The sequence below is a fragment of the Passer domesticus genome, chromosome W, assembly GCF_036417665.1.
Source record: "Passer domesticus isolate bPasDom1 chromosome W, bPasDom1.hap1, whole genome shotgun sequence".
Lineage (NCBI taxonomy): Eukaryota > Metazoa > Chordata > Aves > Passeriformes > Passeridae > Passer > Passer domesticus.
The window spans coordinates 3,085,964-3,230,142 of record NC_087511.1 but is presented as its reverse complement, the minus strand read 5'-3'; the positions used below and the strand labels follow the sequence as shown (position 1 = coordinate 3,230,142).

The 144,179-nt window shown below is 42.9% G+C and overlaps 1 protein-coding gene across 7 annotated transcripts; it reads left to right on the top strand.

The window, feature by feature from the left end:
- The first annotated feature begins 25,517 nt into the window (after positions 1 to 25,517).
- LOC135289177 (splicing regulatory glutamine/lysine-rich protein 1-like) lies at positions 25,518 to 112,592 on the top strand. 7 transcript variants are annotated; one of them, XR_010351971.1, is made up of 14 exons: positions 25,518 to 25,589; positions 25,714 to 26,111; positions 35,138 to 35,271; positions 42,690 to 42,805; positions 51,401 to 51,565; positions 52,551 to 52,729; positions 53,364 to 53,494; positions 60,160 to 60,274; positions 71,044 to 71,163; positions 75,327 to 75,836; positions 104,291 to 104,453; positions 105,457 to 105,572; positions 106,774 to 106,806; positions 107,616 to 107,702. XR_010351971.1 is itself a non-coding variant. In XM_064402610.1 (14 exons), the coding sequence occupies exons 2-14, from the start codon at positions 25,846 to 25,848 to the stop codon at positions 110,037 to 110,039; spliced, it is 2,139 nt and encodes a 712-aa protein (XP_064258680.1). In that variant the 5' UTR covers positions 25,518 to 25,589; positions 25,714 to 25,845; the 3' UTR covers positions 110,040 to 112,592. The 7 variants fall into 7 exon arrangements, 5 of the variants coding, with proteins under 5 accessions (XP_064258680.1, XP_064258683.1, XP_064258682.1 ...); XM_064402610.1 differs by lacking the exons at positions 104,291 to 104,453; positions 105,457 to 105,572 and adding exons at positions 108,363 to 108,492; positions 109,887 to 112,592; XM_064402613.1 differs by lacking the exons at positions 71,044 to 71,163; positions 104,291 to 104,453; positions 105,457 to 105,572 and adding exons at positions 108,363 to 108,492; positions 109,887 to 112,592.
- The last annotated feature ends 31,587 nt before the right edge of the window (positions 112,593 to 144,179 follow it).

The following is a 144,179-nucleotide window of genomic DNA, read 5'->3' as shown; positions in this document are numbered from 1 at the left end:
TGTTGGGAATTGTTTGGGATCTGCAAATTCCCTACATACCCCAGACGAGTGGTAAGGCTGAACATGTGAATGGAACCCTCAAAAAAACCCCAAAACTGCATTCATCCCATGTAGGGGTGGGCATTTTGTGTGCATTTTCTATATCTGCCCCTGGAGGCCTCCAATAAAACCAACCTTTATATTACCACCTACAGTAATGTTATCTCAAAAGTGTGTTGTTTCATTTTTAGGTTCTTTAAGGCATCATCCCAACCTGTGACTGCCCAAGACTTAGGAGCATTCTTGGTTATGGCTGGATGATGCAGATTTTGGGTCTCGAATTATGGATTTTTGGTCAAACCATTGTATGAGCTTTTAAAGGAGGCCCCGGAAGGACCTTTGATTTGGACTCCTGAGAGTGAACATACATTCTCTAACTTAAGGTAGTCTGGTGTTGTATTGCACTAAATAGTTATTTAGTTGTTTGCACTGGATGTTTGCTAATTTGCACTGTTCACATGATTCGTATCCTATCACCAAATGGTCTTCCCCTTTCACCCCCCCAAGTGTCAGTGTGGTTGCCTCTCCCTGGTTTACCCCTCCCCTCGCCCCTCCTCATTTGTATCCCATTGGCTGTGGTCCTCTTCTTCCGCCCCCCATTCCCCCAGGTATAAAAGTCCCCCTCCAGCGAGAAGGGGACGGCCTCTTTCCCACCTTGGAAATAAACGTAGGACGTTGGTCTCCATGTGGAGAAGAGCGCTTCTGGTCTTTTGCCTTTTGTCCATGTAAGATCGTGTGATCTGGGGTCCATAGCCAGACAGATTGGACCTGAACAGCCCGTCCAGACATGAATTCTTACAGCCCTGATGTCCCCACCTGCCTTAGGACTCCCAGACTTAACAAAGCCCTTTGAGCTTTTTGTGCATGAACAACAGCACCTAGCCCTCAGAGTTTTAGCTCAGAAGGTAGGAGACTTCAAGAGGCCTGTGGGGTACTTTTCAAAACAACTTGACCAGGTCAGCCAAGGATGACCCACATGCCTGCAAGTCGTAGTAATGACTGTTTACCTCATACAAGAGGCCAGGAAATTAACTTGGGGAAAAAAGATAGTAGTGTACACTTTGCACGCCATAACTACTGTATTAGGCCAAAAAGGTGGGCATTGGCTTTCCCCGAGCCGCATGCCAAAATATCAGTCCATTCTACTGGAGCAAGAAGAAGTGGAGTTGAAAGTAACCACATTGGTAAATCCAGCCCAATTTCTGAATACCCTAATGCAAGGAACAAGAGCATCTAACACATGATTGCTTACAGACACTTGAGCAAGTTTATGCAAGCCAACCAGACCTACAAGACGCACCCACTGAAGATCCAGAGATAGAGTTCTTTACAGACAGAAGTAGCTTTGTGAAAGATGGAAAATGAAAAGCTGACTATGCAGTAGTCAAGCCAACAATGATAATAGAAGCTGCACTGCTGCCCATGTACACCTCAGTTATGAAGATCCCTGGAATTGGCACCAGGAAAAGGAGCAAACATATTGTACAGAAAATCACACTATGGAAAGCCCCTGGGGGCCTCTAATAAAGACCAGTCTTTATGTTACCTCCTATACTAATATTATCTTGAAATTGTGTTGTTTTATTTCTAGGTTTGATAAGGCATCACTGGGTGCGATTGCTCCTGAGATCTGGTCTGCCAGAAAACACTTGTTCAATGGTTACCAGGCAGTCATAGTACAAAGGTCTCTAAGCTTCTTCTGAAGCCTGGAGAAACATGTCTGAGTTTAAAGTAGTCATTACCTTAAGCCCAACATTGTCCTGCTCCAGTAGGGCGAGCTGGTATGTCAGCATTTTGCTGGTGATATCTAATGTCCTCCTTTTTGTTCCAAACCATTTGTTACCACATGGGGTACATATCAGCTTTTGCACTTCTCTGCAGCTACCACTGCTCTCAGGTATCCAGGTCATCCTTTACTTGCATTGTCCAATTGTTTGGACAGGCTGCTTCCATGACCCCAAATGCTGCACCAGTACCCCCAGTGCCAGGTGCATCCCTTCACACACAAATAACTCAAATGGTTTGGTTTAAGTGTGGGAGTTCCAATGCAGGGGTTGGCATTAAGGTTCTTTCAGGGCTTTCCAGGCCCTCTAACTCTCAGGAGTCCCTACCAAGTATTTTCAGTGGAGGACCATACAAGGGTCTTGCCAGTACCCCATAATTGGCAATCCATAACTGACACCATCTGGCCATACCTAAGAAGGCTTGTAGTTCTTGGCTCCAGTGTCTGGCAAACAGCTTCTTTTCAGCTGCTTCCCAAGCTTCTTTCTCCCTGCAAGATCTCAAAACTAAAATATATTACTGCTTCTTTGCATATTTGTGCCATTTTCTTTGACACCCTGTATTCAGATTGTCCCAAGAAATTTAACAGACTTACAGTAGCATTGAGGCATTTAGCTTCAGTTATGATTGCTGGCAGAATACTTTACTTTTTTTTTTTTTTTAGCACAATTCATTTTACTTGTGCCTTCCACCCAATGTTTGGATTCCCCCAATAAAAGGCAAACCATTTCTAACTATCTGAGTCAAGTTATTATGGAAAAAAGCATCCTTAAGATTGAGCACCATGAACCATTTGTATTCCCCTTTCAGTGTTGTCAAGAGTGTGTACAGATTAGCTACTGCTGAATGAATATCAGGTACTATTTTATTAATGGCCCTTACATCTTGTACTAATCTATAACTGGTAATATTGGTGTGTTATATTCTGATTTACACTCTTTCAATAACCCATATTCTAAAAATTTTTCTATCAGCTTCTCCAGCTTTTTCTTTGCCTCCCAATTAATAGGATATTGTTTTTACTTTACTCATCTGCCTTCAGGTTTGAGAGTAATCTTCACTGGTTTGGCCACCTTTGTTCATCCAGGCATCTCAGTTGCCCATACCAACAGGGTTACAGCATTCTCTGCCTCCTCTGGGATTTCTTCCAACTCTTCTGATTCCTGCAGCATTAAATCTTTGCCTTGACAGCTTTTGATTCTGGTGTTTGAATTTTTTTTTCCCCTTCATCCTTCCCAACACCCATCCTGGAAAGTTATTTGCACATCCAATTTTCCCAATAAATCTCTCCCCAACAAGGGTGTTGAGCATTCAGGCATATACAGATTAGTGTTTCCCACACTATTTTTTAAAATTTAAATAGTAATAGTTGTAAAAAAAGGCCTGTTCTCTTTCCTCCCTGTTGCACCCACAACACTTACAGGTTCTGAGCTAAGTTTTCCTCTGCATGTATTCAGTACTGAGTAAGTTGTTCTTGTATCAATTTAAAAATTTACCTTTTAATTTCCCAGTGATAATGTAACCAGGGGCTCAGCTGAGGATTATTCTCCCAGTCCCCTTCAGGGGAATTCTTAACCTTCACTTAAGTTCTTAAGCTTGATGACTTCAAGATCCAAATTTAGGTTTTCTGTCCGATTTCCCCTGGCTTGGAGACACTCCCTTTTCTAATGTCCCCTTTCTTTACAAATTGCCAAATACACTTCAGTCACCGACTATCACAACACAAATGGCCAAATATACTTTCAGCCACGAATCAATACATATTACCAAAGTATACTTTAGCCACAAATTATTATAATATCCAATGAATTGTTTCCAACTGAGGGTGGTCCTGAGTTCTAATTGTGGTTTCAAATTCTTTAGCAACTCTATCCAGATCTTCCCTATAAACTCCTCCCACCTTTCTCCATGACATTGAATCCACTATTGAAAATGGGGTTTTTACTCTTACTGGACCATGATTCCAGACTGTCTGCTGGAGGGGAGCCATCACAAATTTCCCCCCCCCCCCCCCCCCCCCCCCCATTTTTTACTGCAGAGCAATCATCAGCTCTTCTCGGGTTTTCTCTGGTTGAGATGATGCCGAGGTATGTTGAAACTCTTTTCCCCAACCCAGCCGTCAAAGAAGGAGTCGAGAGGTCTTCGGTTCATGTTCTCAAGGTTGTTTATTATTTTTTATCTAAAACATTTTCTGTCTGGCCTGCTGAGGTCTGTTCAGCAGGTCAGTTCAAAGCACACTCTCTGCCTCTCGGGCTGGTGCTGTCTTTTATACTAAAAACTACGTATACTATGTTTACGATTATGTCCGAATACCTATCACCTATGTTAGACAGTGACTTTCTACTCTAAACCAATCTGTGAATGCCAACATCATCCTGAACATGGATGCCAGGGAGAAGAAAGAAGAAGGACAGGGCATGCCCAAATCCCTCCATCTTGGAACTCCTCACCCTCATGTACAGAATTCCAAACCCCCCCCATACCATGCTCCAAAATTTTTCCCTTCACCCCATGATTGCTACTACTACGCTATCTAAACTTTTGTGACTTTTACTTCTTCATACAAAGGTGGTAACTTGTTTCATGGGTCAAACTCAAAGCCACAGGGGTCATTGGCTGCATGCCAGGGTCTCCAACCCCCCTGCCAGGGCTTCAAAGCCCCCTGGCTGGGGCTCAGATCATTCAGGACCATCAGGGGGACGTCCTGGGTTCCAACATCTCCCTCTCCTGTTTGCACCAAAAACACCTGTTTCACTGCTTTGTCTATGGCCCGCCGCATGCACTGAAAAATGCATGGCAGAATGAGCAGAAGAATTAAAAGTCCTATCAAAATATACAAAGCTATTTTCAAGAGTTCCCTCCACAATGGTGAAAGGTTAAAAAAATTGATCGCATCATCCCATTATCACATCTGGTAATTTCTCCGAGCTTGTTTATGCTGTCTTGTAGTTGTTTTATGTTTTCATGAATTGATTTAGAGTGATCTGACAAGTTCATGCAGCACATCCCCTCAAACTCTTCACACCCATGCCCATGTGCCAGCAATAGATAATCGATTGCTGCCAAATTTTGGAGTGTTGCCCTTCTGACACTTTCGACATCTGTTAACGTGTCAGTCAGTGCAGAGGAAACGGCACAAGTATGTTTGCTCAGCCAACAACCCATGTAACACGATCCATCCTAAGGACGTGATTCGTGAAGGTTCTTTATCACTGATCTCAAGGTGCAAAAACTGACATGTCAAGGGGATTTTGCAGTAAAATCAAAACAGATGTACTTTTATTGAATAGCCACAGCAAAGATGCGTTTGAGAGAAGGGAAATGAAGAAAAGGAAAAGAATAAGGAAAAGAAAAGAAGAGAGGAAAGGCAAGGAGGTGTATAGCTACCAGACGTGCAGATGACAAAGTCCCTCAAAGTCCGGTCAATGAAGAGCCTGTCGTCTTCACGTCAGGGGAGATCTCCAGGGTATCAGTCAGCTCTAACCTCTTTTATAGTCCTTTTGAAATGGGGGAAGGGGACACATTTCAAAATAGTCTATTGAGAAAGGGTACAAAAAGTCCATCAGTAGTCCATCAGCAGCAGGCATCATCAGCAGTAGGCGTCATACAGAAAGTTCGTCAGCAGTAGGCGTCATACAGAAAGTCCATCAGCAGTAGGCAAGAACCATTGTCTTCTCGGTCCAGTGGTCGCTTGCAAAACTTGCTTTGGTCCCCACGCACGCCTTCCCCCACCCTACAGCAGGAATTTCAGTCTCAGTCCTTTAGGAAAGAAGAGGGGGCTTTTCCATGTAGGGGTCGCATGTCTCAGTCCTTGAGGGGAGAACCTTCTCCCACCTCAGTCCATCTGTCACGGTGGTTGATGTATAGTGAATGGGGGATCTTTTTGTAGTGATCACCGAGAAAGTCATTCCAGAGAGAAAGTCCAGCCAAGTCAGGAGGGTGGAGAAATTCCAGGACTAGCGTTGCTAGGTGATGCAGGCGAAGGAGAGCACACTGCCCCTTCTTGGGTGCAGTGTTCCATGAGTTGAGCAAACACACCCGTAGACAATAATTTGGCTTGGTGGACCCGTCAGACCTGGATTTTCAGAACAGGATCTTTTCCTTTTCCCCGGTGGTCTTGGCTTTAATGATGATCGAGAGGCAAAAATGAGGGAAATTTTGGACAGACACTCACACCATGTGATCCAATTGAGTCAAGGCCACTCCTGATGCTGTTTGGGGTGAAAAAATTGCAACCGCAATTCTCCGAGCCTTGTCCCATGTGTAGACATCATCATCACAATTTGGATCATATTGTTCAATCGATCTTTCCCTTCTGCGTGTTTCCTCTTTTAAAATTTTCAAATTGGGTGTTAGCAATGAGAGTTCCTCGATACTGCATGGACCGCCTTTGATTTTTGCAGGGATAGCAGGCCAAATTCTGTCCCCAAAAATAAAAAAGATTCCTCTTGGCAATTGTGACGGAACCTGGAGGGACGGTTTGCTTGTCACCTTGGTGTAGTTGCACCAGGATGATGCGTTTCTGTAAATGAAGTGATTTGGGGTGACATCTATTGTTTTGTTCTTTGTGTCACCTCCGAAAGATCGAATTTTATACAAAAATCCATTCTTGCTGAACCAAGAATTTCCAATTCCTGAGGTTCAAAAGGAACCTCAGGCAGGAACTGGGTCCAGATACGCCATCCGTCCACAGGATTCGAGATAAATCGCTAAATCCTTGGAGGGATGTTCTTAGGAATCGGCCACTCCTTCACTGGCAAGCCCACCAAGCATGTCGAAAATGGTTTCCCTGGCTTTGAATGTGTCAAGCAGATGCTGTCTAAACCCGCTGCCTTTGCCAAAGTTTCCCACACATTTCCCTCTGGTTGGTTCACAGGAAAATCTGCCCCACTGCCCAAGGCAATAGGTGAGAGAATGAGGCACATGAACAGCACCTGACTGAACCCCATGTCCATGGCTTCACTCCCTGTGAAAAGCTTCACAATGCAGCAACACCCGACACCCAAGCCCCGAAAGAAACCCCAAGTCTTTGAGCTTTTATATGTTGTTGGAGGAGATGTTCACGCCTTTGTCGTCTGCTTCTGTCTGTGAGTTTGCCTCTCTGCTTCCAGGATCTGTGATTGCTTGTGTCTGCATCCGGTAAGGTTTCATGTGTCTTGCTGACACCCACTTTGGTCCTTGCCCTGTGGAAACACAAGCTAAACCCTTGCCCCATGTGATTAATTTGAAAGGGCCTTCAATCTGTCCTGTTTCTGGATTTCAAATCAAAACTAAAGGATTCTCCCTTAGATTTGCCTGTATGTTGTTTGTAAAATGTCTGGAGATCGGTGGAGTGGGGTCTGAAAAAGAGCCGTTTAGAAAATTCAACACATACAGAGCTTTGTTCAACTGCATATGTGGTGTTGCTTTTGCCTCCCCCCTGTTTTGTTTATCCAAGAGGGATTTTAGGGTATGATGTGTTCTCTCAATGATTGCTTGACCGGTGGGAGAGTGAGGAATACCAAAGATGTGTCTGACTCCCCACTTTGTTAAAAACTTGTCAAGCACTTTTCCTATATAAATTGGTCCATTATCTCTTTTATTTCCTGTGGCACCCCTAATGATGCAAATGCTTGTAAGAAATGTTAACAAGCATGGTCTGCGGTTTCTCCCGTATGTAAAGATGCAAAGACTGCTCCCGAGAATGTATCAACTGAAACATGGATATTTTTGAGCTTCCCAAAGGATGGATATTTTGTGACATCAGCTTGCCACAGCTGGAGACTCTGTAATCCTCTTGGATTGACTGCTCCTGTGGATGCAGGTGGCTGCACAAGCTGACAGTCTGGGCAAGCATTGATGATTTCCTTCACTTGGCTCTTTGAGATGCGAAAGGATTCCATCAGTGCCTGTGCATTTTGATGGAAGAATGCATGGCTCAATTTTGCCTGTTCAAAAATGTTTGGTAGGGTCTGTGAAATGGACATGGTAAGTTTGTCTGCACGAGCATTCCCTTCCGCTAAAAATCCTGGAAGAGAAGAATGTGCTCTAATGTGGGCAACAAAATATTTGTGTTCCCTGTCTTCCAACAGTGTTCTCATACATGAGAAGTATGAAAACAAAGTGTCATTGTCTGTCTGTTTTAAAAGTGATCCCTCTAATCGTTTGACCACATTCGCAACACATGCTGAATCTGTGATCAGATTGAGGGGTTGCTGAAACAATTGAAAGACTCTGACCACTGCGGCCAATTCTACAATCTGTGGTGAACCTTGTACTATTTTTACATCTGATTTCCATTCCCCTGTGGCTGAATTTTGCCATGTAATTACTGATTTGTGGGTTTTCCCTGAACCATTAGTGAACACTGTGATTCCGTCCAATGGTTCCTCGCTTATTTTTGGCTTTTCTCTAAAACTCATTCTCATGTTCAACAGTCTGTGGCCTGGAAAATGAACCGTACAAATTCCAGGATACCCTAACAATGCGATTGACAAGTCTTTTGATTTTTGCATTGCCCAATCAAAATATTTTTTCTTTACTGGTATATGAATGATTGAAAAGTCTTTCCCTGACATTGTCAGCAACCTTGTTCTTTGCTTTTATAATGATTTGAGATATCATCTCCAGATCCATGAGGATCGTTTTTGGAGACATGTAAGCTAAAAAAATCCACTCTATGATTAGAAGAGGGTCCCTTTGAGACACATCCCACTGAAAAATCAAACCATATAATTGTGTTCCCTCCCCCAGCACTGCCAAGTGGAAAGGCAGTGATTCCACAAAACTATGTGCTTGTTTCTGCTGGATGATTTTCGTGATTTTCTCAAGGTCTTTCCGTGCTTCAGGTGTGAGATTCCTGGGAGATTTGATGTTGTTGTCCCCTCTCAAAAGATCGAGCAACGATGAAATGTCATAATTTGTGATTCCCAAAATTGGTTTCATCCAGTTGATTTCTCCTAAAAGCTGTTGCAGGTCCTACAGATTGTTGACTTCCGAGCTGATCTCGAGTTTTTGAGGTTTTATGGTTTTCTTTGAGATCTTCCATCCCAGATATTTCCATGGCGCAACCTCCTGAATTTTCAAGGTGCTGATTTCCAGTCCTGCTTTTTGCACCTCCGCAATCACACAGTCACAAACTTTCTGCAGCTCCTGTTGTGTTGGTGCTGCAATGAGCAAATCATCCATATAATGAATGATTTTTGCTCCTGGATATTTTTTCCATGCTGGTGACGAAGCTTGAGCCACGTACCATTGGCAGATAGTTGGCGAGTTTTTGAGTCCCTGTGGAAGGACCACCCAATAGTATCTTTTCAGAGGCTCCTCCCTGTTGATGCTTGGGATGGAGAATGCAAATCGAGGAGCGTCATCTGGATGGAATGGAATGCTGAAGAAACAGTCCTTGAGATTGATGATCACAAGTGGCCAATCTCTCAGAATCACTGAGAGAGAAGGAAGTCCCAGCTGAAGTGGTCCCATGTCTTCAATGACCTCGTTGATTTTCCTGAGGTCATGAAGCAGTCTCCACGAGCCTGAAGATTTTTGTGGATGACGAACACGGGGGAGTTCCATGGGCTGTTCCTTGGTTTGATGTTTCCTTTCTGCAGCTGTTCCTTGACAAATTCTTCAGGGCACTCAGTTTCTTTCGCTCCAGGGGCCACTGATCCACCCAGACAGGATCGTCTGTTTTCCAGGTCAGTCTCAGAGTGGTGAGTGCCACAGTGACCCCCACTAAAAACCCACCTCCAATTTCATCCCCCATTGTGCCAAAAGGTTCCTCTCCCACACTGTGATGGGTTTTTGCATGACGAAGGGACGAATGATTGCTGGTTTTCCCCCTGGTCCTGTGACAATGATTGCGTTCTCACTCTGCAGACATATGGAGCTCTCTCCTATGCCTGTGAGAGAACCCAGGGGTGCAACTAAATTCCATTCCTGGGGCCAAAAGATGTATGAAATGACTGTGACATCAGCCCCTGTGTCAAGCATCCTTTTGATAACAACTGTCCTTTCGTCACAAGTCAATTGACAGGTGACCACGGGTCGATCCCGACTTAAATGTTTGACCCAGGAAGCATATACTTCCACATGGTCAGCAGAACAAAAGTCCTGCCAATCGAACACTGGCATGACTTGCTTCACTGCATGAGGTGGTAAAGCGATACCCCTGGCTATCGGGGTGTTTTCTGGCACCGTCAGAGGTGGTCGAAGAGCTTTGGCCAAAACTGTCAGCCCCTCACTGCGATTTGCTGAAACGATTGATGGATACATGACAAGTCCAAGAATACTGCTTCTGTCTTTGCCTATTATCAAAAAGTCCTGCCTTTTCCATGAGGTCCCAGTGACACATGTAGGTATCACTGCATGGCTGTCATCCAAAAAACACGCCAATTTGGAAGCTGCCAGGATGCATTGCGCTCCGGGCGGCAACAACTCTGGATCACTGGGGATGCTGCAGATTGTTCTGCTGAGGGAGTCTGATTGTCACTCCCCGAAGATTGTCCTGGTTGGATCTGCGCCATCGCCATAACTTGTGTCGTGGCGCGTTGGCGATGCACGCTATTTTTTGAGTTTCCCAGATGAGGTAAAGGCTTTCCGTCCACATCTGTTTGTGAACGACAGTCACTAGCAAGGTGTCTTCCTCTCTGGCATCTGGGGCAAAGGTCAACGGGTTTTTCAGTTTTTGTGAGTTGTGGGAAATTTCTTTTAAAATGTCCTTGGGCCCCACATTTGTAACACTGTCCCTATGAGCTATTATTGTTATTTTTAAAATTTGCAAAAGCTTCTTTGATGTGTTTCTCTATTCGATCTTCCAACCGTTCCTCCACAATGGATGCAACGTGTTGAGGCGTCCCCACCTTGCTGCACGCCTCCACCATATCTGCCAAGGTGGCCTGATGTGGCATGATGCTGATGATCCGTCTGCACTTGTCGTTGGCATTGGAGAATGCAAGGCTCTTGAGCAGAAGTGGTTTCGCCGCCTCGTCAACCACTTGTCTATCCACCGCCTGCAAGAGACAATCTGTGAATGAGTCTAATGGCTCCGAAGGACCTTGCTTGATGTCCATGTAGATGGTGTCCTGGACTCAACTCCTGGTGGTGCAATCTGTAAGATTGCTTTTTGCACCGCTTCCTTGATGTTGCTGAGCACATCTCATGGAAGCCTCGCTGCCTGCTGTGCCGGGTTGTCATCAGGAGGATCACCAGCTAATTGTGCCAGGGTGAGGTATGCATTTGGCCCACCCTGATATCTGACTCTCAGTTCCTCCAGGGCTCTCCTCCATCTCGTCAGCCACACGAGGGCCTGCATGTCTGTAAGAATTGATAACACAAGATATTTAAGATCATACGGTGTTAAGTCATACATACCGAAAGTGCCTTTCAAAAGTTGTTTAAAATATGGAGATGCCAGTCCATTATCTCTGATGGCCTTGGCCAGATCCTTAACTGCATTGCGATCTAGCCGTTCCCATCTCGGGTTTTGGCCCTGTGCGTCATAATTCACCGGCTTTGCGATGTTTCCTGAGCCCTGTAATAAATCTTTATTTCGCTAATTCTGTCCGAATATCTTGCCAAACTATCTCTGCACTTAGCAATGTCAAAAGTACCTGTGCTCCCATGGGTACTTGCCCGTAGAGTGGAGTCGTCTGTTGTGGCTGCTGCCATGCTGCAGCAGAACTGACCGACATCAATGGCGTCTGCATTCCTCGTTGTCCTCCCACTGCTTTCAGGTTCTGTGAAGATGAAGACTGAACACTTGTAAATGAAAGAGGAGCATCTGCTGTTGGGGAAAAAACATGACTGCTTTGCATCAATTGAAAAATCTGTGGAAGATGAGCCAAAAGCTCTGGATGAGAGTCCAAGGCCGCAGCTAAATACTGTGCAAGAAATTCGACAACCCCCTTTGATACTGAAATTGACTGTCCCCGGCTGGGAGAGCCGGCAGCCATTGGTGTTGAAAGTGTCCAGGCTAGAACACCCTCTGAAGCAGTAATACGTACAGTATCATCCTGTTGTTGCGCTTCAGCAGGAATGTCCTGAGCTTCATGATGTTCAGGAATCAATGGAGGTTCCACTCGTTGTGCAGGCATCGTCTTCCTCGACCTAGATTTCTTTTTTGTAAGAAACTGGGAAAAAATGCTGCAATGTTACAATCCCACCACTAGGTGGCGTTGTGGTCTGACCAACCGGGTCTGGCACAATTTGCTGTAATGTTGCAGTCCCGCCACTAGGTGGCGCTGTCGCCTTACCGGCTGAGGTCAACATGGCGATTGTCTGTGACACTTGGACATCCTCACTGCACTCTCCCACTTGCTGCTCTGATAAGTCCTTGAGTATCTCTCCTAACAACTGCTGTACATTTGCGAACTCTGCAATCTGGGACTTTGGCTGTTGCTGTATCATTTGCTTTAACCTTGTAATATCTGTGGGTTGCTGGGATTGGCTGGCCGCCTGTCGGTTGCCATGGGAACGGAGGGGGGTGGCACCTCGGGAGACTTCCGCACCGTGACCACGCCCCGTCCCTGCCTGTGTCATCACGGGGGTGTGGACGCTCCCGCCCCGACCGCGCTTCTTCCCAGTTCGCTTCGGCGCAGTTGCGGTCTCGGACACGCCCCCATCCTCCCCGAGATTGGCATCATCACTGTCCCGTTCCCACTCCGGCTTTGTTGTTTCCATTCCGCTCTGATCCCCACGGGGATCCACCTCTCCTGGTCCTGTGCCAACACCCACAACCCGGGCGTGTGGTTTTCGCCCTGTCAGTCCCTGTGTCGCGCCTGCGAGTCGGGACAGACCCTTCCCTGCCCCGGCTTCCGGGTTTTGCGACATCAACGCGCGCCTGCTGCGTCTCGGCGCCGCCGATGCCGCCGCTGGTCAAGCGCTCCCCACGGCCGGATAGTCGGCTCGTAGGACATTGCGCTCTGTCACAGCCAGCTCGGCCCTGCTCGGCGCAGCTGTCGCGACCTGTGCGCATTCCCCGGATGGCTGCTGGCCGGCCGCCTGCGCGGCCGCGCGAGCCTTTGCCATCGCGCGCGTCACCGGGCCCGCTGGACTCACAACCGGCACACCCGCGCTCCCCGCTGCCTCCGTGGCTCCTGCCGCCCTCATGATCTCCCCGGCTGCCTCTGCTGCCGCTCCTGGCTGCTGTATGCTGCCCGGCGCCGCTGTCAGAGGCTGCCCCCCCTCTCTTTCTGGCCCTGTGATCTTCCCCGTCCCCTGCGCCGCCGCTGCCCTCGCGGTGAGTGTACTCAGTCTGGGACTACAAGCCTGTTCATAGACGAGACCCCTCTTTTCCTCCTCACCGAGGGAAATGGCTAGTTTCGACTCTCTTGGGACTAGTTGGAGAATGTCTGCATCAGAGGACCCTGGAGATTCTGGGGGTTCTGGGGATTCTGAGGACTCAAGGGACCCCAGAGACCCCCCCGGACGTGATGATAAATCGTCCTGCTCTTTTCCAGTGGGAGGCATTCCTGCTTCCCCTGGATTGGTGGTGGAGAGAATTGCCTCCTGCTGATGGCAGAGCAATTCCCCTCCCTCGGCTCCCGTAGGAGTCTGGGCTGCCTGCTGCTGGCTGACAACCTCCCTGCCATGCCGCGATATTGACTCCAGCATTATCCTCGCTGAAGGCAAAAGCTTCGTGGCAATCTTATATTTTCTCATGGCTAGATGATAAAGGTGTCTGTTGATCTCTTGCCAGAAGCCTGGCTCAAACAACAGACGAGATTCCGAATGTGGGTAATCACATCTGACCCATAACAATAAATTTTTAAGTTCTTTTGCAGCAATTCCCACAGGATATGTGGCTGCCACGCCCTGTAGGGCTGCCAAGATGTTGAGCTGCTCTTGGGAGTGTGTCCCCCCCATTTCTCAATCTTGACCTTTCTCACCAAAAGCTGAAGCACCGTAAGGTCAGTCCGGAGGTTGTCCTGTCACTGGCCAGCAGTCACAGGCGAGGATTCCCTGGAGCGCTTCTGGTCATCGTCTCGTCCGGGCCGTGCTCGAAGCAATTTGTTTCGGCAAGGGTCAGGTTGTTCTTCCCGGGATTTTTCTGTCTGGTAGCGTGTCTCTTCTTGGGTTGGAATTCAGCGTCTGGTGGTTTGGCTGCTTGCCAATGGCTCACCTTTTGGGGTGCCCACTCAGGGACGCCAGATCTTGGGTTCCCTCTGGTTGAGATGATGCCAAGGTATGTTGAAAGTCTCTTTTCCCCAACCCAGCCATCGAAGAAGGAGTCGAGAGGTCTTCGGTTCACGTTCTCACGGTTGTTTATTATTTTTTATCTAAAACATTTTCTGTCTGGCCTGCTGAGGTCTGTTCAGCAGGTCAGTTCAAAGCACACTCTCTGCCTCTTGGGCTGGTGCTGTCTTTTATACTAAAAACTATGTATACTATGTTTACGATTATGTTCCAATACCTATCACCTATGTTAGACAGTGACTTTCTACTCTAAACCAATCTGTGAATGCCAACATCATCCTGAAAATGGATGCCAGGGAGAAGAAAGAAGAAGGACAGGGCATGCCCAAATCCCTCCATCTTGGAACCCCTGACTCCCATGTACAGAATTCCAAACCCCCCCATACCATGCTCCAAAATGTTTCCCTTCACCCCGTGATTGCTACTACTACGCTATCTAAACTTTTGTGACTTTTACTTCTTCATACAAAGGTGGTAACTTGTTTCATGGGTCAAACTCAAAGCCACAGGGGTCATTGGCTGCATGCCAGGGTCTCCAACCCCCCTGCCAGGGCTTCAAAGCCCCCTGGCTGGGGCTCGGATCATTCAGGACCATCAGGGGGATGTCCTGGGTTCCGACAAGCTCTGAATCCTTCTTCTCTTGCCTGCACTTTAAACGCCTCTGTCCTGTGATGCATGTAGAACAAAATCTCTTCAACCCTTTGCCTTTCTTTTCCTTTTCAAGTGATAAAAATAATGGATCTTGGTGGTCCTCCCACATTCCTTTTGCCCATATGGATGATTTCTTAGGGTGAAAACCAAGTCAACATAAGGAACTTCATCCCACTTATTTTCCCTTCTACAAAACAACATTAATAGCAATATGGTGTTTTACTGTAAGGTTCCATCCTTAGCCCACTTCTCTTGATCTTCCGTTGTGTAAAGTGGCCATCACTGATTACAATATTTTATAGGTTTTTCTCATGTAAGGGGATAACCCCCAATTTCTTTCCAATGTTTCAAGATACATTCCAGCACTGACACCTGTGATACCTCTTTTGAGGTTTTGTCTCCCACTATAACCAATTACCATTTAAGAGCTCCTTAGAAGGGACTCTAACCCTTCTCTTTTGAAGGGACTCTAACCCTTCCCTTTTCCTACTTTAGGTACCATTAAACCAATGCCTGCATATCTTTTGCTGCACCTTACAGGCAGGTTAACAGTTAACACCTTGAAAGTAAAGTAAAGAATACCTTTATCTTACCAGGGGTCTTGCTCTGATTTCCTTCAGACCAGCGATGAAAGGTTTTCCCTGAGAATCCCTCAGTGCCAGCTGAAAGTCCTGTGATCCCTCGGATCTGTTGAAATTCAGGAGTGTGTTCCACCTGGGTTGCCAAAACTGTTACCAAAAATTTGGTAAAATAAAAAAACTCCTTAGCACCAAGGTAGCATTAAGAAGCAAGCATTCTTTAATTGGCCGGACGCACAGAGAGATAGCTCCTCCTAAAGCTGTGCATGCTGAGTACAGGAAAGTTTCTGTTTATGTACTGTATTTTACATACATATTCATTGATTGTCCCAGAATAAACATACATATGACAATAATTCCCCTGAAATAATTAATATATCTTCCCTCCCCTTTATGCATATGTTCTTCTGTCCTGGGGGTCTCTCTGGTGGCCCCTAGTAGTCATGGACCCCAACGTTACAGCTGACATAGTTGACTTGGAAGTGCACTGGGGCTGGTGAACTTCCAGTTCTCCTTACACAATGGGCATTGTGCAGTTCCATAGGCCAGTGGTTTCGGAAGAACAAACGTATTAGCTCACCAGGTATAGACAATTTATCATCTGGTGTGGGAAATGGAAAGATAGAAACTTCCACAGAGCCAGGAGGGTTTGATCTGCAGCCTTGGAAGGAGCGTGGATTGATGTAAAAATAAAGTACACAGACATTAAGTAGAAAAATCATAAACTTATGTTTCTATATTTGTAAGTAAGAATATACCTTAAGTAAGTAAGAAACTGTATTGGGTAAGATGGTGAAGGGTCTATAGTATAGTAATTTATTGGTATAGAGTAAGTTAAGAGTTTAAGAGTTATAATAGAAGCATATGTGTATATGTGTGATAATAGCCCATGGGTAAAACTATCCGCAGTGCAGTAGAAGTGAGTAAAGGTGATAGGTTAGAGAAGCAAAATAAACCTTGTGGTGGCTGTCCATTGAAATGGAAATTTATATATTGTCTTGTAACAAAGAACTTGTGACTACTTTGATCTATGGCTGACTGCTTGCTCCTTTAAAACACACAGCCTCTGAGAGTGATGTTTATCTGAGCAATAAATCGTTCTTAGCCCAACAATGGTCCCATTGCCTTCATTACAAAGCACCGACAAGGATAATCTGGTATCATTTTCTTTGAATGTTCTAGTAATTCTATTTTTCCTGAAGACAGGGGGTGTGTCTTGGGTACAAAGGCAAGGGAGTGGAGTTTTCAGTGCTGTTTATTCAAATATAATTTATGTCATAGTCATGGGTATGGTTTTGGCAGGGGAGATTCCATGGCTGGAACCAGAAGGGAGTTCATTTTGTCGGGCTCACTCCAATGAAGGTATCAGCAGACCTTGGCACTGTATGCCTGGCGGGTCTTCTCCCATTTCCCATCCCTCTAGGATGCTTCTGCAGGGCAAGGGGGTTGAGAAGAGGCAGCGGGGCTGCTCTCGAGCTATAGTATAACAGGGTGCCCCCAACCAGGGAATGATTTGCATCTGACTCCAAGGCTTCGGAATGCTGAACACTCGCTTTATTAAAACTATACTATATTATATTACAACTATATTAAAGAGAGATACTATACTATATCATACTTACTACTAACTGAAAAAACTTGTGACTGTCTGCAGACTGACAGTCCACACAGCTTGGACCTGATAGGCTAATTAACATAAACAATCTCCACCAGAATCCAATTACCAAATTCCTTCAGGTAAACAATTTTCCCAACACATTCCACATGTGCAAAACACCAGAAGCAGCAGGCAGAGATTAAAATTGTTTTCCCTCTGTGCTTCTCCAGGAAAAACTTGAGAGAGAGAATTATGTCTCTCTCTGTTCAGAGAATGTGAATGCCACACCGAGCCACAGTGCTGAAGTGACAGCTCCAAACCACAACCTGGACCAATGGGGCCAGGGCACAGTTCTCTAAGACCATCAAGTACAACTGTTAACCCAGCACTGCCATGTTCACCACTAAACCATGTCCCCAAGTGCCACATCTACATACCCCCTGAACACTTTCAGGGATGATGGCCCCACCACTTTCCTGGGCAGCCTGTTCCAATACCTGACCACCCTTTCAAGTGAAGAAAATTTTCCTAATATCTAATCTAAACCTCCTCTGGCGCAACTTGAGGTCGTTTTGTCACTTGTTATCTGGGAGAAGAGACCAACCCCCACCTTGCTACAACCTCCTTTCAGGTATGAGCTGCTTTATTGCAAACAATATTTATCTGTAAAGGACTACTTTTGACCTGCAGCAAAACCATCTGTATTTTGACCAGTTAGCCCAGAGATGGAAGGAGGAGAAAGATGGCTGTGCAATAAAAAGCATTTTGCCTGGATTGTAGATGTCCTGGATTCAACTGCTACCTCTGCAAGATTTTCAGCATAACATAGAGCATCTCTTTTATGCTGCTCCTATCTCTTCCCATCTATGTAATAAAATAATAATGCTTATTTTTAATTGCTTTTTATGGCATGAATTACAAAATACATTGTTGCTCAGGAAGGCAATAAAAATGTTCACAAATCAGCTTGAGACAGGAGTCCACGTGTAAGTAAATTCAGTAATGGGAAATGCTCAGATCTTACAGAAATAAAAAATATCAAGAGACTGATGAAGATCTAAGAAGGTTTTTTCCATCTGTAATTGCCCAGATGCCACAGCTACTTTGCTCTTTCCATTACCTTTTTCCTGACACAAGAATTTCATTAATTCAGTCACTTTGAATTTCCTATTCAGCCCACCATTTTATTGTAAAATGTGTAAAATTGCATGAAATAAGGGCTACCATCCAGCTTGAAAATAAAAAGAAACATCTGAGTCCAAATTTCCTGGAAAGTGAGATTTTAAATAATCTGGACAGCTCTCTAACACTTTCATTTTTTGTAAGGCATGTGCCACCTTTAGGGACCGAACAGCAGAGGAAAAAGGTCAGCTGTGAAATTGGCCAACAACTCACCAACGTGCAGCTCCAGAAGCTCTGCATCTCCCAGATGTTTGCAGTGCTTGATAGCAAAATTATATTGGGTGTTGCGGTGTGATGTCATGACTTGCCTCAGTTTCCCCTGGTTTCTCCCTGAAGTCTCTTTCCCCAGGTGGGTTGTCAATCACCTTTCCTTTTCCCCACCCTTGACCCCTGCTGGGCACTGTCTATCAAACCAGAAATTCCAAGGAGAGCGTGGAGCGATTGGCAGGTTCAAAGGATGCTCTCCACCCCCTTGGGGGGCCATTGGCCCACCCAGGTGTCCCTCTCATCTGAGACCCCCTCCCCTCATACCTGGTTGGTGCTCTCTAGGTCCCCTCCCCTGCCCCTCTCCCCAGGTAAAAGGGCAAGCAGACCATGCAGTCAGGGTTCTGGTGGGGGGTTCTGTTGGAGAGTTCATTGGAGTTGTTGCAAGATTCAGAGGCTGTACTACCAAAATAAAAACTCTGGATTAAAAACTCTCCATCAGGACCCACTCCTTTCTTCACCTCGCCTTAAAGGTTTCTCCAGCTCAGGAAGGCCTGAGGAGTGACCCCCTCAACAGCAAGCTCCAGCCCGCAAGCACTGGAGCTCAGGGCATGCCCGGACTTGTCTCCACGTACCCAGCTGCGACCGCAGGTAACTGAATAGCGTCTCTGGGGAGGAAGGACCACAGGTGCCGCTATTTGGTCAGCAGCCAAGGCCAGACAGACCAAGGCAGTCCCATCAGTAATATTGGTACACTCCAATAATTGGGGGTCCTAGAGGGACTCCCCTTTCCTGCAGCTGCCCATCACTTTGAGACATGAGAACAGCTCAGCTTTCCCTCCTGCACCTCCAGGACTGAGTGATGGCCCTTCTTTGTCCACCTGGCAGTTTTAAAGGGACTCGAAATCTTTGCTCTTTACCCTTTGTATAAGCATTTTATGGCTCACTTGATGGTAAATAACTAAAAAGGAGAGGATGGAAGGTGAGAGGTGACAGATGGACACCCAGATGGAAGACTCACATAACCTTTATTTCTTTGGCAGCCTAAACCAACCTCCAAGCCAGCAGTGAAAAACAGCTTTGAGGTCCAGCCCAGCTGTGATGCAATGTGACAGCACAAAGAGACAGGTGGCAATTGTGGCATGATGGGGCATCAACAAGCCTATGGTGCCATCCCAAATCTCAGCTGGGATCTACATTGCTGCTCATCAATGCACTAAGAGCTCAAACAAGGTCTTTAAGGAGTGAGATGACAAAATCTGCTATGGAAGAGGAGAAGCTTAAACAGGTAGGGATCCATTTAACATAAAGGCAAGGCAATGCCTACACAAGATAAGAGATTTATATGTGTTAGTTTCCTCTCCCTCTCTCATAGAAATGGCTGGTTTAATAAAGCCTGTGAATCTGCAGCACAGTAAGCAAAATCATCCTGGAGCTGGAAAACTTCAGGTGCCCTGTGTGCGATGCATGCTGCACACCAGGGTAACTCAAGGACAGCACTTTTAAGAGAAAGATTTGCAGCTGCTTTGACCTTGCATGCACTTAAAAATAAGCTATATGACTGTGCCCAACATATACATATTTTGTGGAGATGTAATTTTTTTAACAGTAAATTTCTCACAATCAGCAGATGACCCAGCTGTTACTTCCAACATAAGCAGGCAGGCTCAGCATCCCACCATGCATAAACCTTTGGTGTCATGTCGATGCAGGGGTCCCCCTGACGTGGGTGTAATTAGCACTGACTCCAAGATGCAGAAGGCTGAACCATTGCTTTATTCTTCTATGCTATATTCATACTATATTCTTAAGAAACCTGTAACCCCTTCCAGCCTGTCTGATACAGCTTTTACCTCATTGGTCAACCAACCAAAACACCACCACCCTTTGGTAAACAAATCTCCATAACACATTCCACATTTGCCTAGCAACAGGTGCAGCAAATGGAGATAAAAATTGTTTTAATTCTTTCTCTGAGCTTTCTCACAGCTTCTCGCAGCCTTCCCCAGGGAAAAATGCCTGGGAAGGCCTGTGTCTACTCTCTGTGGCCAGAGAGCTGCTGCCATACTTTGGGAGCTCATGAAAGGCATATCTATTACTGCTGAGACAGATCTGGGGCTCTGTTCATATATAACTCAGTAAAAGTCCACAAAACTCACTAGACTTTTCCTGTGCACACGCTAGTTTTAGGAAGACAGGTACACTAGACCTCTGATGCCATCTGCCACTCCTATTCCATATCAGGTTGAATGAGCTAAAACCCAAGGGATTGGGGCTACAAGGCACTAATTGCTCCTTCTTTCATAGAAATTTCCTACAACTTCTTAAGCTACAAGTGGAGCAGAGGTAAGATGGAAAGGATGTTTTCTTCTGTGCTGGGGGGAAGAGAGTGTTTTGCCGGTGGGCAGGGTCAGCACAAAAGATACAGACACCAACTTAAGGAATAAGTGTAATTTACTATAATGTAAAACTGCAAAGAATTACAAAAGGATAAGCTAAGCAATGCACCTAATTATTACTACAAAAGATTGCTTAAAGTGATTAAGAAAGATAGATCACCAGTTACCCTAGTACTTAACTATCATCCAGGGCTGCACATCAACTGGGGGAAGCTGTCACAGGGAAAGACTGGAGAACCACTCCCAGTAACTGGGAAATCCAGCAGGTGCATCCACCTACAGACAAAGAGGCTTCTCTGACTTTGCTGTGAGAGGGTACTGTTTTTATACTCTTGAATAAACAAGCTACTATAACTTCTAGTGCAGGAACATCTGGTTTCATTTTCCTGTTGGGTTTCTCCCAAAGCCTGACCAGGGCTCAAGGAGGAACCAAGGGAGTTGTCTTTCATCCTATACCCCCAAACAAGGCCAGATGTGGCCTTGGCCTTGTCCAGTTTCTAAATATGGAAAGGTAAATACATGTTTTGCCACTGAGAGGATACATATATCATATTGGTAATAGTACTTTGTTAATGAGTGGATACATATAACATTTGGTTGGAAGGTTCATCTAGAGGTCAAATTTGGCTCAGGGCCTGTTGTTCAGGCCTTGGTACTTCAGAGTCATAGAAAATAGAAAACAATTCAATTTCCATAGACTATAATATGTAGCAAAACAATGGTCTCACTAAAACACTGGGGGAAAATGGTATTGCTCCCTGGTCCTGGCTAACACCTGCTCCCAAAGAATCCTACTCACTATGTCTATAGCACCAGATCCACAATATCCAGCATTTGTCTCCCCCAAGTTCACACCAAGCCTAGGGAGGGGACAGTACAGCACTGTAGAGGTCTCAGTATAATACAACCACTGAAAGAGTCACTGTCCCAGTGAGGGGATGTGCTGCTCATCCAGCAGGTCCAGAACTCAAAAGACTGATGGACACCAGAGACGCAAAACACCAAAGGGCTTCCTTTGTAATCTGCTCTCCTGGGTCCATTGGTTCTTAGAAGTGAAATTACAGCTGCTTCTAAACTACGGGAGACTGCAGCACTGACCCTACTTGGTCCATGTCCTAGGGTGATCAAGACAGTCCTAAAGAGAATCTGAGCACAGAATTAAATATTTCATTGACTACTGGAATGGCCAGACACAAAAATGGTAAAAGTCTTTAAACCCAAAAATTTTAAGCCCTAGATCAAAATCCCAGTATGAATTCATCTTTCATGGCAGTTTATGTCATTTTGTATTAAAACTTTGATTGATCATCCCGTCTGACTGTCTTTTAAACCCTCTATGGCAGCTATTGTATTTTGGTGAATTCTAACCAAATTTGCCAAGAGATTAAGGATCTCAAATAAAGGAAGTCATCACAAGTTTAATGAAAATCAGTTCTTGGGTGCAGTGTCCTCACTGATCAAAATACTTCAACAGGAACTTAACAACTACTCAAAGGGTGGTAAAACACTGGCATAGGTTGCCCAGGGAAGCTGTGGCTGCCCCATCCCTGGAAGTGTTCAAGGCCAGGTTGAATGGAGCTCTGAGCAACCTGGTCTAATGGAAGGTTCCCTGGCCATGGCAAGGGGGTGGGAATGGAATAATCTTTAATGTTCCTCCCAACCCCAACCATTCTATGATTGTATGACTCCTGAGCCTGATGTATGGGCTTAGTACCAAAAACGTGCTCCTCTATCAGCTGCTTCTTGGTAAGTGGCACTCAGGGGCATCAAAAGTGGTGAGGCTGATGGCATTTATACCTGCTGGGAACTCCTGGGGTGTACAAGGGAGCAGAAAAGGACCCCAGTGAAGGTGACTGTGGTCTCGAGGCACAGGCTTGTAGGATGCAAGTCTATAAGAAAGCGGACTTCATCGGTTATGCTGCTCCCAGAACAATTGTTCCACGAGACAAGTAACAAAATTAGTAATTGAGAAGATTCACAACCTGAGAGAATTAGTGCCTCTGATCTATAATAAACCTATTAGAAACGTCAATGGCAGATTGCGCTGCCACAGAAAAGTCAGCTGAGATTTTAGTGCCCCGTCCTTACTACATCCTCACCTAAGACAGGTTAAAAATAGCAATCAGATGGGTTGAACACTGATTTCAAGACCATTATAATGGTACCAAGCACTGTCAAAAATTAGCAACATGTTGCATATTTCTTAAGGTAAGTTCTTTCCCAGGATACTGAATTTACAGATAAAAGCAACAAACCAGCAGAATTAATCTATACATTAATGAAACTCACTGTGTGTTATTAGAAAGCAGTTACTCTGAGACAACTATAATTATATTTATAGTGGTGTGTGGTGATACTGTCCTGAATTGCAAGATAAGTGTGTATTCTATTTGCCATCTGTTAGAGGTGTGACAGTTATCTTCTGTTAACTGGGCAGTTTTCTTTATCTCTTCCACAAACCATTCCTCCCTCTGGGAAATATGACTGATAAAAATTACATCATCCCATTGTGAGATGCTCCACCCTGGGGGAGGAGCCAAGCATTCCTTCCTGGATATAATCTGATATTTTGGGACACCAGGGCAGCCCTTTCCCACTGGCTTCCCAGAGGAAGACCAGGCCCATCTACACCACCACTGGATCTTCAGAGAAAGACTACACCCTTCTACAGGATCCATGCTTCAACAGAACCACATCTGTCACTCTGGGAGGACTGCAGCCACCATTTCAATTGGACTGCTAACAACACCCTAACCAACAGGGTGTCAGGTCATATTCTGGCCCTGTCAGTGTTGTTTTGTATTACTCCACTGTTTATTTTTTTTTTCATCCCTAATAAAGAACTGTTATTCCTGTTCCCATATCTTTGCCTGAGAGCCCCCCTTAATTTCAAAATTATAACAATTCGGAGGGAGGGGGTTTACATTTTCCATTTCAGGGGAGGCTCCTGCCTTCCTTAGCAGACACCTGTCTTTTCAAACCAAGACAGATTTTAATAGTTTTGTTAACATTATCTACTTTTCCATAAACTTAAAAAGAATTATCCATAATAGTGGTAGTTATGGTAGCATCTTAAAAATTTCTGGCTTTCTGCCATTCTAATTCCCTTTTCAATCATCTGCAATTTTCAACCTTTTTCTCACCTATTAGGTTGTGATTTTTCAGTGGAGAACCACACGCTAGTATTTTGCAAGAAGGATACAGGGAATCTAATGGGGGAAATATTTTACTCAGGACAGGGAAAATATTTTAAAAATTATTTTACTTTATATAAGAGCTACTGAGTCAAAATTTGATCTGGAAATAATTCTGCTCCCTCAGGGGACCAGACAGCATGGATGGGCTCTATCAAGGATAAGAGCAATGGGTGATGCTTAATCATGACAATGTCTTCTGGGGAAGCCTGCCCTGATTTTACTTCTCTCCCTGATTCCTGTTATGGGCTGTCAGGACAGGCTTCACTCTGTTCTGGTGTACTGCAAGTTGTTTAAATAATCCATGAAAGAACTTAAAAGGATCAGAGCAAAATATAGATGAAGTTTGGGAGCACAGTCTCAGGGGATTTTGGAGGGATTTGGAGGTGAGGCTGAACACAAGCAACCTTCAAAATCCATTTTGTCAGTTCAAGTCTAGAGTATGGAAGGTTTTAAAAGCTAAAATATTTGTCTATAACCTTATGTATTTCAGTGCCAAGATACAAAGTTCTTTAACACCTAAGCAAGACTGCAGTTAGATCCTTAATACTGATCACTCATATGCATAGTGCTCAGTCTCATTTTCTCCAGTCAATTTAACTTTTAAAGAGAACTTGAACTATTACTCCAGGTAAAATCAATTTAATTGTTATAAATTCCCAGTCAAGTTACAACAAAATTTGTCCCAAAATGGATCCTTTCACCTGGTGTGCAAGAGGCCAATACACACATTGAGTCAAAGTATTCGATTTATTTACAGTCCTGTGCAGAAAGGGGAGCTGGGTGGCAAATGCACAAAGCCAGCACGATGACTATCAAAATTTTTAACTATTTATACATTTCAGCAAACAAAGGAATTAGTGTTCATTTGCTACAAGTTACATAGTTCTCTTATTAATTAGTATTCTATCTTCTGTTGGTTAATGAGTCTCTCCCTTCCCATACTGATTAGTCCGCATGCTCAGTCTCTCTTCTTTTGGGTTGGTGTTCCATGAGTTGGTGGTTGCGATCTCCCCCTGCAACAATTACCTTTTACTCAATCTGTGCTGATTTCAGCACAGTTGCTGAGTTGGGTTTATTAATTTCTTCTTTATCTTGGGAGTTCTGCCAAATGTCCTAACGGCCCATAAATGCTGCATTCTTTGTGTCCACTATCAGTGGTACATCCTTTTTATCAAGCTTTGTTAACCTCCCCCTAGGTCTGAGATCATTGAAGCATGTCAAGCCCCAAACCTTAACAAGGCAATTCTACTGACAAATAATTTATCTCTCTAACACCTGGACATCAAAACCATTAACAACTTATTCCATTACAACTCTTCTTGTCTAACACAGAGCAAGTTTTCAAGGGTTTACTCTCTAGGGTAATTAAACTGCCGCTTATTGAACTTGGCTTCCAAAAGAGCATTTAAATGGGGGATCTATTTTTCCTTCCATTTCCTGTGGGCATGTTTTAATTTGCTGGCAGAGCATTCAGTGAATTTCATGCCAAATCAGTTAATAGAGCTAAACATGACCTATTAAAGATGAGGTTTGGTACCTAGACTCTTTGGTATTCCAGTTTTAAAAGAATAAGCCTTTTGCTTTGCTAAAGGACAGGGAAACCAGTTAACAAGGTACTCAGACCCTGTTCATGCAAGAATTGGTCAGGCGCTCACAGCTGCGCCTTCCCCACGTATGATGGAACTATTTAACCGTTCTGTGTGCGTCATTCGGAGCCGGCGTGCTTGCTTCCTCCGCTATGCGACCTCCCCATCGCAGGATCTATGATCCAGTGCCCTGGCAGCCTGGGGTGGGTAGTGCGTGTGAAAGAAGGCCGGGGGAGGAGGGGGACGCGGTCCCGTACTGGTGGCCTGGGTAGCTCCTTGGGAAACCGGAGGGAAGTGAGGGTTTTTTTTCCCACTCCCTTCTTGCAGGGGAACTCGGAGTCCCGTCGGCGCGGAGCGAGGGCGCCCACTCCACCGTGAGCCCCACCTAGCACGGGAAGAACAGCTGTCCGCCCAGAAACACCTCCAGGGAGCAGTCGAGTCCGCCGCTAGAGCGCCCGCATGCTAGGACGCTCTGGCAGGCGCCACACGCTTCTCTCTGTCGTCCGGCCCGCCTTTCCGACTGTGTGGCACTGCCGCGAGCGGAGCAGTTGTGCAGGCTCCGCCATGATGAGCAGTGGAGGGATCGGGGTGCCGCTAGGCTTCCCCTTGGCCCCCACGTCTGTCATCCAGATCACGAACCTCTCCTCGGCTGTGACCAGTGAGCAGATGCGGACTCTCTTCAGCTTCCTGGGAGATATCGAGGAGCTGCGCCTTTATCCCCCGGAGTAAGCAGGGTCTGCGTCGGCCCTCAGAGCAATAGAGATTTAGGATGAGGAAGAAGCTTAGAGGGGTCTAGAGGATGGAGGGAAAGGAAGAGGCAGAAGGTCCTATGTGCCATCTTGAGTGTGGGCATAAGTCTTCCGCACGTGGGTGTGTGTCTGTCACGTGGTCCCACCCCTTTGTATGGGGCAGGAACGTTAGGGGAAAGGGGCTAAGCCTGGACCTAAGATGGTTACCTCGGTCCGGAGGAGGGGATCAGTCGCGGTATCTCTGGAGCGGCCTGTAGAAACACGGCGAGTTTTGTTCTCGTGGTGGCGGTCACAGCCGCGGGCACCCAGTGGTAGCTGTCGGCACTGAGTCACAGCCTGACAAGACGCGTGTTCGCAGGCTGCCCCGAAGCGCTTTCTAGGTGCAGGTCTCGTTTCCCCCGTTTTCCTGAAAACCTGTTTTCTGTGCCCCACCTTTCTCTTCGCTCGGATTCATCCCAAGGGGAGGGGGACGGGGCGAGGGCGGGCGGGAGCGCCCCAGGCCTGACCTCCGCCCGGCTACCTGGTCTTGCTGGCGCGCATCGCCCGAGTGGTGCGGCCGGCGAGACCAGCTCTTTTTGTTCGAATGGCTGTTTTCTCCCGCGAGAAAGGGTCACTCGAACAGAAGTCAGCATAGCTGTTAACAGAGGAACGGTACCTGGCCTGTGCTTAGAAATGTTTCCAATAGGACGTTTGCAGTAAGTGAAAATTAATAACGGACATTACACGTTTCTCTAAATTGTTGTCAACTGCATGCAAGGGATCTGCTCAAATGAGAGATAATATTGTTATTTTGCAAACCTCAATGTTTCTTCAAAGCAGATGGAACAGAAGAGGAAAATAAATATTTTTTTCTTAACACATCTGTTGTATTAGGAAGTGAATGACAGACTGGCCCTTTCAAACCATTTATATATATATATATAAATGAAAATTAAATAGGAATGTCAGAAAGGGGCAGGGGGAGTCATTCACATTCAGACTTCAATTTTAATACAAAGAAGACAGGAATAAAATTTAATTATAAAAAACTAGCAAAAGAAGATGGTATTTGTCCATTTTAATGTATTACTAGATTATACATAGCTAGGTTTGGATGAGGAATGTTCAGAAAACTTAAATGTGATTTAACATATATAAAGTATGTATAGTAGGCATCCATTAATGTCAAGATAAAACAGCTTTACCTAAGTTTTAAACACTTTAATAGATTTATAGTGATTTTTGCACAGTTTTCTAGGTTTTTATTTTGGGTTGGAAGGGACCTTAGAGATCATCTAGTTCCAACCCCCCTGCCATGGGCAGGGACACCTTCTGCTTGACCAGGTTGCTCAGGGTCACATCCTATTTGGCCTTGAACACTTTCAGGGATGGGGCATCCACAATTTCTCTGGGCAACCTGTTTCAGTGCCTCACTATCCTCACAGTAAAACATGTCTTCCTATTATCTAATCTAAACCTATACTTTTTCAGTTTGAACCTATTCCTCCTTGTCCTGTCACTATATGCTCTTGTAAAACATCCAGCCTTCTTGTAGGCCCCCTTTAGGTACTGAAAGGTTGCTATAAGGTCTCCACGATGTCTTCTTTTCTCCAGGCTGAACAGCCCCAGCTCTCTCAGCCTGTCTTCATAGGAGAGGTGTTCCAGCCCTCTGATCACCTTCATGGTCCTCCTCTGGACTCTCTCCAACAGGCCTATGTCCTTCCTGTGCTAGGGACCCCAGAGCTGGATGCAGTGCTCCAGGTGGGGTCTCACAAGAGCAGAGCAGAGGGGGATAATCACCTCCCTCACCCTGCTGGCCATGCTCCTTTTGATGCAGCCCAGGATACAGGTGGCTTTCTGGGCTGCAAGCACACATTGTCAGGTAACACAATGTGATGAAACAAAGTTGTATGTTGCATTGTGTAGAATTGTACCCTGTTTTCTCTCTTATTCTGTATTGAAAATATTCAGCATACACACAAAATATTTTTACTTAGTCAAGCATGAGTTTGCAGAGTACAATGAAGTTGTGTTCTCTTCTGTATGCATAATTTTGTTTATTAAAAAGAGGACATTCAAGTTTAAAGATTTACTGCAATATTTGGAATCCCATTGCCTTTGCTGGGCATGTTTCTTTCTAATAGATATAAACTTGTAGTTCTGTTGATGCTCAACATTAAACAGAATATATAGACATTATATGTATATGTACATGTGTATATACACTTGATAAATCATATAAACTCTCCTTTTTCTAATTCAGCATTATGATCTTTCCAAATACAAGTATAAATTTTCCTTCACCTCTTCAAAATGAATAATATTTGTCAGCCTTCTACTTTTTCCCTTAATCTGCTGAAGTTTAATACATAAAATCTTATATTAAATACTCAGTAGTGTTGTTATTAATTTTTTTTGTTTCAAATGAAATAGATCTCATTCTGGTATTTGTGAATTAACTTGGTCAAGGACATGGACCATTTTGAAGTATTGATCTTGGTAATTTAATTTATTTTTGAAATATTTTTCCCCATTCTTGAAAGATGCAGTATTACATGTTTAACTTTGGATTATCTTTTTCTTCCTAATTCTCTGATATTTTGCTTTGTCAGAGCAATACAAGAGATTTATAGAAGTGGTGAATTTGATCAGGTGATCATTTCAACTTTATAGGAAATGCCTTTGATAACACTGTTCCACTGTAGTTAATTGTGCAGCACCCTACTGCTGACATGAATTTAAAAAAAAAGAGAGATGATTTATGACTTACTGGAGAGTGAGGATGATGTATCTTGTACTTATAGGCTCTTCAATGATTGTAGAACAAAGTATAGGGCTGTGCTATGAACTAGCATCATGAGAGAGAAGTTACTTTTCAGTAATTTTCTATATTTTTCCAGTCTCCTGTTATTGCCTCTAAAAGTGGGATTCGTCACCTGGTGTGCAGTAAGACAATCTCACACACAGAGACAAGGTATTTGGTTAGTTCATATTTGCACAAAGGTGGGTGCTGGGTGGTAAATCCACAAAGCTAGCACACAGAGCAGAGAACTTGATCATTATTTATACGATGTTAATCTAATATATTCCACCTATCTACTACATATTCAATGTTTACTACTCTACTATTGGTTACTCATAAAAGGGCTGATTGCATAAGGTATTTTGTAATTCATTATTAGCTACTGCGCGTTCTCAGGGCTCTTTCATTTGAATTGGGGGTTGTTTGGTGGTTGTGATCTCCCCCTGACGGAATTACCTTTTACCCAGTTGGACCTGCTTTCAGCACAGTTGATTATTTGGCTTTGTTAGTTTCTACTTATCTTGGGCAAATGTCCTTTTGGTCTGTAAATTCTGCATTCTTCTTGTCCATTATCAGTAACCTCCTCCTAGGTCTGTGGTCCCCAAACCATGTCAAGCCCTAAACCCCAACAAGGCGATTCTCTTGACAAGCAACCCATCAAAGACATCACTGTCATTAACATATCCCTTGGTTTTATAGGGTGCAACAGAGAATTTCTTTAAAAAACTAACAGGAAGTCTCAATTGTTGAATATAATTACTTTAAAGAGAAAATATTAATGTTGGATTAGTTCACTTAAAGTTCTTGTAAGGATGCACAATGTGGAGGAGAGAGAAACCATCTCAGTTTTTTAACACATTAAATAAAAGGCAGGTTCTTTAAGATGACTCTTCAGTATTTCTAGTGAGCTTCTTGAACCCAGTGACTTTTCCTGGCAATTAATATCTTAAGACTGGAGTTTTAAAGTAGCAGTTTCTGACAAGGTCCTATATTTTGTATACTGAAATGATTGGGATGACTTTTATGAATGTTGAGCTAAATCACACTATTTTCTTTGGTAATTTGTCACTTCATGTTTTATCTTCATTCATCAAAGCCCTTCACTTTCTTCAGTCATTGTTAAGCAGACATCCCATTAAGAAGCATGGATTTCATGTATGTAATTTTCCTGAAAGCCTAGTTCTCTGTGAGGCAGTGTCTCCCTTGTGTATGAGAGGTTTTTGCACTTTGAGCAGTTGCCAGTAAATGCTATTTTATTATTATTGTTATTTTCTGAAGAGGTCTGTGTGAACTGTGAATAAGCTGCTTTCAGATTCAGCATTGTAGGCATAGGAAACTCTTGGTACTGAAGAAGTTTCCATATGGTCAGCATTCTGATTTCAGCTCCTTGTCAGTGAGACTTCATTGACACTGAAAACAATATTTCTTTTTATTGAAAAGCTATTAATGTGTATCATATTTCAGTAGGTCATAATGTTTGTTACTGGTGGCTGTTTGTATTTACCTGTTTTCTTACAAGAAAAAAATTAAATTTGACTTGACTGTGCAACTATATACTGTTCTGCTCTCTGGAAGACTTTCCATGGAAATTTTAATCTAAAAATTGAAAGCACCTATTTGATGAATAACCTCAGTAAACAAGTTATGTGGAGGTGGGAAGAGGGTTGTTTGTTTTTTTTTTAAATCCACTTATTTTACTCTTAAGTAATTTGTATTTGATTATCAGAACTCAAAGAGACTAGCTGAGTTTATATTTTATCTTGTTGCAATTGTCTGCTGTATTGCTTTAAAATTGGTGTCATAAACTTGCCCAAGAAACTTTGACTTAATGAAATTTTTAACCATTTCCTCATAAGACCTCTCTCTTATAGACTGCTGTAAGTATCTTTCAGTGCTCAAAGACCTCTTTTATTCCATTTCATTACTATTACCAAGCATTTTGGTCACCTCTTCTTCCCTGTACCATAAACAGAGCTTTAACCTCGAGAAGAAGTATATTCAGAGAATTTGCGGGTTTTTTTTCTTTTCCTAACTGCTCAGAAATGAAAGTAAGGGATGCTTGTAAAATCCTTTCAGAAAATAGGATTTCTATGTTGTTGGCTTTTTAAATTTACTTGTACATATAATATTTTTCCCTTTTGCTTACATCTTCAGGAAAGTAGGAGGACTGAATTACAGGTTTCTAATTTTACCAAATGAGATCTGTTTTTTTTTATGAAGATAAAGACTTAAATATCATAAAGAAAAGTTAAAGATGTATATGAAAATTACTTGGAAAATTGTTGTTAGATAGGGTGAAGCACTTAACAAGAACATAAGATAATATTACAGTCACAGCCTTGATAAGAGAATTTATGTCCTACGAGTTGTTACTACATCAGGGTCTTGGTGTGGATTTGCCACTTGTGTGTAGAAGAGGGTGGCTTTAGTGGGGTTTCTGTCATCTTCAGTGATATTTTGTCATCAAAGTCTGAGGAAAAACTCCTGACATTTTGAATATCTGTGTATGGTCCTGATTTAAGTAGAGATCTGAATTCTCATGTTGAGAATGGAGAATTGCTGTCATTGTTTAACAAGTGCTCCTCAGTTGGCCATTTGCAAAACCATGCTTTTGCCTTAGGTTTGTCACCCAGTTGAAATCTGTGTTTCAGAGAAGCCTTTAAGATTACATTTGTATTGATAAACCTTCAAATGTGGCTGTAAGAGGATTTTTGATTAGTTAAGTATTGAAAAGCTTTATGGAAATTAAACTTTAGCAGAATGAATTGTTCCAAAGCAGGGAGGCACAAAATGTCTGCATCAGGTATTGAAAACCTTGCTATAATATTGTTTGCTTATGGGTGTTCTGGAGTTGTCTTGGAAGCTAATACACACAAGTGTTTCTTAGATATTGTTATATCCTGCAGTGGCTGCAGTATAGATAAGTCCTTTGAGATAAAATACACAGAGCTTTATTTAAATGTGATCTGCACAATTATTCCAGAACATCTTATTTTGACAGGTTATTAGTTTTTGTTGTCTTCTCCACCATCAGCACCCTGAGAAAATATGGACCCTTAGATAGATATTTTGTAGCCTTTTATTTGATTTTTCACTGTAGACTTCTGAATAGGTCATTCTTAAGTTTTTGGTTGGTTTTTGTTCTGTTGGGGGATGGATGTTGCCGTTTCCCTACAAAGGAAAAGAAAAATGGTAGAAACATCTGAATACTATTTATATCTTTATTTCCTTTTTGAGTTTTATTGCATTTCTAAAGAAACTGGATTATAGTAACCTTAAATCAGAGATGTAGGACTTGCTTTTTTGCAACGATGCTTTGTAACCGTAGGAAGAAGGCTATGAGACTACCTCAATTCAGCCTTGAAAAGGATTGGCAAAAAGTAAAAAAAGGGATTAAAACAGAATAGGACTTTTCTGCTTTAAGAAAGACTTCTTACGAAACCTACTGGAGAAGTTTAGGAGGCCTGCTTTGCAAAAAAAGAGGACTCAGTTGCTGTGAAACTTTTTAGAATTTCAGAACTTTTGGATCTTAATCGTCTCCCTCAATGTAGATGCAGCATCGATGTGTTTTCAGCAGAGGTGGTCTCCTTATTAGAGAATTTTTCCTTCTCATCACTTCTCCAGTGAATCTCATTATTAGCTTAACTTTCAGAAAACACTTTGTAGCAAGGGGTTTTTTTTAGAGCCTTGTTGCAGTAGTATTCTTATGTTAATATTTTTAACCTACTTCTCAAATAGCTTTTGTGACTGAAATCCAGGAAATACAGAGAGGGAAATATAGAAATTACACTTGTCATAACTGGCTCTGTAGTTGTTGGAATTTATAAGGTTTATTTATGTAGCCTGTAACTGCCTGGAACAGAATTATGGTTTTGAGTTACCAATGAAAACAATAAAGAAAAAAAGCTTAAGTGATGTTAGAAGTTTGAACTAGAGAATCTTCAATGGAGGCTTCAACCATTTGGGTTGTAACACTGGCATATGTATTTAATAGCAAACAAACCCCAAACAACAAGAAAAAACCCAAAAGACTCTCCCCCTCAAACTTACCCACACAGATCTCTGTCCCCCCAACCCAAAACAAGCAAAGAAACCTGTGGACATTAAAAAAAACAAAAAAATCTTTGCAATGAGCAAAGTCTGGCTCTTCAGCATATGTAATATTACAAGTTGCATGCAAACATTTCTGCTGAGTACTGAGATAGTCATAGCTCTTTGTCAGCTCTGATGGAAAGTGTCCTGAATCAAGACTTTACACATGGCTCAAAAGCCATTTTTATACATTTATTTCCTTCCTGAATATGAAAGCTTGAAACTGGGAAAACATTGTCCACTACAGACAAATGGACAGAAGAAATGTAGTAATCTTGCAATGTTTTTATAAATTGCATAAGGTTGACTTTCATATTTATGTTTCTTCACCTCTCTGCTTATTTTTCTCCCTCAGTGTTTCTGTTTTCATAGAATTTTCCATCATAAATATTTCCGATTGCCATTCTGAAGTTGACCAGCTCTCTAGATATTTTATCTAGATGTTACCTTTCTGGTAACCAGAAACATACCAATCTGCCTGCCTCAGACTAAGTTCTGGGTTTGTTTATGCAATTAATATGATGAAATAATGTGCCTAAAACTTGTGAGTTTTTATTTAAATACTAAAGCTTAATTAATTCCATCCAAAAACTGGGAGTACCTGCTTGGAATTTGAGGGACTACAAGATGGATTGGACTAAACTTGAACTCCTGGTATTTCTGAAAGCTGACAAGTGTTATAGTTGAGAGGGTCAAGATTAAACAGTTCAGGCAGTGTATTTTCCATGATTTACTACTTTTCTAGAAGATAGATTTTTTTTAAAAATGGAACTTGCTGATGTTTCAGCAATATCCTTTTCTGTTCTATCTTTGAAGGTTTTACCTGTACTTACTTCATATGAAGAAATAAACTACTTGTGTAGAGTATAAATCTTGACTAGGAAATACATCTTTTAAAGCAAACTTTGTTTTTGATCAAGATTACAACATTTGCATATTGTGCTTTCTGTTCAATCTGTTGGTGTACTTTCTAATGGAAAAGCAAGTTACCCAACATACGTATTTTTCATTTCCTTCTTTATTCTAGTCTAATAGTGAATTCTTCCTACCTCCTCCAGTATTATCCTGTACCACACTAGGCCAAACTAAGATGATAAAAGGGATATTTGTTACATTAGTGAACTAAGATGTAACAATTGTAAGAATTCTCAAGAATGTGTTTTTATCTTAATATGATTTAACAAAATTTCTTTTTTGAAGGCCTAAGAATATCAGTTAATATGGGATAATATCCCAATGATACACTAAAAATGACTGGGCTTATTATCTTAGAATTATGGAATACCCTGAGTTGGAAGAGACCCACAAGGTTCATCAAAGTCCAACCCCCAGCTCTGCACAGCACCATCCCAAGAATCACACCATGTACCTGGGAGTATTGTTCATATGCTTCTTGAACTCAATCAGGCTTGGGGCTGTGACCAATTCCCTGGGGACCCTGTTCCAGTGCCCAACCACCCTCTGGGTGAAGAACCTTTTCCTAATATCTAACCTAAACCTCCCCTGACACAGCTTCATGATGTTCCCTTGGGTCCTGTCACTGGCCACCACAGAGGAGAGAGCAGTGTCTGCTCCTCCTGACAAGGAAGTTGTAGACTGTGATATCCCTCTCAGCCTTCTTCAGGCTGAACAGACCAAGTGACCTCAGCTGCTCTTTGTATGGCTTCCCCTCAAGACCCTTCACCATCCTCTTGGCCCTCCGTTGGACACTTTGATGTTTTTAAACAAGTTTTACTTGGAGGATAAAAGATAAACTATAAATTATTTACTTGACAAAAGTGTCCTGTAAATATGCTATTTATAATAGCAATGTAATTTTATTTAGAAAGATTTGTAAAGAAAATCAGCCTTGTTAATTTGGGCTTTTGGCTTCTGTAAGTTTCCATTAAAAAGACGGTGGGGATATACTATGAGTTTTTAAGTGACAAGGCAAATTAGTAAATTTGTAAATGTAAAAATTAGTAAATTTTTAAGTAGGCAAATTAGTAAATTTCTATACTTGTCTTTTGGGTAACTTTTCCAGGAAATCTAATTTTTTTTTTTTTAATTAAGAAATAATAGTTGAAAATATATGCATACATTTATTTAATATGGCTAATTGTTGTTTTTTTTCCCTTTTATCTTGCAGCAACACACCTCTTACTTTTTCTTCCAAAGTATGTTATATTAAGTTTCGTGAAGCATCAAGTGTTGGTGTGGCCCAGCATCTAACTAACACGGTTTTTATTGACAGAGCTTTGATAGTTGTGCCCTGCGCAGAAGGTTGGTATTTTAGACATTCTTCTGTAATGTTGATCTTTGTCCTGTCTGCTAATTGTTTTAAGCTTTCTATCTCAAGAGGCAGTGCTCTTTTATTTCATTTTATTTCTGTAAAAAAAAAGCCTTGAAACAAAATTGAAAATCAAATGAAGAAATCAAATTATCTAGATTAAATTGAAATCCAGCATTAGAAAAAAAATTAGTTTATTTAAATTAGGATAGTTCCATTTTCCACAGTTATTACATATTTTGTGGGAAAATAAGGTAAACTAATACTCTTCATTATCGTTTGGATTGGCAAGCTTATTCCCACACAAAGTTCTCTCTGAAGTCAATAGAGCACTGCAAAGATAAAACAGTTTCCTGGCACTGTGATAACACTGCAGTTTGGATTTTAATGTTTTGCCCTTGGTGTGGTGTTTTGGTTTTGTGGGTTTTTTTAAGATAGTAATTATTTTTCAGTTTTTTAGACCAAATTCCAATTTTGTCTTGGAGACATTATATGTGCATTTGACTATTTTAGATTAATCTAATCTTATGTATTTTGCATTTGTGATGATAATTGCTGTTTGAATATAAATATTTACTTTCTAATTTAATAAAAAAATGTTTCAATTTTTCTTTCTTCTTCCTGTGGAAAATATTACTTTGTATGCAATAAAAAGGCTTTCTTATGTATACTGGTACTCTTCTTTGATTTTAGATATCTTAAAAAATGCAATCAACTGTACAGAATGCTTTTAGTGTAAAATATTTTTATAACTCTTAGTAAAATAAACTGCTTGGTGAATGTTAAATTTACAAGTGTTTCTTTAACTAGCTTTGAGGTCCTGCTTTTACATGTGTTGAATACAAGGTAGTTCTTATTGTTAGTATACTATCCCAGATTTAAATGCAGTTCTATGAAGCATGGCTCTACTTGCTGTAGGCAGATCACTGGAGTTAGGCAGAGCCCCATTGACTTCATTGTGATAATTTTGAGAATTGAGCATTTGCCCATTTGAATCTGGATTGCCTCCTTAGAGTGGAGTATTTCAGTTGATGGAGTAAAGATAACTTCACATGATAGCTGTTTTGCCATGAACAAAAATATTTAGAAAGATTGATCCATAAACTGCAGCAAGGTCAGAAATATCTGCTATTAACAGGACTTTTATAACTTTAATAGTCAGGCTTTGGTTCAAAAAATACTGTTGACTTTTTGGAGTTTGTTAACAGTGGTCCCAGAGTGCCATTTTTTTGCATGTTTGCCACATCATGATCTAGATATTATGAGATTAGTGCTACTGCAATGATGGTCTGGGGTTTTCCTAGCAAACTCTGACAAGTCTTAAAAATTTCATAGACTCTTAGATGACCTACAGTATACTGTCTATTCTTGTAGCCTTGTTAACATGGGCATATTGATAAGTCTTTGTGAAGCCTAGATTTTTAGTTGCTTTTATGGTTTGTTTGGGGGGCTTTTGGGTTTTATTTTTGGAACTTGTTCTTAAACCACAAAGAGGATATTGCTGTATCCACTTGAGGCTTTGTAAAGGCTTTGGGTAGGCAAAATGTATCAGAACAGCATCCTTATTGACAAATTGCCCTTAAGTAATTGACTGCAAATTCTTCAGAATCTTAACACTGGTTCAGTACTGCCAGAGAGGAAAGATTGCTACCTAATGAATGAACAACACTTCCTGGTATTTTTCTTGAGATCACTGCATGATGTGATATGACAACAGGCAGGTAGAGCTACGTTTTCCTGTGTCTCTTGATGGCAGACAATGAGGGGAAGGAGAATAAAATCAGAGTTCTGAGAAATCTTGTTCCAACCCTGTTTGTAGCTGACTTATTAGGTGTTTCTCAGAAAATGTGTTACAGAAAAACTGTCACTGTTCCAGACCATTCTGGACCCCACAGAGATTTATATATAATTCGGTGAACAAGTGATTGGGTTGTGAGGTCAATTTATATTTTCAAGTCAGAATGCTGTTTTCATGTAACTTTCTAACAGAATAATTTTAATTTGCAAAGATATGAATTCATATAGGTTTAACTTTCTGAGACCATAGTGCAACATTTTTTATTCACTATGTATAATTGTTAACGGAATCAGTGGAGTGTACAATGGGCTTTAAAAATAACTGGCTATATTCTACTAAAAGGTTAAATAAGTAGCCAACAGTGCCAGCAATAAAATGTTTCATGTGCTGAATTAAACATATAGAAGGGGTAAAATGAAACTCTGAAAGCTTGGTTTTAGAAAATAGAATAAAATCTGAAATTTGTAATGTGGTAACAGTGGTAAATTAAGAGTATGAGGAAGGAATCAGTACACAATGAAAACAGTGTTCATTTTGTGACATTTAATAAGCAGTTTAACAAAAATATAATTGTAAATTAATTAAAATTATCAAGTTGTCAAAATATAACTTTCTTTTGTGTGTATCATTAGGTTTTTCTTTAAACATTATAGTTTGAGAACACACAAGTTGAAAGATAAACGAAGATACCACCCTAATAATTCTAAATTTTATGTCCATATTGTCTAGTAGATGGATTTTGAATATTAATTTGGTTTTGTATGTTTTCTCTGTGTGATATTTGTGCATTATTAGATGACTAGACTGGCCAAGGCAGACCTGTTACACTTGCCTGAGTTAGGCATTGTTTGCCATGCCACTAAACCTGCCGCCAAGTGAAATCTTCATGGGGGAAATGAGATTGAAGTCTGGCCTGCTGAAGATGGACGCCCTGTCTCTGTTTTCATTTTATTTTGCTATCCTTCTTTTGTTTATTTTATTTTCACTTTTTAATTTTTTTTTCCGTTTTGTTCTGTTAAATCCCTTACCCTTGTACTTGTGAACTGGTAATTCAGCTGTGAAAAAAATTATGCTTTGTAAAGGATTCATAGTGTTTCATTTTGAAGTCGACCTGAAGCTACTTGTGGATGGTATACAGAGAATTTAGGATATGTTTAAGTTTTATGCTGTGAGTTATGGATAAGTTTTGTTTGGAATACATTTAAGCATCTAAATTCAAAAGATGAACACATTGTGTCAGACTGGAATAGTGAAAACTATATCAGTTTTAAGATGCATTCTTTCATATGTTATGCTTTGTGAGCTTATCTTGAAAGAAAAGTTAAAACTTTCTGGAGAAATTCACTTTACAAAGTAAAATCATTATTTTTCTCTGCTATTTTTCCTTTTCTCAGCAGAGTACTTTTAGGCTGCATGATCTGTTTAAAAGAAGGCTTTCTATTTATATCTAATAAGAAGAGTTTAAAATAATTATTTCTGATATTGAGATTTCATGAGTATTGAATGTCATGAAATATTTGTTTGCTTCTGATGAAACCTTGCTCCAGTGAGGTCAGTGGCAGTAAGATTTCATCCTTTTTTTTTGTAATTTTGAGAAAAAAACTGTTTACCACTCATAAGTACAAATGCAGCCTGATATTTTTGTTGGAATGTGTTGTAAGGCACATTGTCTTTCAACACTGTTATTCATGGGAAGATTGAAAAGTTTTGTGTGCGTGTATGTGTGTATTGCGCTTTTACTTGCTCTGGTGGTCATTATTTCAATAAGAGGTTAAAAACAAATTATCATCTCACAATCTCAGAAACCCTGGCAGTTCATGCTAGAGTGATTGAGAAAGTTCTTATTCCTAAATGATGTTTGTTCTTGTGAAACAGAAGCCCTAAAACAGAAGTGCTGGACCAGGTAATGTGTCTAGTCCTCAAGCATTACTCTTCCCAGCCAGCTGCATTGGGACCAATTGGCTTGATTCTCATAATGCACCAAGCTGAGAACTGTAGCTGGGAAGAGCTTCCTGATCTCTGTTGGATTTAGCTGTGCCAGTTGAGGTAATTACAAGTAGTTGTAATCTTTTAAATCTCTGCTGCTAAATCCAATAAGAATCATGAACTGAATCACACAGAAATTATTTTATTTGTAAGTGTGCATTTTCCATTGATTTAAAATAGTAGAAAAATAACAATTCCTTTAAAATTTTCAAGTAAATGTAAAAAGAAAGTATTTAAAAAAGAAATGTACTTAGTTATTTTTGAAGCTGTTTTGGGGTGATGGGAGGATTAACCATGTAGTTTCAGTATAAAGAGTAAGAAATTAATTTCTGAGCACATGGACAGTGATAAAAATACTGTGATTAGTACCTGCTTAACACAGATATTTCTGTTTATCATTTAACAAAATGGATTCTGGTACAGACTATGTTGACTAGGGCTCTTAAGCACTTAGGAAAACTACATTTCTGAAGAAGCATAAGTTATCTCTAGGTAATACAGAGCTAATCTACATTTGCTTTCAGATTCATTTGCAAAGTGAAGAATAAATAAATAAATAAATTATCATAGAATCTAATTTACTAAACACTCATGCATTCAAATAAATATTTCTAAGGATGCAGTATAGATGTGGCAAATTTATTTTGCTTGTTTCCCTTATTAGAAAATAAATATATTTGCCTCATTTCCATTCGGCTTTTAAATACCATGAGTTTAAAAACCAAAACAGTTATTATTAAAGTGTCCTAATTTATGTCATTACTGACATATTTTGTTGTATTTTTGTGGGCTTGTATCCCTTTTTAAAATAAATTAATGGAGGCTGTAACTTCTGAGGTTATTTGGCCTTACATATTAATTTGTTTTTCAAAACTGTCTAAAAACCAAGGAAATAAATTTGCAAGATATTTCAGGCTTTTGGTTTTGGGGTTTTTTTCCCTCAACAGTTTATTTTCTATAGAATTGTTTAAAAGTTTAACCTGATCTTAAAAACTTAAAACCTAGAAAGGGGTATCTTTTCGAAAGACAGTATCTGAAAATACAAACAAATTTTCAGGGTTCTGTCTGTAGAGGTAGGCCTTTCTTCATTTTTGAATAAAATAAATGAACAGATCTTTGTGGCATGGACCTGATCAACTAAATTTTGTATTTAATGTTAAACATTATGTTGTTTAAGGACCAAAGTATTCTGGAAATAATGCTGCTAGCTTTATAGTTTATATATGTATGTAATTCATTTTTTAAAACTATAATAGTTTATTTAACTGAAATTGTTCAATTTATTCCTTAAGCAATGTTTGAGGAAATGAATAATGAATAACTGCAATTATTTCAGTAAGGTGAACCATATGCTTAAAGTTTAGAATTGTATTTAAGTACATTTCTGAACTTGACTCCCTGTCAGTTTAGTTATATGCATATGCATAACTCATTTCCTATCTAAAAGGGCTAAATGTCTTAAGCATCTCTTAAGTTTATCTGGTTAAGTGTGTATTGAATTGGCTGTATGTAAGTGCATACTTAAATTAGGCATATGCTTATGTATATTATTGACCGAGGATCTAAATTACAATACAGATGTACCACTTTAGAAGCCATTAAATTGAGCCATGTCTGTTGATCCTGTAGAAACCTCTATGACTATCCAGTTAATTGCAAGATGCTGGCTCAGCAATTATTTGAAAACGCTTAAGTATTTTGTTTTTCAGAAGAACTGGTATATAATTGTATGCCTAATTTGCACACACAGTTGTTGGAACTGTATATTTGGAAACCTGTTAGTTAGCTACATAGTAGGCAGGATGTGAGGCAAAGTACCTGATTCTCATGGGCAGTCTGGCAAATCAAGTACGCCTCTCATTGCATGCCTGACTTCAAAATGAGACCTGTTAAGAGTGCTCAGCATTGTGATGATGACTCGGATTTATGCATGTTTTTATAAAAGCCCTGGAAAATATAATAGCACAGTTTATTCTTAATTGTTAATAATTTTCCTATTTTTCTCCTTTGGATAGCAAAATAAAGTGGTTTGTTACATGTTAAGGAGCAAGGTGCCTCAAAACTTAAATAAAATAAGTCTAAATAGAAGGTGTGAGAAAAAAGAAGAGTACTGTTTTTTCTAATCCACTCATGCTATATATAAATTAATTTTCATTTATATTTGTTTTGTCCTTTGTATCTCCAACTCTAACCGAGTCCTTGCTGCAGATCTGTAGAACAGGTTTGCAACTTTTGTCTTTTTATTTTTTTTTAAGTAGTATGATTCCTGTGGGGTTTATTTTCACAAATATAGCTAAAATTACACAGTGTTTTGAAAATTTGGGTTTTGAGAACAATATTTATAATAATTTTAAAATTCTGAAGTTAAGGGCTTTATAGTTAAAACACAAAGTTTTAACCAAACCAGTAAAAGTCACTGGCACAGTATTTGTATATACCTTGACTTTTAAAACAATGTTTAAATAAAAGCATTTATATTATTAAAGTGCATGGGGTAATATCAAAGGGCTCAGATGGGTAGCATATATACAGTTACTCCAGTAATTTTGAATAAATCATAGATAACTAATGTAATTACCACTTGTTTTCTTTATTTTTTCAGTTCAGTGTTTAATATTTGTACCAGTTTAAATGCCTTTGCATTTCATATTTAAAACATACGTTTAATTTCATTTGTAATTAACTATTGCATCTTTTGATTTTTTAAGATTTTTATTATTTATTTAGCAGTCTAATTGTAACTAACTTTGAATGAAACCTGTGTTTAGTTCAGATTAGATATTGCTTAAACTTTGCATGACAGGGAAAATATAATATGGTTGAAATAGTAGGAAATATAGGAAAATATAGCTTGCTTAGCTGATAAGTTATGATTCTCTTTAATTTCAGTAAATTTAAAGTTAATTTCTTGAAATTTTAGTTAATTTCTTGAATTTAAACTGAGGTGACCTAGAATGTAAGACAGTACAAATATGAATTTTTCAGCCCTCCCTCTATTCCCAACTTCATTTGTAGTATGTCTTGTGTGGAGTCACAGTAGAGCTTTTTTTATTTTTATTTATTTTTGCATCAAAAGTAGGTTAATACCAGAGGGTGAATTTCATTTAACACATACTTTGTTTCTTTCTTTTTTTTTACTGATTTGGTTATTTGCCATTTCTGGGGATTAAACTTTAAAAAAATGTTCTTCTTTTCTGTATCTGATGTTCTGTGTGCTATTAGTGATGCAGCCAACACGAACGGTTGTCATGTGTAAAACAGCTTTCGATCACCGTGAAAACACCGCCCCGGAAAAGCATCCATGCTTGATACCGTTTGGTTCATGAACATTAAGTTTCCAGTACAGGTGACCCATAGCTCCAAGTGTTAAATAATTGTGTACATTATTCAGTTTTTAAAATAATAATCCATTAATGACATTGCTAGTCTTTGAAGTTCTGCTCACTTTTGTTTTTCCTAGTAGACGCAGGGTAAAAGGAAATACTTAAGTTCATATCTCTTTCTTTGTAAGGATCTGGTTAATAGATTCATTCTTACTTATTACTTTTTTAAATGCAAGGGTAATTGTAAAATCATAGAAAGAGTAACATCTGTGTAGTGTTCCAACTCTTTCCTTTGCTTCTTCAGGTAAAATCCCAGATGAAGCCAAAGCCCTTTCTCTATTGGCACCTGCTCCTACTATGACAAGTCTGATGCCCGGTGCAGGGTTGCTTCCTATACCTACACCAACCCCTTTAAGTACAGTAAGTAAAATTCAGTCTCTATTTGATTTCTGGTTTTCTATTATACTCAGTAGCCTCTCTGTGTTCAGAGAACAAGAACTATCTGATCTGTGGATGTTGTCTTCTCATATGCTAAATCAATGAGGATTTAGCTGTGGTGCCAAGAGGGTAGATCACAAGATGTCCATGCACTACCTTTCCTGGGTGTTTCTTGCAGATTCTCAGATAGCAAAATAGTGGGTAAATACTGGGTTTGGTTGCGTTCATTTTAGTTGTTGTCCTTTCGCTATACCCATTAATTTGATCCACTAGCAATGCTATCCACCTCCTAATAAATTATTAAAAGATCATAGTTAAATTGAAAGAGTTCTTCATAATATTAAAATGCTGCAATAGGATGTTTTTGCAATAGGATACTTTGACCTTGGTGGAAGCTGAGGTGAGCCTGACTGGAAATGAGTGGAAGAAACATTCCGTTGTGACTGGCCCAGAGGCCCCGTGCATTTTGGGCATAGACTTCCTCCAAAGTGGGTATTTCAAAGACCCAGAGGGACTCAGGTGGGCGTTTGGGATAGCTACTGTGGAGATAGAGGGCGTTAAGCCATTGAACACCTTGCCTGGACTATCAGAGAACCTATCTGCAGTAAGCCTTCTGAAGGGGGAAGAGCAACGAGTACCAATTGCCACCTCGACAGTGTACTGCCAGCAGTACCGCACAACTCAAGATACTGTGATTCCCATCCACAAGATGATCTGTGAGCTGGGGAGCCAAGGGGTAGTCAGCAAGGCCTACTCACCCTTCAACAGTCCCATTTGGCCTGTATACAAATCTGAAGGAGAATGGAGATTTACTGTGGACTATCGTGCCTTGAATGAAGTGACTCCACCATGGAGTGCTGCTGTGCCAAACATGTTAGAGATCCAGTACGAGCTGGAGTCCAAGGCATTGAAGTGGTACGCCACTACTGACATTGCCAATATGTTTTTCTCCATTCCTCTGGCAGCAGAGTGCAGGCCTCAGTTTGCCTTCACCTGGAGGGGCATGCAATACACCTGGAACCAACTGTCCTAGGAGTGGAAGCACAGTCCCACAATCTGCCATGGACTGATCCAGACTGCACTAAAAAAGGGTAAGGCTCCAGAACATCTGCAGTACATCAATGACATCATTGTGTGGGGGAACATGGCAGCAGAGGTGCTTGAGAAAGGAGAGAAAATCATCCGGATTCTCCTGAAAGCTAGTTTCGCCATCAAGAAGATCAAAGTCAAAGGACCTGCTCGAGAGATCCAGTTCCTGGGAGTAAAGTGGCAAGATGGATGGCATCAGATTCCCACCAATGTCATCAATTAGATCACAGCGATGTCTCCACTGCCCAACAAGAAGGAAACACAAGTTTTTTAGATGCCATAGACTTTTGGAGAATGCATATTCCTGAGTACAGCCAGATTGTGAGCCCTGTCTACCTAGGCACCTGCAAAAAGAGCAATATCCACTGTGGCCCTGAACGGCAACAAGCCTTCGCCCGGATCAAGCAAGAAATCGCTCATGTGGTAGCCCTTGGCCAGGTCAGAGCAGGACCAGAAGTGAAGAACGTGCTCTACTCCACAGCTGGGAACCATGGTTTGTCTTGGAGCCTTTGGCAGAAGGTGCCTGGGGAGACTTGGGGTTGACCACTGGGATTCTGGAGCCGATGTTAGAGAGGGTCTGAAGCCAACTACATTCCAACAGAGAAGGAAATCTTGGCCACCTATGAAGGAGTCCAAGCTGCCTCAGAGGTGATTGGCGTAGAAGCACAACTCCTCCTGGCACCCCAACTACTGGTGCTGGGGTGGATGTTCAAAGCAAAGGTTCCCTCTACCCACCACGCCACTGATGCCACATGGAGCAAGTGGATTGCTCTTATCACACAGTGCACCTGTACTGGAAAACTGAAGTGCCCTGGGATCTTGAAAATAATTACAAATTGGCCTGAAGGTGAAAACTTTGTTCTCTCTGATGAAGAGGAGAAAGAACAAGTGACACATGCTGAGGAAGCTCGACCATACAACCAACTGCCAGCAGAAGAAACACGCTACGCTCTTTTCACTGACGGTTCCTGCCATGTTGTAGGGATGAAACAAAGGTGGAAAGCAGCCGTATGGAGCCCCACATGACAGGTTGCAGAAGTTACTGAAGGAGAAGGTGGATTGAGCCAACTTGCCGGACTCAAAGCTGTTCAGCTGGCCCTCAGGTGGGCTTTTGGGATTGCTGTAGAGACAGAAGACATTAGACAATTGAACACCTTGTCTAGTCTCTCAGAGGACCCTTCTGTGGTAAGACTCCTGATCATTGGGGCAACGCAGCAGAGGAATTTTTTGAGAAAGGGGAGAAAATAATCCAAATCTTCCTGAAGTCCAGTTGTGCCATAAAGCACAGTAAGATCAAGGGACCTGCCCAGGAAATTAAGTTCCTGGGGATAAAATGGGAAGACAGGTGCACACAGATTCCAACAGAGGTGATCAATAAGATAGCTGCTATGTCTCCACTGACCAGCAAGAAGCAAACACAGGCTTTCATAGGCATCGTGGGTTTTTGGAGGATGCATATCCCAGAGTTCAACAAGATTTTAAGCCCTCTCTACCTTGTGACATGAAAGAAAAATTATTTCAAGTGGGACCCGGAACAAAAGTAAGCCTTTGAACAAATTGAATAGGAGATTCCTCATGCAGTGGTCTCTGGGCCAATCAGGACAGGACAGGATGTGAAAAATGAGCTCTAAACCGCAGTCAGGGAGAATGGTCCTTCCTGAAGCCTCTGGCAGAATGTACCTGGAGAGACTTGAGTATGATCTCTCAGGTTCTGGAGTCGGGAATTCAAAGGATCTGAGCCCAGGAGTTCAAGCTGACTCAGAAGTGATTGGCACCAAAGCACAGCTTCTTCTGGCACCCCAGCTACCAGTGCTAGGATGTTTAAAGGGAAAGTCCCTGCAAAACATCATGCCACTTATATGACGTGGAGTAAGTGGATTGCTCTTATCCCACAGCAAACTTGTATAGGAAATCTGAATCGCTCTGGGATCTTGGAAGTCATCACAAACTGTCCTACATGTGAGAATTTTGGATTATCATCTGAAGAGGAAGAAGAGCAGGTGACATGTGCACAGGAGGCCCCACCATATAACCAGCTACTGGAGAGTGAGAGGTGATACTCTCTTTTCACTGATGGATCTTGCCATATCTTGCCATAGGGACCAGTAGGAAATGGAAAGCAACTGTATGGAGCCCTACACGGTGAGTCGTGGAAGCTACTGAAGTGGATGGAGTCACATTGCAGAGCAGAAAGCTGTCAAGTTGGCTTTGGACATTGCTGAATGAGAGAAGTGTCCAACACTCTACCTCCGCATTGACTTGTGGATGGTAGCAAATACTTTATGGGGGTGGCTGGAAAGATGGAAAAAGGCCAACTGGCAGCACAGAGGGAAACCCCTTTGTCTGCCAAAGTGTGGCAAGACATTGCTACCCAGGTGACCATGAAAGTCTGTCATGTGGATGCACACGTACCTAAGAGTCAGGCTCATGAGGAGCACCGCAACAATGAACAGGTGGATCAGGCTGCCAAAATCAAGGTGTAACAGGTAGATCTGGACTGGCAACATAAGGGTGAGTTATTTCTAGTTCGGTGGGTCCATGATGCCTAATGTCATCAGAGAAGAGATGCAACGTACAGGTGGGCTCGTAACTGAGGGGTGGACTTAGACACTGTATCCCAGGTTATCCATGACTGTGAAACATGTGCTGCGATCAAGCAGGCCAAGCCGGTAAAGGCCCTGTGGTATTGGGGGAAGTGGTCTAAATTATAAGTATGGGGAGGCCTGGCAGATCAATTACATCACACTGCTGCAAACCCGCCAAGGCAAGTGTTACATGCTTACAATGGTAGAAGCAACCACTGGATGGCTGGAGACAACCCCATGTCTCACGTCACTGGCCAGAACATTTTTGTGGGCTTTGAAAAGCAAGTCCTGTGGTGACATGGCACCCCTGAAAGAATTGAGGAAGACAATGTGACTCATTTCACAAATAGCCTTATAAACATCTGGGCTAGACAACACAATATTGAGTGGGTATATTATATACACTGTCATGCACCAGCCACTGGGAACGTCAACTGGTATAATGGACTGATAACAACACTGAAGGCACTGGGTTGTTGGACCCTCAAGCAGTCAATCTGCACTTAGCAAAGGCTATGTGGCTAGTCAACACCAGATGTTCCACTAACTGAGCCGGCCCTGCACAATCAGGATCCCTGTATACAGCAGATAAAGACCCCATGGTGCATATGAGAGGTATGCAAGGAAAGACAGTTTGGATTAATCCTGCCTTGAGGAAAGGCAAACCCATCCATGAGATTATTTTTGCTAAAGGACCTGGTTACACTTGGTGGGCAATGCAGAGGGATGGGGAAACATGTTGTATACCTCAGGGGGATTTGACTTTGGGTGAGAACAGTCTGTAATGTTGAATTGCATATGTAACACCAGTTGCTGAATGTCATTGTCACTGCATGTTGTAACTACCATGGACAATGAGAATGGACTGCTTTGGTTATATCAGTCATGGACCAAATTAATTCAATCCATATCCTGAAGGATAGTCAGTGGCTACTGAAATAATAATTGTATTTGTAAATATTTATATGTATATATGTGTACAGGTGAAAGGTATTCATTTGGGCAGGAGTAGATGATATGGAATAAGGGCTGGATAATGTCCTGGGTAACCCAAAATGTTATTGTATTACACATCTATCTGTGCCCAAAATTGTTACTGTCTCTTTAAGACCTGGCAGATGAAAAATGGAATGGTAGGGCAGGGGCTAGGGGATGCTCCAGGAATTTTAGAAGTCAGAGCACTCGGGCAGAGCTCTCTCTTGTCTCTTGCCTCTCTTGCCTCAGCTTTTGCCATAGAGCTGAGGTAGCATGGGTGGAGGCTCCCCTTTGGGTTTATTTTGGTATTTTTTTCTTTGTGAGGGGTGCTTCGGGTGTTTTTTTAAATGAAAGACTGTGTTTTGCAGTCCTGGACTGCTTCAAGGTAAATTCTGTGAGTGCCTGACTACAGCTGCAGCATCACACCGAGAACATAACAGCCCTGCTCCATGTGGTCGCCCAAGCACACCTAAAAATGTGGGTGTTAAAGTGGTAGGTGCTGCTGCCTATCCCTTGTCCCCAGCAAGCCTCTCCTGTTGAAAAGCAAGCTGAGTTAACATTCAGACAACTTGGTCAAACCTCCACTCAACACTCACCACAACTGGTTCAGTGATAGAGGCAAGAAAGGCTCTTTTGCAAGGTTTTATTCCAGCAGAGGAACACCGTTGCTGAAGGACAAACCCGGGGAAAGAGGATGAACCATGTGGAGCAGGCAGCTTATAAAGGAGAAGCGGTGGGGGGGCAGAGCTAAGGGGTGGGCAGAGGGGCATGGCCTCCAGGGGAAGGGGGGTGGCCACCAGGGATGCCAAGCCAGTGAGAGGGGAAGGAGAAACTAGAGGAAGTTGTGACACCAAGTCCATGGGGGAGTCTGTTTTTCCCTTTGGGAGGGCTAATTCTATGGTAAGTAGTTAATGTTTCCAGGGCTGAGGGCTTGGGGGTTGGCCGAGGGGAGAGAGTTCATGGGATGCCACACACACCAGCAGGAGCCAGTTGAAATGGGAAGGCATGGAGTCTGAGTTACCCCAGCCGACTGCTTGTCGTCTTCTGCCAAGAAGGCAGCAAAGTCCCTCCACAAGTTCTAGACATTGACCGAACTTCAGCCACTGGAGTGTGCCATCTGCTTTTCTCCTTCCTTCCTTCCTTCCTTCCTTCCTTCCTTCCTTCCTTCCTTCCTTCCTTCCTTCCTTCCTTCCTTCCTTCCTTCCTTCCTTCCTTCCTTCCTTCCTTCCTTCCTTCCTTCCTTCCTTCCTTCCTTCCTTCCTTCCTTCCTTCCTTCCTTCCTTCCTTCCTTCCTTCCTTCCTTCCTTCCTTCCTTCCTTCCTTCCTTCCTTCCTTCCTTCCTTCCTTCCTTCCTTCCTTCCTTCCTTCCTTCCTTCCTTCCTTCCTTCCTTCCTTCCTTCCTTCCTTCCTTCCTTCCTTCCTTCCTTCCTTCCTTCCTTCCTTCCTTCCTTCCTTCCTTCCTTCCTTCCTTCCTTCCTTCCTTCCTTCCTTCCTTCCTTCCTTCCTTCCTTCCTTCCTTCCTTCCTTCCTTCCTCCCTCCCTCCCTCCCTCCCTCCCTCCCTCCCTCCCTCCCTCCCTCCCTCCCTCCCTCCCTCAGAAGTCACTATCCATTTTAAAGGTTGTGGTCCAAGAGCTGTTTTCAAGTGTGCAACTTGTATAATGAAACAGTGTGTCCAATGTCACCAGTTAGAGGTTTAGGATACTTCTGTTTATGGTTCATAACTGTCATTGTATGAGAGACATTGGATGACTTTGAAAATAATTTTTAGTTCACAAGAATGCTGGCGCTTTTTTGTCTTAAAATATGTGAAGTAATAGTTTAGGTATTTCATTTAAAAACTGTGCTTACTCAGGTTTCCACTGCATAATTGTTGGTAATGATCCCTAAATAATCGTGGAATAATTTAGGTTAGAAAAGACCTCTAAGATCATCAAGTTCAACTGTAATCCTAACACTGCCAAGTCCACCACTAAACCATGTTCCCAAGTGCCATGGTTACACATCTTTTAAATAGCTCCACAGATGGTGACTCAACTGCTTCCCTGGGCAGCCTGTTCCATTGCTTGACAAGCATTTGTTGAAGAAATGTTTTGTAATATCCAATCTAAACCTCCCCTGGTACAACTTGAGGCCATTTCCTGTCATCCTCTCACTTGTTACTTGAGAGAAGTGACTGACACCCACTTCACTACAACCTCCCTTCAGGTAGTTGTAGAGAGTGATAAGGGCTCCCCTGAGCCTCCTTTTCTCCAGGCTAAATAAACCCAGTTCCCTCAGCTGCTCCTCATAAAGACTTGTGTTCCAGCCCCTTCACCAGGTCTGTTGCTCTTCTTTGGATGTACTCCAGCATCTTGTCATGAGGGTCCCGAACCTGAACACAGTATTAGAGGTGTGGCCTCACCAGTGCCGAGTACAGGGGAAGAATCACTTCCTAGTCCTGCTGGTCACACTATTGCTGATACAAGCCAGGATGCCATTGGCTTTCTTGGCCACCTGGGCATGGTCTGGCTCATGTTCAGCCAGCTGTTGACCAACATCCCCAGGTCCTTTTTTGCTAGGCAGCTTTCCAGCCACCCTTCCTCAAGGCAGTAGTGTTTCATGGGGTTGTTGTGACCCAAGTTCGGTACTCAGCACTTCACCTTGATGAATCTCATACAGTTGGCCTTGGCCCATCAATCCAGCCTATCCATATCCCTCTGTTGTACATTCCTACCCTCCAGCAGATCAACACTCCCACCCATCTTGGTGTCGTCAAATTTGCTAAGGATGCACTTGATCCCCTCATCCAGAGCATTGATGAAGATTTGTATGTTAAACAGGACTGGTGTAATAGTGGTGTTTAGAGACATTTGTTTCTAAACTAACCATCTGTAGTGGTTTTGCAAAACCATGACACCATCTAAGGTAAATTCAGTTTGTTTTAAATATACATGTTTGATAAATTATCTGTGAATTTTAGAATATCAAAGAGGAAGTCAAGCTGTATAACTTTAATGGTTTGACCTTGGCTGGGCACCAGGTGCCCACCAAGCTGCTCTACCACTCCCCTTCCCAGCTGGACAGGGGAGAAAAAATAAGAACTCGTAGGTTGAGATAAGGCAGTTTACTAAAGCAAAAGTGAAAGTTTGCATGTGAACAAGCAAAGAAAAAAAAAATTTATTCTCTACTTCCCATCAGTGAGCAATGTTCAGCTGCTTCCCAGAAAGCAGGGCTCCAGCATGTGTAGTGGTTGCTCTGGAAGGCAAACATTGTAAATAATGAATGCACCTCCTTCCTCCTCCTTTTCTTAGCTTTATATCTGACCTGACATCATATGGTATAGACTATCCCTTTGGTTAATTTGGGTCAGCTAGCCTGGTTGTGTCCTCTCACAAGATCTTGCCCATTCCCAACCCCTTAATGGGGGGAATGTTGAGAGACAGTATTGATGCTGTGCAAGTGCTGCTCAGCAGTAGCCAAAACACTGGTGTGTTATCAACACCTTTCTAGCTACCAATGCAAAGCACAACACTCTGAGGGCTGCTATAGGAACATGAGCTCTAGCTCAGCCACACCCAGTACAATAACCCTCTGTTTAATAATAAAAGGATGATTTCAAATAAAGAGAGTAGTTTTGTTACATAAAAAAAAACTACTGGTGGTTAGAAACTTTGTTTGCTGGAAAGGAAGTTGATTTTTGGATGGAGAAAAAATTCAAACCAGGATCACAGAAGACCATTTTATTAATCATTTTAAAGTGACTTTTTTTTTTTTTTTTATAACAGGAGAAATTTCAATTCCCAATTCTGGGACCTTACAGTTTAAAGTCTTACCTATATTAATTAGGTTTATTTTTACTGAAATGCACAAGGAAGGCAAGTATTCAAAGGTGAAGTGTCTCCTTCCTGTGCTTGGTTGCAAAGCATATCCTATTTTTATGTTTTCCAGCTTGGTGTTTCACTTGGCACTTTGGGGGCTATACCAGCAGCAGCATTGGACCCTAACATTACAACACTGGGAGAAATACCACAGCCACCAATTATGGGGAATGTGGATCCATCCAAGATTGATGAAATTAGAAGAACAGTCTACATTGGAAACTTGAATTCACAGGTAGCTTTTTTTGGTTTTGTTGGTAATAATAATGGAAGATACAGAATTGTTAATTTGTGAATTACAATCTTACATTTTAAGAGTTTTCATTAGTTGATGCCAATAGACATTTACTAGAGATATTTCAAATTCTTGAATGCTCTTTTGCCAATCAGATTAGACCAAACTGTTGGAATTCATTCTATCAGGAAAACAGAAAAATCACACTCTAACTGAATTCAAGAAACATTTATGATTGTGGGTGTTGATCAAATGTCCAGCTTGATTATATTACCTGAACAATGCCTCAGAACTTGTGAGAGCATGGTAGCTGTCCCCCACAACACTCTGCAGTTGCTTAAGTACAGTAAGAAGAAATTATTTGTCCCAGTAGAAGTTGAAAAATTAGCATAAATATATTTGAGTTGCTCTGACAGGAAAGTTGGGTCTGTCAGAAATTTCTTTTTCAACAATTGATTGAATTGATTGAAAACCAATTTGATTTTGACTGATGGAAATATAAGTATTTGGTTTTTTTGTTTTTTGACTGCCAAAGTAGCTACTAAAGTATAAAACTACTATTGATCGCAATAAAATAAAACAAGCTTGGAACTAGTAGAAAAGCAGATAAAAGTGAAGTTGTGTAATACTGCTTGGATTTTTTTTAGTTGATCAAAATTCACAATCAGTATCTTGGACATAGTTGTATCATCAGTTATTTCAAATAAGTTGTCTGAAAACTACAAAATCTTGTACAAGTGCTTTTTTAACCTAGATGTAGGACTTCAGGGCTCATGGTTGCACTATTTTAAATTGTAATATATTTTTTAGATTAATGAAAGAAAAAATATCTTTCTCTAAAGTGTAACATCACCAAATTCATGTCACCTGTGTAATGATGATGAGATGTCTTTCCAAAATCTGTAGCTGTTAGATTATCTGATATGTTGAATATGTGGTTTTCATTATATCTTTTACTTCAGCTGAGCTCTTTGACTCTTTCTAGACTACAACAGCAGATCAGCTGCTTGAATTTTTTAAGCAAGTTGGAGAAGTCAAATTTGTGCGAATGGCAGGTGATGAGACACAACCAACACGATTTGCTTTTGTGGAATTTGCAGACCAAAATTCTGTACCTCGAGCTCTTGCCTTTAATGGAGTTATGTTTGGAGACAGGCCACTGAAGTAAGAAGCTAATTAGCTATATGAATATTGAATGAGAGATGTCTTAGTATCCTTATATATTTATGGCTCATGTGCAGGAAACTGCTGTGATTAATATTTTATATTATTATTATATTCTTTATAGTATTGATATATTCTCAATGTAAAAACCTATTGTTAGTAAACTGGAATGCTTTTATGAACTCAAATTTCAAGGCTGGACATAACTTTTTTTCCAAGAAGAATATGGTTGGCATTAAATAAGATATTTCTACATCCAATCTTGAATTGGTGAAAGCCATAACAGTGAGAAAATCTGCAAAGTCCTTTGTACTAATTAAGCTTTATATATGATGTGTATGTAATTAGTAGGTATTAATGTAGAAATTTGATCTGAAATAGATTTATAGACTTGTACTAGAAAAAATTTAACAAAGAAATATTGTGCCACAATTATTTAAAAGTTATAAGATTTGAAAACAATAAAAACCAGATATTTCATATACTTAGAAAATATGAGTGTTAGAGGAAAAATTTGTAGTTTTGCTGAACTTTGGAGTTTTTAGTCATACATGGAAGTTGAGGTGCTTTCATTTTTTTTTCATTATTCCTTTTCAAGAGTTTTGGAAGTTAATTTTTTTTGGTCTTAATTTAGAATAAATCACTCCAATAATGCAATAGTGAAGCCTCCTGAAATGACACCACAAGCTGCTGCCAAGGAACTGGAAGAAGTGATGAAGAGAGTAAGGGAAGCCCAATCTTTCATATCTGCTGCTATTGAGCCAGGTAGGTATATTTTGTTCATTACGAAACAGACATGTTCTGTGTGTACCTTGACACATGCTTTTAAGAGCACTTTCAAACACAGGAAAAGGGTACTCAAAGGTGAGCAACATGTATGTGGGAAAGCAAAAGAGAACAATCAAAGTTGTTTTCATGCAACAAAGCAATGGAGTGAAGCTGACTTTATTTCATCATCTCTTATTTTCAGATACATGCTCACGGAATGTTTTCAAAAATGCTAAGTCAATACTAAATTAATATTTAATGTTGATGCTTTTAAAGCTCAAAGTACTTACAAAGTTAAAAAAAGCTTTATATTTTGTTTTCTCTTCTAGCACCCATCAATACCATAGTTTCATGATCAGACCGAGCTAGTGTGCTGCTGAAAGCAGCAATATTATGCTTTTCTTTGACAGGTTAATTTTATCACTGTGCTATGCTCTTTTTCATACTGCCTCAAGACTATATGCATCCTCATAGCAAATGGGATCAGAGAATGAATCTGGGATAAAACTTAACATATTGTAACAGACTTTTTTTTTATTCAGATTGGTTTCCTGATCCCTGTTAACACTGAAATGTCAGGTCAAGGAGGAAGGTGTCAGTGGCTCAAGTGGTTAAGCAGACACTTCAGTGCTGATTTATGCTGACTTAAAGTGATTACAACACCTCAATGTAAAAAAATTCTCAACTTGTTAAACTTGCAGTTGAAATCCTCCTTTTTTTTGTCCTAGATTGCCAAGCAGTGTGTATTCTATTTGTCATCTGTTAGAGGTGTGGCAGTTATCTTCTGTTAATTAGGCAGTTTTCCTTATCTCTTCCACAACCCATCCTCCCTCCAGGGAGATATCATGTGTTAATGGGCCATTGACTGTCACTGCATGACTGATAAAATTACCGCATCCCACTGTGAGATGCTCTGCCTAGAGGGAGGAGCCAAGCATTCCTAACTGGATATAATCTGAGATTCTGGGACAGCAGAACAGCCTTTCCACTGGATTCCCAGAGGAACAGCTGCCTCTTCCACTGGATCTTCAGAGGAAGGCTACACCCTTCTACAGGATCACTGCTCTAACAAAACCACACCTGCTACTCCAGGAGGACTGCAGCCACAATTCCAATTGGACTGCTACCAACACCCTGACCCACAGGGTGTCAGGTTATATGCTGATTCTGTCAGTGTTATTTTGATTTACTGCACTGTTTGTTTTATTTTTATTTTCTTCCCTAATAATGAACTGTTATTCCTGCTCCCATATCTTTGCCCGAGAGCCCCCCTTAATTTCAAATTTATAGCAATTCGGAGGGAGGGGGTTTACATTTTCGATTTCAGGGGAGGCTCTTGCCTTCCTTAGCAGACACCTGTCTTTCCAAAGCGAGACAGAGTTTGGTGCCCTACATGGGACTCGAGGGCATAGAACCAGAAAGGGTTTTTTGTGTGCTGCTGTAGAAACCTCATTAAGCGACACCATGTGGTCCAGCTTACCGTGGTTTGGGAGGCACGTGATCGTTGCTGTATTTCTTCCATTTGCAGGCCCTTATCTAAACACGGGTCCTATAGCCGAAGCTACTGTGGCTGTTATCCGGTTTGTTTTATGAGTGAATAAGGTGAGGAATTAATGGATCTTTAATTTCCTCTGGAAAGCAGGCACATGTATTCAGAGCTTTCACACACTAACTGTATGTTTCTGGGGTTACTCTAATAATGGCACCTGCTGTGAGGAAATGACACCAGGGGAAATTTTCTCCCAACACTTTAACCATCTCTTTGGGTTTGCCCCACCAGTTTTTTAAGGGATCAGATCCACTCTAAATAGTAATGATATCATACAGGGGCTAGTGTTGCTGATAGACCTGTTCTATTTAGCACTTAGAGATAAGGGAAGATTAACCTGGATAACCACCCTGACACCTACCCCAGAGACTAGCGATGCTGCTGCCCTAGAGCCTGACCCTGCCCCACAGCCCACCTCAGAAATAAACTACCCAGATTGGGTGTGGGTTCTGGTGAAGGAGATACACGAGATGGGACAGATGCTGAAGGAGTATATTTCCCCAGCTAGTGAGAAGCTCTCCCCCTTCCTCAAAGAGAGAGAGTCTAATAGTGCAGCAGTGGAACCCACAGATATTACAACTGTCCAGGTTCCAGCTGAACTGCAAAGGCAGTCACAGCCAGCAGCAGTTGCCCCTGTAGAAACAAGGAGATCTAAGATGAAATCAGAGCACCCAGATAAGGGAGGGCCCTCACAACCCACAGAGGAGCCAGAGGTTGCAATCATCACCGAGTCCCTGATGTACGAAAGTCTCCATAATCTGCACAAAGGCATTGTATGACGGGGACATGAGGTTTATACAACCTGGCTACTTTGGGACTGGGACCTTATGGGTACAGGCGTCCAGCTGGACGGTAGTGAGGCAAGGAATTTGGGACCCTTGACCCAGGACTCAGGTGTGAATCAGATTTTTGTAAGGGAGCCAGGGTCCCTTTCCCTCTGGGAGTGGCTTTTAATGAGTGTCAGAGAGAGGTTTGTCCACAGGGAGAGAATGCAGGAGCAGCAACATAGAATGAGCTGGAAGACCCTTGAGGAAGGGATCCAACAGCTAAGAGAAGTGGCAGTATTGGAGGTACAGTTTGGGAGGGATGGACAGCATGATAATGACCCCGACAAGGTCAGGTGCACAGGGCAAATGTTGTGGAGTCTGGCAAATCTAGGGCCATCTCAATACACCACCTTCATTGCAATGATTAATGCTGATAGCAACTGAGAGACAGTGGGTTCTGTTGCCAACAAGCTTAGAAATTATGAAAGTATGGTCAATGATCCAATGAAGACCTCAGTTTGCTTTCACCTGGAGGGACATGCAGCACACCTGGAACCAACTGCCCCAGGGATGGAAGCACAGCCCCACCATCTGCCATGGACTGATCCAGGCCACACTGGAAAAGGGTGAAGCTCCAGAACACCTGCAGTACATCGATGACATCATTGTGTGGGGGAACATGGCAGCAGAGGTGTTTGAGAAAGGAGAGAAAATCATCTGGATTCTCCTGAAAGCCGGTTTCGTCATCAAGAAGAGCAAAGTCAAAGGATCTGCTCGAGAGATACAGTTCCTGAGAGCAAAGTGGCAAGATGGACAGCGTCAAATTCCCACCAATGTCATCAACAAGATCACCGTAATGTCTCCACCAACCAGCAAGAAGGAAACACAAGATTTCCTAGGCACATAGGTTTTTGGAGAATACATATTCCCGAGTACAGCCAGATTGTGAGCCCTCTCTACCTGGTCATCCACAAAAAGAACTATTTTCACTGGGGCCCTGAACAGCAACAAGCTTTTGCCAAGATCAAGAAGGAGATCGTTCATGCGGTAGCCCTTGGCCCAGTCAGGACGGGGCCATATGTGAAGAATGCACTCTACTCTGCAGCCGGGAACAATGGCTTGTCCTGGAGCCTTTGGCAGAAGGTGCCTGTGGAGACTCGAGGCCGACCACTGGGATTCTGGAGCCGAAGTTACAGAGGGTCTGAAGCCAACTACATTCCAACAGAGAAGGAAATCTTTGCCACCTATGAAGGAGCTCAAGCTGCCTTGGAGGTGATTGGCGTAGAAGCACAACTCCTCCTGGCACCCTGACTACCGCTACTGGGGTGGATGTTTAAAGCAAAGTTTCCCTCTACCCACCACGCCACTGATGCCACATGGAGCAAATGGATTGCCCTCATCATGCAGCGCGCCCGTATTGGAAACCTGAATTGCCCTGGGATTTTAGAGATAATTACAAACTGGCTGGAAGGTGAAAACTTTGTTCTCTCTGATGAAGAGGAGAAAGAACAAGTGACACATGCTGAAGAAGCTCCACCCTATAACCAACTATCAGCAGAGGAAACATGTTACGCTCTCTTCCCTGATGGTTCCTATCGCATTGTAGGAATGAACTGGAAGTGGAAAGCAGCCGTATGGAGCCCCACACGACAGGTTGCACAAGCTACCGAAGGAGAAGGTAGATCAAGTCAACTTGCTGAACTCAAAGCTGTTCAGCTGGCCCTGGACATTGCTGAGAGAGACAAGTGGCCAAAGCTCTACCTTTATACTGATTCGTGGATGGTAGCCAATGCTCTGTGGGGCTGGCTGGAAAGGAGGAAAAAGGCCAACTGGCAGTGTAGAGGAAAGCTGCTCATGAATGGAAAGACGTTGCCACTTGGGTAGAAAATCTATCTGTGAAAGTCTGTCATGTAGATGCCCATGTCCCCAAGAGTAGAGCCAGTGAGGAACACCGAAACAATGAGCAGGTAGATCAGGCAGCAGAGACAGAGGTGTCAAAGATAGACTTAGATTGGCAACATAAGGGGGAGTTGTTCGTAGCTCAATGGGCCCATGATGCCTTAGGTCATCAGGGGAGGGATGCCACCTATAAGTGGGCACGAGACCGAGGGGTGGATTTAACCATGGACAGTATTTTGCAGGTTATCCATGACTGTGAGACATGTGCTGTGATCAAGCAGGCCAAGCGAGTAAAGCCCCTATGGTATGGTGGGCGGTGGTCCAAGTACAAGTATGGGGAGGCCTGGCAGATTGACTACATCACACTGCCCCAGACACGCCAAGGTAAGCACTACGTGCTGACCATGGTAGAAGCCACCACTGGTTAGTTGGAGACCTACCCTGTGCCTCACACTACTGCCCAGAACACCATCTTTGGCCTGGAAAAGCAAGTCCTGTGGAGACATGGCAGCCTTGAGAGAATTTAGTCGGACAACGGGACCCATTTCAAGAATGGCCTTATCAAAACCCGGGCCAGGGAACATGGTATTGAATGGATATATCATATCCCCTATCATGCACCAGCTGCTGGGAAAGTTGAACAGTGCAACAGATTTCTTAAGACTACTCTGAAGGCACTTGGCGAGGGAACTTTTAGAAATTGGAAAATGAACTTAGCAAAAGTCACCTGGATGGTCAACACCCAAGGGTCCATCAGTCTAGCTGGTCCTTTCCAGACTGAACCCTTGCACACAGTGGATGGAGATAAAGTTCCTGTGGTACATATGAACGGTATTTTAGGAAAGACTGTTTGGATTAATCCCACCTCAGGCAAAGACAAACCCATCCGTGGGATTGTTTTTGCTCAAGGACCTGGTTACACTTGGTGGGTAATGCAGAAAGATGGAGAAAGCCTTTTTGTACCACAGGGAAACCTAGTCTTAAGTGAGAACTGTGTATAAAGTTTCATTGTGATGCAGATGGCAATAGAATAAGGGGTGGATAATGTCCTAGATTGCCAAGCAGTGTGTATTCTATTTGTCATCTGTTAGAGGTGTGGCAGTTATCTTCTGTTAATTAGGCAGTTTTCCTTATCTCTTCCACAACCCATCCTCCCTCCAGGGAGATATCATGTGTTAATGGGCCATTGACTGTCACTGCATGACTGATAAAATTACCGCATCCCACTGTGAGATGCTCTGCCTAGAGGGAGGAGCCAAGCATTCCTAACTGGATATAATCTGAGATTCTGGGACAGCAGAACAGCCTTTCCACTGGATTCCCAGAGGAACAGCTGCCTCTTCCACTGGATCTTCAGAGGAAGGCTACACCCTTCTACAGGATCACTGCTCTAACAAAACCACACCTGCTACTCCAGGAGGACTGCAGCCACAATTCCAATTGGACTGCTACCAACACCCTGACCCACAGGGTGTCAGGTTATATGCTGATTCTGTCAGTGTTATTTTGATTTACTGCACTGTTTGTTTTATTTTTATTTTCTTCCCTAATAACGAACTGTTATTCCTGCTCCCATATCTTTGCCCGAGAGCCCCCCTTAATTTCAAATTTATAGCAATTCGGAGGGAGGGGGTTTACATTTTCGATTTCAGGGGAGGCTCTTGCCTTCCTTAGCAGACACCTGTCTTTCCAAAGCGAGACATTTTTTCATCAGCCAGATTTTGTCTTCTTACAAAAAGACACAGATATTAGCTTATATAGGTTAGATGGTGGAGGGTCTTGAGGTTTTTTTTGGGGGGGATAGAGTACTTTCTTTTTTGAGAGTTGTGCGAAAAATAGTTCGAAGATTTTCTTGGTGTTAAGCAGCAGAATGATAATCTTTTAGACTCTGAACCAGTCTGCAGAGGTCACTGGTAAGTTTTCTGTTGAATTCCTGGCCTTTGGGACAAACTTTTTACTCCCTTCTCTCCATCCCTTCCTCCCCCAAAAAAGCATTTGAGGAATAGAACTTCATTATTTGTACAATCGTTGGAATATTTAAAAGTATAAAAAGTACTAATTATTATTTGCATTTTATGCTTGTTTTCAAAACTCTGCCATCTAAATTTATTCTTCTGAAGTTATTTTAAAAATTAATTAAATTAAATAACATACTTGAGCAGAGCCTGTTGTAATCTTGTGCATTGTGGCAGCAACATAAATCCCATTCCTAACAGAGCTAGCTGTTTATAATTATCTGGTTTATGTGTACTGTTGCAGGGTGGCTGCACTCAATGAGTATATGCAATGACTTTATTGGATGTTTCTCAAGGATATTAACAAAGAAGGAAGATGTGCAAAGCATGGGCCCCTTGCACTCTATGTGTGTTACATTACACTTGTGCCAGATTGTTAACTGGGATCTTTCAATATTCTGAGCTTACATTGCAGTGTTTTCTTCCTCTCAGAGTCTGGAAAGAGCAGCGAAAGAAAATGTGGTCGATCTCGTTCCCATTCTCGTTCAGAATCCAGGTCTAGCTCAAAATCCCAATCTAGAAGGAAAAGATCTCACTCAAAACACAGGTAAGTATATTTATTATTTTGGACTAAGAATTCATACTGGGTTTTTTTGAGTTGTGGTGGTTACTGAAATTTCTTACTGAGTTGTGAGACAAGTTTCCCTGTAGAGAAAATTAGTAACTTAAACTGACCTAGACAGAGTAACTAGGAAGTTTGTCTCGGAACAAATACTTTTTCCCTCTAAATGCTGTCTGTTTTCTGTATTACTTTCAGGTAAAACACACTAGAAGGTACTTTTTGTGTCATGTAGCATCACCGTTTTTATGGTTTCATGGTACATTTTTTGCCATGTAGCATAATTTCATTTTTTAACCTTTGTCTTTTAAAAAGAAATAGTTATCTCTGTTTTGTGGATGGAACATTTAGTTTACTCTTAATCCCTTAAACAGACAGGCTGACTGGTTTTGCTAGTAGAAAGTTGCTGCTGTCCTGAACTTCTAAACATCTAGTTAACAAATGCTGTATTTTTATTAAGTGTACTGTAAATGTAAACCTGTATTTTTTAAAAGCCAGAAGAAAAAAGACTTTAAGGGTAGTTTTTAATTTTTCAGATTTTTTTTTTGCTTTGCTAATTTCTTAAGTTGTAAAACAGGCTTTGAAATACAGGACAAATAAAATTACTAGATCATCCATAAAGTTTAGCCATTAAGATTTTTTTCCAAGAATGAGACACTCTTTCTATGTAAGACTTGTAAACACTTTCTGAAATGGTACAATGTCAGGAATGTCTTTTGATCATTTACATAATCAATCTAAAGATATTTGACTCCACTAAGTATAAAAAAACCCAACAAAACCTCAGTGTATTTGATAGCTTGCACTTTAAAATGGTGAGTGTTTTCAGTGTTGCAGCGACAGCACTATCCCATTCTTTTATCCATTGTTTTTTCAGCAGGGCAGCTAGAGTTCTTTCACATACAGAAAAGCTGGCCAGAGGGAATATACCACATCAGTTATACTACCAAACAAGATATAAGTGTGAAGGTTTCAGATTTCATAAAATCATATAATAGTTTGGGTTGGAAGGGACCCTAGAGATTGTCTAGTTCCAACCCTCCTGCCATGGGTGGGGACACCTTACATTAGACCAGGTTCCTCAAAGCCCCATACAACCTGGCCTTGAACACTTCCAGGGATGTGGCATCCACAACTTTTTTGGGCAGCTTGTTTCAGTGCCTCACCACCCACACAGTAAAGAATTTCTTCCTAATATCTAATCTAAATCTACCTTCTTTCATTTTAAAGACATTCCCCCTTGTTCTATCACCACATGCCCTTGTAAAAAATTCCTCCCCATCTTTCTTGTAGGCCCCCTTTAGGTACCAGAAGGCTGCTATAAGGTCACCCTGGAGACTTCTCTTTTCCAGGCTGAACAGGCCAGCCTCAACTCTCTCAGCCCATCTTCATAGGAGAGGTGTTCCAGCCCTCTGATCACCTTCATGGTCCTCCTCTGGACTCTCTCCAATAGGCCTATGTCCTTCCTGTGCTGGGGACCCCAGAGCTGGATGCAGTGCTCCAGGTGGGGTCTCACAAGAGCAGAGTAGAGGGGAAGAATTACCTACCTCGACCTGCTGGCCATGGTCCTTTTGAGGCAGCCTTTGAAGCAGATTATTTTTTATATGGTTAGCTGTCTGTGCTGCAAGGACACATTGCTGAGACATTGTCGTGGTTTGACACTGGCCCAATGCCAGGCATCCATGAGAGTCGCTCTGTCACCCTCCCCTGCCACAGCTGGGCAGAGGGAAAAAAATTATCTAACACTTCATGAGGGAGATAAGGACCGGGAGAAATATTTCAAAGGCAAAACAGGCTCAACTTAAGGTTGCAAAGTGAATTTTATTACTAACAGAATCAGAGGAGGATAATGAGAAGTAAAATAAGCCCTTAAAACACCTTTTTTTCCCCCCCAGCTCCTCCCTCCTTCACACTGACAGTGCAGGGACACAGGGCATGGGGGTTTTGGTCAGTTCATCACTGAGATTTTCTTCTGCTGCTCTAGGAGAGGAGTCCTTCCCCTGTGAGACCATGGGGTCCCTCCCATGGGAGACAGTTCTCTGTGAACTTCTCTCCGGCGTGGGTCCACTTGTTGCCGTCTTGCTGCAAAGATTTCACACCTTCTCGGTGCTTTCTCAGGGGCAGCTCCTCACAGCACTGACTCCTTCTTCTCAGCACAGCCAACAAACTCCACCTCAACCAACCAACCTGCTCTTTTATAATACCCCTCTTAATTGGATCCAGCTGTGGCCTATTAAGGGCAGGCTTGTTCTTAATGCTTGATAATTGGCACAGCTGTAACTCTTTAGGGGTGAGATTACTTTCACCACTATCTCTAGTCTCCTGCCTTCTATCTATCCACATCCACTCTCACAAGCATCAGCCATATCACACCTGCTGCAACATGACCTCCCCCCATAGGAACACAGTCCTCCTAAAACTGCTGTGATGTGGCTCTCTTTCCACGGGGTGCAGTTCTCCAAGGACAGGCTGCTCCAGCCTGGAAGCAGGGGCCCCCTCTCTCCACCGGGTCTCCCACTGGATCACAGCCTCCTCCAGGCATCCACCCACTCTGGCATAGGTACCTCCCCCATGGGCTGCAGGTGGATCTCTCTGCATCCCCTGCAGACCTCTGGGCTGCAGGGGGACAGCCTGCTTCACCATGGACTTCACCACGGCCTGCAGAGGAATCTCGGCTCCAGCACCTGGAGCACCTCCTCCCCCTCCTTCTCCACTGACCTTGGTGTCACCATGTTGTTTTCCCTCACATATTCTCACCTCCTCCTCTAACTACAAGCAAATCTTGTGACTTTTGTTTTGATTTTCTTCCTAAATATGTAAACACAGAGGTGTTACCAACCTCTCTCATTGGCCCAGTTTTGGCCAGCAGCATGTCCATCTTCAGAGCCATCAGCCATTGGCTCTGTTGAACATGGTGGGAAGCTTCTAGCAGCTTTTCACAGGAACCATCTTTGTGGCCCCCCTGCTGCCAAAAACCAGGCCATGCGAAACCAATACATACATATCAAGCTTCCTGTCCACCAACACCCCCAAGTCCTTCTCCCCAGAGCTGGTCTCAATCCATTCTTCACTCAGCCTTTACTTGTGCTTGGCATTGCCCCGACCCAGGTGCAGGACCTTGCACTTGGCCTTGTTGAACTTCATGAGGTTTTTACAGGCCCACCTCTCAAGTCTGTCAGGGCCCCTCTGGTTGGCATCCCTTCCATCCAATGTGTTGGCTGCACCACACAGTTTGCTGTCGTCAGCAAATTTGCTAAGGGTGCACTCGATCTCACTGTCCATGTCACCAACAAAGATGTTAAACAGTGCCAGTCCCACTACTGACTCCTGAGGATCACCACCGGTCACTGCTCCCCACTTGGACATTGCGCTGTTGACTGCAACTCTTTGAGTGTGATCATCCAGCCAATTCCTTATCCATTGAGTGGTCCATTGTCACATCACAGAATCAGAGAATCAAAAAATCACAGAATATGCTGAGTTGGAAATGACACACAAGGATCACTGTGTCCAACTCCAGGCCCTGCACAGCACCATCCCCAAGAACCACACTATGTGCCTGAGAGTATTGTCCAAAAGCTTCTTGTCCAAACTCTGTCAGGCTTGGGGCTGTGACCACTTCCCTGGGGAGCCTGTTCCAGTGTCCAACCACCCTTTGGGTGAAGAACCTTTCTCTAATATCCAACCTAGACCTTCCCTGGCAAAACTTCAGGCTGTTTCCTCAGGTCTTGTCACTGGTCACTACAGAGAAGAGATCAGTGTCTGCCCCTCCTCTTCCCCTCACAAGGAAGTTGTAGACTGTGATGAGATCTCCCCTCAGTCTCCTCCAGGCTGAACAGACCAAGTCACCTCAGCCACTCCTCACAGAGCTTCCCCTCAAGGCCCTTCATCATCTTTTTTGCCCTCCTTTGGATGCTCTCTAATAGCTTAATATCTTTCTTGTATTGTGGTGCCCAAAGCTGCATACAATATTCAAGATGAGGTCACACCAGTACTAAGCAGAGCGGGACAATCACCTCCCTTGACTGGCTGGTGATGCTTTGCCTAATGCACCCCAAGACAGAGTTGGCCCTCCTGGCTGCCACGGCACACTGCTGACTCATATTCAACTTTCCGTTGACCAGGACCCCCAGGTCCCTTTCCCTGGCAGTGCTTTCCAGCATCTCATTCCCCAGTCTGTATATAAACCCAGGGTTGCCCCATCCCAGGTGGAGAATCTGTCACTTTCCCTTGTTAAACTTCATGCATTTGGTGATTGCCCAGTCCCCTAATTTGTCAAGGTCTCTCTGCAAACCCTCCCCACCTTTGAGGGAGTCAACGTCTCCTCCCAGTTTTGTATTATCTGCAAACTTGCTTAGTATCCCTTTGAGTCCTGCTTTCAAGTAATTTATGGAGGTGTTGAAGAGCACAGGGCTAAGATGGAGCCCTGAGGAATCCCACTAGTGACAGGTTGCTAATCTGATGTCACCCTATTCATTATAACTCTCTGTGCCCGACCTGTGAGCCAGTTGCTCACCCATCACATGACGTGTTTATCCACCTGTGTACTGGACATTTTGTCCAGAAGGATTCTGTGAGAGACAGTATCAAAAGCTCTACTGAAATCCAAAAAGATGACATCAACTGTCTTCCCTTGATCAATTAGGTGGGTTACTTTATCAAAAAGGGAAATCAAGTTTGATAAGCAGGACTTTCCTGTCATGAAGCCATGATGGCTGTGACCGATGACTGCATTGTCTTTTGGGTGTTTTTCAATACCTCCCAGAATAATCTTAATCACTTTACCAGGCACTGAAGCGAGACTAACAGGCCTGTAGTTTCTGTGGTCCTTCTTCCTGCCCTTGATAATCAGGACAATGTTCGGCAGCTTTCAGTCAGCTGGGACCTCTCCAGATTCCCAAGACCACTCAAAAATCATTGAGAGAGGTTTTGTGATGACATCAGCCAGTTCCTTGAGGATTCTTGGATGAATCACATCAGGCCCCATAAATTTGTAGGGATCCAGCTGGAGCAGCAGATCCCACACAATTTCAGGGTTGACTAGGAGTAGATCATTCTCACAGTCATGGTACTCCAGCTCAGGACACGGAGACCCCCTTGGTCCATCATCCGTGTTGATGACATAGGCAGAGAATGCGTTAAACACCTCTGCCTTGTCCATGTCCCTGTTTGTGAGGTGACCATCCTCATCCTGTAATAGGCCGATATTATTTTTACACTACCTATTGCTATTATTATATTTGAAAAAACTCATTTTATCATCCCTCACAGTTCTGGCAGCTTCAACTCCATTTGAGCTTTACCATACAGATTTTCTCCCTACAGTGCCGAGCAGCATCTCTGTATTCTTCCCATGTCACCTGACCTTGCTTCCACCTGGCATACACCTTCCAATTTTGCCTTATTTTCAAGAGAAGATTCCTGTTCAGCCAAGTCGGCCTTCTGCCTGGCCTGCTTGACTTCTTATATTTAGGAATTGCCTGCTCCTGGTGACCTTAGGAGGTGATGTTTAAAAAGTGACCAGCACTGATGGACCCCAGCACCTAGAAAAACATTTTCCCAAGGGACCTTTGTACAAGTCCAGGTAGATGACATCAGTCACTTCCTTCATCCACCACTGCTGTATCCCCATTGTAGAAGGCCACTAAAGTTGTCAGGCGCAATCTGCTCTGGCTGTCAGCAATCATCTCCTTATTTTCCAGTGCCTGTGTTTTGTAATAATGTTACACAGTAAGTGTTATATAATGACATCAAAACATTGGGTACCTTTTTAATGCAAGAACAATAATTTGTTCAATTTTTTATTGCTTATCTTCTCTAACTCAGGAGATAACTGAAAAACTGTTTTGTGTAACTGCAGTAATCAGTGCTATTTTGTACTGATGCAAATCTAACTGATTTTTAGGAGATAAATCTGTGCTTTAAACAATTGCTGATAGTTATATATATATACACATATATATTTAAGTGATTTTACCACTGTTACTGTCAGTTTTGAGAACATGCTGTGTTGTGGTTTAATCCCAGGCAGGAACTAAGTACCATGCAACCACTTGTTCACTTCCACCCCTCCTTCCCTGGTGGGATGGGGAGGAGAATCAGAAAAAGATAAAACCCATGGCTGAGATAAAAACAGTTGATTAGGAGGAAAAAAAAGTAAAATGTAAAAATAATAGTAACAAAACCAACAATAATTTTAAAATGTAATTGCAATAAGAGGGAGACAGAGGAATAAAACCCAAGTGAAACAAGTGATGCACAGTACAATTGCTCACCATCTGCTGACCTAGGCCCAACCTGTCCCCAAGCACTGATTGGTGGCTAATGGCCAACTCCCCCCAGTTTGTATACTGAACATGATGTTCCATGGTATGGAAAATCCCTTTGGCCAGTTCAGGTCAGCTGTCCTGGCTATGCTCCCTCATAGTTTATTGTGCACCTCCTCACTGGCAGAGCATGAGACACTGAAGAAGCCCTTGTCTTAGGGTAAGCACTACTTAGCAACAACCAAAACATCGGTGTGTTATCAACATTATTCTCATATTGAATCCAAACCACAGCACTGTACCAGCTACTGAGAAGCAAATGAACTCTGTCTCACCTGAAACCAGAACTGTATCCACCTCTTATTCCACACTGTTTGTGTCATGCCAGGTCCCTGTTACAAATGGAGATGAGAGTTTAGACAAGTTCTGCCTTTGACTCAGATTTCTGGTAGTAGCTCATTTTTGAGGTGGCCTGCACCCCAAATGGTTCTTGCTCCCAAGTTCTTAAGAATGGCAAATTAAGTCTATTTTAAAATGAATTATTTATTGAATAGACACAATATTAACTGACATAATACTTTAAACAGACTACTTAATACACAGGATAAAGCAAAAAGAACTACTAGTAGATAAAATACAGTGTACAATAAAAGGTGCCTATATTACAGCTAGTGAAGAAATAGTATAGGTTAGGAGTCAATGTAGCTTACCACCGAATTGATGATGGAGTACACATAGAATCCTTTTACTCAGTTCCTGGGAAAGTAACCACAAAGTTTGCATCCAAACTTTGGAGAGAAGTCCTACATGTTTCCAGAGTGTGTGTAGGAGACTTCTGACTTTGTGAAAGTTTGTGTCGCTTTTATAGTTTGTAAAGTGAATTGTCTGTCAGACAGAAATTCCAGCTTATCTCCCTACATCCTGCTCTCAAGGCAAGATGTTTATTGTATCCCATCTGGTGTCAGAGGTAAATCCTTACTGGACAAGCCTGTGTTATCTCACCAATTCATGTGAGGGGGAGAATGCCTGGAGCTATTGCACCAGCTGATGGATAGAACAGATAAGCACTTCTGTGGTAGGGAGGAAGACTTATGTACATTCAGATTCCTCAGGTGGTCATGAACCCGATCTTCTCTTACAGTGGGAAGGACTTTGCTCCCCCAGTCCCCATTCTGCTGTCCATCCACTCAAGAGGTGTGGGAAGAGAGGTTGCCATTGAAGACTGAGGCAAAGAAGTTGTCAAGTACCTCAGCCTTCTCTTCATCCATTGTTACCAGTTTACCAGTGTTGTTTATTGGGGGGGTTACACATTCTTTGACCTTCCCTTTCTGGTTGAAATAACTGTAGAAGCCCTTTCTGTTGTTCTTTGTGTCCTTTGCCAGGTTCAGTTCCAGCTTCACCTTGGTCTTCCTCACCCTATCCCTACACAACTGTACTTTGTCTCTATATTCTTCCCAGGTCACCTGTCCTAGCTTCAACTGTCTATGCATTTGCTTTTTTCCCTTTAGTTTGACCAGCAGTTCCCCACTCAGCCATGCTAGTCTCTTGCCTTCCTTGCCTGATTTCTTTTTTCCCAGGGATCACTAGCTTTTGCACTCTATGGATGGCTTCTTTAAATGTGTGCCAGGTCTGTTCCACTCCCTTGTGCCTGAGGACAGTCTCCCAGGAGATCCCACTGACTCTCCCTGAAGAGCTGTAGGTTTGCTTTCCTAAAGTTCAGGGGCCTAACTGCTCCTTACCTGACCCATATCCCTCAGGACTATGAACTCCACCAGTGCATGATCACTGCAACCCTGGCTACCTCTAATGTGGATGTCCCCAATTAGCTCAGTTACGTTGGTGACCAACAGATCCAGTATTGCATCCCCTCTGGTAGGGCTCAAGAAGTTATCCTCCATGCATTCCAGGAGTCTCTTGGATTGCCTACAGCTTGATGTGCTACTTTGCCAGCAGATGTTAGTGTCACAGGTAGAGTGTGAGCTTCAGACAAAGTTTATTAGAGAAGCCTTCCCATTGAGTCACAAGGTGCAGAAAGGACCACCTTGCTTTCTAAACTCCTTCTCAGAGAGGAGCCTGAGTGTGGCTGGATCCAATCTTAGCCCCAGACTTTGTCAACAGTTTAAGTCTAAAGAATTATAAAGGTGTAACTGAACCTATGTACAACTTTGTCCTGTGGGATTAAGGATGGCAAACCAGATATATAGATATAGATAAATTAATTATTATGATAAATGATTAGACAAAAATATCTTAATCAGAATTATTTACTACACAGTACAGAAGCTAAAACTACTAGTATAATATAGTATACTATATTGAAGCAATTATGTTAAAGCTACCAAACCCACCCAATTTTTAAGTAGAGACTGATGTTACTCACCCATACCAACAACTCTGGGCTCTTTCTTTCAGCCTCAAGGAGTAACCATGGGGGCGCCCTCACCCAAGGGAAGAATCTTCATACACACTCCAAGAAAGGGTGTGTTAGAAGAACCTGCCGTTTGAAAGTGGGACTGAACTTTTATCGTATAAAGTGATTGACTGTCAGTTATATGTCTCCAGGTCAACTGTGCCAGCTTAGCATTTTTAGCTAAGGATACTTTACCATATCTGCTACATCTTCACCTCCATATCAGCATGCTTAACTTTGGGAGTGATGAGTCAGACTGACTGTAGCATAATTCAACACCACAAGCAGCATGATATCCCCCTCTTAGTTCACCACTGATAGCTTTGCAAAATAGGGCATTGTTCAAGATGTTTTACCTGCTCATGGCTCATCTTCAGAGACAACTCTTCACACTCAATCTGCTTCTTGATGTAGAAGGCAACCCATCTGCCTCTCCTTCCTCCCCCATCTCTTCTGAACAGCCTTTAGCCATAGATAGCCACACTCTAGTCATGGGATTCATCCTACCAAGTTTCAGTAATGGCAACAAGGTCATAGCTTTCTAGCAGCACGGTGGCTTCTAATGCCTCCTGTTTGTTGCCCATACTGTGTACATTGGTGTAGAGGCACCTCAGCTGGGCTTTTAGGTGTGTTGCCTTCCTAGAAGAAGACCCCTTAATTCGAGATAATTTTCTGGTGTTTCCCTGTTGGCTTTTATTAGCTTAGGAGTCCATGGCTCATCCCTGTAAGACTGCAAGTGTGTTCCAGTGTGGCCAGCACACTTCAGAGCCAGCGAGGTCTAAATACACTACAGCTGGGCTATTGATTTCACCCCCAACACTGTCATGCCACCCCTTAACTCACCTCTGCCAAGCCTGGTCTTTTCCCCTCTCTCCTTCAAACCTAGTTTAAAGCCCTCTCAATCAGCCCTGCCAACTCACAGACTAGAATCCTTTTGCCCTTGCTAGACAGGTGAACCCCATCTGTTTCCAGCAGGCCTGGTGTTGTATAAACCACCTCATGATCGAAAAAGACGAAATTCCACTGATAGCACTGATCTTTGAGACACACGTTGACCAGGTGGGTTCTCCTGTTCTTTTTGGCATTCTTCCCTGCTACTGAAGGAATTGAGGAAAACACCACCTGTGCTCCTGTCCCTTCAACCAGTTGCCCCAATGTTTTGAAGTCCTTTTTGATTGCCCTAAGACTTTTCTCAGCAACCTTGTCGCTGCCAACCTGGGCAGCCAGCAGTGGGGAATAATCAGAGGGCTGAATCAGTCCAAGGAGTCTTCTGGTAATATCCTTTACCTGGGCCCCAGGGAGGCAGCAGACTTCCCTGTTGGATGGGTCCAGTTGGCATACCAGGTCATCGGTTCCCTTCAGAAGGGAGTCACCCACTATAATTACCCTTCTTTCTTTCGTAACACCCGTAGTTGGGATCCGTCTGGTTGACTGACTTGTTCTGGTCAGCCCCCTAGATAGATCTTCATCTCCACTATCATCTGCCTGATCCTTGAGTTCAAGAGCTTCATACCTATTCTGTAAGGGCACCTGGGAATGAGAGGGAGGCCAGAAGGGGATTCTCCTACCTCCCGAGCAGAGACCTGTTTCCATTCTCCCCCATTTTTTAGGTCTCCTTCTGCCTGATGGTGAGAGGGTCAGGGCTTCTCCGACTCTTGCTGAGCTTCCATCCACTGCATTTTTTTCAGGGATGGAAGGGTGTGACTCCACCAATGTATTTCTCTCTCACACTCCCTGATACTCTTCAGCCTCTCCACTTCCTCTTTAAGTTCTGCCACCAGGCAGAGCAGATCATCCACCTGGTCACACAGCACGTAGGTGTTGTCTCTGCTGTCATCCGATGTTACCAGGAGTACATGAGTATTACTTAAATGGTGCATTGTTTCAAAGGAGAGCATATGCACCTGGTGAAGCTTAAAATAACAATTTTTACAAAAATGTTGATCGGCAGTATATTACTGAGGTGTAACTATATAATTTTATGTAGTGAGGTAAGATTTATGTGGGGTTTTTTCCCTTCATAGTTGACCTAATTTTTATGAAGTTTCAATATTGTTTTTCTTCTGGCATTATTCATATAGAAGTAGATCTGGCAACAGATCACTGTCAAGACAAAAGGACAGACGAAGATCCAGAAGTCCCCTGAAAAAACGGTCTAGATCTAGGGAAAGGTGGAGATCAAGAAGTCGCTCTCATTCTTGGTGAGTTCCATTCCTTAGAAATTATACTGTTCATCTTAGCACATAGTACAACGATTTTGAAAAAAATCTGACAAACCTTTTAGGTGATGGCAAAGGAAGGAATCTCTAAATGCTTTAGCCTGTCCCAAGGCTTTGTTTGTGGAACAAAAGAATAGAAAGTAAGGGTTTTTTTGTGTTCAGTGTACAGCTTTTGTCTGTGATATAGTTAATTTTTTTCATAGTAGTTCATATGGTGCCTTCAGGGGTTAAACCACAACCCTGAGGTATCTAAACTTTGATACCAGTCTAGTCTGAATTTACACCAACATCAAGCTGACTGAAAGTAGGTAACTTAATTGTCAGACTTTAACCAATTAATTAGGTATGTTCTGTGTATCCTGTGCTACAAAAATGTGTATGATGCTTCTTCAACCTTGTCAGCAGTTATACTTTGGATTCAAGCTGAACTTGATCCTGCATTCTAAGAACACATATAAAGTTTTTGTGCATGAAATTGTCATGACAGGGCATGTGACCCCGGGACCAGGTCAGCTGGGAGCATGGTAATAAATAAAAGGATGAGTGCAATGGATTTGCCTGGAAAATAAGAACCTTTAATAACACACGTAAATAACAAATGTGGAGAAGCCATGCACAGTACAAGGGGCAGGATCCAATGACCTAACAATGGGGCAAACAGAACTTTTATCTGAGGGGCAGGGCTGAGGGGACAGGATCTAACCAGGGTAGAGAACAAAACATGACTAAATAAGGAAACTGTAGTAAACCAGTCAGAGGGTGGGGTTCAGGACATGGCCTAATATGGAATGGCTTACTTTGCATAAGTATTCCCATCATTCCATGCTGCTCGCCCCAACTTAACAAGATTTTTCCCATGGCCTAAGGTTAATGCTTTCTGAATAAGCCGGTGGGGCCATTCTGCTGTCCATCCCAACCAGACCCACTCCAACACGAGATTTTTTTTTTTGCCTTTGGCTATTTCATATTGGCCATACACTACTGTAAGCACAAATGTATATGTCTATTATGTAACATATTTACATTTCAGCATCCAATACACCTTTATTTTGCCTAGTCCATTAATTTTTAAGTCTGATTATCTAATTATTGAACTGTGAAATTCCAACAAAGTAATTCCTTTATCTCCTTGGATGATAATGTAACTTTCTGAGGGGTAAAATAGTGAATATTCACAAAACAAAAGTGACTGTAAAAGTAGCTTAATGAATAGAAGCATTGGTACTTTTCTTTCTGTTTCATCTCTTTAATTCCCCTGACTCATTTAAAGGGAGCTTCATACTTAGGTTGTCCAGTTGTTTTCTGAGGAGAAAAGTTTTGTGGGAAATAAAACTGCAGATCTGTGGACCTCAGTGGGAACAGTTAGGAGGTAGGCTACATAGCTGGACTTCATCAATAGATCCTTTTGACTCTGTTGCTATCTGGGGCTTCTTGAGATATCTACTCACTGGAAGGGCTAAATCCAATGAAATCTCCGTGATACATTACTAGAAGGTGCTTCTTGGGTCGTTGTGAAACCCTTTTCTATTGCTGGGACTGTGTGCTGTTTCATCTTAATGATCTTACATTTCGTATGTGAGACATCCAAAGAGGTATTTGCCAAAACTTGATGGGAACCAAAGTCTTCAGGTCACAGACCATGAAACAAGCCTACTATTTATTAGTAGCCAAACACTTGTTCCAATAAAAAAAAGGTGGGGGGGGCTGTGTGTATAAATATCCTAGAGGCAGGTCTAGGAGTCATGTGTCTCCTTTGTTAGAAAGATGGTTTGGGGGTCTCATGCTTCCAAATAATCCTTTACCAAAATGTAGTGTTTCAGTGTCTTGGTTGAAAGACAGGTGTCTGCCAAAGAAGGTGGGAACCTCCCTTAGAATGGAAAAGTTGACTCCCTTCCCTCCAAATTATTATGACTTTGAAATTAAGGGGCTTTCAGGCAAAGATATGGGAAAAGAAATAACAGTTCTTTACTAGTATGTATATGTATAACAAGGCAAACAAACAACAATAACTATGGCAGCAACAACAAACAAAACCACAAACCCAGTAACAGCCTTCTCTCAGCTGTCAAGCACTTTCCCCTTTGGTGTAGTTATGGTCACAGCCAGCAGGGATGGTGTTGGCTCCTGGCTGGGCAGGGCAGATGCGAGGATTCCCTCGTGACTGCAGGGGGCACTGTGGCACGAGTTCAGATGCATCTCTGATGTGGTGATGGCAGGCGTGCAGATGATAAAATGGACTGTAGCAGGAACCTCAGAGCAGCGGCTGGGACGGCAGGGCCTGCCTCACTTGGGGGTAGCAAGCAAAATGTAGCAGAGACTCCAGGGCCATGCCCAAAACTGTGGGGTGTTCAGGTGTCGGGTTACAGTGTAGCAAGAAGTCCTGAAGCAGCAGCAGAGCACAGTAGGGCTGGGCGGGGGATCGCTCCCTGTGGTAGCTCACTGGCCATGGCTGGTCCCTGGGTCAGGCTGCGCAGAGGAGGGGCAGCCCCCGGAGAGGAACAGGGTGGTCCCAGGTCCCAGTGTGGCACACACTGGCTCTGGGCTCCCAAACAGCAGAGAAGCAAGCCAGTAAGTTCAAGTCACAGTGCCAAAGGGAAAGGGAAAAAAAATGGGCAAAAGCCAAATGGCAACTGTATCTCTCAGAGAGATCCCACAACATGGCAGTGGAGACCAAATTGCCCCACCAGAAGAGGAAGCAACCACCTCTCACAGGAAATCCTGGGCTGGCTCTCACCCATCACGATACTCCCAGAGCCAGGGGCGGGGGGGGGCGGCAGTGAACACCCTGGGATGCAAAACAAAAAACAAAACCAAAAGAACCAACCCCAAGACATCCAGCCAAAGCTATGATCTAACTGTGTGCACTTTTGGGCTCCATAATGTAAAAAAGATATAAACCTATTGGAGAACATCCAAAGGAGGGCTGTGAAGATGATGAAGGGTCTAGAGGGGAAGCCATACAAGGAGCAGCTGAGGTCACTTGGCTTGTTTAGCTGGGAGAAGAGGAGACTGAGGGAAGACTTCATCATGATCTACAGTTTGCTCACAAATTGGAAGGACAGGCACTGATCTTTTTTCTCTGGTGGCCAGTGACAGGACCCAAGGGAACATCATGAAGCTGTCTCAGCGGAGGCTTAGGTTAGATATTAGGAAAAGGTTCTTCACCCAGAGGGTGGTTGGGCACTGGAACAGGGTCCCCAGGGACTTGGTCACAGCCCCAAGCCTGACTGAGTTCAAGAAGCATTTGGACAATGCTCTCAGGCACATGGTGTGGTTCTTGGGGATGGTACTGTGCAGGGCCAGGAGCTGGATTTTGATAATCCTTGAGGATCTCTTCCAACTCAGCATATTCTATAATTTTATGATTAATTAATTTTTATTTGGCTTGTCTACTAGAATATCCAGTGGAATTTTTCTCACTGTTTTTATAAACATGTATCATTCTCCCTATCACAAAGAAGCTGACTTGTTCTGTTACCTTGCTTCTGTTTTTATGGTCTTACTGATTTTTCAATAATTTTCTAATTCATAATGGCATTACTGATAGTTGAATCATCTTGGTTGAGTTTTTACCTTACATTTATCTTTTGAGGGAATGTGGTGAAATTTTATCACAGTTTCTTTGGTTTTGTGTATTAATTGATGTTGGATTTTCAAGCAGTTAAAAGATATTTATGTGAGAACACGGTAGAATAAAGACTTCAGTCCAGTCAGCTGTCATTATTCACATGGGTGTGGTTAATCTGCAGTCCACTTTACATGTACACCTATTTAGTAAAGAATAGGCTTACAATTTGTAGAGTTTGTCTCACTCCTGATAAAATGTAGAAAATTTATGTATGTATGGTAACATAGCTGTGAGGTGAAAAGACATTCTTTCAAAGTGTAATGATGTCACTTTGATGATCACAGTTTGATTTGATTTTTGTCCCCTCTTCCCCAGTTTGGTTTCCAAATTTTTGCTATCTATATAGCCTCTCCCACATGGTGAACAGGGGTGACAAATGAAAGTTTTGAATAATTACTATTTTTCAACAGAAACATGTATTTTGTCTTGAACAATTAATGTATGCTAAAGAGGTAGTTGTAATTTTTATTGGAAAGTTCAAATATTAATTAATGGATTTGTGTTTGGCTTTTCACAGGGACAAAAAAAGAGACAAAGAAAAAGTCAAGGAAAAAGAAAAGGCCAAAGAAAAGGAGAGAGACCAAGACAAAGAGAAGGAGAGAAACTGGGACAAAGAAAAGGAAAGAGAGCGAGATAAAGAGAGACACAGGGATAAGGACAAGGAAAAGGACCAGGAGAAAGAACGGCATAAAGATCGAGAGAGAGTTAGAGGCAAGGATAGGGATAGAGACAGGGACAAGGACAGGGAAAAGAACAAGGAGGAGAAGGAAAAAGACAGAGAACAGGTAGACCAGAACAAGGAAAAATATGTTATGAAAGAGGGGGAAAAGGATAGAGAGATTAAGGACAAGGAGGGCGATAAGGACAGAAGGGAAAAAGGGGACAAAGAAAAGGAGAAAGATGAGAAGAAAGAGAAGAAGGCACAAGAAAGAGAAAAAGAGAGAGATGATAAAAAAAAGAAAGAGAAGAGATCCAGAACACCCCCAAGAAGCTATAGCTCTTCAAGAAGATCTTGTAGCTCCAGCAGGTTTGTTTAGATTTTTTTTATGCTTTTTTGGACTTGTCAGTACAGTGATGCACCATGTAAAATGCACATCCTAATTTTTGTGTATCGGTATCACCATGCCACTTACCAATTCAATTTGTATTCTTTCTGTTTTTTAGATTTCCCTATAAAATAAAATCTATTCCAAAGAGCTTTATATGATGCTTGATGGAAAATAGTTTATTGTTGGGCAACTGATACTTGCCTTTCACATTACTGTATAGTATAGTCCTTGAGGACAGTAAGTAGATGGTTCTTATGCCATTTCACTGTGCTGGAGCCATCTAAAACTTATGATAGAGGGACATTAAACACCATCTTTGTCCTAATGAAAGTTTGAGTCACTGGTACATAGTTTCTTCATTACTTACATACTCTACAGTGTTGGTCTGTAATGGAATTTGTTTGGCTTATGAACAGTTGGATGGTAGTATTTGCCATTGGGCCACCTTAAGGATGGTGAGCAATGAATTTTCTTGGCTGGATGGCTGAAGAGCAGGAAGCAAGCATGTTATTTGGCTGACTAAGCATTCAGAAAGTGAATGTATGTATCTCAGTTGAAAAATAAGGATGCCTTGTTTAGTTGATTAAATGTCCAGATACAAGTAAAAATTAACACTTCTTTAACCATGCTGATAGTAAACAGGAAAGCAGTCAAGGTTAATCTAGCTGTTGTTTTTGCCTGTGAGTGAGGGTAAACTGAGTGGAAGTCTGGGTAAATTCAATCTAGCAAAAGAAGACTGTGCGATTGATTTTAAGCTCTATAACTGGACTAACTCAAGCATATTCAAAAGCATAGCAACTAACTTAAGTTCAGAAGCTTTCCAAATACTTCAGCAATTATGGAGTTCAATAACATCATGTGACAAATTTAGATAGAAAATTTTATGTTACCTTGAGAGAATGAAATGCTGGATGAATTGGGAAAAGTTTCTACATATAATAATCACTTCCCTGGACAAAAGCAAAATTTTCATAGCCCTCAAAATTCAGGAGTTTATGGTTCATATAATGCAGAAAAAGCTGTAATGGTTTCTGAACATTCTGTTTGGGTTATATGAAACGTCCATGCTGTTCTGGAGGTTTATGGGCAAAATATTGTGGCTTTTTTAAACATATACAGCTTCCTATTTTAATGCATTGTTAACATTATTTCATGGGTTGCCTACTTGCACAGAGTAGAGGTAGTTCTGTTAGCTTTGAAAACAACGATTTCTGCATGTATGTATCAGGAGTCTTGAATTAGATAATTAATTGTGCTGGACTGATCTAGGTTGAAAGCCAGGTGCTCACTAAGCAACTCTATTGCTCCTTCTCTTCAACTGGATGGGGGAGAAAAATACCATGAGTTGACATAAGAAAGAGAAGAGATCACTCACCAATTACCATTATGGGTGTGGTAGGTTGACCTTGGCTGGATGCCATGTGCCCACCAAGGTGCTCTGTCACTTCTCTTTCTCAGCTGAACAGGGAGAGAGAATAAGATTAAGAACAACTGATAGGTTGAGACAAGGCAGTTTACTAAAGCAAAAGTGAAAGTTGGTATATGCACAAGCAAAGACAAAAAAAAAATTAATTCTCTACTTCCCATTGTTATTGGTAAAAATGGATCCAGCCAATTTTAATAAAAATAAAAAGATAAAATTTATTCACGACCAGTATACAGTCCCGACCGCCAACAATCAAAGGCAGTGGTAATTTCCACTTACCTTCTTCTAGTCTCCCCCCGATTTTCTCGTACCCCTCGATCTCTTTTTGAGAGGGTAATGAGGGATATTCTTGTACCTCTCCTCTTTCGACTTCTAGGGTGCTTACCTGTAGCAGTGCTGCGTTTTTAGCCTCCTTATCAGCTAAGTTGCTCCCTTGGGTCTGAAACTGTACTCCCGCCTGATGTCTTTTTACATTAATGATCGCAATCGCCTCTGCTTTTTGCTGTAAAATGCTCCTCACGTTATGAGGAGTAAAAACAACTAAAGGTGCCCCAAAGGTTATTTTCTTAGTCTCTTCCACCAAAACAGCCCCTGCCACAATGGCTTGCAAACATGTAGGCCACCCCTGGCTAGCAGGATCCAGTAGTTTTGATACATACCCCGCATACCCCGCAGGTTTCTTTGACCCTGCCCACTCCTGAGTTAGCACTCCGTGGGCAGTATGGTTACTCACATCCACGAATAGCTGAAATGGTCTTTTCACGTCCAGGAGACTCAACACTGGAGCTGTCATAAGCATTTCTTTCAGCTCCTTCAATCTCTCCTCATCTTGCCCGGTCCATTTTGGCTTATCCATTGTGAGCTTTTCGTAAAGAAATTTTACCTTTTCACTGTATCCCTCAATCCATTGTCTGCAAAACCCCAAAAGCCCCAACACCTGCCTTACTTCCCTTTTTGATTGGGGAGAGGGTAAGGCAATAATCCTGACTACTCTATCCGGATCTAACTTCTTCTTACCTTTTGTGAGCCAGTGCCCCAGGTACTTAACTTCAGGTTCAGTGAATTGTAATTTAGATTTTGAGGCTTTCAAACCCTTGTCTCCCAAAAAGTTTAGGAGGGCTATAGTGCTTACCCTTACTTGTTCTTCCCGGGGACCTGCCACTAACAAATCATCCACATATTGTAGCAGTTTGGTCCCTTTGACTGGGACAAACTCGCTTAGTACCTGTTCGAGGGCCTGGCCAAAAAGGTTTGGTGAGTCCACAAACCTCTGAGGCAAGGAAGTCCACCTTAGTTATTGTTTACGGTTTGTATCTGGGTCTTCCCATTGAAATGCAAAGTAGTCCTGACTTTCCCTTGCCAGTGGGCAAGTCCAAAAGGCGTCCTTTAGGTCTATTATGCTATACCAAGTATCCTCCGGGGAGACATTATTTAATAGTGTATAGGGGTTTGAAACCATGGGAAATAGAGTTTTAGTTCTCTGATTAACTGCCCTTAAATCGTGTACTAACCTGTAACTGCCATCTGGTTTCCGTACAGCTAGGATGGGAGTGTTGTGCCTTGACATACAAGGTTCCAGTGTGCCCTTTTTAATCAACTCCTTGATTACTGGTTTCAGCCCTTTCCTACCTTCCATTGGTATGGGGTGTTGTTTGATCCTGATGGGGTCCTCTGGTCTCTCAATTTCAATGTGTATTGGTTCAATTTCTAATTTCCCCGCTTCTCCCTTTGAATGCCAAACCTTAGGATTGAATTTTCCCTCGTCCTCTGTAGTTAGTTGGTACAAATTTACCATAAGCTGTGAGTCCTGAGCAATCAGGCTAATCCCCAAGTTCACCATTAAATCCCTTTCCAGCAAATTATAATCTGCTTCTTCTACCAACAGGATATTTCCCAAACAGATTTTAGTTTCAGACTCTATTTCTAAATCTTTTATAACCGGTACCTTAAAGGATTCCCCTTTTGCTCCAATGACCATCATGGAATCTTTGCTTTTAAAGCATCCACAAGGTAATTGTTGAACAGTGCTCCGCTCGGCTCCCGAATCAACCAAGAATACCAATTCTTGTTTCTGTGGTAATATTTTTAATTTTATCAAGGGCTCTCTGGGTGTTATGGACCCCAAATTAAAAAGCCCCTGGCACCTCTAATCCTCCTGAAAGATCCTTTCATCCCTCAGTCTCTTTTTACATTCCCTCTTAAAGTGACCTCTTTGCTTATAGTAGTAGCACTCAAGTCCATCCCCCTGCCTATTCGTGGGTTTCTTTTGGGAGTGGTTAGGTTTCCCTTGAGGTTTGTGTGCCTGACCCATCTTACCTGTGTTCAAATCCCTCTCGTGTTTCTGAGCTTCCCTTACTGCTGCCACCAAGACCTTTGCCTGTGCCTTTTGCTTTTCGTCCTCCCTTCTCATGTAAACCCTCTGAACTTCCCTCAGTAATTCCTGTAGAGTCTTCTCCTGCCAATTCTCCATCTTTTCTAGTTTCTGCCTTATATCTTCCCTAGATTTTGCCACAAACTGGGTCTTCAACAAGATTGCTCCCACTGGGGAGACAGGATCTGTCCCTGAGTACATCTGGAGGCTTTTCCTTAGTCTCTCCAGCCACTCAGTGGGAGTTTCATCCCTTCCCTGGCACTCTCCTAGTACCTTGCTCAGGTTTTGTCCCTTTGGAACTGCCCCCCTGAAACCTTGTATAACCATATTTCTCAATTCTATCATTTTACATCTGTCTTCCTCCGTCTGCGTGTTCCACAAAGGTCTCCGGTTAGGCCATTTGTCTTCACCAATCCCCCCTTGAGGATTTCTATGCTCCCAGTCCTTTATTGCAGCTGACCTTATCATTTCCCTTTCCTCCACGTTGAACAGCAACCTCAGGATAGCGCTGATGTCATTGTAGGAATATATGCTGTTCCCCAGGAATTCATCCAGTCTCTCCGCCACCCCCAACAGATCGTCCATTATCTTCCCCATTTCCTTTTTGAATGCCCGCACAGCCCTGGAGTTTATCGGCACGTTTACGTACCCGATAACTTCTGGAGCTCTTGGAACCTTCCTTAGTGGAAAAAGATTTTGTTGAACTTCCTCATCCTCACTATCATCTAAGTTTATCTTTTGGGTCCAGTGTCTTGTCCTGCTAGCAGGCGGGGATCCACTCCCACCCATGGGTGTGCCTTGTGTTCTCTATCTGCTGTGAGGGAGGAGGGGGCAGGGACGGTTCTTGTGAGTGCTGCATTGCCGAAGCCTGTCCTTGTATAGGTAAGGCTTCCATTGGCGGTGCTTGTGGTAACACAGGCTGGTGTGCAGGATTTACTGGCGTGGGGAGAGGGTCTTGTGGTGTCTGGTACGGGGGTGGGAGATTGTCCAAGGGTTCCCATGTCTCACCAGGGTTCGTCTGGTTTCTGTAGGTTTTAACCGGAAAAAGTCCTATACTGGCATATTCCCATAGTCGGGCGTACTCCTTTTCCTCACTTGTTGGCCCGGTCTCCTCAGACACGAACTCATCCAAGGCCCGGCATGTTTCCTTTTCAAAGGTGCCAAACATGGGCCAGAATAGATATTTCTTAACCTCTGCGTTCGCCCATTTCTCCATGCAATAGTAAATCATTCTTTCCCTTGACCTCCTCCTCCTTGTCGGGCACTCCTCCCAGTGTTCTAACATCCATCCCAATGGACTATTCCTAGGTATGTCTGGTAAACAATACTTTTCCCCTTTTTCTGTCTTACCCTGGGTTTTTCCTAAGATTTTACTCTTTCTTTGTCCCATCCTGCATGTTTTTCAAAAAAAATTCCCTTTACATACGTACCTTTCATTGAGCTGGAAGGATCTCCTAAAAAATTTTCCTTGTTCCCCTGATTTCCAAAGGAATGTTATCAATTGCACAGTGAACCGGTCTGTGGATTTTCGCCTGAAAATGAGCTCTCGTTCTTACCTTTTTCCTGGATCCGAGGGTTTCACCAGTCCCCTGGTGTCAAATGCTTTACCTGCCCCTTTCTGATCCTGCCCGTGATCGATTCCCCCCCCTTCCTGAAATTCCCGGGGTTTAGGGTTTTGGTGTATGTGCATGTCTTGGTTTGAAAAGACAGGAGTCTGTGAAGGAAGGCAAAAAGCCTTCTGTGAAATGGAAAAGGTAAACCCCCTCCTTCCGAATTATCACAATTTCAGAATTAAAAGGGCTCTCAGGCAAAGATATGGGAATGGGAATAACAGTTTTTTTACTAGGAAGAAAAAAAAAAACTAAATAACAATGTAATTTAGCACAAGCAAAAAACCACTGGCAGAGTGAGAAAAACCTGACACCCTGAGAAGTCAGGGTGTTGATAGTAGTCCAGCCAGATGGTGGCTGCTCCTCCTGGAGCAGCGATCTGCAGAAGGGTGTAGATCCTTTCTGAAAATGCGGCGAAGGAGCAGCTGGGCCTTGGTTCCTGATTCCTCTGAGAAATCCAGCGAAGAAGGCTGTCTGTGGTCTCAGAAATGCTTGTTTTATGGTGGCAGGGATGCTTGGCTCCTCCCTCTGGGTGGAGCATCTCTCAATGGGATGATGTAACTAATCTTACCAGCCACAGTGAGTAATTCAATAGCCCATTAGCAGGAGATTATCTTCCTGGCAGTGTCATTGTTCTTGAAAGAGATAAGAAAAACTGCCTAACCCCCAACAGATGGCAAAAAAAGAATACATGCTTATTTTACAAGCCAGGACATTATATAGCCCATTAGCAGGAGATTATCTTCCTGGCAGTGTCATTGTTCTTGAAAGAGATAAGAAAAACTGCCTAACCCCCAACAGATGGCAAAAAAAGAATACATGCTTATTTTACAAGCCAGGACATTATATAGCCCATTAGCAGGAGATTATCTTCCTGGCAGTGTCATTGTTCTTGAAAGCGATAAGAAAAACTGCCTAACCTCCAACAGATGGCAAAATAGAATACATGCTTATTTTACAAGCCAGGACATTATCCACCCCTTATTCTATTTCCATCTGCATCACAATGAAATCTTATACTCAGTTTTCACTTAAGACCAGGTTTCCCTGTGGTACACAACGGGTTTCCCCATCTTTCTGCATTACCCACCAAGTGTAACCAGGTCCTTGAGCAAAAACAATCCCACGGATGGGTTTGTCTCTGCCTGAGGTGGGATTAATCCAGACAGTTTTCCCTAAAATACCCTTCATATGTACCACAGGGACTTTATCTCCATCTATTGTGTGCAAGGGTTCAGACTGGGCAGGGCCAGCTCGATTGATGGACCCTCGGGTGTTGACCATCCAGGTTGCTTTTGCTAGGTTATTTTCCCAGTTTCTAAATGTTCCCCCACCAAGTGCCTTCAGGGTAGTCTTAAGGAGTCCGTTGCACCGTTCAACTTTGCCAGCATCTGGAGCATGATAGGGGATATGATATATGCATTCGATACCATGTTCTCTGGCCCAGGTGTTGATAAGGCCGTTCTTGAAATGGGTGCCGTTGTCAGATTCAATCCTTTCAGGTGTGCCATGTCTCCATAGGACTTGCTTTTCCAGGACTAAGATGGTGTTCCGGGCAGTGGCATGAGGTACAGGGTAGGTCTCTAGCCATCCAGTGGTGGCTTCCACCATGGTCAGCACGTAGCGCTTGCCTTGGCGTGTCTGGGGCAGTGTGATGTAGTCAATCTGCCAGGCCTCCCCATACTTGTACTTGGACCACCGCCCCCCATACCACATGGGCTTCACCCGCTTGGCCTGTTTGATGGCAGCACATGTCTCACAGTCGTGGATAACCTGAGAAATACTGTCCATGGTTAGATCCACCCCTCGGTCTCGTGCCCACTTGTAGGTGGCATCTCTGCCCTGATGACCCGAGGCATCGTGAGCCCATCGAGCCAGGAACAACTCCCCCTTATGCTGCCAATCTAAGTCTATCTTTGACACTTCTATTCTCGCTGCCTGATCTACCTGCTCGTTGTTTCGGTGTTCCTCATTAGCCCGACTTTTGGGGACATGGGCATCTACATGACGGACTTTCACCGTTAGTTTCTCTACCCGAGAGGCAATGTCTTTCCATATATCAGCAGCCCAGATTGGTTTTCCTTTACGTTGCCAGTTGGCTTTTCTCCACCTTCCCAGCCAGCCCCATAGAGCATTGGCTACCATCCATGAATCAGTATAAAGGTAGAGCTTTGGCCACCTCTCCCTTTTAGCAATGTCCAGGGCCAGCTGAACGGCCTTGAGTTCAGCAAGTTGGCTCGATCCACCTTCTCCTTCGGTAGCTTGTGCAACCTGTCGTGTGGGGCTCCATACAGCTGCTTTCCACTTCCAGTTCATCCCTACGATACGACGAGAACCGTCAGTGAAAAGAGCGTAACGTGTTTCCTCTGCTGGTAGTTGGTTATAGGGTGGAGCTTCTTCAGCTCTTGTCACTTGTACCTGCTCCTCATCGTCAGTGAGACTAAAGTTTTCACCTTCTGGCCAGTTCGTAATTATCTCTAAAATCCCAGGGCGATTCAGGTTTCCAATACGGGCGCGCTGGGTGATGAGGGCAATCCATTTGCTCCATGTGGCGTCGGTGGCATGGTGGGTAGTAGGAACCTTTCCTTTGAACATCCACCCCAGCACTGGTAGTCGGGGTGCCAGGAGGAGTTGTGCTTCCGTGCCAATCACCTCCGAGGCGGCTTGAACTCCTTCATAGGCAGCCAAGATTTCCTTCTCTGTTGGGGTGTATTTGGCTTCGGACCCTTTGAAACTTCGGCTCCAGAATCCCAATGGTCGACCTCGAGTCTCACCAGGCACCTTCTGCCAAAGGCTCCAGGACAAACCATTGTTCCCGGCTGCAGAGTAGAGCACATTTTTGACTTCTGGTCCCATTCTGACTGGGCCAAGGGCTACAGCATGAGCGATCTCCTGCTTGATCTGGGTGAAGGCTTGTTGCTGCTCAGGGCCCCAGTGGAAATCGTTCTTTTTGCGGCTAACCAGGTAAAGAGGGCTCACAATCTGGCTATACTCGGGAATGTGCATCCTCCAAAAACCTATGGCACCTAGGAAAGCTTGTGTTTCCTTCTTGCTGGTTGGTGGGGACATAGCGGTGATCTTGTTGATGACCTCAGTGGGAATCTGGCGCCATCCGTCTTGCCATTTCACTACCAGGAACTGGATTTCTCGGGCAGGTCCCTTGACTTTGCTCTTCTTGATGGCGAAGCCAGATTCTAGCAGTATCTGGATGATCCTCTTACCTTTGTCAAACACTTCTGCCGCTGTGTTCCCCCACACAATGATGTCATCGATGTACTGCAGGTGTTCTGGAGCCTCACCCTTTTCTAGTGCAGTCTGGATCAGTCCATGGCAGATAGTGGGACTGTGTTTCCACCCCTGGGGCAGTCGGTTCCAGGTGTACTGCACGCCCCTCCAGGTGAAAGCAAACTGAGGCCTGCATTCTGCTGCCAGAGGAATGGAGAAAAACGCATTAGCAATATCAATAGTGGCATACCACTTCGCTGCCTTGGACTCCAGCTCGTACTGGAGTTCCAGCATATCCGGTACAGCGGCGCTCAGCGGTGGAGTCACTTCATTCAAGGCACGATAGTCCACAGTCAATCTCCATTCTCCGTCAGATTTGCGCACAGGCCAGATGGGGCTGTTGAAGGGTGAGTGGGTTTTGCTGACCACCCCTTGGCTCTCCAGCTCACGAATCATTCTGTGGATGGGGATCACGGCATCTAGATCCGTCCGATACTGCCGGCGGTGCACTGTCGAGGTCGCAATTGGCACGAGTTGCTCTTCCACCCTCAGGAGTCCTACTGCAGACGGGTTTTCTGACAGTCCAGGCAAGGTGTTCAATTGCTTAATGTCCCCTGCCTCTACAGCAGCTATGCCAAAAGCCCACCTGAGTCCCTTTGGGTCTTTGTAATAGCCGTTCCGGAGGAAGTCTATGCCCAGAATACACGGGGCCTCTGGGCCAGTCACTATAGGATGTTTCTGCCACTCCTTCCCAGTCAGGCTCACCTCGGCTTCCACCAGGGTCAATTGCTGTGATCCCCCTGTCACACCAGCAATAGAAACAGGCTCTGCCCCCACATGTCCCGATGGTATCATGGTACACTGCGCACCAGTATCAACTAGGGCATCGTATTTTTGTGGCTCTGATGTGCCAGGCCATCGGATCCACACCGTCCAGAAGATCCGGTTTTCCCGTGCCTCTCCCTGGCTAGAGGCAGGGCCCCTCTAACACTGGTTATTATTCCTCTCCTGGGTATACATACTAGAGGTCCCTTCAAGGGGATCTGACAGATCGTACCCAAAAGCTTGGTCATGGGAGGTTGAGGCTACCTTCACCTTGGTGGAACTCCCCCGGTTAGAGTTTCCCTCCTTGAGTTGACGGACCCGTGCTGCCAGGACAGAAGTGGGTTTCCCATCCCACCTCCCCATGTCTTCCCCGTGGTCACGCAGGAAGAACCACAGATTAGCCCTTGGGGTGTACCCTCTCTCTCTAGCTGGGGAATGTTGGGCTCTGACTTTGGGGCCTGTGACTCGTACGGGTGCTGCATTAACCTTCCTCATTTCCTCTCTCATCTCTTCTTTGAACTCCTTAATCACAGCTGAGATATGAGCCTGCATTGGGCCATTAATCATACTCTCATAATTCCTAAGTTTGTTGGCAACAGAGCCCACTGTCTCTCGGTTAGTGTCAGCATCAATTGTTGCAATGAAAGTGGTGTACTGAGATGGCCCCAGATTTGCCAGACTCCACAGCATTTGCCCTGTGCACCTGACCTTGTCGGGGTCATTATTATGTTGTCCATCCCTCCCAAAGAGTACCTCTAATACTGCCACTTCCCTTAACTGTTGGATCCCTTCCTCCAGGGTCTTCCAACGCATTCTATGGTGGTGCTCCTGCATTCTCTCCCTGTGGACAAATCTCTCTCTGACACTCATTAAAAGCCGCTCCCAGAGAGAAAGGGATCCTGGCTCCCTTACAAAAATCTGATTCATACCTGAGTCCTGGGTTAAGGGTCCCAAGTTCCTTGCCTCACCACCGTCCAGCTGCACGCCTGTACCCATAAGGTCCCAGACCCGGAGTAGCCAGGTAGTATAAGCCTCACGCCCTCGTCGCACAATGTCTTTGTGCAGATTACGGAGACTTTCGTACGTCAGGGACTCGGTGATGATCGCAGCTTCTGGCTCCCCTGTGGGTTGTGAGGTTCCTCCATTCCTATCTCTATCTGGGTGCTCTGCTTTCATCTTAGACCTCCTTGTTTCTACCGGGGCAACTGCTGCTGGCTGTGACTGCCTTTGTGGTTCAGCTGGAACCTGGACAGTTGTAACATTTGTGGGTTCCACAGCTGTACTATTAGACTGTCCCTCTTCAAGGCAAAGGGCGGGTTTCTCACCAGCTGGTGAAATGCACCCCTTCAGCATCTCTTGCATCTCCTGCATCTCCTTAACCAGCACCCTCACCCAATCTGGGTGGTTTGTTTCTGAGGCAGGCTGTGGGGCAGGGTCAGGCTCTGGAGCAGTAGCATCTCCAGTCTCTGGGGTAGTGTCAGGCTCTGCAGCAGCATCCCTAGTCTCTGGTGTAGGTGTCAGGGTAGTTATCCAGGTTAATCTTCTCTTATCTCTGAGTGCTAAACATAACGGGCATATCAGCAACACCACCCATTGTATGATATCATTAGCACTCAGAGTGGATCTTAACCCTTCGAAAACTGGTGGAACAGACCCAAAAAGATGGTTAAAAGGTTGGGAGAAAGTTTCCCCCCGTGTCATTTCCTCACAGTAGGTACCATTATTAAAGTAACTCCAAAAACATGCAGTTAGTGTGTGATAGCTCTGAATCCATGTACCTGCCATCCAGAGGAAATTAAAGATCCATGAATCCTTCACCCAGAGGACAAACTTGATAACAGACACAGTGGCCTTAGTTATAGGACCCATATTTAGATAAGGGCCTGTAAATGGGAAGTATACACTTGCGACCACATGCCACCCAAACCAGGGAAAACTAGACCACATGGTGGTACTTAAAAATTAAACTACCTAAGAACTGTTAATCCCCTTTTTTTTTTCAATGCCCTCGAGCCTCACGTTGGGCGCCAAAATCTGTCTTGGTTTGAAAAGACAGGAGTCTGTGAAGGAAGGCAAAAAGCCTTCTGTGAAATGGAAAAGGTAAACCCCCTCCTTCCGAATTATCACAATTTCAGAATTAAAAGGGCTCTCAGGCAAAGATATGGGAATGGGAATAACAGTTTTTTTACTAGGAAGAAAAAAAACAACTAAATAACAATGTAATTTAGCACAAGCAAAAAACCACTGGCAGAGTGAGAAAAACCTGACACCCTGAGAAGTCAGGGTGTTGATAGTAGTCCAGCCAGATGGTGGCTGCTCCTCCTGGAGCGGCGATCTGCAGAAGGGTGTAGATCCTTTCTGAAAATGCAGCGAAGGAGCAGCTGGGCCTTGGTTCCTGATTCCTCTGAGAAATCCAGCGAAGAAGGCTGTCTGTGGTCTCAGAAATGCTTGTTTTATGGTGGCAGGGATGCTTGGCTCCTCCCTCTGGGTGGAGCATCTCTCAATGGGATGATGTAACTAATCTTACCAGCCACAGTGAGTAATTCAATAGCCCATTAGCAGGAGATTATCTTCCTGGCAGTGTCATTGTTCTTGAAAGAGATAAGAAAAACTGCCTAACCCCCAACAGATGGCAAAAAAAGAATACATGCTTATTTTACAAGCCAGGACATTATATAGCCCATTAGCAGGAGATTATCTTCCTGGCAGTGTCATTGTTCTTGAAAGAGATAAGAAAAACTGCCTAACCCCCAACAGATGGCAAAAAAAGAATACATGCTTATTTTACAAGCCAGGACATTATATAGCCCATTAGCAGGAGATTATCTTCCTGGCAGTGTCATTGTTCTTGAAAGCGATAAGAAAAACTGCCTAACCTCCAACAGATGGCAAAATAGAATACATGCTTATTTTACAAGCCAGGACAGTGCAAAACAACTTTTCATCCGCTTCCCCCTTGACTGACCACTTTCCTTTTGGAAGAATGGAACTGCGATCTTGGGGTCCACACTCGCTTCGTGACAGTGTCACGTCTCACACATACGCTTGATCACACCCCACTCAACCACGCGATACTTACAGTCCTTTTCCCGTGTGGATTCTTTGTGCACGTCGTTTTTATGAGTGAAAAAAATTTTCTGCGGTCTCGGAGGTCTTACTCCGATTTTCGAGAGCTCTGGGCCCGTTTTTATCCTTTTGATTGTAGCTTTGGCCCTTAGTTCATGGTTCTGATTGGTTCCACTGGGTTTCCCAATCCTGTCCAGCCGCTGAAATCAGCGGGGTGCTGCCCGGGCTGGGAGAGGGGTCCCTGGAATCCCAGATCAGATCATGTCAGGAAAGGTCACCATGATTGTTATAGGTAAAAATTGATCCAGCCAATTTTAATAAAAATAAAAAGATAAAATTTATTCACGACCGATATACAGTCCCGACCTCCAACAATCAAAGGCAGCACCGACCCCGGGATCGGAGCTGGGTGAACTCAGATCTGGCCTCTATCGCACCGAATCCCCCCTGTTCACCAATGCCGCTTGGCAGAGTCCGAGTTTTATACTCTTTTTCTTGCCTGCGGCGGAGTCCCTTTGTCCTTCCTTGGAGTTCTTCATATTCATGCTGTGTCTATTCTTTGTCCTGTGCTGGACAAAGCCTTGTCCGGGAACTGATGTGTATCTGCTCCTCAGTTCTCGGAATCCCGCATTCGGATGTATGTCCTTGATGGTCCCGTCTGTCTGAGATGAATATCTTCATGGGCCATCATCGCTGGGCATTTTCTTGTTCATACCAGCGAGAACGCACATCTCCTGTGCAGGCTAGGTTCACTTCGTATGTTAATGGCACACCTCCTCCTTGACTGCCAGCTGTGGTTTTCGTCACCCTGTGAAGCAATCCCCTTCTCCTTTGCTGGTGTGATTTTAAGGCTTTATATTATATTATTCTAACAATCATATTCTATTATCACGAATTACCATCATATCCATAACATCATCCAGCCACTTCCTGGGAAGCAAGGCGTGTGTAGCAGTTGCTCTGGAAGTCTGTCACATTAAAAGGGGAGATTTCCTCAGCCCTTGGTGTGAGGACGCTTAGTATTTAATTTGTCTGTAAGTGCCCCAGAAAAGCCGAGACCCCTGTGCCCAATCAGTCTGTCAGCATCCTGTTAGGGGGACCGTTCACTGAACAGTCCAACTGGATTGGAGGGTGACTCAACTGACTTAGTCAGGGAAGCATACCAACAACATAAGGGAGACCCCTCAGCAAGTCTTCAGCTTTATTTGAGTATGTTATCCACTATCAGTACCTGTGAAGGACTCACACTAACAGTTTATGGCATAACACTATTAATATAAAATTGTGACAGGTTAAGGTTCAAGGTTTGTCAGTGATGGTATCTGACTGCAAAGACATATTCAAAGCAATACACAGACAGGGTCCCATCCCCATTACATGTATTCAGCATGCAGAGTATGGTTCTTACCCAATAGGCATCTCTATGGGGAAAAAGACAGTTTCAGCCTGTTGACTGATCCCAACAGTTACAATGGAGTCTTCCCTAACTTTTCTCCCATTGTCCACTTACTTTTATATTATTTCTTTATGTTTAGGTGGAGCTTGAGTGACTCTAGTCATACATACCTTTATTACTGCTTGGTGTAAAATTCTGTTGCTTTGCTTTGAAAGATACAGTAAAAAAAATATAGAGCACATGCCCAGTGAGGTGTGGCGGCACCTTGGAGGTGGGTAGCTGTGGGATGACGGTATGCATTAATATTGTAATTAGGCTATAATGAAGCACCATCTGAGGAGAGCAATTTCAACACATCTGATGGCTCAGCAGCAGGACATCTTTTCCTATCTCCCCTGGTTGACAGGTGCTACTTGGTTTATCAGCTGCAAAGTACCATTGAGTTCCCCTCCCTGTAAGGATTTCAACAGAGCCTGGCTGCAGTGTGTCCACTCGGTTCCACCCTCCATTCCATCCCCTTTAGCAGGTGCTATGGTTGCAGATTGTGGGTGTTGGGAATTATCCTAGAATAGGTCTTGAGCATGCCAACCGCATTCTATCCAGGGAGTGGCAACTGTATTTTAGCCTATAATTTCCATACTGTTTATAACTTCTGTCAGGATGTGAATATAACTTCTCAGTTTCCTCTAATTTTATCCCGACATCTTTCCACAAAGGCAAACATTGTAAATAATGAATGTTTCCCCCTTCTTCCCCATTTTCTTAGCTTTTATATCTGAGCTGACATCATATGATATGAAATATCCCTTTGGTCAATTCACGCCAGCTGTCCTAGTTGTGTCCCCTCTGTCATGGTTTAGGACTGGTATTTCCCAATTTAGTGTTAACACTGAAACACTCCAAACCACATGCCACTTCCTCACTCCCCCAAGCTGAGAGGAGAACTAAAGGCACAAAAGGCAAAGATCATGCATCAAGATAAGAACAGTTTACTGGAAACATCAATGAGATAAGAAAACTAACAATAACAGCAACAGTACTAATAGCAATGTACAAGAAAGAGGACATGATTCACTGAATCACTCCCATTACTCACCATGGAACCCAGTAATAGGGGAACCTCCACCATGATATCCCCAAAAGAGATCTCCTTCCCCCACCCCTGGCAATGAGGTAGTATAAACTAAGCGGCTCTCCTGGCTGCAGCAGAAATTAACCCTATCCTGGCTGGAACCAGGACATTATCCACCCCTTTAATCTATACCATATACTCACCTTCTAACTATATACATACATATATATATATATTAATATCTAAAAAATATGCACAAGCACAAATATCATTGCCATAGTCAATGGCCATCCCTCCAAGATGTCTGTTAAATTAATTTAGTCAGTGACTGTGGGTTCTATCCATGCTAGATGTCTTCTAGGGCAGGAGGGCTGATGTGCTGTTGGCTGATTGCAAGTTGCATCAGGAACTCACAACTGGTGTATCTGGAGCTGTCCATCCTCATTGTCCATGGTAGTTATGGCATACAGTAGAAGTGTCATTCAGCAACCAGTATTATACAATTCAACATTACCGACTGTTCTCATCCAAAAATCAAATCCCCTTGAGGTACACATCATGTTTCTCCATCCTTCTGCATTACCCACAAGGTACACCCAGATCCTTGAGCAAAACCAATCCCATGGATGGGTTTGCCTTTGCTTGAGGCAAGACTAATCCAAACTGTTTTCTCTAACACATTCCTCATATGGACCACAGGAACTTTAACCCCTTATACAGTATGTGGAGGTTTTGATTGGGCAGGGCCAACTTGATTGGTAGAGCCTTGGGTATTAACTAACCAGGTGGCCTTCACTAGATGTAGATCCCAATGTTTGAAGGTCCCATCACCCATTGCTTTCAATGTGGTTTTTAACAGTCCATTGCACCATTCAATTTTCCCAGAAGCTGGTGCACGATAGGGAATATGATACACCCACTCAATACCATACTCTCTGACCAAGGTGTCTATGAGGCTATTTTTCAAATGAGTCCCGTCATCTGACTCAATTCTATCTGAGGTGCCATGTCACCACAGGACTTGCTTTTCAAGGTCCAAGATAGTGTTATGGGCAGTGGTGTAAGGCATAGGGTACGTCTCCAGCCATCCAATGGCTATTTCCACCATTGTAAGCATGTAGTGCTTGCCTTGATGGGTCTGTGGGAGTGTGATGTAATCAATCTGCCAGGCCTCCCCATATTTCCCATATTTATATTTTGACCATTGTCCACCAGGGGCTTTACCTGCTTGGCCTGCTTGATCACAGCTCATGTTTCATAGTTATGGATAACCTGGGAGGTAGTGTCCATGGTTAAGTCCACCCCTCAGTCACAAGTTCATCTGTATGTTGCATCTTTTCCCTGATGACCTGAGGTATTATGGACCCATCAAGCCAGAAATAATTCACCTTTATGCTGCCAGTCCAGATCCACCTGAGATGCTTTAATCTTGGCAGCCTGATCCACCTGTCCATTGTTGCAATGTTCTTCCATAGCCTTACTCTTGGGTATGTGTGCATCTATTTGATGTACGTTTACTGCTCTATCCAGGCAGCACTGTCTTAGCACAGTTCTGCAGCCCAGATGGGTTTACCTCTTTGCTGACAATTGGTCTTTTTCCATTGATCCAGCCACTCCCACAGAACATTTCCTGTCGGTGATGGAGAGAGACAGGGAGACTGACTCAGTGATCAGAATATGATTTTATTGTGGGATACAAACGCTTATATACTATTTCAGGGACACTAGTAATGTGTACTACAATGATTAGGTTAAAATCACATACACAAACTTATACATATAACAACATCTCTTGCTTGCAGAGTTTAATGGGATTTTCTTTTTCCGGTAAACCTGATTTAATCTTCTTGCAGTTTAGGTCTAATTTTCAAAGTTCTGTTTGCTTTTGCCAAGGCATCCTGTTATCAAATCTCTTATGTTAACCAGGTCCAAAGTCCATCATCTGTCTTGTGTCCCCCAACATTCCAACATCTCCCCCTTTCCTTTTGACCAAATGGCCTTATTAATTAATGGCCCTATTAATTAATCTCTGCACACATTGAAAGCTATCATGATTAATACAATTATTATCAGAATTACCACATACATACCTATCCTAAAAAGAATATTTTAATTAAAAACTCCATCCACAAAAAGGCTCAGGCTTGATTTTTATAAACTAAAAACATTCCTGATGGCATCTGCATTACTGGATTTAGAAAGGCTGCCAGAAGTGTAATTGTACCAAAAGGTTTGATTCTTATACATGGGGTGATAGGGAGAAACATCTCAAGCTTTAGACTGATTTCTTCCCATATATTTAAAATTAACACAAAAATCCAATTTCACAGAACCCAGGAATTCTAATTCTTGGGGTTCCACCAAGGGTGTTTCAGGGGGGTAAGGGATCCAATTTAATAGGATTTGGTTTGCTTTAAAAAAATTTTAGTGTAAATATTAGTGTAAAATTCTGGAGGGGCTATATTCCCCCCTAATTTTTTTGTTTTTTAATAACATGTGTGTTTCTCATTATGAACATGAAGGTAACATCAAAGCAAAACAATATGTAATATAACAATAAACTTATACTAAGTAAAAATAAATCAGATAATAGATACAATTAGTAGCACATGAAAAATAAAATGATGATTTAAAACAATGCCTTATTAATTTCTTTAATACTGTACTATTACTTGGAGTCTGTAGTAATTGGCTAGCTTTATTTTTTAAAGTGAGGGCTTTGAAAATCATTCCCGGGTAAGATTTCTAAGTTCACTTCAAAAGGAGGTTTAGCTGTTATAGGTCCAAATTTGGTGAGTCAAAATTACTTGAATATAATTTTGGTGCAGAAAATTTTCTCTACTAGTTAAGGCCAGGACTTGGCCAGGGTCCAGGCTTTTAACTGGAAGAGTCTTTTTAATATATTTTAGAAACCTCTTAGTAATAGTAGTTAGAAAAATAATATATGTCTTATAAATAGCTATACAACAATAAGTGAAGGTTGGTAAAGTAGCTGGTTTTCTCATTTATTGTTAGTCAATGGTATCATAGACAAATAGCAAATGAATAAAGTAATGCTTGTTATAGAAAGTCAGTGAATTCACATCATTAAACCATCAGCATAATTAGGGTTACTTAATATATTAGTAGAAATTGTCTTTAGAAATTGAGGTTATATTTTCTTAGACATAAATGATGAAATAAATTGGGCAGGAGATTTTTTTCCTTTTTAATGCCTTTATTAAAAAGAATCAGCTCAAGTGGGGAGAAAACGATGGGTCGTGCCCACGCTGCCGCTGCTCCCAGAAGTGGCACGGAGGAGGAGGATGATGCAGCTGTGTCCACTGGTGTGCAGGCAGAGCTGGGGCTTCCGTCCTCACGAGAGATTAGGAGATTCCACTTTTTCAGTCTAACATTTCAGGTCCTCTCTCTAGTTAACATCTTTTCAGGTTAGGGTGAGAAGTAAAAAGTAAAAAGGATCTTAACAGATACTGGACTAAGTTCCTCACCTTTAGACATCACTTAGGTCTCTTAATTCCATGCTGGCTCGCTGGTTTAAGTTTTTTTTTTCCTGGAAAATTGCAAAATCTGTTGAAATGCATTCTCATCTGCATACCAGCTCTGATGTCACACCCTTCCCCTGCTACCTGCAGGGTTTGGTGTCACTCCCTAGCAAGCAGCAGGGGGGACAATGGCTTATCACCAACCATTAACAGGTAATTCAAGAAGAACTCTTAACAATAGGTGACTGCAACATGAAGCTAACCTTCAATTCAACAGCAACTGGTTCAACTGGTTCAACTGGTTTTAACTCTGCAACCTTAAAAAAAATAGACATTAAAGCAAAAAAGTAAAAGAAAGCATTAAATAACTCATAACTAATTGCAGTTATAATATGGAGACTCATTCTTCAATACTACTTATAAAAAATAGCAAAAACTGTTCTTATTTCTATAGCAAAAAAGCTGTATCTTGTCATTTAAATGAGCAAATTTTGAGAAAAATTCATTCAGGCTTTATGTTATTTACTTGTATAGCAAAGAAATTATATCTTATAACTCAAACAGGTATACTTCAACAAAATAAAATCAACTTTACTAAAACTTTAATAAAGTATTTTTAAAAGAACTTAAAGTTAACATCACTGAGACTAAATAAAAATCCATTTTAACAATAATTAACTTATTTAAACTCGATTATTACAAAAGGTTACTGAAAATTTGTCATATAACAGTTAAACATCAAAATAAAGAAGATGCAAGTAAACAATTGTACTGAAATCTTTACAATAAAATTACTTTGTTAGAACCATGGAGTAAAATGCAAGCACTTAATAAATATGATAGTGATGTCTCAAAAAATCACTGCAGATAAAGTTTAAGGTTTGTCGGGAATGTGAGCTAAAGAATCTTGAATTTATGACTTATCTAATTACTCTCAGTGAGGTATGTCGTTTTGCTATGTTACTAATATGTAAAAAGACACCACGTCTATACCAACACCTTTGAATTTTTCTAGTAACAATCTTGTTAAAAATCAGAATTCACAAGTTAGAAGGTAAATCTCAACACTGGCTGGTGCCAGGTGGGGCCACACCCTCTGTAGCAACTTTAAAGACTGCTTGTAGGATAGATTTAAGTTTGGCTTAATAAGAGTAATGGGATATAAACATTGAAGGCTAGAACAAAAAATATTTAGTTACATAGTACTAAATAGCTGTACTAAAAAATTCACAACAAAATACATTGTTTAAAAAAAAGACAAGTAACTGGAAATTTGACTAAGGCTAGGTGTCCCTCAGGGCTTTAGATCTGTATGAACTGTGGCTTTTGATAGCTGGGCTACTCCTTCCAATGCTTTAAAGCGCCTGGGGCACTTCAGTCAGGGACCACTGTGGGGGTGTGGAGTGTCCTTAATGACTCCTGTACAAAATCTGAATTCATAATAATTCTCCACTGTGTTAATACATCCCTCTCTCACAAAACCAGGGGGACAGACAGCACAAGAAGTTTAACTGTGGTGATCTGCCCATCAGGCCCTGTTATTTGCACTGAGTGTTGGCTTTGCAGGCTTCCAGGGAGTACCTGAGGCACAGTCATTAATGGCCACTCACTGGGCTATTGGCCTTTTGAGATAACAGTCATGTCAGCTTTTGTATCAATGAGTCTTGCTAGGAGTGTCTCTGCCTTTCAGAGTCACTTTGCACTGGCAAGTTGGACATTCAGATGTAATAAGTTGTGTCCATAGAATCTGTGGGACCCTTGTGGAATCAAAAATCCCCCTCCCTCTGTTCAGTTATCGGGGGTGCAGATAGGGGTGATGCCTGGGAAAATGAGTTGAGCTATATGGCTCCCTGCTGGGAGTACACAGGGCGGCTGGGGGGTCAATGCCATGAGTTAGAGTAAATAGCTCCAGGGAGAACAAACAAAGTATGTATATGCTGTCCAGGTGGTCCAAAAACTCCTGTGGTAATCAAATGAACAGATGAATGAAGTAACATTACTGTGGTATTGGTTGATGTTATAAATGAACTAGCCAATTTGATTAATAAGGAGAATTTATTCAATAATTAAAATACAATCGTAAAAAGGCCACAAGCAAAGATCAGATCGGCGCTGAACCAGGCTAACAGAGTCAGGTGAGACAGGTGGGGCACTTTGGCTCCCCTCCCCTGTGCATCACAACGAGACAGCTCTAACAAAGTATTTTTTATACATTTCCAAGCTCCAAGGGTTGTCGGGAGGGTTTCTTGCTTTCTTATCGTTGATCTTATCCTTTTAGCATATTCATGTAGTTTTTCCTTTCTTGCTGTGAGTTTCCCCAAAACTGGTAAATAATTCACTTTGTTAGAGGAAAATCTCCTGCAATATACATTCTAGGAGACATATTTATCTTATGATGATGCATATCAAATGCATATTGCTGGGGTTTGGTCAGATGAATAATCCTCTGGAATCAACATTTCTGGAGATAAATATTCAGGCTAGGATTTTGGTGCATATCGCTGTAATCTCATCAGAGGGAATTTCCCAGAACCCTCCTTTGGTATGCCAGGATTTTCATTAAGCGAGGTTACTGTAGTCTCAGTACGAATTTATATGTATAATCTATCACAGTTGATGTGTCTAGTCCTGTGCTCCCTGGTGTGGCCGGTCATATGTCAGCCACAGTGGTCTGGCCAGGGCTGCCTGTGGTTTGGCAAAGACTGCTTGGGGAGATTGGGCTGAGGCTTGCAGTGGTCCCTCTGAGGCATCAGCTGTGGCATCTGTGTCTTCGTGTGGTGCCGCTCCGTGCTTCGGCTCCGGTTTCCCGATATCAGACGCTTTTCAAAAATCCTACTTGGACCGACATTGATTACGGCACCAAGGGCAAATGCCGGGAGTTTTGGATTTGGCCTCCCCCTTTTCCAAACAGTCCTTTTTCAAATCCCGAGATTTCCCGCAAGTTTGGGGGTCCTGCTCCTTAAAGGCATTTTTCTTTAGTTGCATCCTGTTATCATGAGGGTCAGGAGGGAATGGATCAGTCTCATAACCTGAGTCTATCGGCCCTGGATCGAAGGGCTCCCCCTCCTCCCTGCTAGAGCTGTGGTCAGTGATATAAACTGCTAAGGACCGTGAGAAAGGATGCCTTCCCCTCCTTTGTCGGGGGCAGGGGCGAGGTTGATGGCTGCCACTGCTCTTCAGTATCAGAGGTGCCTGTTTTAAGCACGCAGGGAGAGTCAGAGTGAGGAAAGACAGAGCGGGGTAGGGGGCCGGCAGCATCCGGCCACTCGCTTTTTCAACATCTTAAAAAGTATTCTCCAGGACAGGAGTAAAAGTGACTTAAGGTCCTCCTTTATGATGGGGGAGTCATGCTTGTCCAGAAGGGCAAGCATGGTTTCATAGACGTGTCTCTCTTTGGGCATTTCCTTTCCCATTCCTTTAGTTCCCCTGGCTCACCTGTCAGTTGCAGCAAACAGGCAATTGCAGGCCCAAACGATCAGTTCCAGGGCCTCGCCGACTGCCACCAGTCAGACTGGTTCATTTCCTCACACGGAGGTACCAATTGTCGGCGATGGAGAGAGACCAGGAGACTGACTCAGTGATCAGAATCTTATTTTATTGTGGGATACAAACGCTTATATACTATTTCAGGGACACTAGTAATGTGTACTACAATGATTAGGTTAAAATCACATACACAAACTTATGCATATAAAAACATCTCTTGCTTGCAGAGTTTAATAGGATTTTCTTTTTCCGGTAAACCTGTCTGATTTAATCTTCCTGCAGTTTAGGTCTAATTTTCAAAGTTCCGTTTGCTTTTGCCAAGGCATCCTGTTATCAAATCTCTTATGTTAACCAGGTCCAAAGTCCATCATCTGCCTTGTGTTCCCCAACATTCCAACAATTTCCTACCATCCACAAGTCACTGCAGAGGTAGAATGCTGGCCATTTCTCTTATTCAGTGATATCTAACGCCAGCTGGATGTCTTTCACATCTTCAACCTGACTTGATCCACCTTGTCCCTCAATAGCTTCCACGACTCGATGCATAGGACTCCATATGGCAGCTTTCTATTTTCAATGTATGCCTGCAATATGGCAGGAACCATCATTAAAGAGAGTGTATTGCTTTTCATTTTCTGGCAGCTGATTATATGGTGGGGCCACCTCTGCACATTTTACCTTCTTCTCCTTTTCTGATGATAGTCTGAAATTTTCACCTTTGGGCCAGTTCATGATGACTTCCAAGATCCCTGGGTGATTTGGGTTTCCTATTCGAGCTCACTGTGTGATCAAAGCAATCCACTTACTCCAGGTAGTATCATTGGCATGATGTGTTGCAGGGACTTTCCCTTTGAGCATCCAGCCTAGCACTGGCAGTCAGGGTGGCAGGAGGAGCTGTACTTCAGTGTCAATCACTTCTGAAGCAGCTCCAATCCCTTTATAAGTATCACTTTTTCAGTTGAGGTGTAACAGGCCTTGGATCCTTTGTGTCCTTGACTCCAGAACCCTAGGAGTCATCCTCGAGTCTTCTTGTGTACTTTTTGCTAGAGGGTCCAGGAAAGACCAATCTCCCCAGATGCAGTGTAGAGCACATTTTTCACATCTTGTCCTGTCCTGACTGGCCCAAGGGCTACTGCATGAACAATCTTCTGTTTAATTTGTTCAAAAGCTTCTTGCTATTCAGCACCCAACTTATCGGCAGGTAGAGAGGACTTACAGTCTGACTGTATTCTGGAATATGCATCCTCCAAAAACCCACAGTGCCTAGGAAAGCTTGTGTTTCCTTCTTGCTGGTTGGTGGGAACAGAGCTGCTATTTTGTTGACCACATCCATTGGAGTCTGATGATGTCCATCTTACCATTTTATTAGTTAAAACTGAATTTCCTGAGCAGGTTCCTTGTCCTTACTCTGCTTTATGGCAAAACTGGACTTCAGCAGAATCTGGAATACCTCCCCCCCCCTTCTCAAAAACTTCTTCTGCTGTGTTGCCCCACATGATGATATCATCAATGTGTTACAAGTGTTCTGGAGCCTCACCCTTTTCCAGTGCAGTCTGGATCAGTCCATGGCAAATGGAAGGGCTGTGTTTCCACCCCTGGGGCAATTGATTTCAGGTGTACTGGACACCCTTCCAGGTGAATGCAAACTGTGGCCTGCACTCTGCTGCCAGAGGAATGGAGAGAAGCACATTAGTAATGTTGATGGTGGCACCACTTTGCTGCCTTGGACTCCAGTTTATACTGAAGTCCCAGTATGTCCGGCACAGCAGCACTCAGCGGTGGTGTGACTTCGTTCAGGCCACAATAGTCTGTCAGTCTTCACTCTCCACTGGACTTGTGCACTGGCCATAGAGGACTATTAAAGGGTAAGTCTTGCTGACAACTTCCTGAGTCTCCAGTTCACAACTCATCTCACGGACAGGGGCCATGGAGTCCCAGTTAGTGTGGTATTGCTGACAGTGCACTGTTGTGGTAGGGATCAGTACCCGTTGTTCTTCAACCCTCATCAGTCCCACAGCAGAAGGGTTCTATGAGAGACTAGGCAAGGTATTCAGTTGTTTAATTTCCACTGTCTCCACAGCATCTATCCCAAAATCACAGTGATGCCCTTTTGGGTCCTTGAAATACCCTCTCCTCAGGTAATCTGTGTGAAGGATGCATCGGGCCTCTGGACCAGTCACAATGGGGTGTTTTTGCCATTTGCCCTGTGTCAAGCTCACTTCAGCTTCCAGTACAGTCAGCTGTTGGGATCCCTCTGTCACCCCAGAAATAGAGATGGATTCTGCCCCTAAATATTTTGATGGCATCAGGGTACACTGTGCACCAATGTCAACTAATGCCTTATACTCTTGTGGGTCTGATGTGCCAGACCATCGGATGCTCACAGTCTAATAGATCCGATTGTCACTTTCCTCCACCTGGCTGGAGGCAAGGCCACTCTAATTCTGGTCATAGTACTCATTGCTCACTTATGGTAAAGATGACCTGGAGGTCTGTTCAAGAGTATCAGAAGTAACATCATCCCTTCTATTCTGTCTGAGGACTTGCTCACTGGAAACTGGAGCTACATTTATCCTTGAAGAATTTCCTGCAGTGGTTGTCCTTCCTCTCAACTCACATACACATGCTGCTAAGACAGAGGTGGGTTTTCCATCCTATTTCCTCATGTCCTCTCCATGGCACACAGATAAAACCACAGGTTACCTTGTGGTGTGTACCCTCTCTCTCAAGCAGGGGGGTGCTTGCTCCCAATAGCAGACTCTGGTCCATACTGGTGGGGCATGGGACATTTCCTCTCTAACTCTCTCGAGTCTTTCAAATCTGTCTGCTGTCTTGGACAGTCTTTCCACAGCCGAGGTACCACAACCATGTGAACAGACCAAGCAACATTGTGATCAGTGGCTCCGTACCTGATATAACAAATGCTTGTGGATGCTCCGCTTGACTCCCTACACAAAATCACAGACTTGTTAGGGTTGGGAGGGATCTCTGGAGATCATCTAGTTCAACCCTTCTGCCAAAGCAGGTTGTATTGGATCTGACTGAGATAGAGTTCATTTTTCCTTAGCAGCCCTCACAGTGATGTGCTTAGCATTGGTAGCTGGAAGTGTATTGATAACACACCAGTGTTTTGGCTACTGCTGAGAAGCACTGTCCCTCTAACATTCCTTCCCCCCATCAAGGGGCTGGGAGTGGGCAAGATCCTGGGAGGGGACGCAACCAGGCCACCTGACCCAAATTAACCAAAGGGATATTACATACCATATGACGTCAGCTCAGATATAAAAGCTAAGGGAGAGAGGAGGAACAGGGGGCATTCGTTATTCTACGTTTGCCTTCCAGAGCAACCACTACTCGTGCTGAAGCCCTGCTTCCCGGGAAGTGTCTGAACATCGCTCACTGATGAGATGTAGAGATTAACTTTCCCCTTTCCTTATGCATGCATAAAGTTTTGTTTATTTTTTTCCTTTGCTTTAGTAAATGGCCTTATATTAACCTACTAGTTGTTTTCCATCTTATTTTCTCCCCTGTCCCACTGGGGAGTGATAGAGCAGCTTACTGGACACCTGGCACCCAGCCAAGGTCAAACCACTACAGTCCTTTTGGCGTCCAAATGTAGGATAAGATAAAGGCAGTTATACATATATATATATATTGCATGCTATAGTAAATGATAAATAGTAGTTATCAAGTAGTAAGCTCCTATGCAGGACATGGTGTTTATCAACTGCACTGCTTATCACTGTTTTGCTGAGTTTGGGAACATGTTAAGACAAACAATGATGAGTGAATACAGCTCCTTCTCCCTGCCCAGGGTGGATGTGAATGATTTTGTACTGCAGACTTCCACGGTCTTTGCTCATCCTTATGTAAGCTGTTTAATACTATTAATAATATTAGCTAATACTGTTGGTACACTATGGAATTCAAGCAATCTGTCATCCTGGTATAAGAGAAAACCTTTATGTGAAGAGCTATTGAAAATCTGCCCTGTGGAAAAATTTGGTCAGGTTCCTAGGGTAGTTATCACCTCCCATTGCCTGGGACTTTACACCCAAACATGTAAACAACCCTAATAAACTGACCTGTCAACTGATAGAAGGGTGCCTTGTTTACCCCAATGAATACCAGCAGCTTCTTGCCCTGTACTAGAGCCTGGCCTGTGCCTACCAAGCCACTGTTCAATACTGTCACAGGACTATAGTTGACGCAGGAATCCAAACTGCATTTGAGGGCACTATGGCTGAGACAGGGACTCAAACTACAGCAACTACAGTAATTGCCCCTGTAGCGAAAACAAAAAAAATGGACAAGGCAAGTTGCAGGCCCATACTACCAATTAGTAATGGAGGAAGAAGAAGAGGAAGTAACAGTAGGAAAGGAGAGATTAGATCAAGAGGCAGGCCCTTCAACAAAGAAATTGAAAGGAGTGAGGCAAATCAAATGGGAAACTGAAGTTACTTGGTGTTGCAGACTAAATTGCTGCTAGTAAAATCCAGGGTAAAGAACTACAAAGGCCTTTGCATAATATTCACAGATCTTTAATTCAGCCACACGGTGAGATGTTCAGAGTTCCCAAAGCCCACACATGTATATGGTCTAGGTTACTCAGTCCCCGGGGGGTAGGGGGTGAACCTGGTCTTGGGGCAGTGCAAAGATGAGGGCCAATCAGGGAATAGGGAGGGAGTGGCTCAGGGACATAAGGACAGGGAAAGGAGCCAGTGGGGCCGAACAGCTTTGAGGGAAGCTTCTTATGTCCCCCCAACCCAGGGGATGCCCCCCAGGGTCTCCACAACTTGGTCCCTGACCTCATCAGAACTTTGAGACTTGCAAAAAGATTACAGCCGCCAGCAAGGTGAGCAGATTTCTGCCTGGCTGCTTTTGTGCTGGGATAATGGAGCCAACAGTCAGTAGTTAGAAGGTCATGAAGCCAAATAGCTGGGATCCCTTCCTAAGGATCGGGAAATTGAAAGAGGAACTGGAAAGGAAGGAGCAATTTGCAGACTCTGGAAATGGCTTCTCTCAAGCATGAGGGCAAGATATCCATTTAAGGAAGATCTTGTGAGCTCCCCAGCGAAGTGGACCACTACACACAAAGGTATCCAGTACAGAGAAGTAGCAGTGCTGGCAATCATCTATAGTGATCTAAAAAGTGACAGAGTCCCTAAAGATCCAGAGGATGTGCCTTGCACAATGGCCATGTGGAGGAAGGTGGTTCAAAGTTCCCCTGCATCATATTCCAGCAGCTTGGTATCATTGTATTATCCACAAATGGATACACCAACTGTAGAGATGGCATCCTCCTGGCTCTGAAATGTAGAAGAAACACTGGGTACTTCCTCATGCCTACAAGCCAGCACCCCAGCTTTTAGGGGCAGCCCAAGAGATCTGTCCTCTCCTGCTCTGGTCAGAGGGAAGTCCCAAACTCAGGCGATGTGGTGAACTCTAGTTCTTTCTGTGTGACCAGAGGGAGGGCATGAGGAAGTAGGATGGTGAACCCACCTTTAAGCTGGAAGGCCATGTCTGTGAACTGAGAGGGAAGAGAGCTGTTAAGAAAGGGTCATCCAAAATGACTCCGTGTCATTGCTGCAGAAAGACAAGAAGGCAATCAGCGATCTCCCAGACATAAAAGAACTGAAATCACTTCCATTAACCATGGTGAGGACACTTCTGATCTGGCATCCCAAAGGTCAGACGGTGAATACTCTGACCAGGAACAGAGGGTCCCTGCTTTCAGCCAGGAGGAGGAAAGGGATGACCGGGTATACTGGACTGTGTGTATTTAATGTCCTGGCACATCAGATCCCCAGAAGTATAAAGCTTTAGAAGATACCGGTGCACAATGCACACTAATGCCATCAAGGCAGAAGAGTGCAGAATCCATCTGCATCTCTGGAGTGACAGGGGGAGGCCAGGAGTTGCCTGTATTAGAGGCTGAGATGAGTTTAACGGGACAAATGGGAAAAGCATATAATTGTGACTGGCCCTGAGGCGCCTTGTATCTTTGGCATCAACTACCTCAGGAGAAGGTACTTCAAGGATCCAAAAGGGTATTGATGGGCTTTTGGTGTAGCTGTGAATACAGAAAAATCAAAGTTATCCACCCTGCCTGACGTCTCCAAAGATCCCTTCATCATGGGATTGCTGCAGGTTGAAGACCAGCAAATACCAATTGCTACCAGGACAGTGCATCAGCAGCAATATTGCACCAACCGAGACTCTTAAACTCCCACCCAGAGCCAAGGAGTGATCAGCAGGACCCACTCACCCATTAACAGCCCCATATGGCCAGTGTGAAAGTCTAATGGGGAATGGAGGCTGATAGTAGAGTATCGTGGCCTGAATGAAGTCACACCACCTCTGAGTGCTGCCGTTCCAGACATGTTGGAACTTCAATATGAGCTGGAATCAAAAGCAACCAAATGGTGACACAACTGATATCACTAATGCATTTTTCTCAATCCCTTTGGCAGCAGAGTGCAGGCCACAGTTTGCTTTCACTTGGAGGGAAATCCAATACACCTTGAACCAACTGCCCCAGGGGTGGAAACACAGCACCACAATCTGCTGTGAATTGATCTAGACTGCGCTGGAACACAGTGTCACCTAGAGCAGGTTACACATAAATGTGTCCAGGTGAGTTTTGAATATCTCCTGAGAGGGAGAATCCACAACCTCCCTGGGCAACCTGTTCCAGTGCTCTGCCACCCACAACAAAGAACTTCTTCCTCATGTTGAGATGGAACTATTTGTGGTTTAGTTCATGGCCATTGCTCCTGGTTCTATCACTGGGCACCACTGAAAAGAGTCTGGCACCATTCTCTTGTCAACCACCTTTGAGATATTTATATGTAGTGATGATATCCTCTCTGAGTCTTCTTTTCCCTAGACTAAAGAGGCCCATCTCCCACAGTGTTTCTGCATAAGAAAGATGCTCCAGACCCCCCCCCCCCATCATCTTAGTGTACCTCCACTGAACCCTCTCCAGTAACTCCTTGTCTTTCTTGTACTGAGGAGCCCAGAACTGGACACACAACTCCAGATGTGACCTCAGTAGGGCCAAATAGAGGGGGAGGATCACCTCCCTTGACCTGCTGACCACACTGTTCCCAATGCACCCCAGCATACCATTGACCCTCCTGGCCACAAGGGCACACTGCTGGCTCATGGTCAACTTGTCATCCACCAAGACTTCCAGGTCCTTCTCCACAGAGCTGCTCTCTAGTAGGTCAGCCCCAGCCTATACTGGTCCTCTCCAGGTGCAGGACCCTACACTTACTCTTGTTGAACCTCATTAGGTTTCTGTCTGCCTAACTCTCCAGCCTATCAAGGTCCTGATGAATGGCAACACAGCCTTCACGTGTATCAGCCACTCCCCCCAGTTTAGTATTATCAGCAAACTTACTGAGGGTACATTCTGTCCCTTTGTCCAGGTTGCTGATAAGCAAGTTTATTGTGTTTTTTTGCACACCCCACTCTCATATGATTTTGTTACTGGCTCAACCCCAGGTTTCCCATAGCAGTCTCAGACATCTGATGCCTTAATTTATTCATGGTGCAGTAACAGAAACAGCTCAAGCTGTTGCCTTCAAGGAGGAACCCTGAACAACTGAATCCCTGGGCTTTTATATCCTTCCAGTCTATCTGCACAATAGTCTGGGGTCTTCCTGCTGAGTCCTCAGCTCCTGCTGTGTCTCTGAGTGTCCGATCACCTGGCTGGTGCTACAGGTCCCTGTGCCCTTTGTTGTGCAAAAGGTCAGTGCCAGTTCACAGCCTCTTCCTGGGGGTCTCGCTATTTTCTACCACCCAGAGTTTAATCTGTAGCTCGCACTGCAGCTGCATACTGAGCTACTTGCACAGAATATATTACTCAACACTCACGAGAGTGGATAGAGGGGGTCTTGTTCCACACTACCACCATTCTTCCAAGTACTGCTAGTTGGAGACATGTGGTGTGAAATGTCTCTACCTCAAAGGTTCTGTCTGTCTCAGAATTCAAAAAAGTATAGCACTGCTAGACCTGATGTTGGTCTAAGGCAAATCTTGGAGTGATTTCTAGTGATCTTTATTTAAATCAACAGGAAGTTGGCTCATGTCATTACCCTGTGGAATTTTTCCTTTGAGACAAGAATCTGTGTATGATTTAGAGTCACAAAATCAGTATCAAATTTTTCAAACTATTTTTCCTTAAATTTTGCCGTATTAGTGTTCCTTAAGAGTGTGAATAAAAATAGGCACACAAAACTCTTTTTATAGACAAATGCAACATAGAGGTAGGAATGGTGTCAGACACGGCTGTAGTTCTTCAAATTGAAATATGAAAAGCAGAAACAGAAAATTAGATTTAATGAATAAATGGTTTCTAGTTGAAACATAATTTCTAGGGTGCTTACTTGGTTGCTCACAGATATGTATGCAGGAAAACAAAATAAAGGGGATTTACTCAATGTAGACCAAGTGGGAACACTCAGAACAATATATTAATTTCCAGTGTCCCCATTTGAAAAATGGTGATGATAAATGTAAGGATGTTCAAAATGAGGTGCATGTTAACCAGTGAACAGCTGATCAATGATTGTGGAGGTTCTTTCCATGATTTTGAGGCCACTTTATATCTTTGTTTACCAAAAACTTAATCAAACTTAAGAACTTGCTGAAAAAATTATTTATGAACTTTTGTCCTGTGCAGCATCAGGAGATCAAGCTAGGTGATACCATCAGAGTATGAATCCAAATAGTGATACTAGGTATATCTTAATTTATGCTTTTGTAATTTATCTAATAACTGTTGTTTTCTTGGCCTTCCTAAATATTAAAGAAAAGCAGTGGGAATTGCAAAAGCTGGTACACATAAGTATAACTTTTGTGTTGTGTCTTAAAATGCCCTGACAATTAGTTTTTAACTTCCCTGTTGTCTTTGTTGGTTCTTCCTGTCTGCTTTTCCTGCCCTATGAAGAGGTGATAGGAAAGAGTCATCTTTGACAGATAGGTAGTATGTTTATGTTAAATGAAGCTTTTACTTGATCAATTTTTACTTTATTTTAACATGTGCCTCAGTATGTTTGCAACCAGTTGTTTAATGTTCTATTTGAGATCAGACTCCATAACAGCAACTTCATCAAATTTCTTACATCTGTATAAAACAGCTGTTTTGTAAAATACTAAGAGCTCTTTAGTGTGTTATAGAATAATGCATAGGTTTGCTGAGCATGGACTGCTAGGAAAACAATTGATATTAACATTTTTATTTTGATTTTGACAACAGCTTGAGATTCATTTTGTACTGCTTGCTACTAAACCAATATGAATGCTAGCTTATGTATTCAAGAATTAAATGTCAGTCATGCTGAACTGGAATTCCAGTGATCTTAAGCTTGCAATGTTAATTTTTGAAGTGTGTATTGCTCAAGTTTACACCTTTTGTCTTAATTTGTTTTTTCATTCAATTGTATTATTTTCCTGACTGAAGAAACTTAGTACAAGATTAGTGAATACAGTGTGTTTCCATTGTTATCACATATAAGTACAAGCATGTAAGGATAAGCATAAAACTAAAATCTGAAAGGAAGGGCACAACTTTTTTTCCTACTTCTCACTTCCATTGTCTCCTTTCCTATCAAACTGAAACATAATTTTTTTTTTGTTTATATGGTTCATATATTATTGGTCATAGATAATGTTACATTCAGGAATATATATTTCGTTCTGTCAGATCGTTTTAAGAGGGTTCTGGTTTTATCCAGTTGCTGAGTTTATTATTTTTCTTCTTTGGTGATCTTAAATTTCTTGGTCCTCCAGAGAAAGACGTAAAAGAAAGAGTAGAAGTCTCTCCAAGTCTCCTAAAACGACCAAAAAAAAGTCTTCACAAACTCCTTCTCCGATAAGGTCAGTTTTCTGTAAACATAAAAGTTAATGAGCAGTAAAGAAGGAAAAAGTTGTAGTATTTTTTTTTTAATGAAATGTGATATAGAGATCACTGTTAGGAAATAAGCTAACTCAATTTGTGTTTCTTCTGGTTTTTGGTTTTTTAGTTTGGAAAAAACTCTTTAGTAATTTTCATTTCTAAGGAAAAGGTCTATTTTTCAGTAAGCAGAACACTCGAAAGTGGATGCAGATAAATATATTGAAAAGAATTTAGGAAGTATTTTCATTGATTTACTGCCTTTTCATTAGTTATCTCAGATAATTTTAATTGGTCAGTATGATTCAGTTCTAAGTTAAAACAGACCAAAAAGCCCTTTATGGATTTGATATGCTTTGGTATGCTTTGGTATGCTTTCAACTGGAGAGTTTTTAATCTGTTAGCTCTTTGCAAATACCGTGTATACTGAACACATGCATTCTTTCGCTCTCTTCACGTGTCTTTGTGAAGGGATATTTGTTATGTTTGAAAGTGACTGAACCTTTCTGAAAGAAAGCAAACTAGGATACCAACATTCATAGTTCTTGTACAATTTACTGTACAGTACAGTCAGAGTATGCATTGGTAGTACATTTGTTGCTGTGGGATCAAATTCTGATTTGAGTAAAAATTTTCTTAAACAGAAACAAGAAAGAGAAAAAAAGAGAAAGAGATACAAATAATGAAAGAAAAGAAAGGGAATACTTCAAGAAAAAAATTAGTAAAGTAAAAGAGGGAAAGGAGAAATCTGACAAAAGCACCACTACTTTGAAGGTAAGCTGTGTGACCAGGTGATAAACAGTGGAGTGCTACAAGTGGAACAACTATTGGAATTTCCTCCCTTCTTCATCTTTCTTTCCCTCACCCTTCTTTTCTCCACCCTTCTTTTCCCCCGTTTTCTTTATCAAAGTATTGCCACTTGATGGAGCTTGTGTGAATAGGTTACTGAAACACTTTGTTTTGGTTTCACTCTCTTTTCTGTTCTCTGTCATATGTTAGGAGTTGACTGGCTGCCTATCTGTATAGGCAGGCATAAAGGAGATTGTATAACTAAGCGTCAGGGTTCAGGGTTAGTTTGCCTGTCGTGGTTTAACCCTGACCAACAACTAAGCACCACACAGTTGCTCTCTCACCAACTCCTCCCTGATGGAATGAGGGAGAAAATCAGAAGACTAAAAGGGAGACAACTCGTAGGTTGAGATTAAGGCAGTTTAATAGGGAAAGCAAATGCTGCACACACAAGCAAAGCAAAACAAGGAATTCATTCACTCCTTCCCATGGGCAGGCAGGTATTCAGCCATCTCCAGGAGAGCAGGGCCCCATCATGTGTAGCACTTACTTGGGAAGTCAGAATTTCCCCCCCCCCCCCCCCCCTTCCCCCATCTTTTAATTCCTATGAAGAAAATTAGCTCTATCCCAGCCAAAACCAGCACAGGCTTTTGATCTGAAAAGATTTTTAATAAACTTTCATTCTGCAGTTCAACCTCTCCCTGGTTGCTTTGGTCCTGGACTGCATATTTGACTCTGCAGGAATAAAACTGAAGATTTGAGGAAAGAGTAGTATGGGATTTTTCCCTTGCAAAATAGAAGGTGGTGTGATTAAGAAAAGGAACATCTTCAAATGTTTAATTTATCATTTAAAACCCAGAATGCTTCTAAAGATTATTTGTAGTACTCAGAATTATTCAACTGTTATAAAACAGCTGATTTAGGTGGCTCTGTCCACATGCTTAAGTAATTGTCTTGCCCAATAACTCTTAAAATGTATCAGTTACCTGACAAAAAATATAAAAGAAAAATTGTAATTCTGTTTTACTTTTAAAATATGTTGAAGTCCTGATTTCTGGAGCTTTTTCTCATAGTTGCTATAATACAGCTTGTTCTGTATTATGCGAATATTGATCATAAAGACAAATCACTTTATGGCAATGATTTCTTGGGTGACAGGTTATTATGAGTGCCTAACTTCAGCTAATTACAAAAAAAAAAAAAACAACTTTAAAAAATGTTTTAATTTAAAAATTTTTAAAACCCCTGACACTTGTATTCTGAAAATTGCTGAAACAAGGCGTGTAAAAATTGAGGCAATCAAAATATCAGTAATTGGTTGCAAGTCATATCTTGTAATGCTAAGAAAAATTTTTTTTTAATAATTTTATCTTTGGTAGGACAAAGATCACACTGAAGAGGATCAGAATTCAGAAACTGACAAGGAAGTAGGCAATAGAGATACAGAAAGGATTGGTGAAGTCCAACTACAACAGAATGGGAACTGTCGACCAAATAACGAAAACCATTCAATTAAAATGGAAGAGGTTTAAAGCAAAAAAATGGACCACTAACTCAACTAAGGGATGAAATATGAAACTTTTTATTTCCCAGAACAAGGAAGAAAATATCAATGTAATCAACCTGAACATGGTGATAGTACTAGTAGCTCTCCCAATTCTAGTAACAGTTTTGTCAATTTCTTGCTGTAAAGCAAGAGAGCACAGACCAGTAGTTATACCCTGAAAAGGCAGATGACATAAGAACTATTCACGTCTGAAAATCCATGGATCTCCATGATAGCTGTACTTGTAAAATGATTTAAGTTTTGCCATTTTCTGTTACGAATAAGTAGAAACTGAAAGATATAAACCTGTACTATCAAAAAAAAGCTGAATATATGTATTGAAGATTGTTTAAAGTTCTGCTTGTTCATGAATTTTGTATTGACTTATTTTTAAGGTTAAAAATCTACCAAACCTTCAATGTGTACTGTTTGATGTGCTTCAAAATGGTGCATAAATGTACACATTTTCTTCTGTTATAAATTAAAATTATTTTTAAACATAAACAGAGTTTTATGGCTCTTATGTTAAATGCCCACTGACTAGATTGTTTTTCATTTGCTTCTTGAGATTGTTGGATTTTATTTAAAACAATTTCTTACTGTTATGCTTAAAATAATTATTTCTTTTAAAGTACTTGGACAATGCATGATACTTTTCTGTTCCAAAAAAGAACGTGGCTATGTTATAGATAACAGGTTAGCTTACTGGGTTATTTCAGGGTTGTTTTGGATTTTTGTTTATTTTTGTCCTCCCAAAAGTAAGCACATTTATATGATATTATGGTAACTTACAGCTTTGTTTTGAATAGTACGGCAGTGTGTCTGTTCAGCTGCAAATAGTACAGGTGCCATTATGAATTTTTTTTTTTCTTACTTGTTTAAAAAACTATGGGAACACAAGCAGAAGCTTTAGTGCCTTCTTAAAATAATGTGGTATTTTCCAGAAATGTTTGTGCTATTACTTATTTTCAGCTAAATCTTACATTATTTCTATTGCTATTTGCCACCACAATACTGTAGACAAGAAAGCAAGTTATTTCTCAAAAGGATTTTTGATTCCCTTGTTAAAATACTAAAACTCCATTTTTGCTTTTTTTTTTTTTTTTTATTACTAGAAGAGATTTATAGGTGAAAGCATTTCGGGTACCACCACCGTACAAAAGCAGTAGCTGAATACAAAGCATTTTCTGATCACCTGCATCAAAGACAGTCCTTTAGACATTTAATCTACATTTGGATGGCCTTAATAGTTACCTCTCCATCGTCATCTCTGACACCTGTTGGGTGATAAACAAGGAATCATATGCAAAGCTGAGAGGATAAATAATTTTGGAAAATGTTCTAATTTACACAGGAGTTATACAGTAGAGATTCTTTTTTCCATTCTTTAAAGAAAAAACATGTAAGAAGAGAATGACAACCCAAATATTTTTGTCAAGCTAAACCACTGAGTACTTGAGTACCTTGAGTACTGTGTCCGGTTCTAGGCCCCTAAGTTTAGGAAGGATGCTGAGATGCTTGAGCACATCCAGAGGAGGGTAACGAGGCTGGTGAAGGGCTTGGAACACAAGCCCTATGAAGAATGGCTAAGGGAGCTGGGGTTGTTTAGCCTGTCAAAAAAGGAGGCTCAGGGGAAACCTTATCTCTCTACAATTACCTGAAAGGTGGCTGTAGTCAAGTGGGGGTCAGTCTCTTCTCCCAGGCAACCACTGACAGAACAAGAGGACACAGTCTTAAGCTGTGCCAAGGGAAGTTTAAGTTAGACGTTAGAAAAAAAATTCTTTACTGAAGGAGTGATTGCACACTGGAGTCATCTGCCTGGGGAGGTGGTGGAGTCACTGTCCCTGTACATGTTTAAAAAAAGACAGGACATGGCAATCAGTGCCATGGTTTTGTTGATGAGGAGCTGTTGGGTTAGGTCATAGGTTAGACTTGATGATCTCAAAGGTATTTTCCAACCTAGTGCATTCTGTGATTCTGTAACATGGCTTGTACCCTCTGAATTAATTTAATCAGTTTCATCATTGTGAGATTTCTTAAGAGTCATACTTTTAAAATTTATACCTAAAATCAAGTAGATTATTTTTAAAACAATACAATCAAATTACTTGCCTTACTTCATGGGAAGTTATTTCCTTCAATTAAAACAAAATAATACCATATTGACTATTTGCTTTCAATTTGTTTTCATTTTCCTTTGCATAAGTGATTCTTACCACAAAAATGAAAAAGAAAAGCATATTACAGGGAATGTAAAATAACCCAGTTTGATTATAAGATGCTTAACCACTTTTTTAATAGGATTTTATGTTCTTGAGACTGTGTACATTTAAGACTATAGAAAATGCTTTACCATGTAAAGTATAGACACTCATTTTTGTGATGTTTAAGCCACATGCTGTTGATTGGTAAACAGCTTATTTTGATCAAATAACGACAAATCTGTATGCTTATAGAAAGACTGTGAAGGACTGTGTCTTAAAACTGTCTTATTTATGATGTATAAGTAGCATAGAGCAAATAAATTCTTTGCATACTTGTCCTTGCTACCATTTCACTAATAAAATTAAGTATTTTAGAGGGAAGGTTTTGCTTTTATATGCTTTCAGTTGATTTGATGCTGGCTGGATGCCAGGCACTCACCTCTCTATGCCTCCCCTCCACAGCTGGACAGGGGAGAGAAAATATAATGAAGGGTTCATGGGTTGACATAAGGACCAGGAGAGATGACTCATCAAATACCATTATGGGCAAAACAGGCTCAAATAAGACATAATAATTGAATTTATTGCTAACAAAATCAGAGAAGGATAATGAGAAGTAAAAGAAAACCTTAAAAACACCTTCCCCCCACCTCTCTCTCCTTCCAGCTCTACCTCCTACCACAATGGTGCAGAGAGACAGGGAATGGGGGTTATGGTCAGTCCATCACACATTGTTTTTCCCACTGCTCAGGGAGAAGAGTCCTTCCCCTGCTCCAGCATGCAGTCCTTCCAATGGGAAACAGTTCTTCATTAATTTCTCCCAACATAAGTCCATCTCACAAGCGACAAATCTTTGTGAACTGCTGCAATGTGAGTCCATTACATGGGCAATGGTCCTCCTAATACTGCTGCAATGTTCGTCACTTTTCCATGAGGTGCAGTCCTTCAAGAACAGGCTTCTCAGGCATGGGGTCCTCTCTCCACAGGCCTCCCACAAGGTCACAGCCTCTTCCCAGGCATCCACTTGCTCCAGTGTGGGTCTCCTCCAAAGGCTACAGGTAGATCTAGGCATCCCCATAGATCTCCATGGGCTGCAGGGGAACAGCCTGCTTCACCATGGTCTTCACCACAGGCTGCAGTCTCAGCTCTGGTGCCTGGAACCTTCCTGTCCTTCTCCACTGACCTTGGTGTCTGCAGAGTTGTTCCTTTGACATATTCTCACCCTACTCTTCTCTAGCCACAATTACAACTGCACCGCAACGTTTTGGTTTTTTTCCTTTTTTTAAATATGTTATCACGGAGGTGTTACCACCATTTCTAATTGGCCCAGCCTTGGCCAGTATCACGTCTGTCCTCGGAGCTACCAAGGATTGGCTCTGTTGGACATGGAGGAAGCTTCTGGTAGCTTCTCACAGAAACCACCTGTCGCCCTCACACTACCAAATCTTTACCATGCAAACCCACTACATTCAGGCAGCTTCTCTGATTTGAAATGGGGATACAAATGAAAATAATACCTTTGAAAAGATACTTTTCTCCTTTGGGAGAAATTAGAATTCTTGCAGTGTATCACATTTCAGCTGAGATTAGCTGGATTTCCTGAGTTTTGTTATCCTGAAATGGCACAGCTCTATTATATAGCAGTTACAGAATATGCAAAGGATTGTGTACAGTTAGCAAAAAAACATGACTCTGAAAATTATTAGTTAAGGATGGAAGCTTTACTAGCTAATGCATCATATGTGTGAGTCAATATGTAGCACATTGTTATATCATATGTGAATTAATGGTTCACTTACAAAAAGTTTAGTTTTGTTTTTTTAATAAAAAAGGCAAACAAACAAAAACAAATCCATCAAGCACATAAATTCCTTCCCCACCCCAGGTCATATTTTCTTACAAATTCTATATTTTATTTTTTTTTTACTTTGTAAATACTATGAATCTCTGTGGAGTAGTTAAGTTATATCTATTCCTATTAGGTGATTTTTGGTTCTGCTCTTCCTAAAAAGCCACCACTAGAGGACTACTCTGCAAAATGCCTGTCTCTGCAGAAGGTAGCTAATTTTTAAACCAATAGCATAGCACAGCAATGAAGTTCCTGCTTGCTCCACCAGGATTGTGTGCTGTCACACTGCAGCTAGTCTGAGGCTGTCCCCCTAAACTTGACCAATCTAGAAACAAAACCAGGTCTCCAGGTAAGGCCGGGATAGGTTGGATTCAAACTCAAACAAAGACAGCCAACCCTGTTCAAGCCTAGATGCAGACACACCACTGGTCAGAGATCTGGACGGTGAGAAGTCCCAACCAATCAGCTGTCTGAACCCAGGAAATTCAAACTCCCTATAAAAGAGGCAGCCATAATAAACTCTGGGCTGTTTGTTGAGGACCTTCAGTGAGTCTGTGTCATCTCTGTCTCCAACCAGCAACCCCCAGTGTAATATCTGGTGATTCCCAACATGAAGACAGCAGCCATCCTATGAGTAGAATGGAGGGAGAAATACAAAGTGTGCGTAAAGAGCCACAAAGAGCAAAAAGCTGAAAAAAAATCAAAGCAAGCATGGAGAGCCGCCAAACCAGCAGCGAAAAGCTGCAACAATACAGCTTGGAGAGCTGTTTGCAGTGGAAAACCACCCAAATCCGGGTTCCTTTGTGTTATAAATGAAAAATGAAAAATAGCCAATTTTAATAAAAAAATTAAATTTATTTCACGACCGTAATACAATCCTGACAGCCACCAATCAATTGGAAAGGGTACCACCCCTGGGAGGTGAGCTAGGTGGACGTGGGTTTGGCCTCACTAGCACCAAATCCTCCTTGTCCACACCAGCTGCTCCGAGGCAGCGGTTCTTATACGATTTATTTTGCCCACGGCAGAGTCCCTTTGTTTCTTTCTGAGTTCTTCATATTCAAGTTGGTTTCTTTCTTCGGTTCGGGCTGCACAAAGCCTTCATCCAGGAATTGAATAATACACTTCCCTGATTCCCGGAATCTGGCATTCAGATGGAAGGTGTTGATGGCTCTGGTCATCTCAGATAGGTATCTTGTCCAGACCATCATCTCTTGGGCATCACTGGGCACATGCTTTTGTGAATGCCCATCTCCTGTGCAGCCGAGGTTTCCTTTGCATGTAAATGTCGTGGTGCCTCTCTGCCCGTCTGCCACGGTTTTGCCATGCTGGGGAAAAATTTCTCCCCCCCTTTTCTTTCCCTGTGTACCAGCAGTTTGTTTTACACATATATATTTTATACATCTTTTATTTCCATGAATTACTAACCATATTTCTAACAATTCCCTCCCCTCTTTTATAAACACATTAATTCATGGATTTTTCTAAAAATTATTTTTAGCCTCTTTATCCTTAGTAAATCTATATACATACATGTGACTTTCCTTTTTTAATCGTCCTGAGGTATTTCCTGGTATTCCCTGAGTTCTGACCTGTTATTCTCTATTTGTTTTTCAAATTGAGCTAGGGCGTTAGCTGCCCACCTACGTGGAGTATCTTCCTCTAATTTCATAATTTTTGAAACTGGGTTAGTTTTTCCTGTTGCAAGTTCTGGGTCCATTGGCATGGCTGCGATTTGCATCCCTTGTACTACTGAATGTATCAGTCGGATAAAGCAAGGGATCAGACAGGGTAGGAAGATGACTCTGGCTATGGAATAGAGAATAAAGAATATTAACTTTTTCCACCATGCTCCACTAAACCGGTTGTCTCACCAGGAAGCATTTAGGATCGAGTTCCACTTCTGGATGGGTACATGGGCAACCCCTTTTATTTCAGCTGCGAGTCCTCTGATAGTCTCCCCATAATTGTCAATTTCAATACAGCATTCAGACTCACTGAATTTCCCACATACTCCCGCTTCTTCTGCTAATAGGTAATCCAATGCTAATCTGTTCTGATAGACAATAGCCCTCATCTGGGAATGCTGCCTTGATAGCAACTCCAGGGCATCTGCGGTGTGGTTAGACGCGATTTCTACCACTGCCTGGAGTCTGATTAAACAGTCCAGGAGATATATTGGGATACGGCAACCCCAGCTACAATCCTGGGCCCAGGTAGCTGGCCCATAGTATTCGATAATGCGTTCAGCTGGCCATTCCTCCTCTCCTCATTTTTGGCTACCTTCAAAGATTGGGAATTTCTTTCTTACCTCCCTCTTTTGACGGTCCAGGGTCTAGTATAGAGGAGCCCCTAGTGAGCTGCTCTCTGATCGAGGCAAGGTGAAGAAAGCTGGCCTGATTAATCCCAGGGTGCACGACCCCTTCCATTTCCAAGGCAGTTCACTATATGCTTTTTTCCCACAAATCCAATATATTCCATTCGGTGCTTTCCAATTCTTTACATCCCTTGGTTTATTCCAAAAGTCTCTTAGCCCCCCTAGGGACTGGAAAGGGTTAGCCCCAGACTTCTTATTCCAGCAAAGCCCCATCTTTTTTTTTTTTCTCCGTATATTCTTTTCCTTCCCTGCTTATACAAATTGTTCCAATTACTCACTTATCCAAGATCCATCCCTCGGGTCCTTGCAATATTTTGGAAATTTTGGTATTATTCCATTTTAGTACCTGTTCTGGGGTTAACTCTTCTCCTTTCCAAGGCCACTTCTCGGCTGATTTTAACCCCCTACATATCCAACAATTTGATAGACCCAATTCCGTAGCTATTTCCTGCATGAGGTCTATAAATAAGTTCTTGTCTGATGCAGGCAGACCAAACTCATTATATTGCTTTTCCAGTAGTTCGTAGTGCTCACTTAAAGTTTTTAATCTTTCCTGCTCAACCCTGCGCTTCCTCATTTCTGATTCCTGCCTTTTTAATTCTTGAGTGACTTGCTGGATTTTACTTTCAGGGTCCACTCCTTCTTTATTCCGGGAAAAACAAAAGATTTTATCATATTGCAGGCAGGCTCGGTCATAGTGATCCTCGAGTAAATCAGTGATAACCAGTTCCTTTCCTAAAGGGATCTTATTCTCGTACTTCAGATTCTCACCTACCCAATATGTTTTTCCCCCCATTGTACACATTTCCAACTGTTCGTTTTTGTAACACAACTTATTCACTTGATAATAACCCACAAAAATTGATTCCATTCTTCCCCCAGTCCACACAGTACGATTGCACTTATCCCATACTGGAATTTTAACAGGTTCAATACTGTGCTTTTGTCTTAAATGGGTTGACTAACCCATTCTGGACACTACCTCTTGCGAGATGCAGACTTCCTCCCCCATTTTTATACAAGCTCCGTATCGAGTGTGTCCTGGTTTAGGGCAAGTTTGGGAGATAACCCCCAAAGGGGCTTCTCTACAACAGCAGATTCAATTGCCCCTCCCCCCTCCAACCGGTTCGGGAGAAAATATCTCCTTGGAGAAAAGTGGAAAGAAACCTGTTTATTAAACAATAGAAACCAAACAATATTAAACAATAAAACAATATTAAACAATCTAAGGAAAAGCAAACTCAGAACAGTCCCCTCCCCGGGTTGCAGCTCGGCTCACTCAGTCTTTGATCAGTCTCTCTGGTGCTGGAAATGCTGTGGCCCAGGCCCGGCCAGGGGGGCCACAGGTGGAGCTGCCGGTGCTCTTCTGGGTGTTCAGTCCAAGAAAAAAGGAAAAAATCACAATCCGGAGAACTTCTTTGCCTCAGCTAGCTAAAACTAACTAAAAGCAAGAAAAAGGGAAAAAAGGAGCTCTGTCCCGCTGTCTGTCCATCCGCAGACAACACAGTCCAGGAGCAGGAATGTGGAGGAGTGAGAGCAGTCTGAAAACAAACTGCGCGCTTCTTCCCTCCCCTCCTCACTGTCTGGAAGAGAGTCTTAAAGGTGTAAAACTTATTATTCAGTATAAACAGAACAAGATGATTGGGGATAAAAGCATCATATAGTCAACCCAGGACAGAGTGCCATTGAACCAACAGTACCTGCTTGCTGTGCCTTCGGTGCAGTCTCTAGAGGTGAGGTTAGGTGAAGCCTCTGCTTCACCCCGACCACCCTCGGTGCAAACTTTACAAATCCGGCTGGCATCCCACCGATCCAAATTGTTTTGGCTTTCGGCATACGCACTAGTCCTGAGGGACATGACTAGACTCAGGCTCATCAGGGTTACTCCGACTAGCATTCCTCTGCTCCCACTCTGGCCCACTGGGTTGCCACCAGCGGTGGGGAGAACCATCTTCTTGCCAGCAGGAAGTAGTTTCGTGGAGATCATAACTAGCCCAAGCTGCGTATCTTCACTTAAATACTCCCCACCGACTGAGTCTTACTGGCCGGGCGCTCCAGGGTACTTTGTTTACTTTCCGGCACTCAACTGTTAAAATTTGGGCCCGATATTGAAGCTTTCCCCTTAATCCGTTTTGAAAGAGCCTAAAACACAGTACAGAGTCTGCTTCAATTACTCGCAATTCTGTGAGGAGCGTCAAAAATAGGTTAGTCACACATACTTTGTGGTTAAAACAATCTTCACACAGACCCCTGGGCCTCACCCCCCTTTCACAGTGCGCCACCCACGATACTTTACAATAAAAGCACCTAAATGTTACAAATGGGTGACAAGGGCAATCCGGCTCTTGGCATTCTATTTGGTCGATCTCGGTCATTAGCGTGGTCTGCGCAGTGTTAGCTTTAGATTTCCAGGAGGAGAGACGACCTCCCATTCTGTTGTGTCCTCTTGAGCTTCCACTCGCTTGACTCTTGATGAGTGTGTCCAACCCTTTTCAGCTGTTCGTACTGCTGTATCTGTTGTCAAAAGAACAAGAAAAGGCCCTTCCCAATGAGGGGATAATGGAACGTCCTTCCAGGTTTTTATAAGGACGTGGTCTCCAGGTCGGATGGGATGAATGGAAAAACCCACAGGAGTCGTGTTAATAGCTACCAGATATGGTCTTATTTGCCCGTCCTCAATTTTGGGGTGCCCTATCAGCATTCCGTGTTCATAGGGCATCCCATATAACATTTCAAAAGGCGATATCCCTGTTTCTGAATTTGGCAGAGTCCTGATATTTAGTAGAGCTAGAGGAAGGCATTTAATCCAGGACATCTTGGTTTCTAATATTAATTTTGTCAATTGCGCCTTAAGTGTTTGGTTCATCCATTTGACCTGACCAGAGCTTTGTGGGTGCCAAGGGGTATGATATTCCCAGTGGATCCCCAAAGCTTCTGCTATTTGCCTTATTACCCTAGAGGTAAAATGGGTGCCCTGATCTGAGTCGATATATTTTACCAGTCCGTATCTAGGCACGATCTCTTCCAACAGTATTTTAGATACCACTTGTGCGGTCACCCGGGAGCTGGGAAATGCCTCTACCCAGTGTGTTAGTTTGTCTACTATAACTAGTAGACATCGGTACCTTCCTACCTTTGGTAGATCGGTGAAGTCGATTTGGACCCTCTCAAAGGGCCGGTATGCCACCGGGCGGCTTCCCATTGCCATTTGTTTTGCTCGGTTTCAATTTATTCTCTGACATATCATGCACCCCTGTACTCCTTGTTTTGCTAATTCATATATTCCCTTACACCCAAAGAATTTTGGGAACTGATCTGCTAGAGCCCTTGTACCCCAGTGGGTCTGTGCATGTAACCTCTTCAAAATTTTTCTTGTATATTCTTTAGATACTAATTCCCTTCCATCGGGTAATTTCCACTTACCTCCACCTAACTTTCCCCCCATCCTCTTATATTCCTCAATTTCTTTTTCAGAAGGACAGGGGGGAAATTCCCGTTTTTCCCCTTCACAAATCTCTGGGGTACTTACCCATAAGAGTGCTGTGTATTTGGCCTCCTGGTCTGCTAGATTGTTACCCCTTGTTTTAAATTGAGTTCCTGTTTCATGCCCTTTCACATGCACTATAGCAATGGCTTCGGGTTCCCTAATGGCTGCCAGAATTTGTTTTATCAATTCTTCATGTACTAGTCCCTTTCCCCTAGCGCTAATCAATCCCCTTTCTTCCCAGATTTTTAAAAACATGTGAACTACCCCAAAGGCGTATTTTGAATCTGTGTAAATGGTTCTGATCTTACCTTTTAACCTCAGCAGGGCTCTTAGCACTGCATATAATTCACACTCCTGGGCTGACCACCCTGCATTTAGGGGACCTGATTCCACCATTTCTCCGGTTACCCCATTGAAAATAGCTTACCCAGTTTTCCGCTTTCCTTCTATAACTCTGGCTGACCCATCCACAAACCATTTTTCCCCTGTTTCCAATTCTTCCTCCTCCAAATTGAAATAAATGGGCAGGAGATCTTTCTCCTTTTTTAATGCCTTTATTAAGAAGAATCAGCTCAGGTGGGGAGAAATCGACAGGTCGCGCCCACGCTGCCGTTGCTCCCAGGCGTGGCACGGAGAAGGAGGATGATGCAGCTTTGTCCGGTGGTCTGCAGACAGAGCTGGGGATTCCGTCCTCACGGGAGAGTCGCAGATTCCTGGCTTATTTGTTTAACACTCCGGGGTGTCTCTTTAATCAGTATCTTTTCAGGTTAGGGTGAGAAACAAAAAGGGTCTAAGCAGGTACGGGACTACGCTCCCATCCTTAGACGTCACTTAAGTCACTTGTTGGCTCGTGATTTTAGGGGTTTTTCTTGTAAAAACTGTAAAACTGTAAAAATTCAGGGCGCAATGCATTTCTCATCTGCATACTGGCTCTGATGTCACTCCTATTCTGGGTCTGTCCCCATGTCCATCCCTGGCAAGCAGCTAGCATCAGGGGAACAATGGTTAATCACCAGCCATTAACGGGTAATTTAAGGAGCCCCTCTCCGGCAGGGAAACCAAAGAGGTCTGACTTGTTTCTAACTCTGAAACTCAAAAAAAATACAACTTTCTATTCATAACACAAATCATGTCTGATTTTTGTTTGCAGCTGGACTATTTCAGCGCAATCATGGGTGGGTACACCCGAGGCTTCTCCATATAAGAACTGAGCCGGGTTTTGGGCTGTTGTGGTCCTAAGTCCCAAATCATGAGAGTGAATCAAAATAGCCTCGTATTTTAGAAGCCATGCGTCGGTGAGCCATTTCTCTGCCTTTTTTTGTAAAATGTTCCTGACACTATGTGGGGAATATACCTCTAAAGGAGCCCTGAAAGTTACTTTTTTGGCCCCTTCTACCAACATAGCCGTGGCCACTATAGCCTGGAGACATGTGGGCCACCCCCTGCTGACAGGGTCCAATAGCTTTGGTACCTAACCCACCGGCTTCCTTGACCCTGCCCAATTTTGTGTTAACACTCCATACGCAGTGTGATTACTTACGTCTACAAACAGTTGAAAGGGTCTTTTCACATCTGGCAGGCTTAATACCGGAGCCACTATGAGAGATTCTTTCAGTTCTCTAAAGCTCCTCTCATCTTGCTCATTCCACTTAGGTTTTTCTGTAGTTAATTTTTCATATAAGAATTTTACTTTTTCACTATATCCCTCAATCCATTGTGGACAAAAGCCCAAAAGTCCCAGAATTTGTCTTACCTCCCGCTTTGATTGAGGTGAGGGCAGGGAGATAATCCCTGCAATTCTCTCAGGATCTAGCTTTTTCTTCCCCTTTACAAGACAATGACCTAAATACTTTACCTCGGAGTTTGGTTTTTGAAACTTTTAAACCTCTGCTTCCCAGAAAATTTAAGAGGGTAATGGTGGTTGTCCTTACTCCTTCCTCATCAGGTCCTGCTATCAATAGATTGTTGCAGGCACAAGGCCTGCAAGGCCTTGGCGGTCAGAAGCCTGAGCTAGGAAATACCAAGGTCAGCATGACTAAGGCTTTAGAAGCCCCTCTCTTCCGCCTTTTCGGACCCTGTTATCTCCCTGTATATCCATAGGTCACTTTTCCCTTGACCCTTACTATTGGACAGTTTTCAATACCCCTGTAAGGTATAAAAACCCCTAACTCTGCCCGGTTCGGCAGAGGAGAGCTGTCACTGGACCCTTCGCGGAGACCCCAATAAAAGAACCCTGCGGAACCCACACAGCACTGCTCCCTCTCTCTCTGCGTCTGCTGCGGCGATACTTAGGGCGACAGCACCAGGCGAGCTAAAAGAGCTGAAATCACTAAAGAGCTGAGCTGCAAATCACTATAGCTTGCCTGGGTTGCCTGAGCCCCCCCCGCTGAGCGATCCTGGCCCTCCGTTGAGCTATCCTGGCCGGCCGGCATTCCCCGCTGGGCTTCTGCCCTGAGGGTAATAGCCCAGCCATAGCAGATCATCCACATATTGCAGTAACTTGGTCCCTTTTATTGGGACAAATTCACTTAAAAGTTGCTCAAGGGCCTGATCGAACAGGTTAGGTGAATCTACAAATCCCTGGGGCAGGGAGGTCCACCGGAGTTGCTGCTTACGATTTGTCTCCGGATCTTCCCATTGAAAGGCAAAGTAATTTCGGCTTTCCTCTGCCAGAGGGCATGTGCAGAAAGCATCTTTCAGATCAATTACACAATATCAGACATCCTCTGGTGAAACATTATTCAGCAGGGTATATGGGTTGGGGACCGTGGGGAATAAAGTTTTAGTCCTTTGATTAACTGCCCTAAGATCTTGTACAAGGTGATAGTTCCCATCTGGTTTCCGGACCTCAAGAATGGGAGTATTATACCTTGACATACACGGTTCCAAAGTCCCCTTCCTAATTAGATCCTCTATTATTGGCTTCAAACCCCACCGACCCTCAAATGGTATTGGGTACTGGTTTTCCCTCATGGGGTCCTCTGGTTTCTCAATTTCTATACAGAATCACAGAATCACAGAATAATGAGGTTGGAAGAGACCTCTAAGATCATCAAGTCCAACCTATGCCCTAACATCTCAACTAGACTATAGCACCAAGTGCCATGTCCAGTCTTTTTTTAAACACATCCAGAGATGGTGATTCCACCACCTCCCTGGGAAGACAATTCCAGTGCTTTATTATTCTTTCAGTGAAAAATTTTTTCCTAATATCTAACCTATACCTTCCCTGACGTAGCTTGAGACTGTGTCCCCTTGTTCTGTCAGTTGCTGCCCGGTGGAAGAGACCGACCCCCACCTGTCTACAACCTCCCTTCAGGAAGTTGTAGAGAGCAATAAGGTCACCTCTAAGCCTCCTCTTCTCCAGGCTAAACAACCCCAGTTCCTTCAAACATTCCTCGTAGGGCTTGTTTTCCAAGCCCCTCACCAGCCTTGTTGCTCTCCTCTGGACACGCTCAATCATCTCAATATCCTTCCTAAATTGAGGGGCCCAGAACTGGACACAGTACTCAAGATGTGGCCTCACCAGTGCCGAGTACAGGGGGAGAATGACCTCCCTGCTCCTGCTGGTCACACAATTCCTAATGCAGGCCAGGATGCCGTTGGCCTTCTTGGCCACCAAGGCACATTGCTGGCTCATATCCAATCGGCTGTCAACCAGCACCCCCAGGTCCCTTTCTGCCTGAACACTGTCCAGCCACACTGTCCCCAGCCTGTAACGCTGTAGGGGATTTTTGTGGCCAAAATGCAGAACTCGGCACTTAGACTTATTAAACTTCATACTGTTGGACTCTGCCCATCCATCCAACCGATCTAAGTCTCTCTGCAGAGCCCTCCTTCCTTCCAATAGATCAACACAAGCTCCCAGCTTAGTGTCGTCTGCAAATTTACTAATGAAGGACTCGATGCCCTCATCCATGTCATCTATAAAAATATTAAATAGAACTGGTCCCAGTACAGACCCCTGAGGGACACCACTGGTGACTGGCCGCCAGCTGGATGCAGCACCGCTCACCACCACTCTCTGGGCCCGGCCATCCAGCCAGTTCCTAACCCAGCGAAGAGTGCTCCTATCCAAGCCACGGGCTGCCAGATTTTCCAGGAGTGTGCTGTGGGAGACAGTATCAAAGGCCTTGCTGAAGTCTAAATAGACAACATCCACAACCTTTCCTGCATCCATCAGACGAGTTACCTGGTCATAGAAGGAGACCAGGTTGGTCAGACATGACCTACCCTTCATAAACCCATGCTGACTCGGTCTGATACCCCGGCCATCTTGTAAGTGCTGTGTGATAGCACTTAGTATGAACCGTTCCATTATCTTACCTGGTACTGAGGTCAGGCTAACTGGCCTGTAATTACCAGGATCCTCCTTCCCACCTTTTTTGTAAACAGGTGTCACATTGGCCAGTTTCCAATCATCTGGAACCTCACCAGTGAGCCACGACTCCTGGTAAATGATGGAGAGCGGCTTGGCAACCTCATCTGCCAGCTCCCTCATCACCCTAGGGTGGATCCCATCTGGTCCCATTGATTTATAAATATCCAAGTGTCCCAGCAGTTCTCTGACTGCCTCCTCTTGGATAATAAGAGGACCATTCTGATCCCTGGCACCACCTACCAACCCTTGAGGACAGTTGTCATGAGGATAAGCTGTCTTACCACTAAAGACTGAGGTGAAGAAAACATTAAGCACTTCCGCCTTTTCCGCATCTTTAGTAACTAGTTTGCCTGCTCCATCCAATAAGGAACCGAGGTTGGTTATACCCTTCCTTTTACCATTAATATATTTGTAAAAACTTTTTTTATTATTTTTAACAGAAGTTGCCAAGTTGAGTTCAAACTGAGCTTTGGCCTCCCTAATTTTTTTTCTACATGCCCTGGCAGCACCCTTAAATAATTCCTCAGAAATCACTCCCTCCTTAAAAAGATGATACATCTTTTTCTTATTTCTAAGTTCCTTCAAAACCTCATTACTCATCCAGACTGGACGTTTGCCTCGTCTACTCATCTTTCGGCACACAGGGACAGTCTGTTCTTGTGCCCTCAAGATCTCTGCTTTGAAGCACACCCATCTCTCCTGGACTCCTTTGTTTTTAAGGGCTGTTTCCCAAGGAATTCTCTGGATAAGTCTTTTAAATAGGCCAAAGTCTGCCCTCCGGAAGTCCAGTATAGAGATCTTATTGATATTCCTCCTTATTTCACCAATTATTGAGAATTCTATAGTTTCATGATCACTATGCCCCAAGCGGCCTACAACCTCCACATCACCTACCAGTCCATCTCTATTTGTAAACAATAGGTCTAACATAGCCCCTCCCCTGGTGGGTTTGCCCACCAGTTGTGACAAACAGTTATCCTCCACACATTCTAAAAACATTCTAGATTGCTGTTTTTTTGCTGTATTGAGTTCCCAGCAGATGTCTGGTAGGTTGAAGTCACCTACAAGAACAAGGGCTGATGATCCTGAGACTTTGTTCAGTTGTTTATAGAATAAGTTGTCCACCTCTTCATCCTGGTTGGGTGGACGATAGCAGACTCCCAGTAGGATGTCAGCCTTGTTGGCCTTCCCCTTAATTTTTACCCATAGGGACTCAACTTCATCATCATTAGTCTCAATACCTGTGACATCCAAAACCTCCCTAATATAAAGGGCCACCCCTCCACCTCTTCTCCCTTTCCTCTTTCTTCTGAAGAGCTTGTAGCCATCCAGTGCAGTGCTCCAACTATGTGAGTCATCCCACCACGTTTCTGTGATGGCAACTACATCATAGTCCTGCTGATGCACCATGGCATATACATGGCCATACATATTGGTTCCTTTTCCAATTTCCCCACCTCCCCTCCTGTATGCCATACTTTAGGATTGATTTTTCCCTCATCTTCTGTGGTCAACTTATATAAACTTACCACAAGCTGTGATTCCTGCGCTATCAGGCTTATGCCTAAACTTACCATCAAGCCTCTCCCTAATAGGTTATAATCGGCCTCTTCCACCATCAACATATTCCCTAAGCATGTTTTATTCTCAGATTCCACCTCCACATTCTTTATCACTGGTACCTTAAAGGGTTCTCCTTTTGCTCTGATTACCATCATGGAGTCCTCGCTCCTTGAACACCCCTGGGGTAAATGTTGTACTGTAGTTCTTTCCGCACCTGAGTCCACTAAAAACATAGTTTCTTGTTTCTGGGGTCCAATCCTAAGTTTTATCAAGGGCTCTCTTGGTGTTACGGACCCCAAATTAAAAAGTCCCTGACACCTCTAATCCTCCTGGAACATCTTCTCGTCTTTCATTCTTGTCTTGCATTCTCTTCTGAAGTGTCCCTTTTGTTTGTAGTACTAGCACTCCGGCGCCTCCCTCTGCTGGGGTGCAGGTTTCTTTGGAAGATGCGCGGGTTTTCTCAAGGATTTTCGAGTATGAGCTGCTTCTCCCACAGTAGGATCTTTTTCCTGTTTCTGGGCTTCCCTGACTGCTGCTACTAGGATCTTAGCTTGCACCTTTTGTTTCTCATCCTCCCTCCACATGTACACCTTTTGAGCCTCTCGCAACAACTCTTGCAATGACCTTTCCTGCCAGTCCTCTAATTTTTCTAACTTTTTCCGTATATCCTCCCATGATTTGGCCACGAATTGTGTTTTTAATAATATGACTCCTACTGGGGAGTCAGGGTCTGTACCTGAATACATTTGGAGACTCCTCCTCAGTATTTCTAGCCATTCAGTAGGAGTCTTGTCCTTCCCCTGGCATTCCCCCAAGGCTTTTCCTAAATTCTGCCCCTTTGGTACTGCGCCTCGGATACCTTGGATAACCATGTTCCTTAGTTCTATCATCTTTTGCCTATCCTCTTCTATCTGGGCATTCCAGGATGGCCTTTGGTTGGGCCATTTGACCTCCCTGCTCCCCCCTTGTGGGTTTCTGTGCTCCCAATCTTTTATTGCAGCCACTCCTGTCATATCCCGCTCCTCAGCATTAAACAGCGATCTCATAATAGCACACATATCATCATACGAATAAATGCTATTCCCCAAAAATTCATCTAATCGCTCTGCCACCCCCAATGGATAGTCCATGATTTTCCCCATTTCCTTTTTGAATGCCCGTACATCCCCTGAATTTATTGGCACGTTTACTTAATCAATGACCCCCAGAGCAGTCGGGACCTCTCTGAGCAGAAAAAGTCCCGGCTGTCCCTCCTCATCTTCGCTATCGTCTGCGTGTACTTTCTGGGTCTTATGTCTCGTGCGGCTTGCGGGTGGGGATTCTTTCCCTGTTGACGGATGTGCCCGTGCAGTGTTCTCCTCGGGTTGCGTGGGAGGAGGTAGAAGGGACGGGGTCTGTTCCGATGGGGAGGGGATCGCTGGCGCTGGCTCCTGCAGGGCTTCAGGCGGTGGTGCCTGCGGTGTTACCGGGCAGTGTCCGGGGTTCTCGGGTTCGGGGAGAGGTCCGTGCATCTGATGGTTTGGGTACGGGGGAGGTAGATTCTCCAGAGGTTCCCAAGTTTTTACTGACTCTTTTGGTTGTTTACACACTCTAACGGGGAACAACTTGACACTAGCGTATTCCCATATCCGAGCATATTTCATTTAGTTGCAGAACTTTTACTGGTATACCAAAAAATCCTGTTGCTGACTTACTGGTCATGTAGTGAACCGAACTGCGGATTTTTAGTCAACAAACTGATGAGCTCTCTTACCTGTCCCTGGATCCAGCGAGGTCCTGTTGTTCCTCCTGATCCAGCCCGTGATGGATCAAACAATCCCCTCTCCCCCCCCTTCAACTTCCCGGGGCTTTTTGGGTTGGTGTGTGTGTTCCAAACAAGCTTCCCACTTGCTTCCCCTGCGAACGACCACTTTCTTCACGGAAGAGTGGAACTGCGATCTTGGGGTCCACACTAGCTTTGTGATATTTATCACATCTCACACACACACTCAATCACTCCCCACTCAACCACATGATACTTATGGTTCATTTTCCTGCATGGAGTCTTCATGCACGTCGTTTTTATGAGTAAAATAGCCGGCTTCCACGGAGAACTATCTCCGTCCTCGAGAGCTCTGGGCCCGTTCCCACCTTTTGATTGTGGCTTACTTTTTTAGGCTACAAAAAGTTCATGTAATCTGATCGGTTCTGCTGGGCGATCCCGATCTCGTCCGCAGGACGCCGCCCGGACCTCGAGAGGGGACCCTGGAATCCTTATCAGATCACGTCGGGCTGGGCACCAAATTTGTTATAAATGAGAAATGAAAAACAGCCAATTTTAATAAAAAAATTAAAATTAAATTTATTTCATGACCGTAATAGAATCCGGACAGCCACCAATCAATTGGACAGCGTACCACCCCCGGGAGGTGAGCTGGGTGGATGTGGGTTTGGCCTCACTAGCACCAAATCCTCCTTGTCCACACCAGCTGCTCCAAGGCAGTGGTTCTTATACGATTTATTTTGCCCACGGCAGAGTCCCTTTGTTTCTTTCTGAGTTCTTCATATTCAAGTTGGTTTATTTCTTCGGTTCGGGCTGCACAAAGCCTTCATCCAGGAATTGAATAATACACTTCCCTGATTCCCGGAATCTGGCATTCAGATGGAAGGTGTTGATGGCTCTGGTCATCTCAGATAGGTATCTTGTCCAGGCCATTGAAATAAATGGGCAGGAGATCTTTCTCCTTTTTAATGCCTTTATTAAGAAGAATCAGCTCAGGTGGGGAGAAATCAATGGGTTGCGCCCACACCGCCGTTGTTCCCAGGCGTGGCACGAAGAAGGAGGATGATGCAGCTTTGTCCACTGGTCTGCAGACAGAGCTGGGGACTCTGTCCTCACGGGAGAGTCGTAGAGTCTTAGCTTGTTTAACACTCCGGGGTGTCTCTTTAATCAGTGTCTTTTCAGGTTAGGGTGAGAAACAAAAAGGTCCAAGCAGGTACGGGACAATGCTCCCATCCTTAGACGTCACTTAAGTCACTTGTTGGCTCGTGATTTTAGGGGTTTTTCTTGTAAAAACTGTAAAACTGTAAAAACCCAGGGTGCAATGCATTTCTCATTTGCATGTTGGCTCTGGTGTCACTGCCCATTCTCTTTACCCTGGAGGGTTTCTCTTGGTGTCTTCTTGGCAGGCGGCCAGCATCAGGGAAACAATAGTTAATCATCGGCCATTAACGGGTAATTAAAAACTTTTTCTTTGGCAGAGAAACCAAAGGAGTCTGACTGGTTTGACTTGTTTTTTTTTTAACTCTGAAACTTAAAAAAAAATACAACCTTCTATTCATAACAGCCATCATCTCTTGGGTGTCACTGGGCACATGCTTTCATGAATGCCCATCTCCTGTGCAGCCCAGGTTTCCTTCGCATGTAAATGTTGTGGTGCCTCTCTGCCCCTCTGCCATGGTTTCGCCATCCTGGGGAAAAATTTCTCCTCCCCCCCTTTTCTTTCCCTGTGTACCAGCAGTTTGTTTTACACATATATATTTTATACATCTTTTATTTCCACGAATTACTAACCATATTTCTAACACTTTGTAAATACCCCTTGTAAATAGAAGAAAAATCCTGCTGGAAACATGGCAAGATGGATTTCAGCAGAGAAAAACCTATTAGTCAAGGTATGAACCTTTTAACTTCAACTGGAGATAAAGTATAAGCAACAGACTATAGAAGCTGCTATGGACATTATAAAACCAAGGAGTCTTATAAAACAGGCTTTAGATGCCGCCATGGACGCTATGAACATTATAGAGCCCTGGAATCTAGTCTCAAACTGGGGTGGTTGAAAGCTGAGCAGGATGCAGGGATGACAGTAAAGATGCCACGAGCACCAACCTGCTGGAACACCCAGCAAGCACAGAAAGTGGGGAAGAGCCACCGGGAGAGCAGATGCCATTTCAGGCGCGCAGGAGAAGAAGACCGGAGAGAGAACAAGGGGGCGGGCAGCCGTTATGTGAAAAATGACAATATAATATTACCTTTTGCATTCATGTACTAGCTTTTGCATGTTGTTTATTAATCACAAGTATTTTTTATATGGTACAATTTATACTTACATTTTAACTGCTTTTGGGTATAGTATAATCTGTTAGTTTATGTATGCAACATATAGTTTATATAAATAGTAGTGTGATTAAAATACTATATTCTAGACTTTTGCAAAATGTTAAAAGAGAAACTATGTAATGTTAAAAATGCTTTTATATAACAAACTCAAAGAATGGTGTAAAACAATTATGCTGTTTCTCACATCAGCAGACCGGCCTCTGCAAGAGATAAGATAATGGTGAGAGAAACCAGAGCCCTAGAGAGGATTTATTATCTACTTGTTATTAGGGAGTTTGAAACAACAGGATGGAACTTCAGGAAGAAATAAAATATATGGACCTAATCTACAGAATATTATGCAGACAAGTCAGAGGTTGAAAACAAAGAAAAGAGTTCCTAGAACATCAAAAGATCAAAGGAATGTTTGAATAATGTATAAACTAATGAATATGCATGTAACCCCAGCAATGTAACTGTATATAAAGAACATGATTTTAAGCTACCAGTGTGCTCTTTGGCCGTTCGCCAAAAGCACCCCAGTGCTGGATTAATTATTTGCCCTTTTATCCTTTATTAAACTTCTAAAAATTCTAAAGAGTGAATGGAGGTCCCACTGAGATCAGGACCTCTAGTCTCTGTGGCTATGGGAGGTCCTGGGCAGGAGGCGCCCTGCTTATTTACAGCGGTTCTCTTGGGCTTTCCCTGCTGCTACAAGAGACCGCAGGTTTAGCCCTCAGTCAGTAGGATAAAAAGGGACAAAAAGAGAACGGGAAGTGTAATATAGGATTTTGAATAATTTGTGCTTATGTGAAATATAGTGGAAATAAGTTATGCTTGTAAGAAATATTTTTAAAGTTTTAAACCCACAAGCCAGAGCCAGAGAGAGATTGCCTCACAAAATTGCAAAACCACACATGGCAGCAGAAAGACCTAATTAACAAACAAAAAGATGTGGCTCTGTGCAGAGATGGGCCTATTCCGGGGACAGTCCAGGAAACACCCAAGCGATGAATACTCAATAAGTATCTACAATTGAGATAGCTGGAGTTGTCAGGAACATGCATCCCAATGCCAGGTTCCGGTAACTCAATGATCAGCATTCATCGCTTCCCAGAAACAGTTTTGTCCAGCCCAACACAGGGAAAGGAGACTACATGAATATGTGAAGCCATGAAAAGGAAAGGAGAGACTGCCCCAGGTGAAAAAAAAACAGTATAAAAACTACCCGGACAAGGACAGCCTTCGTTAACAGAGAGGATCCAAAGCAGTAGAGTTCAGATCAGAGTTCACCCAGCGCCGATCCCGGGCTCAACTTTGTCCTTTTGATTGTAGCTCTCGGAGACCAAATCTCGGTCACTAAATAAAACCTATTATATTAATTATTAATTTGGCTTTATCATTTATTACTTGTAACAGAAGGAAAACTCCCTAAGAAACAGCAGCAACTCCTAAATCTGTGCACAAAAAACCTAGACAAGTGAGTATATGGCGAAAAATCCAGGAGTGTGTGTGTGAGACGTGGACGGGACAGTCCCTGATCTGCAAGGTGATTGTGGGGTCCTGATAAGCTGTGTTTTCATCTCCCCACAAGGGGAACAGCTAGTGAAGGGATGAAGCGAATGCTGGAAACTGAGTAAGAGCCCGGAATGGGGGAGGATTAACTACTTTAGGGTTAAAACACGGAATTAAGAAAACAATGAGCAGAGGAATTGCCTGTTATTTCAACTACAGAAATCCTGATTCCAAGGTAGTACTGCGTTCGACCCATGTCTGACTGCCTGTAGGAATCTTGCCTATATTGAGGGTTGGGACCTTTAAAAGTTGGTGCAGAGTCTGCAAAAGGCGAGATAAGGAGTATCTGAAACCCCAATATACCCTTGAGGCATGAATGGTTAGGCTGATGGAGGTGTTAAGCTGCTGAGCTGAAAACACTGCCTGACAGATCTGAGGAAACTGATTAGGTCTGCTTTTACAGGGCAAAATGTAAAAGCCTTGTAGTAGGGCCTTTGAAGTTTGTTTATGTGTTGTTATATGGCTGGGGTTTTAGAAGTATTTGGGTGATGAGAGAAAGATTTTAAGTTTGGGAAATCTTAGAGGGGTTTAGTGTCATAGTTGAGACAGAGACAATACAAAGCAACACATTCCATTTTCAGAAGGCTTCAAATCCTGTTTTTATTATAGCATGCATGCTTTTTATACATTCTTACAAAACTCATAAGTTTACACTTTACTCATTGGTCACGAGAGACAAGCTTATTGGAATAGGCAGTTGCAGGTCTCTTATTTATCCTTCTTTCTTTCTTGGTTTCTATGTCAATGACCTTGGTAGAAAATTCTTTCAGGGGTAAACATGGGTCCTCTTATCAAACTTCTCTCTGGCTCCCAGAAGTTGCTGTAAAAACTTTTCCACAGTTTAGGACTGTTTTGGGGAGGTAGGTCACTGTGTAAATAATAAGCATCTGTAAATGAATATTAGTACCTAACTCAACAAAAAGGGTGTGGGAAAGACATTTGGTGCTGTTCTTGTGAGCCAGCAAAGGCTTCCTGGAGATAAGGAAAGCCCCTATCTCTCAAGGAACACACCAAGGCTATCACTATGGCAACGTGATGGAAGAGGGAAACTTAAAAGATACGGATGTTAGCTGGCTCACAGAATGATGTGGCTCCCTGGTTACCTATTGGGAATTTGTTTCTTTTTTATTGCCAATGGACAATGCATGTTTCTGTTAGGTAAATGTAAATATCTTGAAAAACTATAAAAGCAACATGTTGCTGTAATAAATCTCTCTCAAACACCCTTCTGATGGAGTCTGGGTGCTTTGTGCCATGTCGCGGTCTATAGCGACAGTTATCCATAAAAAACTGGGCAGGGTTGAGTTGGTTACTTACGATTAGCACTAAATCATTATCTTTTAAGATGGCTTCATACTTTAACACTCAGGAATCAGAGTAGGAGCGACAGGGGGTAGGACAGTTGGGACAGACAGACGCGAGATCTCTGAAGCCAGGTCTTGGGACTTGCAGTTTATTGCAGAGGGCGTGGGTGCAGGGGCCCGGCTTGGAGCTGCCAGCTGCAGCTTGGAGCAGGCCTGAAAGAGAGAGGTAAAGAGAGTGGTAGACAGAGAATGAGAGAGCGAGGAAGAGTAAAGAGAATGAATGCAAGAGTGTCGCAAAGAGAGAATGAATGAACGGTTCCCATTACAATACAATAAATCTTCTTCTGTGTTGAATATTCTAATTCTCACTAACCAATCTAATACAAGATACAAATCCTATAGCATTTACATACAGCCTATAAGAATCATTACATTACCATACTGTGTTACATTTTAAACCTTAAAAACTACTCTTTGAACCCCTTCTGCCAAGCTAGTATGGTCTGCTCTGACCCTTGGACCTGTCTGCAAGCAGGGGGTATTGTTTCATCAAAAGGAGATTACCTTCAGCCGGCCATACCATTGTTTTCCAGTTGTTCAGTAACTAAGGTATCTCAAAGCTTGCTTTCATTTCAATCTTGCTTATAGATTCCATATTCTCAAAATCTTTTGCCAGGCAATCATATTTATAAGGCTTTCCTGTTTCATCTTCCCCAACAATTAGTAAGCCATTTCTCAGCTTTTTGGCTTTGGATACTTCTAACTGAGTGTGGGGTATATGCATTTTCAATTTTCCCCCAAAGGTTAATTTTTTGCTTTCCTCTACGAATACAGTGGTCACTGCCACCGCCTGAATGCAGGGTGGCCACCCCTGGCTGACAGGGTCTAGCAGTTTTGATAAATAGGCCACTGGTTTCCTGGATCCTCCCCAGTCCTGGGCTAATACTCCATGTGCTACCCCTTTTTCTATATCCGCAAACAGATAGAAGGGTTTGTCTAAGGCAGGAAGACGCAGTGCTGGTGTACTGACTAATTTTTTGCTTTAAAGCGGCAAACTTTTGCTCCTCATCTTCTTCCCACCTAATCTCCTCTTCTACTAACTTTTCATAGAAGAACCGGATGGCCTGCATGTATCCTTCAATTCATAGCCTACAATGTCCCAACAAACCTAGAAACCTTCTGACTTCCTTCTTAGTTTTTGGTCATGGCAGTGAGACTATTCCAGCAATTCTCTCAGGGTTCAGCTGCTGGCCCCTTTGACAAATCACACGTCCTAGGTATTTTACTTCACACTCTACAAATTGGAGTTTCCCTTTTGATACCCGAAGTCCTTCATCTCCCAGAAAATTGAACAATGCTATGTTGGATTCCCGAACTTTGTTTTCTTCCCATCCTGAGAGAAGCAAATCATCTACATATTTGATAATTTTTACCTCAGGTTTGATGGAGAAGAGTTGTAGTACTTCTCCTAGGGCTTGACTCAATAGGTTTGGGGATTCAGAAAACCCTTGGGGTAACCTAGTCCACCAAAGCTGTTGCTTTCTCCCTGAATTGGGGTCTTCCCATGTTGGGAAGGATGAAAATTTGACAAGAAAGTCTCACAGATATGTATGCTTAGCAGAAAGATTTTTGAATGTAGAAGCTGAGGAAGGAATAGAGATGGAAGCAAGTTTTGATATAGAAGAAAAGAATTGCTGAGCCAGTCTTACTGGATAACCAAGGAGGCAAAGGGTATGTTAGTTAGAAGGGGGTTTTTATGACTCAGAACAAAGGATAAACCCACCTCAAACAAGATGTTTTTACCAAGCAGAAAGATAGCACAGGCAAACAAGTCAGCAAATGTTGCAAGTAGAAAAAAGGTCTCAGAATTTTCCACTGCAAGAAAACTGAAAAACAACTTCTAGCTTAAACTGTAATGTACTAACATTTAGTGATTGGAGAATACTAACATGAATATAGTAATTGTATTAGTTATGATAGGCTATAGATAAAAGTTAAGGTATAGATTGGTTCTACTGTATTAAGATGCTCAGGAAAAGTATATAATGCATTTGTAACCTAAACTAAGGGTCTCCAGGCCTGCCTGCAGATGCAGCTGACAGCTGTAGGCACAGGATCTGTCACCCACGACCCTGGACTGCTGTAACATCTTGCATGTAATAAACTGTGTTTTGGAAGAGCCGCCTGGAGTCCTGCATCTCTCATTTAGGCTCTTACATTCCCATTCAAAGGCAAATATATCTCTACTTTCTTCTGCCAGTGGGCAGGCCCAAAAATCATGTTTTAGGTCTATCACACTAAACCACTGGTGTGCTGGGGAAATATTACTCAGTAGTATATATGGGTTAGGCAGTACTGGGTATCAATTCACTGTTCTCTTATTCACTTCTCTCAAGTCTTGGACCACCCTTTAAGTCCCATCTGACTTCTTTACTGGTAATATGGGTGTATTATGGGGGGACATACATGGTTCTAAGGTCCCCTCCTCAAGTAGGTCCTGGATCAGTGGCTGCAGTCCTCATCTCCCTTCCAGGGAGAGTGGGTATTGTTGTACCTGAACTGGATGGTTTTCATTAACTATTTTTATTACTATAGGTTTCATGTTCAATTTACCTCGATTTTTCAGTTTTGCCCACATCATTTTATGATTTTTTTCCTCATCTTTTTCCCTTAATTGGAAAACCTTAACTACCATTTTCCCTTCCTCTAGGAGTACTCCAATGCCTAACTGCACCTGTAAATCCCATCCTAATAAATTGCAGCCTGCTTCTGGAACTAATAGAACATCCCCAATTCCTATTTTATTTGCCCCTTCAAACTTTACTTGCTTTATAACTAAGACTTTGAACCCTTCCCCTTTAGCACCTACTACTTGCACATTATCTTGACCTTTTTTGCACTCCTTTGGAATTCTACAAACACAAGTTCTTTCAGCTCCCGTGTCTACTAGGAATTCAAATTCTTCCTCCTGGGGACCTATTTTTAAAGTTATCAAGGGCTCCTGATGGTATTCTGTCCCCAGGAGGTCGAGCCCCTGACACCCCTAATCTTCCGCTTCTCCTTTTTGCTCAGTCTCACAGACCCTCAGGTCCTTTTCCCTCTGGGGGCAATTCTTTCTGATATGCCCATTCTCTTTACAGTATAAGCAAACTGGTCCTAGGTTTCCCTGTCTCCCAAACTCTCCTTTTTGTGTCTAGTCCCAAGGAGCTGCATCCCCCCTCCATCTATCTTTTTTCATTTGGGGGTCCCCTTCCTCCCCACATGGGTTGTTCTTTACGTGCTGGTTTCCTTCTCTAATGGTGGTTACCATTACCTTGGCCTTTGCCTTGGCCTCCTTTTCTTCCCTCTTTACATACACCTTCTGTGCCTCTCTTAAAAGATCATCTAATCTCCTTTCTTGACAATCATCTAACTTTTCTAACTTTCTTCGTATATCTGGCCAAGCGTGACAAAATTTATCTTTAGTAAGATCTGTCCAGTCACTGTAACAGGGTCAATCCCTGAATATTGCCTCATATTCCTCTTCAATCTTTCTAGCCACTCCGTTAGGGTTTCTTCCTTCTTTTGCTGCTCATCAAAAGCTTTAGAAGCATTTTGATTTTCTGGTGCCACCTCTTTGATACCTCTTGCAATTAATGCCCTATTCTCCTCCATGTCTTGCCTTCCCCCACTGCTGTTATGGTCCCAATTGGGGCACACTGTAGGCATTTTCAGGTCCCCAGGAGGTCCTTGCACATGCTCCCTTTCCCATATCTGTATCCCAGCTGCCCGGATCATCTTTCTTCTGGTGTGAATATCATGGTCATTATTGATTACATTTCTTCCCATGTATATATACTGGGCTCCAGAAACTGGTCTAGCTGTTCCACTAATCCAATGGGGTCCTCTAGTAATCCTTTTAATTATTTCTTGAACATTTTCACGTCAGAGGAACTGAGAGGTACGGTTACAAGTCCAGTTCCTCCCTGCACCCCCCCCCCCCCCCCCCAGGGGTATTTCCCTCAAGGGATATAATCCCACTGCTTGGTTCCCATGCCCTGATCTGCTTTCCTCTCGTGCCACCCTGTTTCAGGTGTTTTGGCTATGCCCATCAAGGGGTAGGGGAGGTGCTGTTGGGGCTACTGGAGGTGAAGGGGGTAAGTGCTACAATGTATCCCATTCTTTATTTTCTGATACCTTAAACACGCTCACCTTTGAGAGTGCAGTCTCCCCCTCCCAGCAGGCAGCATAGTCACTGTGAAAAACTCCAATCACTTGTTTTTAAAATTTTTAAAAGTTTAATCATAATAAAATGGTTATAACAATAGTAATATAATTAGAGTAATAAATTTTGAACAATTGAAATTAGGACAATATGAGACAATAAAAACAAAGAGATACAGATGTCCAGGTACCTTTTTCTGGGCAACACAAGCCCAAAAAAGGATATCCGTTAACAGAGGATTAACCCTTAAAAACAATCACCTGTTGCATATTCATACACCTCATACATGATGCATAAATTCCTTTCAAACACAGCACTTTGTCTGGTCATCATCACCTTCTTCCTCTGAATCCTAGCAGTGCCTTCATGTCAGAGCGAGGTGGGAAGAATTTAGTTTTCTGCTGATAAGGGATCAATAAATTCTCTTTCTCTGAAAGATTTAGGTGTCCTGTGGCTGCTATCTGGTGCGAGTCCTTTCTTTTAAAAAAATATCATCCGTAGCATACTTTTTATTTTAACATTATGTTATAACCTAAAACTATATTTAACATACTAATTAAGGAAATTAATACAGCATAACTTTCTAACATACATATAATATTCATTTTAATATTTGTGAAAAGCCAATCATAAAATACGCATTTTTCAGTCACTCTCTTCCTGATTGAATGGTTTCTTAGCTCTTACATAGATGTTTAATGCCAAACATATCCATCCTTCTTCTGATCCATATCTCATCCAGTAGACATGATCACTCCTAATTTCCCCTTTGGTCCATTCTACCATGCAATACTGAATCACTTCAAGTCCGTCCTTATCTCTGATATTGGGGTCATATTTCCACTGGGCTAGTTTCCTTTCCAGTGAGCTATCTAGAGATATACCTATTGGTACCTCCTCAATTTCTACTTCTCCCCTTGGGGATTCTGTTAGGGATATAGTTAGTAATTCGTGCAGATAAAATATAGACTTCTATAAAGTATATGAACCAAACTGGCTGTACAAAGGGGGGCTAGGGATTTTTTTCTCAGGATGGCAAAACTGCGGCAGACTGGCAAGGGAATACCATGACATTTACATATGAAGGAAACCTCGATGCACAGGAGATGGTCATTCATGGTGGCATGTATCCAGAGAGCCCAGAGATGATGGCCGGCAAAGATACCCATGTGAGATAACAAGGGCCATCAACACCTGCCACCTGAATACAGGATTCCGGGGAAATGGGGAGAAGCATTAATCTATTCCAGGATGAAGGCTTTGTGCAGTTCAGACCGAAGAAAAGAACCAACTTGAATATGAAGAACTCTAAAAAGAGACAAAGGGACTCTGCCGAGGGGGAGAATAAAGAGTATAAGAACTGTCCCCTCAGAGCAGCCAGTGTGGACGAAGGGGGATTTGGTGCAATAGAGGCCAAATCCACGTTCACCCAGCCTATCTCCCGGGGATTTTGTGCTGTCAGTTTGAGGCCCATGGTGCAAGAGGGAGACTCCTCTCTCCTGGTGAAACTGGGGGGACGTTGTGTGGAGGATGGTATTGGACTGAGAATTGAGTGTTAGAGGGGTGGGGGGAGGAGGAGTGTTTTGGAGGTGTTCCATTGTGGATTGTTGTGTGTGTTTTTTTCCTTTTTTTCCCTTTTGTCTCTATGTTGTAGATTAATAAAGTGTTGTGTTTTTTCCCCTCCATTTCCAAGTTGGAGCCTGCTTTGTTCTGTTTCCGGGTCACATCTCACAGTAACCATTTTGGAAATATACCTTTCATGGGGGTGACACGATCCGTCCTAAGGACGTGATTTGTGAAGGTTCTTTTTCACTGATCTCAGGGTGCAAAAACTGACACGACAAGGTGATTTGTAGTAAAATCAAAACAGAGATACTTTTATTGTATAGCCATAGCAAAGATGCGTTAGAGAGAAGGGGAATGAAGAAAGGGGAAAGAATAAGGAAAAGAAAAAGAAGAGAGGGAGGGCAAGGAGGTATATAGCTACCAGACGTGCGGATGACAAAGTCCCTCGAAGTCCGGTCGACGAAGAGCCTGTCGTCTTCACGTCAGGGGGGATCTCCAAGGTATCAGTCAGCTCTAACCTTTTTTATAGTCCTTTCGAAATGGGGGAAGGGGACCCATTTCAAAATAGTCTATTGATAAAGGGTACAAGGAGTCCATCAGTAGTCCATCAGGAACAGGTGTCGTCATCAGCAGATGTCGTAGGCAGGAACCATTGTCTTCTTGAAATGAATGGGCAGGAGATCTTTCTCCTTTTTAATGTCTTTATTAAGAAGAATCAGCTCAGGTGGGGAGAAATCGACGGGTTGCGCCCTCGCCGCCGTTGCTCCCAGGCGTGGCACGAAGGAGGAGGATGGTGCAGTTTTGTCCACTGGTCTGCAGACAGAACTGGGGACTCTGTCCTCACGGGAGAGTCGTGGAGTCCTTGGTTTGTTTGTTTAGAAACCCGGGGGGTCTCTTTAATCAGTTTCTTTTCAGGTTAGGGTGAGAAATAAAAAGGTCCAAGCAGGCACGGGACCACGCTCCCATCCTTAGACATCACTTACGTCACTTGTTGGCTCGTGATTTTAGGGGTTTTTTTCTTGTAAAAACCCAACGTGCACTGCATTTCTTATTTGCATACTGGCTCCGATGTCACTCCTATTTTCTTTACCTCGGAGGGGTCTGTCCTGGCAAGTGGCCAGCATCAGGGAAACAATCAGTTAATCACCCGCCATTAACAGGTGAGAAAGGGCTTTTCTTCGGCAGTGAAACCAAAGGAGTCTGACTCGGTCTGGCTTGGTTTTTTTAACTCTGAAACTCAAAAAAAATACAATTTTCTATTCATAACAGCTCCCCCCTATTTTTCTTTGATCAAGCTTAAGCTTGCATCAACTTATAATTTTTTTTTTGGCTCATTAACATAGAATTTCCTATATTTTTTGTATTGATTATACATTTCTTCAGCACTCGGGTGATCATATTTACTAAACTTCATTACCCTTTTTGGTTTTTTCAGGTTAATTCCTTTAGAGATCCTTAGGTTATTCTGTACAGCAGATGTCACTATTTTTGTTAAACATGGAAATAAGAACAGACTAACAAGTGTAACCACAGTGAATGTTATAGTTTTCCAACTTTTTTTGAAAATCCATAGATTATCCCACCAACTGGAATCAAGTGTAAGAGTCCTTTGATTTCGTAAATATGCTAGTTTCTTATTTCGTTTAAAGTGTTTCTAATGACTGCCACAATTAATTTGATTTGATAAACTACTGTTTTGGTTTGGTTGAGTTGGTCATTAATATGATTAAGAGCCAATGCGGTCTGATTAGATATTACTTCTAATTCTGATTGTAGTTTCAAAATTTTGTTTAACATATATTGTTTCTTCAGTTTTGTTTTTCTCAAATCCTCATATATAGGAACTCTTAAACTTGATCCAGATTCTTTGTGTATTATAAAGACAGTTTGTTTTATAATTCTAATGATGCCATCACTAGACCAGTCTCTTGGCAATTCAGTGGATGTTGTGGTACCATTGACCCAAAACAGGTGTTTAGGGATTTCCTGAAAGATATTAATTTTTGTCGTGCCCTCCTAATATTTAGAAATACTTTTTCCTTTTATCAGATTTACCAGGTTTGCTTCAGTAGCATTACGTTCAAAGCACCACCAGGTTTCTCCTACAGGGTGCTCTCCTAGGAGTGGCTGCCTAAAGGTGGCGGTGTTCCGGGTCATCCAATATATTTTCTTATTCTCTTGATAAAGGATCAATTGGGAGAGGTTAACACAATTGTTGTGGACTCTCAGCAAGGAGCTTACTTCTTTCTCATAGAAAGGTTGGTAGTACTCATTGCACAGCTCTCCTGGGCTCTCCAGAGCACCACCAGCAATCAGAGCTAGCACTACTACCCTTCCCAAGAGTCCGGTATGGGTCATCTTGCACAGCCTGCCCACCCGGCCTTGCCTCTTGAGGATTTGACTGAGAAGAAGTCTCCAAGTTCTTTAGAGTCTCTTGCTCCTCTGGTTAAACCTCTCTTGATCTGTCCCTGCTAGTTTGGTCTCTCCTAGGGGAGCACTCTGGAGAAGATTAACCTGGGGTCTTTTGTACCAAGTTGGGACGACTTAACCAGAATTACTTATTAACAATTTTTAACTTTTACAAATTTCTTAAAACACTTTAAGACATGTTATGATTCTAAACTTTTTTCTTACGCAGTTCATCAGTCTTTTTGAATGTCAATTTTAAGTCATTTGGTCCTTTTATAATAGTATACTCAGCTGAATTAACTTCCGATGCGGTTGAATCCTGTCCTGAGTTAGGGTGTGAGGGTGGTGTAGAATCTGGTCCAATACCAGAGGGGGACACTGAAGAATCTTGTCTAATGCCCGGGGGTGGGACTGGTCCTTTAATTCTCGTGATGTGAGTCCAACATTTTTCTCTGGTTCGCACAGCAGAATTAGCGATGAGGAGTACCTGAAAGGGGCCTTCAAATTTAGGCATTAATGGTCTATAATTCCAGGATTTTATTAAAACCCAATCTCCTGGGTTGATGTCGTGTGCTTTTGTATCAAGAGGGGAGGTTTGGGGGAGGTATCCTCTTTTTATAAGTCCTTCTAGAGTTCTTCCAATTACTTCTAAATATTTCCTTGTAGCTTCTTCTCCTTCCAGGTAGTCTCCTGTGCTATAGGGTGTTAACAAGAATGGCAATCCGAACATCATTTCATAGGGTGAAATCCCTATATCAGACCGGGGTCTTGTCCTGATGCGCAAGAGCGCTAGGGGCAAACACTTTAGCCAATTCATTTTTGAGAGTTTTGTTCATTCATTCCACCCTCCCAGAACTCTGGGGGTGCCACGGAGCACAATCTCCATTTTATTCCTGAAGCTTCAATTATAATTTGCAATGTTTGGGCCACAAAATTTGGACCTCGGTCTGAGTCTATGGTATTCACTATTTCATTCTGGTTCACTTTTTGGCAAGTTAAACACTCTTTTATAATTGTTTTTGCTAGGTCATATCCGCTTATGCACAGGTTATTTCTTAGGAAATAATCACATAGTCCTTGGACTCCCCAGTGGGTTAATTTCTGTAGTTCTGTTAGCACCATCCCAGCAAGTGCTTTGTTTAGCAACACCCGTCTGTCAGATATTAACCACTCCCCCATATCCCTTGATGCAACTTTAAATTTCACAAAATATGAGTTCTTTTTTTCTTTTTCCCTACTCGGGTGTGGTTTCTGCTTAAAAAAAACTTTTACCAGATCTTCTGGTCTTAAAGCTGCTTCCTTTGCTATCTTGATCAGCTAGCAAAGGTTTCACAACTTTAGGCTAAACAGTCTGGGGGGGGGGGGGGGGGGTCCAGTTGCTCCACAGTAATAGCAGCAGCTTTCACTCAAAGGGACTTGAGGCCTCTCCATGCCTCTTGCCCCTGATGGTAGACCCCCCCACTCTTTTGTGGCCTTGTACTGTAGGAAAGAGTTGTTTGCTCCCACACTTTCTCTGGCTATAGCAACCATGATTCTAGCTTTGGCCTTTGCTTTTTCTTCTTCCCTCCTTAAATACACTTTCAATGCTTCCCTCAATAATTCATTAATATCTTTTTCTTGCCAATCCTCTATCTTTTCCAGTTTTCTCCGTATATCAGGCCAAGATTTAGTAACAAAATGGACTTTTAGTAGCATTTCACCTTCGCTGGTGTCCAGGTCTGTTTTGGAGTACAATTGAAAGTTCCGCCTCAGGCGATTAAGCCAAGTGGCAGGAGTTTCATCTTTCTCCTGTATACCCTCAAATGCCAGTTTTGTATTAGTTCCTTTGGGAATTGATTCTCTTATCCCTCGAATTATCAAGGACCTGTACTCCATCATGGCCTTCCTCCCTTCCTCCTGGTTAGGATTCCAATTGGGATCCACTAGTGGCAATTTTTCTTCTCCTGATGGCACTTGGGGCCCTGGACGGTTATCTTTTTCCCAAACTCTTATGCTTGCAGCCCTAATCATTCGGGACTCTTCTGGGGAAAATAATATATTTAGAATGGAATTCATCTCCCCCCAAGTGTAGAAATTTGGACCTAAAAACTGATCCACTTGGTTAGCAATGCCCACGGGGTCTTCAACTAGATTCCCTAACTCCTTCTTGAATCCTCTCACCTCAGAAGCAGTTAGAGGAGCATTTACAAAACCAACACCTCCTGCTACTCCTCCCATAGGAACTTCTCTAAGGGGAAAAAGTCTCTCTGCCTTGGAGATCTTGGATCGGGTACTACAGTATGGCCCATCTTCAGACATAAGATTGTTCATTTGAGGGGTATTAGCATTAGCTTGGACTTGCTGTAGGCTAACGGCTGTACCTGGTGATAAGAGGTTACTAGATAAGGAAGCATTTGTGTCCCAGTTAGGAGGAGGTGGAGGGACTGCAGTAGGAGGGGGAGAAGAGCTTGGGTGCATGTTAGGTGGAGCTGGAGAAGGGGTGGAGCATGCAGCAGGTGTAGTAGGTATTAGTGGTGGTGCAGAAGCAGCTGAAGGAGTCGAAGGGGGTGGTGAGGGAATGGCCCCCATGGCAGCCGGGAGAAGAACTGGATCTGCTATTTGAGGTGCTCGAAGGAGAGGGTTATAAGGTGGAGGGGCATCAGGAGGCAAGTAGTCTAGGGGGTCCCACCTTTTACCAATTTCCTTAATTCTAGCATCTCCTCTTTCATTCCCTTCTTTCTTGCTCTGCACTTCACAAATTTGCACTCCTTCATTCTTTATAGCATTCAACCAACAAGCTACATACAATAATTCCTCAGCATCAGTATTTTCTCTAGCCGTCAGATAGTTACTCAGCTGTTGACACATCCACTTGTCTTTCGTCCCACACCACGGCCAACCTCCTTGCACCTCTAATTCTGGCCACACTTCTGAACAGTAATGTATCATCTTAACTTTATCTAATCCTTCTGTGCCTTCTATAAAGTCCCATTTCTCTAATAGTTCACCTAGGGGACTGTGGGGAGGTATATTCTTCAATCTTTGGCCACTTTTCTTACTACCGCACCCTCCCATGTTTTTCTGCCTCTAAACAAATCACAAAGATGTCTTTTTCTCTAAAGGAAATATATCTTATTTAAGAAGTCT

Bases quoted from the DNA above. Each gene is read 5' to 3' on its own strand.
- LOC135289177 (XM_064402610.1), top strand. From the start codon at position 25,846: ATGCTAGGACGCTCTGGCAGGCGCCACACGCTTCTCTCTGTCGTCCGG. The intron at 26,112-35,137 runs GTAAGCAGGGTC...TTTATCTTGCAG, and splicing joins CTGCGCCTTTATCCCCCGGA to CAACACACCTCTTACTTTTT. The intron at 35,272-42,689 runs GTTGGTATTTTA...TTGCTTCTTCAG, and splicing joins AGTTGTGCCCTGCGCAGAAG to GTAAAATCCCAGATGAAGCC.